Source organism: Cryptomeria japonica, chromosome 2, assembly GCF_030272615.1.
Source record: "Cryptomeria japonica chromosome 2, Sugi_1.0, whole genome shotgun sequence".
NCBI lineage: Eukaryota > Viridiplantae > Streptophyta > Pinopsida > Cupressales > Cupressaceae > Cryptomeria > Cryptomeria japonica.
Window position 1 is genome coordinate 461,685,503 of NC_081406.1, and position 144,179 is coordinate 461,829,681.

Sequence of the window (144,179 nt, forward strand, 5' to 3'; positions counted from 1 at the left end):
GATAAAAGTGGTGACTCCCCCATCATAGGGATCATCTATTTTTTATACTCACGCAAGACTTAGTATATCACATCCTTACCTGCCACAACAGGATTCATAAGTTATGTGTTACAAAAGTCGAAGAAATAACAAGATGTGAGCTGAAATTATCGCAACTGGCCATTTGACCTTAGGGATAAAAAGTGCTTGAAGTGTTTTCATTTTTGAGTCAAGCCTAGTACAAATTGAGCCGACTTCAGGCTTTGGAAAACACCTAAAATACATTCTAAGGGAAGGGTCATAAAAAATTCAAAAGATTGGGTTGATCTAGACCCATACTTACTTGTGCCTTTTGAGGCAACATTCTTGTGTTTGTGTGCTTGCTTTGTTTTCTTGTCAAAAGAAACATCATAAATCCAAAAAAACCAAAACAAAGTATTCATCCAATACAAACATTTCCAAAAACACAAAAGATCAAAAACAAAGAGCAATAACAAAAAGTATCAAACTATATGACCATTCTTCACATCTTGAGAAAGAAGAATCTTCATCAACACATAATTTTGAAGAAAAGACCATTGAGCTCAATGGCTTTAATCAAAGGAGGAAATTCTTCTATCTTAATAGACAAATCTTTGTCTCTCATAGAGCCTTCTTACGTCACATGCATCTTTATCTTCAAGGTAAATCAAACGAATTTGATCAAGAGTCACTGAACCACAGAGCTTTTATGAAATATCGAGCTTTGAGTTGTCACAAGAACAAAGGAGGCAAAATCAATCCTGATTTCTTTCCCGACATTTGCATCATATATAACGTAGCTCAGCAAGAACCACCAATCCCTGAACAAGAAGAGGAAGAGTTTGTTCCTTTTGTAACACAGTTTCTATTGAAGTTAAACATCTCATCCATTATCATATTAACACATCATCAATCCATTCCAACTCTCAAAGCATCAAGAGGCTTTTGTCCTAAGTTCTATTTTGATATTGCTTGAATCAAACACAAAAAAACATCACTTTTTAGAGTGTCTCTACATATAGGATAAATTCATCCTAAGAGGCATCTCTACGCAGGTTAAAACTAGTCTATGATTGAATCCTCTCATTACTAGGTAGTTAAGTCTATAACACATCTCAGATTTCTCTAAACCTTATCACATCACACTTTGTCAAACATAACAAGCAATTCAAGAAAGAACTCTGGTAACATCTACCTTTAAGTACTAGAGATCCATATGCAAAGCAATCCACCAAACATTAATCTCTCATTTCATCAAACTCATGATCATTTTCACCCAACTTCAAAAAATTGTAAACAAAATGGCTCAAACTAGATCTAGAACTAGACAAATGGAAATTGAGGAAGAAGAGGAGGAAAATATCAATGAATTCCAAGAAGCCCTGGGAGGAAACGTAAATGATGAAAATCCAAGTACTCCTACTCCTGCAGCAACAGAAAGGGCACAACACAACCCTCTCTTTAATAGATTGTTTGATGAAATACTCAGGAGCAATGTTGATGCTCACTTTTTAAGACTTGCTCAAGAAGGAGCCAAACTACCCTCTGACTTTGATGTTGCATAGCTAAGGAAAGCATCAAAACAACAAAGTCACAATGAGGAGGAAAGAGGTCAAGATCCCATCAGATATAGCCTTCATCAAGGTAATCCACCACCTCCTCCTCCAAATGAAATAGAAATGTTGCAGCAACAAGTTGAAAATCTCGCCCAACAACTTCATAGTGGTGTGAAAACTAATCAATTTTCACTCAATGACATTTTTCCCTATCCCTTTGATAGGAACCTTCATATTGCACCTTTTCCATGAGGGTTCGAAACAACCAAGTTTGAAAAATATAGAGGAAAAGGAGATCCTCATGATCATGTTCAAGAATTCCATTCAACTTGCCTTGAAGTGGCATAAAAGGATACATACCTAATGCACCTTTTTCCCCAAAGCTTGCGAGGAACATCCAAATTATGGTTTTCCCAATTACCAGGTGGCATTAGGACATTTGAAGAACTCATCCAAAAGTTCCTGGCACATTACTCACACAACATTGAACGTGATATCACCATGGTTGATCTATGTAACACTAAACAAAAACCAAGTGAACTATTTTCAGTCTTTCTACAACGATGGCATCAAATGTCTAGCAGATGTTCTCTTCAGTTACCTAAACAGGAACTAGTGGAAATATTTATTCCCAACTTAAATGAAGAAATGGAATTTTACTTAGACATGGAAGACACAAATTCTTTCAATGACATGATCACAAAAGGCTTGAAATGTGAGTGGGCTCTCATCAAGAAAGGACTTATCAAAATCTACAATGAACCAAAGGATGGCCCTCATCCACGCTTCAATAGTGACAAGCCTAACTTCTGGAACAAAAACAAAAATATCATCAACAATGGGGTTGTGGATGCAAGAACTATCAAAAGTGCACAACCTATGGTTCAATTTGTAGGACAAAACCCCTCACCCAAGAATAACATAGTTGCTCCTCCAAATCAAGGACACAACACTTCTCAAGAGGAATCCAAACAACGTCAACAAAATTTTAAACTAAAACGAACATACACTCCCCTAGGGGAACCCATTGAAATAGTGTTACGACAATTGGTTTCTAAAAATCTGGTTACCTTACCCGAAACATCAAATTATCAACCTCAAGTCAAGCCTTCATGGTGGAGGGATACTGAATGTTGCAATTTCCGTCAAGGGAAAGGGCATAAGACAAGCAATTGTCACAAATTGAAAGATCTTATTTAGGATCTTATTGACCGAGGTGAAATTGAAATCAAAGGACATGACCCAAAGACAGCAAACAATGATCATCTCATGTTTAAAAATCCACTTCCATCACAAGATCAAAGGGGTCCTTCCACTTTAGGGAAAAACATAGATACCACCAATTATACGCAAGCCGCATATAATTACATTGTGAATCACCTATATGATGCCAGTGAACAAATTACAACTATTACCATCAAAAATCCCAGCTCCACTTGCAATGTTGTTACATGTCACGAAAAGATTACCATAAAAGCAGCTCCACAAGGCACCCTATCTATGCCAAAGCAGTATAACCTTGTGGACCAATTAGACAAAATGCCTGCACTAATATCTATCTTAGAGCTATTGCACCTATCTCCATTCCATAAAACAATCTTGGATCAAGCTCTCCAAGAGGCGTCAATCCCTACAAACCTAAATACAGATCAGTTTCAAGCCATGGTTGGAAATCTAAGGTCATCACCTTGTGTCACTTTCTCTGAAAGTGACAACTCATCCCTCCAGCAACCTCACAATGCCTCACTCCACATTGAAGGGTTTATCAACCAACATAGGATCAAGCGAATCTTGATCGATAATGGAGCAGGCCTGAATATATGTACACTACAATTAGTTATAGCTTTGGGATATGCAATTGAATCAATGGATCCCCGCAAGAAGATCACAATCAAAGCCTATGATGATGCAAAGTGTTCATCCAAAGGAGTTGTTGTGCTACCAATCTGAGTGGTCCCTGTGGTGAAACACATCATCTACCAAGTTCTAGACCTTCCTCTGTCATACAATTTGTTGTTAGGAAGACCTTGGATACACACCATGCAAGCCATCCCATCCACCTACCATCAGTGTATCAAGTTCCTGCATAATGGTGTAGAAATCACAAGCCTGGGCGATGCAAACCCATTTTCATATTGTCATAATATCAGCCATCAACCAGAGATTACTGTTCCCAACAATAGAGAAGCCATCTCCTCCACATCATATGTAATTCCAGCCTCTCTTTCCAGCTCAAACACCACTATACCCAAGCAAAAGAAGCTTAAGATGAAAATAGCAGAGGAATGTCTTGGGGAATACAAATTGAGTCAACTCTTTTGTGTGGGACAAATGCCTACTTCTCCTAGGACACATGGAAAACCTCAACGGTTACTTCAAATGCCACTGGTCAAACTAGCATGTACTTTGACGCTATTCATCCTTGGAAAGAGTCAAGAAGAAGAGACAAGAGACGAGGACTTAGCAAAATGGATCTATAAAGACCCAATCACCACGGACATCCCACAAGCTAAGCTTCCCATAGATCAATATGGAAAAGGCCTTCTCATTATGCAAAGAATAGGTTATGATGGTTAGAGTGCTTTGGTACCTTGCAAGCAAGGAAGACATGAACCGCTACAGCCAGAATTAAAGCCCAAAGATAACACTAGCCTAGGCTTTCAAAAGGAGATCCTTCCTTAGCTTAGATTCAAAGGGAAACCCAACAAACCACTATATCAGCCTATTACAAAGAGGTCACCTTTGATTATAAAAGTAGCACCAAACACCATAGCAACTGCCCCATCGAGGCTAAAAATCCTAGCACAACAATCTACAATACCCATCATCCCACCAATCAAACCAATAACCCCATCAACAACAACAATAACATCAATAACACCATTAGTAGTAGCAATTGAATCAGAACCCACAACAGTATCAACACCACCGACAATTCTAGCAGAAGCAATAGAGTCAACACTACCGATACTCCTCGTATCAAATTTGTTGATCCCCATAATCCTTCCTGCAGGATCAATCATTTCATCTACAAAGGTACATCAACATATCACACCTACAATATTTAACTCAAAGGATATCCCAGTATGGTATAGTAATCGGTTACTAGAAAGTGACTCAGAGACCGACTTGCATGAGTGAGAATTTGAATCAGTGCAGCTTAATACTTAAGATGAGGAAGACACATCACTACCCCCACCCCGCAAAGATATCCCTATTTACGAAGAAGCACAGATAAAGACCTCTTGGGTTCCTGAACCGGAAACTTCTTCCACAGACCCTACGTCACATCCTACACCTAATTCTGACAAGGAGAGTACCATCAATGACCTTCACCACAACATCTTAACCCTCACTGACACATCTAACAAACTCAACCTAATCAATGAGGTAATGCCCATTATACATCCTGAACTCATCGAATGGAACCAACCTAATCCCCCATTTCTTGACCACTTCCAAAATGATGAGGCGATCATTGACTTTTTGGAACTACGAGATAACATACCAAGCAGGGATCACAAAGCTGGATTTGCCATAGAACTTAATAGCGCAGCATACTTTGGGGTGGATGCCAAACATTTCAGCTGCAAAAATATAACAATAAAACATGGATCTTCCAGTGAAAACCACACTGTGGCACTATTTGATCCCACAAAAGTAAAAAGAAAGAGCATATCCAATGGTAAAAACCTCTCTGAGGCGCCTGAGGATGAAAGGTTTGACATCCTTCCCTCTAGTACACAGCAAGAACAATCAATGATTCTCATCAAAGAAATAAAAGAATACAACATGGGGACTCTTGAAACTCCTCACCACATACATCTAGCATCTCTTTTGACTTCAAAGGAACAACCTAAGTTTGTAGAGTTCTTCCAGAAGCGTCAGATCAACTTTGCATGGTCATATGCAGACATGCCTGGTCTTGATCCGGATTTAGTCATGCATCACCTCACCATTGCAGAAGGAGCCAAACCTATCAAACAAAAACTTCACAAGATGCATCCTCAGATTGTAGTTTTAGTCAAAGTAGAACTTAAGAAACTCCTAGATGTTCATTTTATTAGACCAATTGATTATGTAGATTGGATATCCAATATTGTGTCTATTGGCAAACCAAATGGGGGCATCTGTATCTATACTGACTTTAGAGATCTGAACAAAGCATGTCCTAAAGATGACTTCCCCCTACCAAACATCAACATAATAGTGGACCTAACAACAGGACATGTCATGCTTTCACTCATAGATGGCTTTTTCAGGATACAATCAGATAAAGATCGCACAAGAGGATCAACATAAGATGACCTTCACATGTCCATGGGGAACATACTGCTGGAATGTAATGCCTTTTGGTCTAAAGAATGTAGGAGTGACCTATCAACAAGAAATGACCACCATATTCCGAGACACGATTCATACCATAATGGAAGACTATGTTGATGACTTGCTGGCGAAATCACTCACAAGAGAAGGTCATCTGAAAATATTAGAGAAAATCTTTAACAAACTTGAACAATATCATGTGCGACTCAACCCAAACAAATGTGTCTTTGGAGTAACCTCAGGGAAACATCTAGGATACATTGTCTCAAGAAAAGGTATTGAGGTCAACCCAGCAAAAGTCAAGGCAATCATGGACATGCCACCTCTAAGGAACATCAGTCAGTTAAGGACACTACAAGGGCGACTTCAATCCATCCAAAGATTCATTGCACAACTAGCAGATAAGTGTCACCCCTTTACACACCTATTACATAAGAATACCCACTTTCAATGGGATACCAGATGCCAGCAAGCATTCCAGATGCTTAAAGACTATCTCATGAATACACCATTGCTGATCCCACCAGATGCGAGCAGACCTCTATTACTCTATATTTCAGAAACAAGTACAGAATTGGGTGTACTACTAGAACAACATAATGCAGAAGGGAAAGAGTGCACTGTTTACTACATCTCTCACACACTGGTTGGCTATGAACTCAATTACACACCTATTGAGCAAGCTTACCTAGCAGTAATCTTGGTAGCCACTAAGTTGAGACACTATCTATTGACACATAAAGTATAGCTCATTGCAAAGATTGATCCACTCAAGTATTTACTTAGCAAAGTAGCATTGACAGGCCGCTTGGCCAAATAAGTGATGATCCTCAGTGAATTTGACATCGAGTATGTGGACCATAAAGCTATCAAAGGACAATTCATTATAGATCAGTTGGTCGATGCACCACTCATAGGTGATCATCCTCTCATTTCCAATTTTCCAGATGAAGAGATATTCATGATCACAGCAACACCACCGTGGAAATTATACTTTGATGGTTCATACACTAGACATGGCTCAGGGGCAGGCATTTTTTTTATCACACCTCAAGGTGACAGCATCCTAAAGTCTTACAAGCTCACATTTCCATGCACAAACAACATAGCAGAGTATGAGGCCTTGATCATAGGACTCAAGCTAGCCATACAATGGAAGTTACAAGAACTGCAAGTATATGGAGACTCCCAACTGGTCATTCGACAAGCAACTGACAAATATTAGACTAAAGATGACAAACTCATGTCATACAAACAAATGATGGACAAATTCAAGACATCATTCACTACTATAACCTTTGAGAAGATACCCAGAGATCATAATCCAGCTACTGATGCTATGGCTACTATCACATCTCTCCTAGATCTTCCATAAAATTCAACACGTTACGAGTTCTTGGTCGAACAACTTTGGATTCGCATTTGTGATATCCCTGAATCTGAGATGATATGTTGCCTTATCAGTTCTGAATCCCAATGGTATGGTGAATTTTACACCTACCTCCATGATCACACACTTCCTCCTAACCAATCGAATAACCAACATAAAACCTTCATTCGCCAAACCACTCAATATAACATTATTGCTGAAACCCTATACCAACATAGTCTTGATGGCACTCTCCTTTGATGTCTAAAATAGGATAAGATAACAAAGGCCTTGGAAGAGGTACATGAAGGAATTTGTGGAACTCATGCAAGTGGTCTATCACAAGCCAAGAAACTCCTGTGCACTGGATACTATTGGCCATCTATGGAAAAAGACTCCTACTACTTTGTCAAAAAGTGCAAGAAATGCCAAGTTCATGGAGACCTAATACATGCACCAGCATAGAAATTGCATCCGATCACAACACCATGGCCTTTTTGTCAATGGGGCCTTGACCTTGTGGATAAAATCCATCCATCTTCATCCAACGGCCACAAATTCATTATTACCACCACCGAATACTTCACAAAGTGGATCAAGGTTGTTCCACTTACCCAAGTTATCGGCAAGAAGATTTCCTCATTCATCCTCAATTATATCATCTGCCGGTATGGTGTACCCATGTCCATCATCACATATAACGGTCTTCCTTTCAAAAATCAAGATATCCATGAACTCTGTGAGAAATTTCACATCGAACATGGCTTTTCCACTCCCTATTACCCACAAGGAAATGGTCAAGCCAAAGCATCAAACAAAAACATACTGAGAATCCTCAAAAAGACAGTTAATAATGTCGGTCGTGGTTGACATTTTCAATTGAATCCAACACTATGGGCATATCGAACTAGCATTCGAACCCCTACAGGTGCAACTCCCTACTCACTAGTCTATGGTGCAGATGTTATCTTACCTATTAAGGTTGAGATACCATCACTACGGGTTTCCTTGCATAATCTCATAGATGACGAAGCATACAGGGTCTCATGTCTTCAGTACTTATAGCTCCTTGATGAGAAACAACAAGCTGCATACAATCACCTCAAAGCCTATCAACAGCATATGAGCAGAAGCTACAATCACCAAGTTAGACCTTGTACATTTGAGGTAGGTGATCTTGTTGTTCAAGAGAATCCCCGTAACCAACCCAACTGAGAACATCAGGGAAAGTTTGAATCAAACTGGCTGGGTCCATATGTTATCACTATTGTATTTGGGTCTAGGGCACATCAGTTGGCTACGTCTGAAGGAGAACCACTAGCAGATCCGATCAACAACATGCACCTAAAATGGTTTTATACATAAGCTGCACAGAGCATCATGCTCCCATTCATATTGGAAAAACACCAAAAACATTCAGATAAATGACCTAAAGAAAATACAAAAAACATCAAAATAGTAAAGAAAAATCATGCATCCAAACGATGAACAACCACTCCGGTGGCACCTTGGGTAAGTACGATGGTGAAAACCTGGCAAATAGGTGCCACTCATAAAGGCTATGGCTCCATTGTTTTTTAGACTTTTTGCGATCATGTTCATTGCATCCACTCATCCATCTGTCAAAAACATTGCTAGTTATTGATCTGCAATCCAGGATAGTACTTCGTGTGTTTGGCATCCCACTTTTTCATAGTCATGTCTAAACTGGGGGCAATACTCCTAATCTAGTTTGATGGAAGTAGATACTGCATTGTTTTGTGATTTACTGAGTTCTTCATTTGAAAACTATCTCACAAAATCCAAAAACATTAAAAAACAATCATCACAATACCAAAAAAAACATTGGAAAAATTGTCTCAAAATACCAAAAAACATTCAAAACTATCTTACAAAATCCAAAAACATCAGAAAACATAAAAAATCAATCAAAAACATGGCAACGCCCTGTACATACTTTTTTTCAAAGAAGATACCAAACAAACATTGTGAAATACTCCAACGATGACCACTTATCCGATCAACCAAACAATCAACATCAAACACGCAAACTCTCTTAACAAGGATGCATCCTTCCTTACCAAGAAACAAATGATAACTCAATGATGAACAGATAGTACCAAACTGGTATTGAGGGGGGGGGGGTGAATCAGTACAGACAAAAACACAATCCTAAACTGGTTTGTCAGTAGACACTATGCTTTGGTAGACAAACAGTAACACTAGTCTTAAATAGAGTACAACCGGCAAAACCCCAAATAACTGAGACAAGCATAAACCGATTGACACTTATCTTTTCATACAATATAATACTTCATTTCCATTTCACCCTAGTGCATGAACAGGTAATCTATCATCAAAGATATAGAAACAACTAGATCAACATGATTTACCTTCAAAGACAAATCACTTAAACCATCACATGAATAACACCACACATGACACACAGATTTTTAACGTGGAAACCCAACTGGGAAAAACCATGGTGGGGATGAATACCCATAAGTTGTTTTTGAACTCTTTAGAAGTCTGCTCTATTAGGAGCCTTATTTGGTTAAAGACTAATACAATAGGTTCTGTTAGGAACCGATCCTGTTAGGGATCACCCAGTTAAGGGATGGCTAGAATACCCTGTTAAGGGTTAAACCGTGTTAAAGGTTACCTTGTTAGAGGATTTCAAGAACTCAATGGTTTTGAGTCACCCTATTAAAGGATTTATGGTAAGCCAGTTAAAGCTACCCTGTTAAGGGATTTCCCAACTATTGAAGTGGTTAGAGATCAATAGGTATTACAATGATCTGATAACAACACTCAATGCCAATGCAGATCTGCTTAAGCTCCTCTTCACCTTCTGCACTTGCACTCTGCAGGTATCACTTCTCTCCTCTGGTCTGGCAAGAATCACGTATCTCTTCACTTGGATACACACACACAACTTTTGCCAACAACCTCAGAAAGAAACACAACATCGACCTTATAGGAAACAGATAGGTTGGTAGCATAAACCCTAAACCCTAAACCTATTTAGGTTAAGAAATTCAAATGGTTCAATCCTGACCATTGAGCACATTGCATTAAATGCAATAGTCTTGAGCCAATCTCAAGACATTCTCCATCATTCATTTTCCACCGCTTTCATGGCGGCTAATAACCCATCACGCATTTTCACCATTTACAAACTTCACACATTCTTGAGGTAGATAGGAACAATCTCCTTCATGAAAGATACTTCACGTGCACAAGGCTAACATGGCAACGTGATCTATTCTTCATTACAATGCTTAACCCATCACACAAAGTCACCAGTTGAGTCACACAAGCTTGAAGCACTTCAACCAGAAACCCTGAAGTTGAGACTACCACCTGGTAGTCATACAAAGCTTCCATGTACCAGTTCCCATAACCACATGTTAGTTCACCTTGAACAAACACACTGCTTCACTTTGGCACATATACCAGTTCACAATGTTATACCGGTTCTCACATATACTGGTTCTTGGTAACATATCGGTTCTCTCTTCTTTAGCATATTGACATTAATGACAACATACAATGTCATCATGTTCTCATACTGGTTCACATAATGCCAACAACAAAGACAAGATGACATTTTTCTTTGACAAGAAAATTCTATTTAAGCTATCAAATACTTGGTTGATTTGTGGGTTATTTATTCATATCAGGTTCCTACAACATTGTTTATGTATCTTCTGTGAATTATTTTGATGAAGTATTGGGGCATGTCTTAATGGTGTCTACATGGGAAGTTTACTAAGCTACGTGATCTTATGTGAAATACAGTCATAGATCACTACGGCTTGCTGACTACAGCGTATACCTTGACCATATGAGCATGAACCATTATCAAGGATCCATATTCTTTATTAATTATATATGTTGTTTGCTTACACGTACGATGCTCCATCCTTGGTTCCTAGTGCCTCATCCAAACTTGATAATGGTTTATCTTTGATTACAGTATGAACTTGTCTTAGGATATGATCAGCACAAAGATCAAGGAGGACGTTCCAAGTCATGCATGAAAGGAGATATTCCTTGTCTATTCCGCAAGCAATACTCAAGTCAACTTGATCCATTCTATTAAGTTGCTTGTATTACCTTGCTATATCAAAATCCATGTAAGGAATACTCAGGTCATCTTGAATCATTATGTCAAGTTGCTTGTATTTTCTTACAACATTTTAAAAGCTCAATGATGAAAATAAAGCACTATGGATCATCATTCCATCTCATTTGTTTATATTGCATTTTGTTCCATAGCGCCCATCCTTTTACTCATTCATTATTCATATGCATGGTTTTGTATGCAAGTGTGAACAAAGTTGATGTGAGCAGTTATGTGAAAATTGAGCTGGTCTTGGATACAATCACAATAGAGTACTCTGGTACATCATCAGTGCATCATGCAAAGTCTAAACAAACTTGCATTCATCTATCATGATCATATCATCATCATTACATTTAGTTGCATTCAGTACATTTCATATCATTTAGTTGCATTAAATTATATATAGTTAATTATCATTTGTTGACATTAGTCTTATTATATCATTTCATCATCGCATAATCATGACATTTAGATTCATTCATATGATACAAATGTCCTTGATTGTATTAGCTATTACTATGCATTCATTTAATATCATTTACAACTCATCATTTATTATCATTTAAACTTATTTACCATACATTTGTTTTGATTCCCATAGTTTCATGCAATTATTTATCTATCCATTAGTTAAGTGCATTCATTATATTCATTTAGTATATACTTATACTCATTCATTTCATTTCATTTAGGATTCCTTACAAAAATGCATTCATTCTACTTTTTATTTGCATTAAGGTGCAGTTACCCATGAGTTGCATTATCATTATCACTTCATCATATTATTTTCACCATTTAGACTCATAAACCAAACCATTTGTTTCCACATAGGTTAATACATTATCCATACATGTTCATTTAGAAATCATCATTTCAACATTTGTACTTTACATTTGTTACATTCATCTAACCAACATCTAGATGCATTTACATATATAAATAATTCATTTACTACATTAATCCTAACATCATTGCATATCATTATCTCATTGTCTCATCAAACACAAAAATCCAAAAAACCATCATAATCATCATTTTATTATGCATACATAATCATCATGGCATTACATACATAAGGCATTACATCACCAACACATAATGCACACATATATAAACCTGCATATACATCATTAGCATCACATTCATAAAACATGCATATAGACATCATGTAGGCATAAATCATCATACAAACATGCATATAGGACTCATCTCATAAACACATACATAAAGCAAGAACAACTATTCCATCTAAGCATAAAATCATAAAATCATCATCCTGCATAAGCATCCATACATGTCATCAAAATGCATATCATCACAAAAATATGGGATCTCCTCATATATCATATCATATCACCACAAATATACATGTATCAGAGTAAAATGATGTCCAAAATATTGGCTACCAAGAGCCATCCAAGACATAGTCCAAATCAACAATAATAAAATACATGCATACAAAATGCTCTCTCAGATGCCACTCTGACCAGATGCTGCACCACCATCACCACCTGCTCCCCCACTAGTCCCCACCCCACTTGATCTATCTCTTCGTGGAGGACCCATCACACCACCACTGCTTTGCATCCTCTAAGACCGCTTTGATCTCTCCTGCCACATCTATGAATAGCTAAGTACTTGCTGACTAGCTGGCACCACCTGCTCATATAACCCCCACCAATAATCTATCTCCTCCTATGCTCGTTGCATCTCCCTCATTGCATCCCTAGTAGGACCTTGTGCTCCTACTCCTGCTCCCACCTATACTCTCTCCTGTAATGCCAAAAATCTCTCCATAGCCTCATCCCTCTCCCGCAACACCACATTAAGCTCTGACTCTCGCGCAAATAGCTACATATCTCTAGCTACCACCTCTGCCTCCAAATCCTCTACGCGAGTCTACAAATATCCTATCATATGATCCCATAGATCTCCACCTGTAGCTCCCCCCCATATCCATTGGTTCCTCCTTGCATCAAAGGTCCCTAAGATAGCTACAATGGCTGCCCATCTCTCCCTCTCCGCTGTAATCGCCCACCACCTCCCCCCCACCTCTGAATCCGCCACCTCCTCCAAACCCACCACCCCCTCCTCCTCCTCCATCCCCACCACCACCATCTCCATCACCACCATCCCCTCTCCCCCATCCACCTACTAATCCGCAACCTCCTCTCCTCAAAATCTGGAATCGGCTTTGCCAGATCTGATATCCAAGGAATCGGATGTGTCGTGATGTACTGCATATACTCCTTTGACACCCTAGCATCTACTACCCTCGGCCTCATCTTCCATGGTCTCACCTGCAATGTGCGGAACTCTACCAATGCCTAATCATAGGGTAACACTAGTCCCCACAAGTACTTCTCTCGTACCACCCGTGCATACTCTCTCAAACCACTAGGTAACCCTTGTCGTCGCCCAAACTGTCTCAACACTCTTCTTGGCAACTGTCTCTCCACATTTTAGGTTGTCCTACCAATGAGGAATCAAGTCATAAAAACATACGGCAATGCCTCCACATCATCCTCCCAGGGCTCACACTCAATATACGGCCTCCAGATCACTGTATCCAAGTTATCCAGTGCTCGCCGCCACCACTCTAGCTTCCCCAGGTGGGGCTGACTCATCATACTACCATACATATATACATATGGTTGATCCACTGCTCAGAATCTTAGACTGACTGGTCGAGTAGCTGGTAAGTGCTCCCAAGCCCATATATGTAGCAGTGTGATCCCTACTCCCAATGAGCTCACTCCTCGGTATGCTACCTCAAGCAACTCTCAATATAAGTGTGATAGCACGCACGGTCCCCATGCAAACTGGGTCCCCTCTGTAATCATCTTCTTAATCACTTTACCCCAACCAACCGCTAGTCCATGTGATCATCTATTTGAGCATAGCAGTCCCCCAACAATCCCTGATAGCACTGCTAGTAATGGCTCATACAATGTGGCTATGTCCTCCCAGGCTATCGATCCATCATCAATATAGACATCCTCCTTAAAAAATCTCTTCACTGCTAGGGTCCCCCACGCTCAGTCATAGCTCACCATCTCTCCTCGGATGGGAATGTGCAGGATGTGCCATACATCATCCAAAGTCACTGTCATCTCTCTCTGTGCTAAGTGAAATGAGCATGTCTCACTATGCCATCACTCTGCCAATGCTATGATCAACCCATAATTCGTCCAAATCATGGGCATATACATGACGTTATATAGGCCGGTCGCTGCAATACAATCCACCTCAACCTTGGTCAAACGATCGTGCAGCACCTATGTGGAGGGATGTCTCTCGTGTATCTGTAAGATGCGTAGATCCTCCTGCACATGTGCATTAACCATCATCATTAGTTGTTTTGTTTCAAACTTTCTTAAGTTTAAACCTAGACTATCAACAGATACTTTGATCAAGTATCTTCGAGTCTCAACAGGTAAGCAATCATGGCACACCTAGACTTCAACACGCCTTTATCCTAATGACCTAAGTTTCATCAGGGTTGCTATGGTTCAAAACAACTTTCACCTCACATCTCCATCCATACATCATTGGCATCTGGATATTCCTGTTCACACACACTAGGGCATTTTATTTTTCCTAACAAAAGCGCTATTCTGCATTCTATAGCGCTACAGGATTGACCAAAGTGCTAACTCAACTATCCACTAGTGCTAAAACATCAATAGCACTATACTGACTATACCATAGTGCTACTTCACCTCAACAATGCTAATTCAACTACTCAATAGCGCTAACAAAGAAAAAGCGTTATTCTCACTACACACAAGCGCTACCTGACAACAAAAGCGCTCAATTGACCAAGCAATAGCGCTAAAAACCCAACATCACTAAAACAACTATACAATAGTGCAACTATTGACAAAAGCACTAAAAGTGTTATACAATAGTGCTATAGTGGCACAATAGTGCTAATTTAGTTGGCAACAATGCTAAAACATAGTTTTAGCGCTATGTCTTGACTCAACTTGGACCTAGCTAAAAACATATAAAAAATGCGGAAAAATAAAAAATTCAAATTCACATACCGCTAGTTCATAGTTGTCTGGCCGTTGGAATCGATGGACTCACTCTAATTGGTGCTCTGCTATGGGAACCGGCATCCTGACTACTCCTTACTCCTCCAAAAAATCACTATCAGAGCTAAAATTTCACTATGGATGCAAATGCAAATGAGCCTATTTTCACCTCTTTCTCCCCATATAAACCCTTCACCATAACCTTAATTTTCCCTTGCTCACTGTCATGGTCCCTGTGAACTTCCCGAGCCTCCTATTTCTCCATTTTATCTTCGTTTTCTTCTATTTTTCACCAGTATTGCCAACTTCTTCTCTTCTACCACCCTGCCAATTTTCATTCTTTTTCAAGAGATCACCTAATTTTTTGAAATTTTTCAGCCAATCTCTCGAGGGGGAATACCACCCATTAAATTAATATTTAATGGGGCATACTTCTTCACATTTCTCTTTCTTTGAAACAACGCTATAAACCGCACCATCTCAAAGAGGAGCAAATGTAGTCACATAAATCTGTCCATTTTAATTAAATACATATTTGTTATTTATTTGATTAAAAATTCACTAGACGTCAAATAATTAAATTAATATTTAATTAATTCATCTTCAAACATTCTCCTATTAACTAAATAAATTATTTAATTTATTTTAATTAATTCATTAAACCAAATTCACAATCAATTAAATAAATAAATCATATTTATTTCATTTAACCCACTTTCCTCTTTTAAATAAATTAAATAAAACATTTATTTAAGTCATTTATCCCCCCCCCACTTGCATTTTCCTACAAATGCAAGTTGCAACCACAAAATTGAAATAAATGAATTTTTATTTTAATAAAATCCTATTTTCCCTCACCCACCAAACCCACTTGCATTCCTAAAACCCCCTTCTAGATTCTTCTAAACCCTTCCTAACTAACCTAATCCATCCCCTAATTATTTTCACATTCCTAAGCAACTTGGAGTCACTTTTCAAAGACTTCAAAGTCTTTGAAAAGCATTTAATGCTTTGTGTGTTCAACAATTTAACCTCTAAAAGTCTTCTAAACCACTTATGGCTCTTACATGACCATTTATGGTTAAACCCTAAATCAACCCTCATATGACTCATCTGTCTCCTCAAGCATTTATTGCTTTGACCATGGTTATCCCTTTTACCTCTACACAAGAGTTTATCCATTGGATAAAAGCTTTATTTTTGAATAAAGAATTTATTCACTCAACCCAACCTTGACCTTAACTCCCAAGTTAACTCTCAAGTCATGTCAAGCATTTAATGCTTATTCCCTCTCCTCTCAACCTATCTCATATTGACACTTGTCATCCTAAGATTGGATTGAAAGTCCTCACATGGATTGAATATCATTCAATCCTGACTCTTGTTGAGATTACTCAATCTCAGCCATCCATTGCTCCTTTTTTTCTATAAATAGAGCTCATTTCTTCATAATCCAGATCCTAAAAACTTGTATGCATTTAATCTATAGGCATTTTCAGAGAGCATTTAGCATCATATTCACTCTTTTGGTTTAAAATCAATTAGATAATTAGATAAATCTCTCATTTCAACTATTATTCACACTTGCATAGCATAGTTAAAACATTTCAATCTTCAACTTCAATAAGCATCCATAGTGCAAAAAGTTGCTGAGAGCTACACTAATTTGAAACTTGGAGAGGAGAGGAACAAAGGAGAAGGAGCTAAGAGCATGTTAGAAGGCATTCAGAGATGCCTTGTGATATTTGTTTTCCTAGTTAAATACTTTAGCATGTTTTTAGTGTCTCTTTTGATATGCCTGCTTAGATTAGTTTTTGGTTGAATAACACTAACCTTTGATCCTTGTTTCTTGTTGTTTTTGTGTGTTATACAACCATAGGATTTATTCTAATTGCAGAGGATCAGTTTGTATAGACAAATCAACCCTCTTGGGCATGCGAAAAGTTAGGAGGACTAGAGCGATGAGTGCTCTGGTCCAAACATTTTTGGATCTTTTTCAAGGATCAGATCTGAATCTGCATATATATCTACTGGCAAAAGAGGTCAAAACAAATTAACACTCTTTTAAATCCAATAAGTATTTAGTCCTTATGATTTCTGATTTGCATCCAAATCTATTGGATTCCACCCTCTTTTGAATGTAATGACAAACTAGTGGGTTTCATACATCAAATGGTGAAAACCCAAATTTTCCAACATTACATTTTGGTAAACCCAACTCTTTACACTTATTCTAATTTATGTTCTTAGATCTGAGTGTTTATGCAATACAAAATTCAAGGTTTCATTTACAAGTTTGATTTCCTTGCAGACTTAAAAAATTTAGAGGTTAATTTCACTGAAACACTAATTTTTAAATTCAAAATTGAGCTTGAAAATTTCTTAATTTGGATTTAATTATTTCAACTATGAGTGTTTTTTTAATTTCAAAATTGAAATTTTCACTCACAGGTTTAATTTCAAATTTAAATTTTAAAATTAAGTGGTTAATTTCAAAAACCCTAATTTTTAAAATTGAGCTTGTGGGTTGGTTAAAATTTGAATTTATCATTTTAGAGCTACCTCAAATTCAAAATTACAATCTTGGATCAAATTTCAAATTTAAACTCTAAAATTAAGTGGTTAATTAAAAGAGACCTAATTTTTAAATTTAAATTAACCTTGTGGGTTGTTCAATTTTGGATTAATCATTTCAATTTCAACCTTAAATTGAATTTTAAATTTAAATTTTAAAATTAAGAGGTTCTTTTCATAAGGCCCTAATTCTTAAATTTTAAATTTATTGGTAGATTACATAATTTTTCACAATTATTCTTTATCTTTCAATCAATTTGCTTATTTAATTGAATAATCATTTTTCTAAAATTCTGCATTATTCAATTATTTTGCAAGTTTCAAAATTCAAAATTTAAATTTCATATTTCAAATCTCACATTTCAAACTTTCAATTTCCCTCACTTAGTGAATGATTTTTACTACTATTAGTCTAACCTATAATATCCCTATGAGAAGAAGTTGTAGAATTAAGGCTACCCAAAGTTTAATTATCAAGGCAATGGAGCCTAATTTGGATAACTTCTTCCATGAGGATATTGGTGGTTCTGAAACCAATTCTACAAATAATGTCATTTATCCTCATTCTTTACATAATTCTCATGATGTGGATGTATCACTAACTAGGGTATTTGTTGACCAATTGGTGATGATTGACAATAAATTTGAAAATCTTCAACAGTGGATGAGTCAACAATACTTGGAAAGTGAGTCTCTACTACTAATTGAAGGATTAAAAAGAATGGTTCAAAGTGATAAACTTTATGTTGATATCTTGTGTCGTATTGCTCATATTGTTGACACTAATATTATGTCTATGAAGAGTTGTGTTGAAGTCCTTAGTTATACACAAGCTCCTAGTCACTTGAGTTAATCATTCCATTCCTTTGACTACCCCTATGACTAGTGTTCCCACCTTTACATCAAATAGCATGACCACCTATACACAAAATGTTATACCTATAAATGTTAGTCACAGGGTAAAGTCCTCTAATCATAATTCCTTCATACCTCCTCCTATGAGTCTTCCATTTGCTACCCAATCATATCACATACCTACCTATCATAGTGTCCCACCTCCTTATTCTCAACCCCCACCTACATATAGCAATATCCCTCCTTATTCTCAAGCTCCTCCTTCTTTCAACAATATTAGTCCTCCTTCCCAATCCAAAATGTACCATCAATAGTCTATCCCAAACCATTTCTTCCTTGCAACAACAAATAGCTTCTATGAATCAATCTAAGTATAATGTGCCCACATTTGATGTAACAAGCCCATTATCCAATGACATTGTTCATGTTGTCCCTCCTAAACATGTTTAAGTTCCTCAATTGGAGCTTTATAATGGAAACGGTGATCCTTTGACTCACGTTACAACATTTCAAACTTTGTGTAGTGACTTTTTTCATGACCAAAGATTGTTGGCTAAATTGTTTACTAGAACGCTAAGGGATAAAGCATTGCAATGATATTGTTCTTTGCCTTCTTATTCTATTACTTCTTTTCAACAATTGGCTAATAATTTTATTCAACAATTTCACAATAATATTGGTCCTAAGATTACTTTGACTGATTTGATGCAATGCAAGGTGACTGATTTTATTGGTAGATATAAGCATTTTTATTCTCAAATTTCTTTTTTTGTTCCTGATCAAGATATTGAAAGAATTTTTATTTCTATTTTAGAAAAAGATATTAGGGATAAACTTCTCTTTTTCGAGTTTACTTCCTTTATGCAGATGTGCACAATACTTCACAATTATCACCTTATTGTGGGTTAATTGGAACAATCGTGTTCAATTTCTCCGAATGATAAAAGTAAAAATCCTCAACAAGATTTTGCAAAGTTAAAATTGATTAAGGGATTCATCAAGTTTAATGACAACAACAACACTAAAGTAGCAGCTTCAACAACAGGTGTGCCTCCTTTGTCCAAATACTTTAGAAAAGAATTCACTCCTCTTAATGATTATTTTCACAATATAATGACCTCTTGATGATAAGATCATAACTATTAAGCATAGAATGTACCAACCCATGATTAGGAAAAGAGATGCTTGCCTTGATTATTTTTTGTCCTAACAATTCCAACCTCTTAAACCTAGAAGTGATCCTGTTTTTTAATCCTATCAAAAATGAAAAAATGAGATGATTTTATCCTTGAGTTAACCTACAAATCCAACACTTAGTCTTCCTCCAAATAATGATCATATGCCTCTTCTTATGGATAAGTCCATTATTCCTCCTAAGGATACAAATATTCTTTCTCCTAAGGAATAATCTATTCTTTCTTCTAAGGATGAGTCTATTCTTCCTCCAAAGGATACAAACTCTCTTCCTCCTAAGTGTCAATCTATTCCTCCTTCTAAGGATAAACATATTATTTTTCCTAAGGATAGACCTATTCCTCCTCCTCATAACGGACATGGTCTCATTCCCACAACTTCTATTCCTCTTTTATATGGTGTGGTTCTGCCTCCTATGACTTACAAAGGGAAGTGACCGACCTCTACTATTGTTCAACCTAAAAGACCTTCCCCTATGCATCCTTCCTTCAAAGTAGAAAATAAACCTACGCCTGATGAAACTAAACCTTCACAATGTTAAGATAAAATTAAATGAAACCATTGTGCGAGAGAACACCAATAGAGATTACATGTGAGGGCTCGCAAACTTTATTCTCAAAATACTTCTTCCCCAAAGACACCAACTCTTGATATAATTCCATTTTATCAATCCTCTCCTAACCCTAGGGAAGAAGCTCAACCTAATTATCCAAGACGTAAAATAATCAAGATAAATGATGGTTCAATTTCTATTCCTATTAGAGCTCCCATTTTTTTTAATCTTGTTGAAGAAATAGGTGAGAATTTTATTCATAATGAAAATATTGATCCTAATATTTCATATGACGAATATGAATATGTTGATATTGATAATGATTTATCTAAAGAATTTTTCAAAGAATTAGCTCAAAGTAACAGACAAAGTGACTCATCATTAGAGAATGGTCTTTGTTTGGAAATTGTGATAGCTCCATCTATTGTGCTTGATGTTTCTTCTCTTGCATATTTTCCAACTTCCCAAAATAATGATGAGCAAGATTGGGAGGCAGATGAATTGCTTGATTATCTCCATTTGCACTATAGATTATCTCTCTCTCTCTCTCTCTCTCTCTCTCTCTCTCTCTCTCTCTCGTTTGTGATCTTCTTCTATTTGTCTCTCAATTATTTTATTTATCGTCCATAGTGTTGTTTACTTGAGGATGATTCAAATAATTAAGATCTCTTTTGGTCTCTCCTATGTTGACTCAAAAGACACATGTGCCCTTCTTCCATGGTGGTTTTTTTGGGGGGGGAGGATGAGGAAAATTCTATGCATATATATACATGATATATATTATTTATCATACAAAGCATATTGACCCCAAAGCTAAGTGAAACCACCCTGTGCTTTGTTTTTTGTGATCATTATCCTTTGATTCATCCTCTCTTAGGGGCATATTATTGTGATAAAATTATTGTCCTTTTGCGGTGTATCCTACCTTAAAAAAATTCTCTCGACAAGGTGTATGCAATCGCTTTAATGTGGGGGCATACACTCCACTCAATGCTTCTCTCTCTTACATATCTTGAAACTTAAGTTAGTGAAATTTGTCTTTTCCTTTATAATTTTGGTATTTTTCTTTTCATGACTCATGGTAAGGGAACCTTACTAGTTTTTAGTCATGGTTCTCTCTTTCTCTTTCTTTCATGATGTTCGTTTTATCTTTTTCTTGAAGTTGTGAGATCCTAAAGTCCACTAGGGCCTTGGTGTATCTTGCCTCCTCGATAACTTAGTGAAATTTTTTCAATGTGAAACCTTTGTACTTTACAGAGAGTATGATTGACTTCATACTCCCAATAAAGTGGGGGTTAAATGTTGCATCCTAAAATTTCACCCTTGTACAATTTGGACCACATTAGGTCTCTACCTTAGTGTTTTTTCACCTTCGCTTGATTATACTCATGCCCCTCTTGAAAAATAATATATTTTACTTTTTCTATGCATCTGATATCTTATCCTAGCCCTAAATAGGGGTGTGATCAGGGTGCCACACTCTATTCCTAATTAGGACTAGAGCGCCATACTCTAGTCCCCCCTAATTGCGGCCTCTCTAAAACACTTTTCCCTATTCAAATTTGGGTGGAATTTCTCTCTCCGTGTTAGATTATGTCAGGAAATTAGCAAGGTTTTCTACTAGGAAAGTATAAAAGGAGGTTTTCCTCTCCCATTTGACATCTACAACATCTATCAAGCATCCGACAATCATTTGGCATCAATAAATCAAGAATTCAAGAGCAATTAAGCATTAATCAGTCATCCTTCAAGCCTTGGAGAAACAATAAGTCAAGAATCAAGCATTGAAGTAGAAATCTTTCATCCTATTTTGTTGAAGACTTCATCAATCCCTAATTCCATGTGGAGACAAATAGAGCTTCACAATGAGATATATCACTTGCTTTTCAGTCTTTATTCAACATCTCCCTCAAAAGGAGAATCTTACATTACAATAATTGTAATTATCTTTATATCAATTTCATGGTTATTTCCAAAATAGGGATTTGACCTAAGGAAAGCCCCTATTCCCAACCTATTTCCCTTTCTTTTTATGTGCTAGAAATAGGTACTAAGTTGCAATCCTCAAAATAGGCATTATTTGCAAAGACAAATCAACCCTCTTTGGTGTGCAAAAAGTTAGGAGGACCAGAGTGGCGGGTGCTTCGATCTCGACATTTGTGGAGCTTTTTTGAGGATCAGATCCGAATCTACATATAATTCTTAGATCCAAGTATGTGTCTCAGTCCCACATCTGTAGCTCACTGTTTCTACTTGTTTACCTTCATTTTTCAACACTTTATCTTAATTCAACATTTCAACTTACAAAAGAAGGCAAAACAAATTCACACTCCCCTAAATCCACTTAATATTTAGTCCTTATCATTTCTGATTCATGTCTAAATCTATTGGATTTCACACCCTTTATTTAATGTAATGGAAAGTTAGTGGTTTTCATACATCTAATGGTTAAAACCCTAATTTTCCACCATTACACTTAGAGATGACATTGAAAAGGTTAACACTTGTCCCTCTCCTAGGGTATCTTATGTTAATGACAAAAGAGTCAATACTCCTATCAATGATCTTTGTAATGGAGAGGAAGCATTTAAGAGAAAAATGAAACCATCTTACTTTTATAAAGGTACTTTAGTGCAAGGAGGCAAGGTAAAAATGTTGGTATATTGATATCTCTAGATCCTCATTCTTCTGGAGCTTACCTTGATCATCAAAATATTTATAGGTAATATTCATATGTTATGCATCTTATTCATGAACTATTCCCTAACATAATGTAACATCCTAAAATTGAACCCCTTGTAATTTTTGACTATATTTGGGTCTTTGCCTTAGTGTTTGTGCCCCTCAGCCTAATCAGAGACCTGAATATTCTCTTGCACATCAAAAAGACTTTGCAACTTAACAATGAACTTTGTCTGCACCTTGATCCTGCCCCAAATTAAGGCATGACTAGGGAGTGACACCCTAGTCCCCCCTATCTTGGACCCCTTCCCCTAACATAATGTAATGTCCTAAAATTGTACCCCTTGCAATTTTCAACTGCATTTAGGTCCTCACCTTAGTGTTTACACCCCTCGACTTGATCAGAGACCTGAATATGCTCATGCACATCAAAAACACCTTGCAACTTAACAATGCACTTTGCCTGCACCTTGATCCTGCCCCAAATTAGGGTAGGATTAGGGTGTGGCACCTTGGTGCCCCCTAAGGGGGACATATCTTAGACCTCTTCCCCTAGACCTATCTCAAATTGAAGTGGTAAAATCCCCCCTATGTTGGCTCAAGTCGAAAAGTTAATTAGTTAATCCTACTAGAAACTATATAAGAGGGATTTCCCCTCTCATTTAATGATCCAAGATCTAAGATTTCCCCTCTCATTTAATGATCCAAGATCTAAGGCATACACACAAGAGCTTATCAAGCATTCAAGAGAAATTGAGCATCCTCAGTCTTCCTTCAAGCTTTGGAGCAGCAATAGAGTCAATATTTCAAGCATTTAAGAGGAGATCAACATTCTAATTCATGAAACCCTAATTCCATGTGGAGGCAAGCAAAACTCCACAAGGAGGTATAAGAATTTCATTTTCTAGGCAATTCAACATCCCCTCAAAGACGAGGATTTCTACTTTCAGTCATTTCATTTACATTATTTCAACAACCTGGTTAATTCCAAAATTAGGGTTTGAATTGAAGGCAAACCCCTATTCCCAACACATTTCCCTTTCTTTTTGTGTGAATCAAACATATTCACAACTGTACTTCTGGAATTAATCTTTATTCACAGAGACGAAAAACCCATTTCCGATGCATGGAAATTTTAGAGGACTGATATGTGGGCACCCCTGTCAGGACACACAGTCCCTGCAAATTTTGCCCAATTTTGCGGAGCCGCTTTGAATCATCTCAAACTTCTCAGATCCAAGTGTACGATTGAATCCCAAATCTATAGCTTGTTGTTTTCTCATACTTTGTCTCCATTTCCAACACTTAATCTTAATTCAACTAGTCAACTTACAAAAGATGGTCAATTGCATTCCAGTCACAATAAATCTACTTAGTATTTAGTCCTTGCATCATTTAGGATTGGATCTAGTAGATTCAACCCTTCTTTTGAATGTAAAGTCCTCCTCAAGTGAAAATTATGCTTAGTAAATTCCCACACTTCCCAGATAGGGAATTTGCAAAGCCCCCAAAATTTTCCACTTTACATTTTTGTGAACTCAACTCTTTGCACCCTTAATTATAAGTTTTGTTTTAAGATTTGAGTGTATGAAATTTTAAATTAAAATTTTCATTTACAAGTGTATTTTCCTTGCAATTTTTAAAAATTTAGAAGTTGAATTTACAAAAACTCTAATCTTTAGATTCAAAATTGAGCTTGTCATTTGTCTAAATTGGATTGATTATTTCAGATCTGAGAACTCTTCAATTTTGTAATTCAAGTTTTCATTTACACTTTCAATTTTTAAAATTTAAAATTAAGTTGTTAAATCACAAAATCCTAATTTTTTATTTTAAAATTAAACTTTTGGGTTGTGTAGATCTTGAATTAATTTTCAGCTTTGGGTCTTTGCTTCAATTTCAAAAATCCATTTTCCCTCCTTGCAACATTCAAATTTTTAAATTTAAATTTTTAAAATTAAGCGGTTTATGCAACAAACCCTAATTTTCAAAATTAAATTAATCTTTCACAATTTCCAAATTTCCATTAAGAATTTAATTGGCTCAATTAAATCTAAAGCCTCTTGTCCTACTTCTAAACATCAAAAAAGTCGGCCCTTAAGTGTTCCCTTTTTGTTGTTCTTTAAATTAATCATTTTATCAAACATCCTAAGTGTGTCTTATTTCGACCTTCAAGGCTTATTTTCGCATATCTCAACATCTCCAATTCCCATATCCTTTTGGAATTCACATTAAAGTCACAATGTCTTGCTTCCCCAAAAGATTTGGTAACAAGTTGGTTGGACTGTGTGTTCAGACCAAGTCACTACCAATTTGGTCCCACCTTAATCTCCTCAAATTTTGAGAGCCTATTTTGACTGTATTTTATTGCACAATTCCAGACAGTTGTGAAATTTTATTGATTTTAGGTCACCCTAAGGTTGAAAACAAATATGAATTTCAACATTTCCATTTTCAATTTGAATTTTAAAATTAAGTGGTTAACAACACATACCCTAATTTTTAAAATTAAATTGATTTCTTCAATATTTCAACATTTTAAAATCTCAAAATTTTAATTAAGACGTTGACCACCCTAATTTTTATTTTTATTTTCTTTCCCTTCAAACTTTTGAAATTAAGAGGTCATTTTCAGCCGTAATTTTAAATTCAAATTTATATCTTCTAGGAGATAATTTCAAATTTAATTTAAGAGGTTATTTTAACAAAACCATAATTTTAAATTTCAAATTCCTAGGAGATTGCATTATTCTTTCAATTTATTTTCACTATTGCATGATTTTTACTACCATTGGTCTTACCTATAGTATCCTCGTTAGGATAAGTTGTAGAATTAAGGCTGCTGAAGGTTTACTTACTGAGGAGATGGGGCCTAATTTGGCTATCATTTTCAATGAGCATACTAGTGATTCTTCTAATCCTACAAAAATTCCCATTTATCCTCTTGATAATTCTCATAATGAAGAGGAATCACTAACTAGGGTATCCATTGACCAATTGATGAAGATGGACAATCAATTTGACAATCTTCAACAATGGATGAGTCAAGAATACCCAGAAAATGAAGCTCTCCCATTGATTGAATGATTAAAAAGAATGATTCAAAGTGATAAACATGGTGTTGATATCTTGTGGGGTATTGCTCATATTATTGATTGTAATATCGTGTCTATGAAGAGTTATGCCAAAAACCTAGGTTATACATAACCTCCTAGTCAAGTTAATCATTGCATTCCTTTAACAACTCCTATGACTAGTGTTCCTACCTTAACATCAAACATCATGGCTACCTCTACACAAAATTTTATACCTACAAATGTTAGTCATGGGGGAAATACATATTCTTTCATTTCTCCTACCATGAGTGTTCCCTTTGTTGTTGGCATTATTGTCATTGATGTCAAGGGATGTCAAAAGGTTGCAGAGAAATAGGTAGCAACAATGCATAACACGCATGTTATGTTGTGCAATTGTTCATAACACATCATGTTATGTTGCAGGGGTTTAAACTAGATTCATCATCTCCACATATGAAGGAAATAAACCATGCAGGATAACACTAAAATAAAGAAAATGCCATCCACAGCTCCCCACAATGTTGAAAAGAATGATGCATGAGTCATGCGGGATTAAAGTGTCATAGAGGTCGAAGACCCCTCACTATCCCATGACATGTTTTTGAGTATTGGTTGACCATGTGGGACAAGAAAATTCAAAGCAAAATGTATCCCCCACTATCCCACACCATGCAAATTTTGTACATATTGGGGTGAACTCACAATGCTAGTTCCCACTTTTTCGTGCATCCTGATTTTTGTTAGATCAAATGCTCTTAAGAGGTCCCATTTGAAGTAATTAATTGAAGAGAGTTAGATCAAATTCTCTTAGATCAAAATTTTTTGGATAGAACCTCTCTAGTTCTAAATCATACTTGCAATGGAGTGTCCTTTCCATCTATCAAATGTTGATAAAAAACCAATTTTACATTAGGTTTTGGGGGGTCAAATGAATTTATTTAGAAGTTTTATTTTTTAAATTATTTAGCCCTTATTATAATCTTTCCAAATACTATTATTTTTAATATATTTTTTATTTTATTTCTTAGGAATGTAGGGTTTTCACCGAACATGAACTTCTTTGTTTAATGCTTATGGAAAAATAGTAAACATCACCCAAAAAGTTCTGAAAAATATTTACGCACTAGGTATTGAAGTCCTCTTTCCAACAACAACAAAAAAATGATTTTTTGTTACATATACGACAAGTTATGTAATATCAAATGGACATATGTCAAAATTACAGTTAACTTGACTTCAAATATTAATAAAATATGAAGTATTGAAGATAGTGTTACAAAACCAATTGCAAACACTACATATGGATGTTACAAAACCAAGTTAGAAAGAATCACATTCATATCTATTATAGAAAAAATTTTATGCTATACAGAGTGAGTATCACTCTTTAAAATTGTTATTTTAAAAAAAACTAGTTTTCGAGGGAGACAGAAAAATGGGAGCAAATTGATTCCAAAAATTGTCAAAAAAATATTTTTAGAATCTAAATACAAAATACCACAAATCACTAGTTCACATCATGGACAAATTCCTTACAGTTTAGAAGTAATAGGTGTCTAAATCTGAAGTTTTTTCTGCAAAAGAATATTGCAGTGCCAAAGTTGGCAAAAAAGTGTAAGCCACTATTGTGAGTTCACCCATTGTTATTGTGCAACAATTTCGAGCAGGGCATAGTGACCTCTCCACTATCATGTGGCTTGTTTGCATTGAGATTGGAAGTCTTGCAGGGTAACACAAGGAGAATAAATAGTTGCTTCCTGCCATCTTGTGGCATGATGGACGAGTCAAAGGTGACCATGTGAGGTTAAAAGGACAAAGGAAGGAATTCGACTTCCTGCTATCCTATGATGCTAAGTAAGACAAGGAGATGGTCACGCAGGGAAACATGATGATAGTGGAAGAATGTTCCTGCTACCCCGCACCATTCAAGGTGGTTATGCGATGGTCGTGTAGGAAAAGACAGTGAAGCGAGAGAAGGATGCCCCTATCATGTGCCTACAGATGGATGTAAAGAGGAACTCACGGGGTAAGTTAAGGTAGAAAGACAATGCATCCCGCCAGCCCACATGAGAAAAATGGGCATATGAACAATGATGAAGGGTAAGTTAAATAGAAAAATAGTGAGCATCCTACCATCCCATACTGACAGAATTTAAGGTCATCATGACCCGTTGAGGTGTTTCAATTGACATGGTGGCAACTCGATAGACATGATAGTCCATGTGGTGTTTGACTATGGTTGACCATGTGAATTGGATGTCATTTTGATGACACCTATATATGCCGATAGGCATGAGGGTTTTACATGGAAGCTGACCAACCTTGACCATCTGATTTGGATGAAGAATATGAGGACATGAGGCTCCTTGATAAACAAAGAATGAATCAAATATGCAAAAGTCGATGATGAAGGATTCTAGTTTGGTAGTTGTCGATATTTTCAAAGTAGGTCGATAGAGGATGGAAAACACATTAATGGTGACTGAGTTGCAGGCATGTTGTGTGGTTTGAGGAAGGTTTTTAGATTATTTTAAGTATAGAGAATGATCTGAAGACAAACAGGATGCATTTAATTTTGACAACTGACATGAGATCATATTCAGGACAGAGAATAAAATCTCTAGATTTGCAGATCTCCAAGATAACCGACTTGAATAAAATATTCAAGTTTGTAGTAGAATAAATCTCTGACAACTAAATTGAACAACAGGTGTGATGAGATTTGATATTGGTAGGTGTGTGGTTGTTGAGATAATGACATAGGTGGTGTAGACATATAAAAATGACCATATTCTTAAATGAATATTTTGTGTTCAATCCACTATTTAATTAAATCCAATTTAATTAAATCACCCACATTCCTCTATTTAATTAAGTAAATTATTCAATTTATTTAGTTAAATTCACTTAAGCCCTTTTTGCATCATTTAATTGAATAAATCATTTTATTTAATTAAAACCCATCTCTCTACTTTTTAATTAAATTCACATTTAATTAAATAGTTTACCCCAATTAAATAAATCTAATTTATTTAAAATCTCCAACTTGCAACTAAATTGAAATAAAGCAATTTATTTTAATTAATTCTATTTTCCCTCACCCACTTGCATTTTCCTACATCTCCTACTTGTCTCCTAATCCTATTCCTAATTTCTTCAAGAATCCATCTAATTCAAATCAATTAACCCAAACCCATCAATTATCCCCTTTCCCTAAATTTGAGGAGGTCACTTCTCAAATTTGGAGTAAAGTCTTCAAAATGCATTAAAACCTTTTTCCATTCAACAAGATAACTTGTTGAATGCCCCCAAATTTGGAAGGACTCTTACAAATTTGTCCCAAAAGTCTTCAAACCATTAATGGTTAACTAACCCTTAGTGGCATGGTTTGAGACTTTTGCCCAACTTAACCTCCATCTAACCCAAGGGTCTCATCAAGCATTTATTGCTTTGACCATGGTTATTCCTTTAACCCTTGCACAAGATTTTATCCTTTGGGTAAAAGCTTTATCCAATGGATAACCTTAACCTAACCTTAACCCTTACCCCCTAGGGTAACCATGAGGTCTTCTCAAGCATTTAATGCTTCTTACATCTATTGGCATTTTTTATGTTTATTTTGTGATTGTCATTAATGGACACACACTTGTACTAAGGACGCCTTCATATGTATGAGCTAGAGCTCAACTGATATTTGTTCCAACCAGTATGTTGTATTCTAGTCTTTAGACTAACGATTTTGTAGAATGTGTTTCCCGGTCTAAAGCGGCATGATGACCTAAGCGGTTCATGGATCTCAACTGGTATAAGGGAGAAAAGCAGCATAACACATTTTTACCACTCTTCATTTTTGCCAAACCGGCAACCGGTATTTTGTATGAACCGGTAATACTCTGTGATGAGTTACCAATCGACATTTTGTGATGAGTTATCAACCCACCGATTTATTGACGGTGCTGACACACTGATGGTGTTTTTTATGTCGTGTTACTGAGTATGTCTAGATTCATTGAACCTAGGAAATTGTAATGTAATACTATTGGACCGACATGAAATTAGATTCCTTTAAAAGGACATAATGTCTAGGGTTTTGAGTTGAAAAAACTATTTCTGAAAGGGTTTATGTTGTGGCTAGGGTCTAAGGTGGTAGTTGAGCTGTTGAAGAGTGATCTTATCTGAGATGATTGAGTTGTAAATAGAAAGAGATAGAGAAGACTGAAGTAATGTTGGAGTGCATTAGCAGTGAACCATACTAGATCTAATCAAGCAGTTTGTGCTATAAGATAGATTGAACACTTGTTGATTACTCACATCTTTGACAAGTCTGTAGCCCTTAACCGGGTAGGCCTCAAAGCCTTTATAAAATCCTCTAACAAGGTGGTTCACTTCTGTGAATCTGAAATCCTCTAACAAGGTAGTCTTTAATCAGACTTATCTCCTAACAGAGATTGAGATTCCTAACAGGATCTGTTCTAGTGAAGAATATTGTAAGACCTTAATCGATTTGACCTTAACCAGTCTGGGTTCTATTCTGCAGATAGTGACTTGTGAGTTCCATCTCACCGTGGTTTTTCCCAGTTGGGTTTCCACATCAAATATCTTGTGTTATGGTTATATTGCTTTTGTGGGTGAATGATTTATTCACATTTTGGTTTGCATGTGTGATAACTGGTCTATCTGTTAGACTGTTTTACCAGTTTATCTTCAGACTGTGTAAGTGTAGTATAGATATTTTTAGCATACTAATTCACCCCCTCTCTTAGTATTCATCAATTGGTATCAGAGCCTACCTTTCTATAAGTTTAACCACTTGGAAAGAGATATGGGGGAATACACTTTGAGGGAACTTACTCAATGGCTCACTAAGTCTAAGAAAGCCTATGATGATCTTATGGTCAAATACAAGGCATCTCAAGCAAAAAGGAGAGAACATGCAGATAAGCTGATGGAGCTATTTGAAAGTACTTCTGAAGATGAAGCTAATATGGAAGCCATGATTGTAGAAGTGAATAAGCTGAATGATTCAAACTCCAATCTGAGAAAGGAGTTGGAAGGACTGACTACCCGGTTTAGTCAATAGCTTGAGAACCGTAGGAAAGCTGAAGATTGGATAAAGGATAGAGATCATGAGATCTCCAAGCTGAAACAAGAGATTAGTGCACTGATCACTTGCCTTCATGAGAGCAGGATGGAAAAGGAAGACATGCAAGGTGAACTGAACATAGCTGTCTCTAAAAATGTAAGTCTAATGGAGACAAATACTGTTATTTCCAAAGAACTCTCTGAGTCAAAGGAAATACTTGCTAAGTTTGGCAAAAGTACTATCAAGCTAGAGCAAAAGCTTGAGTCATCTAGACCGGAAAAGAATACCAATGGTCATGGTTTCTTTGGACATGAGGAAGGAGAATCCTCAGGAACAAAAGCTGAAGTAGCAAAGAAGCAACTGACACTAAAAGGAAAAGGTAAGAAAAAATTCAAACCTGTTTGCTTTAACTGTCTTAAAGAAGGACACACTACCAATGTATGTAGGAGAAAAGCCTACAATAATTTTCCATATTTTATCAACAATGTACCTAGATCCAATAAGTTCAATGGTCATTGTTATGCATGCAACAAGTTTGGGCATAGAGCATATGAATGCAGGTCTGTCATGAACAATACCGGAAGATATCCTCAGAGGACCCAAGGAGCTGGTCTGGAATCTTTTGTAAATCGGAACCCTAACCGGTTCAATGCCTACAATTATCAATCAAGCAACAACAGTTATCAACCGGAAACCGGATGGAGAGAAAATTGTTGGATTTATCATGGACATGGACACACTGCGGCTACATGCAGAAGGAAGAATGGAAATATGAACAATGGACCTTGCAAAGCACCTGGATTGGTTTTCTATCACTGCAACAAACCAGGTCACATTACAAGATTCTGCAGAAGCAAAAATAGTATATCTGATGATATACTGGTCATTCAAAAAGGAGAAGTTGATGTTGAAAATGTTCAAGCAGACATGAACAAAACCTGGAGGAAACCAATAATGTTGGAAGAGGAACCGGTTTCTGCACCTAGTGTGGAAATGTCGAAACCGGTAAACTAAGCTCCAAAGAGGCTTAGGGGGAGTAAATGATGAAATAATTGTGAACCCCTAGTTACACTGGTAAAAGACCTGAACCGGTATGTGATATCTGTCGCTCGGTAGAAGACTAGAAATGGTAAAAGAGGCAAATTAGGGTTTTCACCCTAACAAAGGAGCATTAATGGCGATAGGTGAGAGACATGTATAAAAGCATATTTCAAATCATTTCTCACTATCTGTTTTTGAAGCAAAGAAAAGTTTTCAAGTGCAGAGTGAAGAAAAGGCGATTTGAGCCAAGATTTCAAGAAATTGATAAATCTTGAAGGAGATTCAAATCCAGTTTGCAAGTGGTTGTGGAGAACTCAAAGTGGTGATTTGGCAACCGACAAAGAGTGAAGTGAAGCAGAATCAGGAAGCCCTAAATTCATGTTGTAAAGGTATTTTTTATGTTCTTGAAAATACTCAACAATGGCTTCCGCATCTCATACCAGTTCTAGTACATCCATTGAGTCGAAAGTTTTATTCAAAGGAAGTCCAAATATAATGCCCTATCACAAGTTTCGACTAGAGTCATAGTTGAAGAAGGAATTTCTAATTATATTGATTGTAAAATAGAAGACCTAGGGTCTTTAGCTATTCACACCTAGTTAGGTTTATTTTGTGGCAAGGACAAAAAGATCAAACCAGAGTTTAGCATCCTAGAGAAGAAGAAACTCCATAATGCAGTATACTTTCTAGAAGATTTTATGGAGGATCACATCAGGATCTTTTTGAGTAGAGTCCACAGTGACAAGATGTACCTGGAGAGGACTTATGATATCATGTCTCAGGCAATTCATGCAGTCACCAGTTTTTGCAACATAGGGGAAGTGCCAGTCCTAAGAACGGTAAGCAAAACCGAAATGGCCAAGCTCACCAGTTCAACAAGTGACTCACAAGGTATGACAGTTAATCCTATCAAGGATGATCTGGTGAAATACGCATGCATGGTGATAGGCTACATAACGTTTTCAGCCAACAGGATTAATTTTGTATCTGCTGTAGTGGTAAATGCTGCTTATCAGATGATTAAAGATGATGCATCTTTTGACTTATGCACCAGCATGCAAAGGCAACTCTTATTGAATCTAAAGGCGGTCAAATAGGACAATGCACTGAGGTTTAAGTTTGGACAACTACTGATAGGGTTGTTCTTCTATTTCCAACGCTACTTTCTTGGAGTAGGAGATGTCCAGTGGTCTCCTAACCAACCGGTAACCAAGCAGATTAAGGAAAGCATACAAGCCATTGGAACTAGTTACCCTGAAGTATTAAACAAATATTTCGATGAGTTCAGAAGAAAGATGAGTCAAAGGGTAAGAATCTCGGGTGATATAGTAAAGAAATACGAAGATGACATATGTTTCACCATTCAGGTGGACAAATGCTTAATGGAGGTTGTTGAGCCTAGAATGGAGGAAGTGGAGCCAATGGGCAATGAATTTATGTATGATATGCTAGAAGGGTATGCCTCAACCCTTATTGCCTCACCTCTTGATCCAAAGGCTAAAAGGACCAAAACCTACTTGGAGAGGATTGCACCGGCTGAAGAACCATCGGTTAAGAAAGGAAAAGAACTGACAACAAAGAAAGCTAAAGCAGTGCCTGCAACATCGGCATCGGGTACCGCTACAACTCCAAGAGTGACCAAGCGGTCACCGGAAAAGAAGCAACTGAAGGTAACACTGGCAAAAGTCTTTGAAAGAAAAAGGAAGATGAAGACAAATGAACCAGACTCTGAAGAAACTGAGTCTGACGAAAAGCCAAAGAAGGCCAAACAGACAAAGAAAATGAATAAGAATGAACCGACAGCATCTGCATCGATAAATATTGACATCTCCTCATACAAACCTTTGACACATTTTCAAAGGACAGTTAAGAATATTAGGAGAAAATTACTTCATGATTTAATAGATTATTATGATGATTTTAGTGATGAGGAAAAGGAAGAAGTATTATAGGAAATCATCATTTATTTGTGTAAAAATGACCAGTTGCCATCAGAGATTAAATCTCAGACACCGGATTCTTTATCTAAAGCATTAGATAATAAATGGCGCATTGCCATTGAAAAAGAATAGGAGATTAGGGAGAAAGTCTTTGCACAGTACTTTCCCGACCTCTCAAATTTAGAATTATTTGATGTCGTAGATCAAAATAAAGGTCTCTTCTTCACAAGGAGAAGAAGACTCTTGTTGTTGGAGGAGAGAATTGATGATGTTGAAAAAGATACTCATCAACATATGGATTATGCTATCAACTCTCACAAAGCAAAAATGGCCAACCTCCAAGCGGAAAAAGGACCGATTGTATCAAAGCTGGATGAAGTTTTTGATGAGGAAGGAAACCTGGTTGAAGAATGAATCGACACTATCAATGTCGATGCCCTAGATGTAGAAGATGTCACTCAGGACATACCTTCTGAGGGAACAAAATAGGGGCAACAAGCCAAATAGGGTGGTGAGCAGACTAAGGACACACAAGAAGTGGCTCAAGAATAGGAAGAGAAGAAGAAGAGGGATGAAGATGAGAAAGGAGAAAAGAGGAAGAGAAAAGAAAAGAGGAAGAGGAGTAACAAAAAGATGAAGAGGAGAAGAAGCAAGAAGAGGAAAGGAAGAAGAAAGAAGAAGAGGAAAGGAAGAAGAAAGAAGAAGAGGACAAGGAAGAAAAGAGGAAGAAAGAAGAGGAAGAAAAGAAAAAGGAAGAGGAAGAAAAGAGGAAGAAAGAAGAGGAAGAAAAGAAGAACAAGGAAGAGGAAGAAAAGAGGAAGAAAGAAGAGGAAGACAAAAAGAAGATGGAAGAGGAAGAAAAGAAAAAGAGGGAAGAGAAAGAGAACGAAGAGAAGGAGAGGAAAGAAGAAGATAGGAAAAAGAAAGAAGAAGAAGACAGGGAATAAGAATAGAAGAAAGAAGCAGAGAAAAGGAAGAAGGTAGAAGCAAACAAGGCAGAAAAAGCAATGGAGAGCACTCAGATGGAGACTCTGAAGGCAACCAGGAGTCAAGCCAAACCGACTAATATCTCTAGTCCTATCGATCTCCAATCTGCAAGTGAGTCAGAGCTTATGCAAAGCATCAAGGTTGCTCAAGAGTGCCTTGAGATCATTCGTAGGAAAAAGGAACAGGACATAATTCAGGCGGCTGTAGACACCCTTACCGGTTTAATCCCTGGTACTAATCTTCCTAACACTGAATCATCACTAGCACAACTCAAACTACCATGTACTATAGTGGATGATCAGGTGCAGAGCCTGGAAGAAGCAACTAAGGCCAATGTCAAGAAAGAGCACCAAAAGGCTCTTAACATTGCTTTGGTGAAGAAGATGAATGAGCTTCAGTCTGAACTACTGAAAGACCAAAAGGACATAAGGAATTCCTTGGACGAGGGATACTTGCTACTAAGCAAAATCTGTCAACCTCATCTATTCTACGATGATGTACTAGCTAAGAAGCAAAAGCTTCAAATGGACTTACAGTTCTACTTGGGCACATTTAAGACACCTTATGATTCCTTTGCAACATATGGGCAAACCATTCACCGGTTCCAGATCCAGTCAGCCAAAATAGAGCAACAGATCAGTACACAATCTAAAGATTTGTAGGAGATACAACTAGCTTTACTTCCTCGACTGCAAATTCTTCAGAAGTGTTATCTTAACCTGGATGCCTTGATAGTCATGCAGGAACTGAGCACTGTTGATGCCATGGAGGAACAAGTATACCAGATGCAAACAGAAAAAGAAGTGGCCACCTCTTTACTTGAGTCCTGGTCTCTATCCATGAAACAATTTTTGCAGGACTATAAATTGGTTTTTGACAAGTATTATTCATTGTTGTCATAAACTTTTATTTATATCAAATGGAAACAGGGTTGTTTAGTGATACTTTGTCATTGTTGGCAAAGGGGGAGAAGTATTTGTTTTTGGTTTGAAAATTTTGATCTTTTGATACAGGGGGAGAAGTACTCTATCTATTTTGAAGACAAATAGGGAGAAGCATCTGTTTTTGAAATTTTAATAAATGTTTTGATATATTCTATATGCTCTGATGTCTCAATGATTATGCTCTATATGCAAAATTGCTATACACTGTGTTGATTAAGGGATAGTGTATATGCTTAGGGGGAGCAATTTTGTTAATGGCAAGTTTTTGTTGTAAAACACTTAGATGTCAAAATTTTATTTTCCTAAGTGTTGCCATCAATGCCAAAGGGGGAGATTGTTGGCATTTTTTATGTTTATGTTGTGATTGTCATTGATGGACACACACTTGTACTAAGGACCCCTTCATATGTATGAGCTAGAGCTCAACCGGTATTTGTTCCAACCGATATGTTGTATTCTAGTCTTTAGGCTAATGATTTTGCAGAATGTGTTTCCCGGTCTGAAGCAGCATGATGACCCCAAGCAGTTCATGGATCTCAACCAGTACAAGGGAGCAAAGCGGCATAACACATTCTTACCAGTCTTCATTTTTGCCAAACAACCAACCGGTATTTTTTATGAACCGGTAATACTCTGTGATGAGTTACCAACCGACATTTTGTGATGAGTTATCAACCCACCGATTGATTGACGGTGCTGACACACTGACGGTGCTTTTTGTGTCGTGTTACTGAGTATGTCTAGATTCATTGAACCTAGGAAATTGTAATGTAATCCTATTGGACTGACATGAAATCAGATTCCTTTAAAAGGACATCATGTCTAGGGTTTTGAGTTGAAAAACTTGTTGCTAAAAGGGTTTATGTTGTGGCTAGGGTTTAAGGTGGTAGTTGAGTTGTTGAAGAGCGATCTTACCTAAGAAGATCGAGTTGTAAATAGAAAGAGATAGAGAAGACTAAAGTAATGTTGGAGTGCATTAGCAGTGAACTATACTAGATCTAATCAAGCAGTTTGTGCTATAAGATAGATCGAACACTTGTTGATTACTCACATCTTTGACAAGTCTATAGCCCTTAACCGGGTAGGCCTCAAAGCCTTTGTAAAATCCTCTAACAATGTGGTTCACTTCTGTGAATTTTAAATCCTCTAACAAGGTAGTATTTAATCGGACTTATCTCCTAACAGAGATTGAGATTCCTAAGAGGATTTGTTCTGGTGAAGAACATTGTAAGACCTTAACAGGTCTGACCTTAACCGGTCTAGTTTCTATTCTACATATAGTGACTTGTGAGTTCCATCTCACTGTGGTTTTTCCCAGTTGGGTTTCCACATCAAATATCCTATGTTATGGTTGTATTGCTTTTTGGGTGAATGCTTTATTCGCATTTTGGTTTGCATGTGTGTTAACCGGTCTGTCTGTTAGACTGTTTTACCAGTTTATCTTCAGACTATGTAAGTGTTAAAGTACAGAGATTTTTGGCATACTAATTCACCCCCCCTCTTAATATTCATCAACATCTCCTCTCAACTAGCCTTATGTTGAAAATTATCACCATTTCATTGGTGAGAATCATAAACATGGATTGACAACTTTCAATCCTGACCATCCATTGTCCTATTTTTTCTATAAATAGAGCTCTCATTCCTCCATTTTGAGGATCCATGAATCTAATAGGTCTATTATCTAAAATCCATGCAAGATTTAGTATCTCATTTATGCTCAATTTTAGCACATCTGGTCTCTCTTTGCAAAAGGAATTAATCTAATAAAAATTTTTAGACTACTTCCTTTATCATTAGCTTAAATCATATAACTAGTATATCATGTTAGGATAGTATTACTACTAATCTTGTCATCTTATAATCTAGTTTATTGCATTTGTAGGATTATACATAGATAGGATGCATTCTCATGTTAAAATCAATCAAAAGCATCCCTCATTCTTGCATTTGTCATCCCTAAGCCACTTTGCTCAGTGATCTGAGAGCAAAGGCATTGGCTTGAGGGACCTTGTGAGATAGAGAACCATGGAACCATCCTTGGGAAGTTGAGTCATTCTTCATGACTCCATAACTTGCACCAAGAAGTCCTGTGGGTGTGTGGACAAGCCTCTTGGAGCTTCATTTTTTCACATTTTGAGTTTCATAGCCCCGCTTTTCCCACATACATTTCTGGCACCCACCGTGGGGCACTACCCCATTAATCAAATAGGTTTTCAAAAATAAACACTATTGTAGGTACGTGGGAAACAAGAATTAGCATGTAGGGAACATCCCTTAGCGCATTTGGTGGATCTTTTAGTGCATCCAGCACATTGTTTAGCGCATGGTGTCTATTCCCAAGTGCGTGCGGTCTTTACCTTAGCACATCATCTCGACTAATACTTTCATGTAAGTCTCAACGTGGAAGAAAAACATAGTAGCACATCTGAAACATAGTTTAGCACGTCAGACCTTTTCGATAGCGCATCTGGATTACTTTATAGCAGGTGCAGTTTGTTCTATAGCGCATCACAAACTAAGGGAAAAAAATAAAAAAAATAAAAGCTGTAACCGAGTGCGAAATTAGACTTGTTGAAGTCTACATTTATTTAACAATTTTGCTTGTTATTTCGCAGGATTCTAACAATTTTCTTGCAGATGGGAGCTCCCTTTTCAGGATCATTAAGATAGTTTAGAGTTTTTACTCACATTTCAGTTGGGTACCTAAAAAGAACCACAAATCAAAATCTTTCTTGCTTTCATAGGAGAAAAATTTTCCTTTTTGGGTTATTAAAACAAACGAGACAATCTTTCATTTTGCAAAAAGCTTTAAAAACAACCTCACCATCCTTTGGTGTTTAAAAGGATCAACTTCAAATTTTTGCAAAGTAAAAGAAACCACATTTGTCAAATTTTTGTTTTCAAAGAGGGAAGTCCTTCCCCTTTTATCAATTTCTTTTGTTGACCACCAAGATCAAAGTTCTGCTTTGTTGACCAGGTTCTTTTCCTAGATTAGAAAATCATTGCTTTGAAGGAATTAAAATAAACACCATGATTTTGTGGAGCAACATCTCCATATAAATTTTAGCAAATCACTGCAATAAAGAGTTAAAAAGAACACTTGTTTGCTTTGCTACGAAAGTGGAAGGAATATGCTCTCCCCTTAACTGGGTGATCAAAAATCCAGACCACTCTTATGCTTTCAGTGGTTTTTTGCATTTAAATCTTTTATCAGGCCTGCCTTCCCAAGGGGTTGAAAAACTCTTAAAGCCATTCTTTTGTTGGTGTGAAGGGAACGACCTAAGTGGGAAATGGCTTTGATGCCAAGTGTTCCAACCCACTATAATCAATAGTATAAAGTGATGAAAGTCCTTTTCAACGGTTGTGCATAGCAATTAGCCTTCCCCTAGTACCCTTGAGATATGTAAAGCCTTTGTTCTAAAGGTTGGGAAGCCTCCTAAGGGATTTTATCATTGACGGCCAAACAGGAAGCTTGATTACGAACCTTAGCATAGAAACTTTGAGCTGAGTCAGTAACCAGACATTTGTAATATCATAGTGTAAGGGTGGGGAAGAATCGACTCCCAAGATCGCTCACCATATATCTCCCAAGATAAATATTCAATTGTGAAGCAATTCACTTTGAGTTAATTTGTAGCAAAAGGCAAAAAAATGGGCGCCCTCTAGGGGGTGACACGGTTGTTTGAGCTGACAGAGTATCAAGACTAGTGGGATATGGTATTACTTATGACCCTTGAATAAAGAGTCTTTTTGAAGTGTATTTTTTATATCCAAACCTGTTGAAACATTGGGGATTTGAAAACATCCTCGCAAAACATACACTTACTATTTAGATTAAGAAAAAATGGTTACTTCTTTGGTGTTGTGTCTTTATTTGATACTTCAAAAAATCATCTATCATCACTGAAAACTCAAGGAAAAACTCCAAAATTACAGAAAACAATCAAGTCAGGGCAGTTTAGTGCATAAGAGCAACATCTTAGAGTGTCAGAACCATACTTTAGCGCATCAAATCCTATCTTTAGTGCGTAAAGTCTTAATAGTAGCGCTTCACCAGAATCTAAAATCAGCAGTAGCAGTTAGCACGTTTTAAAAATAGTTTAGTGCGTTGAAGCATCAGCTTAGTGTGTGGAAGTCAACCTTTAGCGTGTAGAGTATAAACAATAGTGCGTCAGTGGCTCATATTAGTGCATGATCTTTTAAACCAAAGCTGAAACAAATTTAACTAGTAAAACCAGTTAGCCCATAGCAGGGGGCAGCATAGCACATGGGGTCTTTTCCTTAGTGCTTTGAGAACATTCTATAGCACATAGCGTCTCTGTTTTAGCGCATTATCAAAACCAGAAAAATAGGGGGCAAAACAGAGGTCAAATTGGGAAATTTTGAAAAAAATTTCGGAAACCTCCTTTCATCAGCCTTAACTTCGTCAAATCACAATACCAAAAACAGAGTATCAAAAGCTATTTCCAAGAAAATTTCCATCAAACAAAAGTTGTCAAAATCTGAAACTAGTCGCACGATAAACATATCTATCCTATCAAAATCAAGAAACATCATCACAAGTGGCAAATAGGTCCTTTTTATCACATGGAATTTTATCCCAAAACACACTTCTTTAAAACTCCAAGTTGTCAAATCGAGTTTCCATATCGGGAAAGCTCTATTCCATATCATTTGACACACTTTATCATGAGGGGGTATCTAAACCTTCACTTTGATAAAGTAAAAATTAAGTTTCCAAAACAAGAGAAACTGAATCCAAAACAACTCAAAAGGAAACCATTGATCTCTTATGCATGACAAATCCTCATATTCTGAGAAGAATATTTATCATAACACCAAGTTGAAGAAACAACAACCAAGTTTTTTGAAACTTGCCAAAAGAAATAAATTTTTATACATCAATTGTCAACTCTTCAAATCTCATCAAATATTCCTTCGTCATGTGCGATTATATATTTAGAACAAATCAAACAAATCTGACAAGGAACCTTTGAAGAGTAGAGCATTATGTCAAAAATCCGCATTCAGTCAACAAATAAATTGTGGAGGAAAGATCGATCAAGCATTCTTTCCTAACGAGTGCATCACTTATAACTTCCCAAGGTTACCCCCACCAACCCCAGAATATTTCTAAAATGCCTATTGTCACTCGCTCTCAACAAAACAAACAAAGAGAAACACCACCAGAATCAAGCATGAATTGAAGATTATCTAATCCTTTTGAAGGTCCGCATCTAGAGGACACTGAAATTTCTAAAGAACTTCTTCAAGAATGTCAAGAAAGCACTTCATTTCAAAAACTTGTGGAAAGACTCATGGAAAATGACAAAGAAAAATACCTACTCATGCTCACAAGCAAAGGAGTTAAACTTTTGGAGGACTTTGATACAGACATTTTTTGAACAAGATCTCAACATTATGAATATCAAGAACAACAACGAGAGGAAGAGACACGTGACCCTGAGCAGGATATTCCTAAACAAAATCTACAAGAACAAAATATACCTGAGCAAAACATCCTCGAGCAAAACATACCATTCCATACCCCATTTCAGCCTAGAATTAATGCAAGAGAAGAATCCTTCCCTCGGCAAAACAATATACCTTTGGTTGCTCTTACTCAACAAATGCAAATGTTACAAAGATAAATGCAAGACATGCAACAAGGTACAACACTCTGGTACTCCTTAAATAGAATTTGTCCTTATCCATTTGACAGAAGATTGAACATGATACCTTTTCCTCCAGACTCAAATGTTCCCAAATTTGACAAGTATGATGGAAAAAGCGATCCCCATGATCATGTTCGAGAATTCTACACAATGAGTCTTGAATTCACTCATGGTGATACTTATTTGATGAGGTTATTCCCAAGAAGCTTGGGAGGGAAAAGAATGGAATGGTTATCCAAAATCACACCTCCCATTAGATCATTCGATGAACTAGTCAACAAATTCATAACTCAATATTCCTATAACATTCAACATGCTATCACCATGTTAGACGTCTATAACACCAAACAAAAAAATATGAAGCATTCATGGTTTTCCTTCAATGATGGCGGCGTATGGTTTCAAGATATCCTCGAGATATCCCTGAAAAGGAGAAAATAGAAATTTTCATCGACAACTTAAATGGTGAGATGAGTTACAGACTCAAACTCCAATGCATACCATCTTTTGCTAAATTGATTGAAAATGGCATTCAAGTAGAAGAAGTATGTGTCAAGAAAGGAACACTAAAATTCTTCAAAGAAGGAACAAGTTCATCGCATTACAATAACCAAAACAACAAAAATTTGGACAAATCCAGATTGTAGACCAGAAACAAAAACAATGGAAATGAAGGAGGGACTGAATCACATGATCCAAAATCTAAGCAACCTGTGCTTTCATTATCATGGAATCCTCAAGCTACAAAGAATCCCAAAGGTGCTAACCTAGACACTAACACTTACGCACTGAATACCAATCAAGGTCAACCCAACACAAACAACACCAACACAGCCAACAATGCTCAAAACAATCACACAAATCGAGGGCGTAATAACAATTCATGAGGTAACACCAACAATTTTCAAAAATGTGTCTACACACCATTGGGATAATCAATGGAGTTAGCATTCAGAGAACTCCTGGCAAACAAAATTATCTCTTTACCAGCAATCAGCAACTATGAACCACAAATCAAACCACCTTGGTGGAATGACTCACACTTTTGTGATTTTCATTGCAACAAAGGTCATCAAACAAATGATTACATGAGATTGAAAAACATTGTTCAGGACATGATTGATAGAGGTGATTTAACGATGAATGGTCTCAAGACAAATGGTGACCATGGAGCATTTAATAATCCTCTTCCAAACTACAACAAAGATGGAGCTTCAACCTCAAATGATACACGTGGGGCTCATATCAATCACATATAAAATAACACCATCAATAATATATCAGCTGTAGACAATCAAGTAAGCGTCATCACAATCAAAGAGAGGCGTGAACATGAATCTGTCAATGTAACAACCAGAGCTCAAAAATATGTCTTGAAGGGACATATGCCAACAACAAACACCATACCCAAAATTCAATATGACCTAGTCAGTCAAGTGCGCAAAACTCCTGCTCAAATATCTATACTGGAGTTGCTGAAACTTTCACCAAAACACAAAGATATATTAGAACAAGCGTTACTCGAAACAAATGTACCTCAAGATCTAGATGCTGAAAAATTCCAAGCCATGGTGGCTCATATGACAGGACCCCATAACGTCACTTTTTTTGAGCATGATAATATCTCATTTAGCCATCCACATAATACTCCTCTCCATATTGAAGTCATAGTCTATAAACACTGAGTTAAATGAGTATTAATAGATGGAGCAGCTGGACTTAATATTTGTACCTTAAAACTTATCCATGCATTAGGCTTTTCTGAAGAGTCTATTGATCCACACAAGAAGATCACTATAAAGGCATATGATGATGAGGAAAGATCATCTAAACGAACCATGATGTTACCTATTCAAGAAGGACTGATATAAAAGGATACTATGTGCCAGGTGTTAGACATAGATCTTACATACAATATCTTATTAGGTCAACCCTGGATACATGAAATGCAAGCAGTGCCTTCTACATATCACCAGTGTGTCAAATTTCCCTATAATGGCTAGGAGGTTTCTATATCAGCTGATCATAATCCATTTCAGCATTGTAATGTTATAGGGCCAGCCCAAGATAGCTTGGTTCCACATAACAGAGAGAAACAAAATTCATCAGCACAAGATCTTCAACAAGAAAAGTCTAAATCATTACCTAGAGATTTCAAGTAGAAAATGAAGATCAAAGAACAAGGCATGGGAGAATACTCTTTGGAACCCATGTGTTTGGCCAACTTACCAATATTCGTTCAACTCGGCACTCTAGCACATGAATTCGAGGAAAAGGATATCCTTAGTTGGCTATACAAAGATGAGGAAGAAGACTAATCAGCTACTATGGAAGTAGCTATACCCACACACCTATATGGAAAAGACTACTTAATAATGCATCAAATGGGATACAATGGCAAAGGACCTATTGGTAAGTGTCATGAAGGTGTCACAGAACCATTGGATCCTCCTTCACAATTTAGTAAAGACAAGAAGGGATTGGGCTTTGAACTCACTCTACTACCAAAGAAGGTACCACACAAATATTAGTTACCTCAGTGGAAAGAAAAGAAGAAGTACAAAGAAGACTCCTGGTAGGAGGCACTATTTGAGTCAGCAGAGACAATATGTAAAGAACGTGAACATCAAGAATGAGAACAATGTCAAAAGTAGCCTATCAACCAAAAGAAGGAAGCATCTACTGTAGAAGCACATCATATTCTATAACCAACATCCAATAAAGAAGACTTCCCTCCAGATTAAATCATTCCTCCTCGAGGAGAGACAGTATATGAACAAATGCAAAGAGTGGAAGCAAGATCTGACATAGAATCAGAGAAAACTATCAAGCTTGTCTCAATGATCAAAGACCTGTTCTCACCCTACAACATACTAGTTCATAGCACTTCTAGAATCTAGGATAATACCTCTGAGACTGATTCTAATGAATATGAATGGGGCAGCTATTCTAATATTATTAAAGATATTTGTACAAATGACAGTAATACACCCATCTCTCAAGAAGAACGCAGCACAAAATCTAGACCACTTGAATTTGGTCCACAAAATATCTATGATGCCAAGGAAAATGAGCAGCAACATTATGTACAAGTCTATACAAAAGATGATACCATCAAAGACCTCGAGAAAATCCTTAACTTATTTAATACCCGAGCCAATCACGATGATACTTCGATCCTGACACTCATAGTAGTAGAACTTGATCCACCAAACGATTCCTTACCACTTGTCTTTCCTAACCTCATAGACTGGGACAAACCTGAAACCCATGATATACCAATTTTCCCAAATGATGAATCCATTATTCATTACTTATGTACCGTTAATCTGAAAACATACTCTACCAGTGAACAAAGTAACGATGTCTGCAATCAGGAGAGTACCAAGTCTCTCAGTTGCAAAAATGAGCAAACTAAAAGATCTACTACTGAAAACCAATCAATGGAAGAAATAGATCACACAAAATTAAAAGTAAAGGACACATCTGAGGGTGAAAACCTTTTTAAGGCACCTAAGGATGGGAGACTTGACACTCTACCTAAAAATTATCATGAGTGATCACCCATATTGATTGAGCCCACTCAATCAATCAACATTGGTACTACAGAAGCAGCCAAAACTATACACCTTGCAGAATCTCTGATGAAAGCAAAAAGATCAGAATTTATCAATTTTTTTAAAGAAAAGCAAATCAACTTTGCTTGGTCATATGTAGATATGCCCAGGATTGATCCACAATTAATCATGCACCACTTGTCCATTGCTCCAGGAGCTAAGCCATTCAAGCAAAAACTGTGAAAAATGAATCCACATGTGGCACTCATGGTCAAAGCTAAACTCAAGAAACTATTAGATGTCGGATTTATTTGACCCATTGACTATGCTGAATGGATTTCCAACATTGTACCAGTATCAAAACTAGATGGCAGCATCAGAATCTGCACTGATTTCAGAGATGTCAACAAAGCCTATCCAAAGGATGACTTTCCTTTACCCAGTATCGACATAATTGTAGACCTCACAGTAGGCCATGCAATGCTATCACTAATGGATGGTTTTTCAAGCTATAATCAAATCAAGATAGCCCCAGAAGATCAAGATAGAACAATGTTTACCTATCCTTAGGGAATGTACTATTGGAATGTCATGCCTTTTGGCTTAAAGAATGCAGGAGCAACTTATCAATGAGCAATGACAACAATATTTCATCACATGATGCATACCTTCATGGAAGACTATGAAGATGATTTACTAGTTGAATCCTTCACTAGAGAAGAACATCTAAGAATCTTAGAAAAGATTTTTGATAGATTGGAAAAATTCCAAGTCAGGCTCAACCCTAAGAAGTGTGTCTACATAGTTTCAGCAAAAGGAATTTAAGTGGATCTAGCAAAGGTACAAGCCATTATGGAGATGCCACCACCAAAGAACATTAGCCAGCTCAGATCTCTACAAGGATGACTCCAATCAATTAGGCGATTCATCACTCAACTAGCAGATAAAAGTCTCCCATTTAATCATTTGCTACATAAAAATGTACCATCTAGATGGGAAGCCAAATATGCAGAATCATTCTATCAAATCAAATAGTATCTAATGAACCCACCAGTTCTAGTACCACCAATAGTAGGAAAGCCACTCATTCTATACATTTCAACAACATATATATCACTAGGGGCATTATTAGCACAAGAAGATCAACAAGGCAAGGAACGAGCTATATACTACATCAGCAGGACATTGAACGAATATGAATTAAACTGTATATTCATTGAGAAGGCTTGTTTAATAGTAGTATTTGCCTCTCAAAAATTCTGACATTACATGATAGCGCACACAATTAAGCTAGTTGCAAAAATTGATCCTCTCAAATATTTACTTAGTAAAGCAGCTCTTACAGGTAGATTGGCTAAGTGGATCATGATCCTTAGTGAATTTGATATCCACTACACAGAACGAAGAGCTATCAAAGGACAAGCAATCGCAGATCAACTGGCTGAAGCACCACTACCTGGAAAACAATCTATGGAGATCAAATTTCTGGACAGAGACGTTCTTACTATCTCTCCCAAACAATGGACCTTATATTTTGATGGATCCTACACACAACATGGCTTAGGTGCTGGCATTCTGTTTATCACTCCTGAAGGACACACTATACACCAACAACATTGTTGAATATGAGGCATTGGTAATAGGCATCAAAATGGCTATAGAATGGAAGATCATCAAATTAAAAGTCTACGGAGATTCACAACTCATCATCAATCAAATCAACAAAGACTATTAGACAAAGGATGACAAGCTGCTACCCTACAAACAAATGGTTGATTATTTCAAGCAATATTTTGTATACATTACCTTCGAACAAATACCAAGGTTGGACAACAAAGAAACTAATGCCATGGCTACTATCGCTTCAGTAGTGCAAATTAGAGAGCAACAGAATCGTTACGAGTTTCTGGTAGAGCAACTGTTCTCCCCTGCCTATGACCATTCAGAATCCCATGTTATCTATGCCTTGACAGGTTCTGACTCTCCATTATATGGACCCATCTATGACTATCTTAAGAACAATATCTTACCCATTGACTTATCCTGAAACTAAAAGTGCAACTTTATTTGAAAAGCCGCCTGTTATACTCTTACTGCTAATACTTTGTACCATCGAGGTCTAGATAGTACTCTTCTTCATTGTCTTGATCATAATGAATCTAACTCCACTTTACATGAGCTTCACCAAGAGATCTATGGCACACATTCAAGTGGTACTACTCTTGCTAAAAAGCTTCTAAGAATGAGATATTATTGGCCAACAATGGAAAAAGACACTTATCACTTTGCAAAAAAGTGCGAAATGCCAAATCCATGGCAATCTTATACATGCACCAACATAGAAACTACAGCCATTCACAACATCCTAGCCCTTCAGTCAGTGGGGACTAGACTTGGTTGGCAAAATTCATCTTTCATCTTCAAATGGACACAAGTTCATTATAACTGCAATGGAATACTTTACAAAATGGATAGAAGCAGACCCCATGACCACAACGACTAGGAAACAAATTGCCTCTTTTATCCTTAATTATCTAATCTGCAGATATGGTATTCTGAGTTACATCGTCATAGATAATGGATGGCCTTTTAAGAACCAAGATGTGCAAGAACTATGTGAAAAATTCAAAATACAACATTGTTTCTCTACACCTTACTATGCACATGGGAATGGTCAGGCAGAAGCATCCAACAAAACAATATTGAAAATCCTAAAGAAAACAGTGAATGATGCAGGCAAAGATTGGCATATACAACTAAATCTAGCACTTTGGGCCTATAGAACCATCATCTTCACACCTACCAGAGCTACACCATATTCATTAGTATATGGATTAGAAGCTATTTACCTCTGGAGGTAAAGATTCCATCTCTCAGAGTCTCTTTGAAAGGCTTAAACCCAGATGAAGAGTATCGAGTTAACCGACTGCAAGAGCTCGAGCTTCTAGATGAAAGATGTCAACATGCTTACACTCATCTCAAAGCATATCAGCAACGTATGTGTAGGAGCTACAACCACAAGGTCATTCCCAGAATTTTTTAAGTTTGTGACCTAGTACTCAAGGAAAATCCTAAAAATCAACAAGATCGTGAAAAGAAAGGGAAATTGGAACCTAATTGGTTAGGTCCCTATGTCATCATATTAGCGTATGGATCAAGCACCTATCAGCTAACAACTTCAGAAGGAGATGTGCTCGATGAACCAACTAACAACATTCATCTGAAGAAATACTACACTTGAGTAATCTAATGCACGGAAAAGTAAAATAAAATCAAACAAAAAATCAAGAAAAAGGTAAATAAAAAGGTACAATAAAAGCAATTGGTGAAAACCTAGAAACAGGTGCTATTGTGAGAGGATAGATCCTCTATCTATATCCATACCATTATCTCCATAGTAAAGCACTATCAGCCATTGCCCGACATTTTTAGCTCAATATCCATCTAGGCCATACTTAGCATAGTCACTATCCTGGTTTATCCGCATATCCTTTCACCGAATCTCACTATGGTTTGGTAATCACTATACATATCCACAATAAGAAGTACACTTGACTAGGAGCACTAATCAAAGCTTACAACATGTTTGAAACATAAAAACTTGCTGCAAACTTAGAACTTCATATCCAACAAAACAACACTCATACAATCGCAAAGCAAAACATTGATCCTCTAAAATATCAAATGTTGCATCTTGCATAAAGTTTTGAATATTTTTGCACTTTAACTTTTTGAATTGGTGGATCCTCTAAATTTTCTCCACAATGCTTCAAAGCTAGAGAACGTCAAAGGGACTCCAATATTTTCTTAGTTTTCTGTCTGTGAGGTGATCATCTATCCTGTGTAAATACTTGTCTCGAGACATGATTCACAGCATATCACTGAAGACATGATTCAACTTTACACATAAAAATGATTTACTCTTGCCTGTTTATACGCAATCCGCACTCAGGTCATCCTGGTTCAATTATACCTTGATGCTTGTGCTATCTTGCAAAATCAAAAATCATGTAAATTTTTCTTAGGTCATTATGGTTCAATTATACCATTATGCTTGTATAAATTTTCAACATATCCCACAACAAATCAATGCTCAATGATGATACATAAAAACAAAGCAAACAACATGTGGCTATACAGGGATGACAAATACAGAAAGAGGATGCTCAAAAACAATTAGCTGCATATCATTTTACAATTAGTTACATATCATTTTATAATTAATTTCCTATCATTTTCAAGATACATCTCACAGCATATCATATCATACATCTCATTTTCAAGATACATCTCACATCATCATGCATTATCACATCATATTCATCAAATATCGCATCACATACATCTATCTAAGCATTGCATCATCATAGAATAAACTAAATCATATAGAAAGCATCATCCATAACACATCACATGAAGATAAAAGAGAATGGTGTCATATATATATATATATCATATCTGTGCCAAGTACAATACAATGATCAAAATACGATGGAGACAACACCTCTCACGTATGACTATCTCTTGAGGGAGATAGTCTCGCTGAAGATGTCCCAGCACCTGGATCTCTAGGTGGATCCTGTCTAGGAGGCCATGTCATGCCTTTGCTCTCCATCCTTGACCCAGTCTCTCGAGATCAACTAGATCTCGACTGTGTAAAACTCTGCACTTGACGCTCCCTAGACACTGCATCCTCATAATGTCTTTTGTAATACTCTACCTCCTTGGCTCTCAAAGCCAATTCTCTCAAGTTGTCTCTCATCGGGACACCTATTGTCGCTCTCTCCAAAGCCTCTGCTCGAGCCTCGGCTCGAGCCTCGGCTCGACCCAACCACTCCAAGGTTGTATCCTACTCCATGGTCAGCTATGTCATCTAATGCTGATGCACCATCATCTATGTCTGTAAATGCTGCACTGAAAACTCCAGTGATCTAATCTGTGCATTCTCCGCATGTGTTAGAATCTGCATCTGCAAGGGTACCTATGAAGGGGTACCCCTTGTCCCTCTAACTATCCTTGATGTTGGTGGAGGTAAAACATCTGACCTACTCCTTTGGGCTGGTCGTCTGAAATCATCATACCCTCCCACCACTGCTAACACCTTGCCAACCCACTCCTCCTCTCCAACTCTGATAGCCAAACCTCCTCTCCCCCTCTCCATCGCCACCCACCACCCTACTCTCTCACCTTGTATCCCTCTGGCACCACCATCTCCACCTCTCTCTCCTCTCCTCCCCCAATCAAGTCTCCCTCAATCCAATCTCCTCCTCTCCCCTCACTGCCCTTGGCCACCTCATCTACCATCTCCCCCATCCCCTCCTCCTCCATCACCACCCCCCTCCTCTACCTCCTCATCATCATCAAAACTTGGAATCATCTGAACTGGATCAGATATCCTAGCCACTGCCCCATGCTACAAACAGTGTTGCAAGCTCATCAGTCATCCCTGCATCCATGATCTCAGGGGCGTAATCCCAAATCTGGTCGGCTGCATGAAAGAACTCCTCCACTGCCACCCTGCTATCAATCGTCGGTCCCCAATCTGAAATATCTTGTCTCTGTCGAGCATAAAAACATGCTCCCTGTGGCATCCCCTACTATCAACCATACTACCACAGCACCTGACTATGCAAAAAACTCTCAATCACAAAGGGTGTCTGCCCTATGAAATATCTGGTCATGAAGCCATAGGGCATCTCCATCCCATCCTCAACCCATACCTCACAACCTGTATATGGTCACCAAACAGCCGTATCAATATCATCCAACACTCTCCTCTAATGCTCTAGTTTGTCCAGCTTACGTTAAACAACTATCCCTCTGTACCCATATGCATACGTGCATCCAACAGGCCTATCTCTATTTGCAAATGGCATAGCTATGGGGATATGCTCCCACGCCCATACCTATAGTAGTGTCACTCCAACTGATAGACTGACGTAACCCAAATACACTACCTCGTACAATTCCCTGTATAAGTGGGCCAGCATAGCCGACCCCCATGCAAATCGACGACCCTGTGTTACCATATCCTCTAGCACCAATCCCCGTCCCACTGATAGTCCCTTTGACCTATAGTCGGGACATAAGAAACCACCTATAAAACCTACTAGAACTGATGGTAGGGGCACGTAATCCAAATCAAAAAACTCCTGCCAAGGGATCTCATACCCACAAATAGTGTCATCCTAAAAAATCTGGCAGAGTGCCTCAGTCCCACCCTCCTCCGTCAGCTTGTAGGGTAGCAATGCACCTACTACAGGAATCCGCAGAATCTGGTAGCAATCCTCAGGCATCACTGTAATCTTGCCTATTGCCAAATGAAAGGTGTTTGTATCGCTATACCACCTCTCTGCCAATGCTATCAATAAACCTTGGTTTACGATAAACTGAGGCATATCTAATAAAGAGGTCAAACCACACCTCTCAATAATGTCTCTGTCAGCCAGTGTCAATTGCGGTATCAAGGACCACGGTCTCAGAAATCGCTCACATGACTATACCACTCCAAGATGCTCCTGTCAAAAAGAAACACAAGTCCCATATTAGTTCCCTCATCAACACATGGATATCAAAATCAAATTCATCTCAAAAACTTGAAAACTTTGAACAAATCTAACTCAAGTTCCACATCATATCAATCCATCAGAACATATCAACTTGTAAACACAACTCAAGTTTCACATTCATATCAACTTGTAACACAACTCAAGTTCCACAATCCATATCATCTTGTAACACAACTCAAGCTCCACAATTCATATCAAACACATTCATATCAAAAACTTGAAAACTTTGAAAAAATTTAAATCAAGTTCCACATCATATCCAAATCACATCAAATCTATATCAACTTGAAATATCGCAAATCAAACCAAATTATCTCATAACTCATATTGGACACACTTATCACACCAATGGTAGCAGACACGCAGACTAGAAAAATGCACTTATCCCAACACAACTGGCATCACCCTACCCATTTTCTTCATTCCTAGATCCCACTATACCAAAAATTTTCCCATATGCACTAAAACATCTTGTCTAAGCACTAAGTTGCTTCTCATGCACTAACCTATTTTCTCTATGTGCTACCGAATAAACCTGATGCGCTAGGAGAAACCTACGTGTTCCCCTTTTCTTCCAAAGCACTACCTAACCTACCCTATGCGCTAAACCAACCATATGTGCTATTCTATCTTCTCTACGCGCTACACACTTAACCCTATGCACTAGGTCACACCTATGCGCTATCTAGACCTTCCCATGCGACCCCCTAGTAGCCCTATGAGCTGGATATTTTCTATGCGCTACCATGTGCCCCCGATACACTAACCTAATCCTATGCGCTACCCTAACCTAATGATGTGCTAGCCTAAACTTTTTGGATGCTACCCTTTATTGTTAAAACCTACGTGCTACGAAATTTTTCGTATGTGCTACCCTTTCAATCTGACACGCTAAAATGTAAAAATCTGCATAAAAATTTCAAAAAATGACCAATAATGACAAAATTAAAAATCAAACAGGGGTCAAAAAGGTTGACTTACCGGTGGTTCATATGCGGCAGGCCTCTGATACCTCCTAATGCGCTCGAATCGATGAGAAGAATACAGAATCGACATGTTGATTTCTCTCCAAGTGTCACTTTCTCCAAAGACAACAAGCACAAATGAGAGAAAAGAAATCACTTTTTCCCTTTATATAGGGTAAATCAAAATTAGGGTTACATGGAGGAACGCAAAAATCACTCATTGTGTCTCATGCCAACCTACCCAATGTCATTATCAGGAGATGAATCAATTTTCGCATTCAACATAGACCAAAATTTACAATGCTATCAAAATTATCCAACTCAAATAAATTTTTCAAAATTTTTGATTCATCTCTCGAGGGGGCATTATCAACATCGTTTATCAAATCTAGGGCACGACATAAAAATTGATCACAAACAAATCATAACGACACATCATTTTCTTTGAATCAACATGTGCACACACGTCACTTCAAAGAGGGGCAAAATGTAGACGTATAAAAATGACCATATTCCTAAATGAATATTTTATGTTCATTCCTCTATTTAATTAAATCCAATTTAATTAAATCACCCACATTCCTCTATTTAATTAAGTAAATTATTCAATTTATTTAGTTAAATTCACTTAAGCCCTTTTTGCATCATTTAATTGAATAAATCATTTTATTTAATTAAAACCCTTCTCTCTACTTTTTAATTAAATTCACATTTAATTAAATAGTTTAACCTAATTAAATAAATCTAATTTATTTAAAATCCCCAACTTGCAACCAAATTGAAATAAAGCAATTTATTTTAATTAATTCTATTTCCCTCACCCACTTGCATTTTCCTACATCTCCTACTTGCCTCCTAACCCTATTCCTAATTTCTTCAAGAATCCATCTAATCCAAATCAATTAACCCAAACCCATCAATTATCCCCTTTCCCTAAATTTGAGGAGGTCACTTCTCAAGTTTGGAGTAAAGTCTTCAAAATGCATTAAAGCCTTTATCCATTCAACAAGTCAATGCCCCCAAATTTGGAAGGACTCTTACAAATTTGTCCCCAAAGTCTTCAAACCATTAATGGTTAACTAACCCTTAGTGGAATGGTTAGAGACATTTTGCCTAACTTAACCTCCATCTAACCCAAGGGTCTCATCAAGCATTTATTGCTTTGACCATGGTTATTCCTTTAACCCTTGCACAAGAGTTTATCCTTTGGGTAAAATCTTTATCCAATGGATAACCTTAACCTAACCTTAACCCTTAGTCCCTAGGGTAACCATGAGGTCTTCTCAAGCATTTAATGCTTCTTACATGTCCTCTCAACCAGCCTTATGTTGACAATTGTCACCATTTCATTGGTGAGAATTGTAAACATGGATTGACAACTTTCAATCTTGGCCCTTGATTAACTCTTTCAATCCTGACCATCCATTGCCCTATTTTTGCTATAACTGCTTCCTCCATTTTGAGGATCCATGAATCTAAGAAGTCTATTATCTAAAATCCATGCAAGCTTTAGTATCTCATTTATGCTCAATTTTAGCACATCTAGTCTCTCTTTGCAAAAGGAATTAATCTAATAAACATTTTTAGACTACTTCCTTTATCATTAGCTTAAATCATATAACTAGTATATCATGTTAGGATAGTATTACTACTAATCTTGTCATCTTATAATCTAGTTTATTACATTTGTAGGATGCATTCTCATGTTAAAATCAATGAAAAGCATCCCTCATTCTTTCATTTGTCATCCCTAAGCCACTTTTCTCAGTGATATGAGAGCAAAGACATTGGCTTGAGGGACCCTGTGAGATAGAGAACCATGCAACCATCCTTGGGAAGTTGAGTCATCATTCATGACTCCAGAACTTGCACCAAGAAGTCTTGTGGGTGTGTGGACAAGCCTCTTGGAGCTTCATTTTTCACATTTTGAGTTTCATAGCCCCACTTTTCTCGCATACAGGTGGAAATAGAAATATTTTGTCAAGTCGACTGTGTATATTATGTGTGCTCTAGAAAGTTGTCTTGCTGCCAGGAAAATTATAGAAATCTATAGAAGTGAAAAAGTTGGAAGAGAGAAAGAACAAAGTATTGTGCAAAGTGAAATTATAGCAGGAAGAAGAAAACATATGAAAAACTAGAGAAAGAACAAAGAATTCTAGAGAGTAATGATGTAGTAGAGAAAATAAGACAAGCAGATAGAGGAAGGAAGAGAAATAGAGGAAAAAATTCAGTAAGCATAGAAAGTCATTCTCAAGATATGAGAATTTTGTAAGTGCTGCAAAACTCCTTTGTAGCAAGGCTTTATCATTGCATTGTAAACTTGATCAATCATTGTAAATCTCTAGGTGGGTGCTCAGAGAAGGGGTAGGTGCTCCATTGAGTAGGAGCTCATAAAATCAAGGGTTGGTGATTCTTGGGTTGGTGCCCTAACCATTTTAAATTGTTATTCAATGTGAGGTTCAATTGGAGAAGAAGACTCCAACAACTATTCTCACTGAGTTTTTTCCCACCTTGGGTTTTCCTTGTTAAATTTTTTAAAATACATTGATTCACCCACCCTCTCAGTCTCCTTTTGTGTTTTTCAATTTCTATCAAAGCAAAAGGTTCCCTTATAGTAAAAATATTACTCTAGCTTGGATAGATCCTACTTTGTGAACATAATGTATAGGAATGAATCCTCCTCTAAAGCACCTATGTTTGATGGTACCAACTATGCCTTTTGGAGTAGAAGAATGGAAACCTACTTATCTTCCCTAGGTTTTGATGTTTGGATGTTATTAAAGAATGGTTATACCATTCCTCAAGTTCCTCCTACTAACCTTGATGCTAAATGAGAATATGAGAACAATGCCAAAGCTAAGAATGCAATCTTAAGCAGTTTGTTAGATATAGAGTTTTTCAAAGTCATGCATTACACATCAGCAAAATAAACTTGGGACAAGTTGCAGAAGATATATGAAGGAGATACAAAAGTGAAAGAAGCCAAACTGCAAAATCTAAGAGCTCAGGTTGAAAACCTAAAAATGAAAGAAGAGGAGAACATAACCGACTATCTGCAAAGAGTGGATGAGATTGTGAGTGTTATGAGAGGACTTGGAGAGGATGTCAAAGATGAAGTTACTGTCAAGAAGGTTCTAAGATCATTAACTTCAAATTAGGACACAAAGGTCTTTCCTATTGAGGAAGCTAAAGACTTAAATACATTCTCTATAGATGAATTATTTGGCTCCTTATCAACCTATGAAATGAGAACAATAGGAGGAGAAACATCAAAGAAAGAAAAGATGGAGAATTATTATATGTCATGCAAAAGAAAATTTAGTTGAAAAGCAGTCTTTACACTTTTGAAGATGATGCCTCTAATGAAGAAAGTGTCTTTGAAGGTTGTTGTAGTGATGGTGAAATAGAAGTTAATCTCTTTATGGAAAAAGAAGAGTTATTTGTTGATGATGAAGAAAAGGAAATTGAATTCGTAGTAGACCTTGAAGGTGAGCTTGTGAGTGCACTAGAAGAACTTAGAAAGGTAAGAAAAGAATATAAAAAATACAAGAATGTTGTTGTTAAAGAACAAGACCTGCTTCACAAATCTCTTGAGGAATCAAAGAGAATGATTTCTGATTTGAAAATTCAATTGGAAGAAGCAAAGAGGATGTATGAAGTGACAAAATCAAACTTAGAACGAAGGGATAAGGAGTGTCAAAAATTGGAAGAAGATGTTGTAAATCAGAGAAAGGAATTGGAAAAGAATAAGGATGAATTCAACATTAGAATTAAGTATGGTAGCGGCACTGAAGATTTAAACAAAATGTTAAGTAAGAAGAAGCACCACAAGGACATCAAATGTGTTGGATTTGAAAATGGACAATGTTCTAACAATAAATATTCATCGAGGAAGGAGATACATTTCACCTCTTCAAGTGAAAATGAAGTCAAACAAACATTCACCCTCAGCAAGCCAAATGTGAAGAATACATATGTTGCCACTACAAAGAATCAGTCAATGAACCAACATACTGATCTTAAAAGAAAAGCCTAGATAAATGATGGAGTCTTCACTAGAGTCAAGGATACAAAATGTAAGAGCTCAAGAAGACTGAACCCTGCTTCTCCAAGGAGACAAATGAGAAACAACTTCAACAATGAGTGGTATGTACTGCAATTCCATGACTACTACTATAAATGTAATACTTATGGTCATAGAATTGATGTTTATGATCTCATGCATAGATCTCCTCCTAGTTTTGAAAGTAGAAATCAACTTACTACTCTTAGGGATATGAATATTATTTGTTATCATTCTAATGGGTATGGTTATAGAAGTTATGAATGTAGGTGAAATATATTTGTCTTACAATAGAATTTCAAATTCATATTTCAATGTAAATGTAAAATGCTATCATTGTCAAAACTTCAACCACATTTCAAAACATTGTAAGCTTAAGACAATAAAGCAAAAGAAGATAGTGTCAATGTCCAAACCTAATGTAAAATCAAAACAAAATGGGACAATGGAAAAGAAGAAAGAAAACAAACAAGTCTGGGCAAAATGGATAAAGATAAGACTGAGTCAAGTTTGATTGTTCAAACTGCCGTACATGATGAAAAGAAAAACCTATGGGTAGTTGATAGTGGGTGTTCTAGCCACATTATTGGTGATAAGAATAAATTAATTAAGCTTTAAGATTGGAATGGTGGCTTAGTGAGGTTTGGAGACAATTTATCAATCAAAATCAAGGGCAAAGGCACACTACACATTAATTGCAAGCTAAAAGCACATGATGTATATTACGTGGAAGGTCTGAAGCACAATCTGCTAAGTGTGAGTCAAATGTGTAACAAATAATATAAGTTTACATTTGATTCCAAGGGCCGTGAAATAAAAAAAGAGAGAAGTGGTCAGATTGTTGCTAAAGGAAAAAGGACAGATGTCAATGTATATAATTTTAAAGAATGCTTTGAGTCTCAATGTATGATGGGACACGTTAATGAGAGTTGGTTATGGTATAGAAGACTAGGTCAAATCAATTTTGATAACCTTATTAAGGTAAGAAAGAAAGGGTACATAGCCACATACCTCAAATTATTAAGGCAACAAGCACCTTCTGTGATGAGTGTCAAAGAGGGAAGACAACTAATGTATGCTTCAAGAATAAAGAATACTCAACTACAAGGCCACTAGAACTTGTTCATACTGACTTATGTGGGCCTACAAGAACAAGAGCCCTTAATGGAGGAAGATACTTCATGTTGTTTATAGATGATTTCTCTAGGATGACATGGGTCACTTTCTTGCAAGACAAGTCACAAGCCTTTGAAAGGTACAAAATATTTAGAAAAAACTGTTGAAAAAGAAAGTGGATACAAGCTAAAATACTTGAGATCATACTATGGAGGTGAGCTCACATCAAATAAGTTTAAAGATTACTATGAAAGACATGGAATTAGAAGATAATACTCATCCCCTATGACACCACAACAAAATTGTGGAAAGGAAGAACGAAACAGTCAAGGAAATGTCAAGGACAATGTTAAATGAAGTGAATTTGTCTGATGTTTATTGGAAAGAAGTAGTTCACACTGTTGTATACACACTAAATAGAGTGTAATTAAGGGTGAACAACAATATGACATCTTATGAACTATGGTATGATAGGAGACCCTCAGTCAAAAGAGATGAAGATGGAATGGGTAGCTTTGAATCAAGAAGTGATGAAGGTATCCTCCTAGGCTACTCTACTCACAATGAGGCCTACAAGTGTTTCAACAAGAGACTGAAGAAGGTAATTGAGTGTAGATGTGAGAATTTATGAAGATCTACATAAAGGTAAAAATACCACAATAAATTAGATTGAAGAATCACATAGTGAAGATGAAGATCAATCTGAGAGTGAACATGAAGAAGAAGCACCTAACAAAGCCCCAAACATATATGTGCAATAGAATCATCTTGAAGATCAGATAATTAGCAACAAGAATGAAGGTGTAAATACTAGAAGGAGAGCACGGAACAATGAGCAAGTAAACTTTTGCCTCATGACAAAGTTGGAACCTAGGACATATGATGAATCCAGCAAGAGTGAGAAATGGTTAAAGGCTATGGAGGAAGAGTTGCAGCAGATTGAGAAAAATAAAATGTGGGAATTAGTTCCTAGACCTTCAAAGAAAAATGTAATTGGAACTAAATGGGTTTATAAGAACAAGATGAATGAAGAACACAAAGTAATAAGGAACAAGGCAAGACTTGTCTGCAAGGGATATTTTCAAATATAGGGCATGTATTTTGAGGAAACTTTTGCACCTATTGCAAGGCTAGAAGAAATCAAAACGTTCTTGGTATTCTCAACATATAAAGGATACACAATATATCAGATGGATGTCAAATCTATATTCTTGAATGGAAATCTTGAAGAAGAGGTATACATAGAGCAACCTGAAGGTTTTCAGCTGCATGAAGATGAGAAATTTGTCTCCAAATTGAAGAAAGCATTATATGGTCTAAAGCATCGTACTCTAGGCTAGATAAGTACTTAAATCAACAATGTTTCAGAAAGGGAAATGTTGACAATAACTTATATATCAAGGATGATGGAGACAATATTATCATGGTTGTGGTATATGCAGATGACATCATCTTTGGAGGTGACAAATATGTTCTATGCAAAGAATTTGCGGATCAAATGTAGTTAGAGTTTTAAATGTCCATGCTTGGAGAGTTATCATATTTTATTGGGTTGCAAATATAACAACAGAATAAGGGCATATTCATTTCTCAAAATAAGTATGCTAAAGACATGTTAAAGAAATTTCAGATGGAAGACAACAAACCGGTTAGCACCCCCATGGTGACAGAATGCAAATTAAGCAAAGATGATGAGTCACCTAGTGTGGATTAGATGTTGTATAGATCCATGATTGGAAGCTTGTTGTATATTATAACATCAAGGCTTGATATAGTTCAAGCTATGTGCATGGTTGCAAGATTTCAAGTATCTCTTAAGCAATCACATGTCATTTGTTGTTAGGAGGATATTCAAGTATTTGTAGGGGACACTTACTTATGGCTTATGGTATCCAAAGAAAGGAGATTTCATTTTGTAAGCCTATACTAATGCATATTAGGCAGGATGTGTAGATGATAGGAAGAGCACCTTTGGTGGATATTTCTTCCCTAGAGACAAATTGGTGTCATGGCATAGCAAGAAGCAAGAGTCCATTTCACTATCAACTACTAAAGTAGTGTCTATTGCAACTGCTACATGTTGTTCTCAACTTTTGTGGATGAAGAAAACTCTCAAGGATATCTAGGTAGAGTATTTGGATCCTATTCCCATCATGTGTGACAACTCAAGTGCAATGAATATATCAAAGAAACCTGTCATGAACTCTAGGACAAAGTACATTGCAATCAAATATCATTTTCTCAGAGAAAAGGTTGCAGAGAAAGAGGTGAAAGTTGAATATGTGTCCACCAGTGAGAAAATAGCTGATATCTTTACTAAGCCATTGCCTAAGTACAACTTTGAATATCTAAGACATAAATTGGGTGTTCATCCACCTGCTTGCAACACTTATGGGTTTTTAGTTTAGTCTGTGGTTCAAGGGGAGCACTTTTCACCTTGAACCTCATGTACAGTCTCAGGGAGAGTTTCAAATTTTTGTAAGTATTAATGGCACTACTCTTTTATATTGTAATAATGATTCATCTAGCTACACATAGTAGAGATTAATCAGATGTAAAGGAAGTGTATAATGTATCGTAGAAGTGTCATGATTGAAAATGGAAGTTTCATTCATTACTATTAAATCAAAGGGGACGTTCATCCACCATTTACATTTGGTTTTTTCACCCTTTGCCATTGTTGTTGAAGGAGGAGAAAGTGATCAGAGTATGGTTTGTAAGTGTGTTGATGTCAATGCTAAAGGGGGAGATTGATGGTATTATTGTCATTGATGTCAAGGGATGTCAAAAGGTTGTGGAGAAACATGTAGCAGTCATGCATAACATGTAGTTTATGTTGAGGAATTGTGCATAACACGTCATGTTATGCTGTAGGGTTTTTGACTAGATTCATCATCTCCATATTTGAAGGAAATAAATCATGCAAGATAACACTTGAATAAAGAAAAGGCCATTTGCAGCTCCCCACAATGTTGAAAATAATGATGCATGAGTCATGCGAGATTAAAGTGTCATAGAGGTCGAAGACCCCCCTGCTATCCCGCGACATGTTGTTGAGAATTGGTTGACTCTACAGGACAAGAAAAGTCAAAGGGAAATGTGTCCCCTGCTATCCCACACCACACAAAGTGTGTGCATATTGTTCTTGTGGGATAATTTCAAGCGAGGCATAGAAACCTCCCCGCTAACCCGCAACTTTTTTGCGTTGAGACTGGAGGTCTTGTGGGGTAATATAAGGAGAAGCAAGAGTTACTTCCTACAATCTCATGGCATGATAGATGAGTGAAAGGTGACCATGTTGGGTTAAAAGGACAAAGGAAGGAATTGGGATTCCCACAATCTCGCGATACTAAGTAAGACAAGATGTAGTTGCATGAGGAAACATGATGATAGTGGAAGAATGTTCCTACTATCCTAGACCATTCAAGGTGGGTATGTGATGATCGTGCGGGACAAGATAGTGAAGAGAAAAAAATCCCGCTATCTTGCACTTGTAGATGGATGTAAAGAGGAGCTTGTGGGGTAGGTTAAGGCAGAAAGATGATGCATCTCGCCAGCCTGCAAGAGAAAAATGGGCATATGAATGATGATGCAAGGCAAGTTAAATAGAAAATAGTGAGCATCCCACCATCCCATAACCACAAAATTTAAGGGCATCATGACCTGTTGAGGTGTTTCATTCGACACAGTAGCAACTTGATAGACATGATAGTCCATGTGGTGTTTGACTATGGTTGACCAGGTGACTTGGATGTCATTTTGATGATACCTATATATGTTGATAGGCATGAGGGTTTTATGTGGGAGCTGACCAACCTCGACCATATCATCTGGACAAAGAATATGAAGACATGAGGCTCCCTGATGAATAGAGAATGAATTCGATATGAAGAAGTCGATGATGAAGGATTCTAGTGTGGTAGTTTTTGATCTTTTTAGAGTAGGTCGATAGAGGATGGAAAACACATTGATGGCAACCTTGTTGCAGGCAGGTTGTGTGGCTCAAGGAAGGTTTTTAAATCATTTTGGGAAAAGAAAGATTACTAAACTTAGTAATTAAGTATAGAGAATGATCTGAAGATGGACAAGATGCATTTAATTTTGATAGCCAATATGAGATCATATTCAGAATAGAGAATAAAATCTTTAGATTTGTAGATCTCCAAGATAACCAACTTGAATAAAATATTCAAGTTTGCAGTAGAAGAAATCTCTGACGATTGAATTGAACAACAGGTGTGATGAGATTTGATATTGGTAGGTGTGGTTGTTGAGACAGTAATAGAGGTGGGAATATAAATATTTTGTCTAGTCGACTGTGTATATGGTGTGTGTTATAGAAAGTTGTGTTGCTGCCAAAAATATTAGAGAAATATGCAGAAGTGAAAAAGTTGTAAGAGAGCAAGAACAAAGTATTTTGTAAAGTGAAGTTGTAGTAGGAAGAAGAAGACATCCACAGAAATAGAGAAAGAAAAGAGAATTCTAGAGAGTAATATTGTAGCAGAGAGAATAAGACAACCAAATAGAGGAAGGAGGAGAAATAGAGGAAAAACTTTAGTACGTAAAGAAATTCAATGTCAAGGTATGAGAATTTGTAAGTGTTACAAAATGGATTTGTAACAAGGCTTTATCATTGCATTGTAAACTTGATCAATCATTGTAAATCTCTGGGTGGGTGCTTAGAGCAGGGGTAGGTGCTCCTTGGGTTGGTGCCCTAAACATTGTAAACTGTTATTTACTGTGAGGCTGGATTGGAGCAATAGAATCCATCAACTATTCTCGCCAAGGTTTTTCCCACATTGGGTTTTCCTTGTAAATCTGGTGTTGTTGTTTATTTTATGTGTGTGTGTATTCTTGATTAATTTGCATTCTCAGTATTAACACACAGTCAAATTTTTAAAAATACACTGATTCACCTCCCTTCTTAGTGTCCATTTGTGTTCTTCACTTGTTACCCAAACACATTCACCACCTATAAATCTGAGTCAAGGGGAAACTCCTTCAATAACAATTCCTTTATTCCTCCTATGAGTCTTCCATGTGTCACCCAATCTTCTCCATTACCTACTTATCATAATATTCCACCTCCTTATTCTCAATTTCTTCCTTCATTCAACAATATCACTCCACCCTCTCAATCCAACATGTCTAATTTCAATCTTTCTACCGAAGCTACAATCAATAGGATAGGCCAAACAATGTCTTCTTTATGTACAATAACAAATAGCTTCTATGAATCAATACAAGTATAATGTTCCCACATTTGATGTAGTGAGCCCATTATTCAATGATATTGTTAAAGCCATCCCTCCTACACATGTAGAATTCCCTCAATTAGAACTTTATAATGGAAAAGGGGATTCATTAAGTCATGTTAACACATTCCAAACTTTGTGTAGTGACTTTTCTCATGATCAAAGGTTGTTAGCAAAATTGTTTACTAGAACATTAAGGGATAGAGCTTTGCAATGGTATTGTTCTTTTACTCCTTATTCTATTACTTCCTTTCAACAATCGGCTAATGCTTTTATTCAACAATTTCACAATAACATTGGTCCTAAAGTTAATTTGACTGATTTGCTGCATTGTAAACAAGGAGTTAAAGAAAAAAGTGTATGATTTTATTGATAGATATATAAATTTGTATTCTCAGATTTCTTTTCCTATGCCTGATCAAGATATCTAAAGCATTTTCATTGCTAATTTACAAAAAGATATTAGGGATAAACTTCTCTTAACTGAGTTTACTTCCTTTCCATAGTTGTGTGCAATACTTCACAATTATCAACTAACTGTGAGTCAATTGGAACAATCATGTCCTTCCATGTCTCCGAGTGATAAGGGTGATAGTTCTCAACAATCATTTGTGAAGTTCAAACCAAATAAAGGATTCATCAAATTTAATGACATCAACAACAACACTCATGTAGTAGCCACTACAGGTGTGCCTCCTTTGTCTAAATTATTTTAAAGAGAAAAAGAGTTTACTCCTTTGAATGAATCTTTGCATAGCATTATGTCTCAACTAATAAAAATGAGTGGGTTAAAAATTCCCCAAATCAAACCAATTGATCCATGTAAGACAAATTCACCTTACTTTGATGTTAAATCTTTTTGTCAATATCATCGTCAACTTGGTCATGATATTGAAAAGTGTTTTTCATTGAGAAGCAAGATTCAAGAAGTTATTGATAACAATACTATATCTATGGTAGGTGTGAATGATAAAGGAAAAAAATCCATAGCTCCTCCTAATCAAAACCTTCAGATTTTCACTAATCCTTTACCATCCCATTCCACTAATGTGATTGAGACTGATCATCTTGCTTTCTCTCTGAATGATGTGGCCCTTCAAACTAACAACGTGGTGAACCTTGTAGATCAACAAGAAACTCCTAAGGATATATGCATAACATTTGACCGCAGTGAGACCATTAAGGCACCTGATGGCCCATTATACATAAGTGTGAAAATAAAAGGTATACTTGCTAGAGGAGTGCTTATTGCTCCTTCTTGCATGGTTAATGTGATAACTGAAGAATTTATTTATACTTTTCAATTACATCAAGTGATATATGATGATACTAATGTGATAGTTAAGGTTTTTGATGGCTTCTCTTGTCTTGCTATTAGTTCTATAACACTTCCTATTGATGTTGGCATTAAATGCTTAGATGTTCAATTTTCTATCATTTCTACATCAAATCAATTTCATGTGAAGTTGGGACATCCTTAGCTATCTTCCACATGAAAGAAATGAGGCATAGAGAAGTGATGCTCTCTTTTGAGATCATATCAAAACTAGAAAAATGAAATGATTTTGTCATTGAGTAAACCTATAAACCAAAAAATTATCATTCCTCTTGATGATCATATACCCCTTCTTGAGGATAAGATTATTCTTCCTCCTAAGGAATGAAATAATCTTCTTCCCAAAGATGAACCTATTACTTCTCCTAAACATAAGAGTATTCTTTCTCCTAAGACAAGAGATATTCTTCCTTCTCTTATGGATGAGTCTACTCTTCTTTCCAAAGGTAGAAAAACTCTTCCTCCTAAACAAAAATATATTCCTCCTAAGGCTAGACCTATCTCTCCTCCCCATGACAGACTTGGTCTCTTTCCTACACCTCCCATTCCTCCTTTATATGTTGTGGTTCCTCCTCCTTCATCTTATAAAGAGAAGCGATAAGCCTCTCCTATTGTCCAACCTAAAAGACCTCAAACCATTCATCCTTCCCTAAAAGAAGAGGCAAAGCCTATATTTGATGAATCTAAACCTTCTCAACCTTCAACCAAAATTAGATGAAACCATTGTGTGAGAGAACATCAATGGAGACGTCATGCTAGAGCTGGTGAAGTTTCTTCCTAGACCATTTCTTCTCCTAAAACACCAATAGTTGACATGATTCCATTTTATCCTAAACAAGATGTTCAACCTGATTCTCCAAGACACAAAATGCTTAAGAAAAATGGTGGTTTAAGTTCTTTTCCTACCTATTCTTATTAATCTTCATGAATAAATAGGTGAAAATATTGTTAATTATGAAAATGTTGATCCTAATATTTCTAATGATGAATATGAATATGTTGATGTTGACAATGACATCTGCAAAATTTTCAAAAGCATTAATCCTACCTCCTAGTATCATACAATGTGACTTATCATTAGAGCATGGTCCTTGTTTGGAACTTGTGATAGATCCATCTACCATGATTGATGTGGATCCTCTTGCATGTTGCCTAGCATCCCGAAACAATGATTAGCAAGATTGGGGGGAGGATGATGCGCTTGATTAGCTTCATTAGCACTGTAGATTCTCTCTCTCTCCTCTCTTGCTTATTTGTGAAATTCTTCTATTTGTTATCTCTAGTGTTGTCTACTTGAGGATGATGCAAAGCATTGAGATCTTTTTTAGTCTCAAAAGACACATGTGTTCCCTATTGGCATTTTGCATATAGATTGCATTAATGATATGTTATCATTGATGTCAATTGAACCGGTGAATGGTATTCATGATATTACTGATGTTATTATTGTTATTGCTATTGTCTTGTAACTAATATGATAAATCTTGAGGAAGATGTTGTAAACTGGTATATGGTAGTTTGTAAGTTGAACCGGTGTAAAGGGTTAAACCTTCTTTATGTTATGTAATCGGTAAACCCTACCCGTTGTTTTCTGTTAAACCCTAATCAATCAAGTTTGTTGGTTTAAGATATAATGTTGAGCGGTAATGATGGAGACACGTGTGATCATTGTATGAGGATAAGTTCAGATTGATTTGGCACATTTTCAAAAGGAACAAAGTGGATTGCATCTAATGCATAGTGCGTGATGAGTTACAAAGTCCGATGAAGTGGTGATCATGGAGCAGTTGGAATTTTCTTGAAGAATGTGAAGAGATTTTTATGATTTCTAACAGTCAAGATTGTACCAACTTATTTATAATCTTGATGATGATAATTAGGTTTTTGTCATGTAACCGACCTAGTTGATTTGTATTTAAGGTCGATGATATTGTTTTGTTAAGTGTTGGCAAAGTTGACATTATTGGCATAAACTAGTTGAGTGTGTGGTTGCCTAACCGGTGGATGGATCTGTAGTTTGAGTAAACGCAGATTGAAGCTTAAGAAGGATATGATCAAGCAGATGTAGTTTTATTCAGATAGATCAAGAAAACCTATTGTTTTCTAACAATTACAACAAAAATTGAAATCCGTTAACCGGGTAAGCTCCAACAAGCTTGGTTACTTTCTAAATCCTCTCACAAGGTGGTCCATTAGTTTGGATTCTCAAATCCTCCAGCGAGGTTACTCCTAACAAGGTATTGTGCTTTTCATCAAGGCATATATGTAAATCCCTTAATTGGGTGATTCCTAATAGAATCAGTTCCTAACTAGACTTATTGTAAAATCTTTAACAGGCTTGGCTCCTAACAGGGCGAACTTCAAAAGAGTTCAGATATCTATCCTTGTGAGTCTCATCTCACTGCGGTTTTTACCTATTTGGGTTTTCCATGTATAAATATTTATGTCAAGTGGTGAATTCTTTTGTGCTTATGATCTTATTTGTTGATTTTATTAACTACATAACTATTCTGATAAGGCATGATAATTGGAAGCATTGAGAGATGAATATTTTGACATATGATTAAGCATTTTTTATGTTGACAAGATTGAAGTTGTTTATTGTTAAGTTGTCATAACAGCCAGACCGGTTGATGTTTGTTGATGTTGAGTATTGATCTTGATAAGTGAAAGTTTACTTTGTGAGTTTGAATTTGAGTTTGGGAGTTTGTATCAGTTTTTCAGTATACTCATTCACCCCCCTCCCCCCTCTTAGCATTTTACTGGATACTTATTCTTTCATCATACCATCAATTGGTACCAAAGAATCTCAGGTCCTCTTTAACCTAAAGCCTAACACCTTGAGGAGAAGATCTTGTAGATCATGATGAAGAAAGAAGGTCTAAAGTTCAACAAAGTTAACTATAGGATATGGAGTGACAAGATGAAGATTTACATTAAGAGTCTGGGAAGTCAATATTGGGATCACATAGAAACTAAGTATATTACACCTATTGGAACTCTGACTGATGATCAGAAGAAAGAACAACAAGAAAATCATCAAGCATTGGAGGCTATTCTCAGTTCCCTGTCTAATGTTGAATATGTAAATGTTCATGGTCTTGAAACTACATATAAATTATGGAAAAAATGTGAAGAGATTTATAGCGGTGATGAACATGTTAAGATTGCTAAAGAGAAGAGTTTAAGAGGAAAGTTTGATGACATGAGAATGTCTAAAGTTGAGAATATCTAGTGGTATGGTCAAAGGATAAAAGAGATAGTTGGTAAAATAAAGAGTGCACGAGGTAAAGTGGAAGATGCCATAGTGATCAATAAGGTACTAAGAACCCTACTACTGGTTTGTGCTATCTGAGTTGCAGCTATTCATGAGCTGAAATCTATTGACAAAACAAAGGTAACTCTTGACTCTATCATTGGAAAACTTATTGCTTTTGAACTAAATGGCTATGACGTTAGTGTACAAAAATTAGAATCTGCATTCAGAGCTTCTGTGAGAAGAAGTAGAGATACCGACCATAGCTATGAATCTAGATCTAGTAGAGATATTGATGATGAAGATAGTTTAGAGGAGCTTGAAGCATTGTTGGCAAAATGACAACCTAGAGGCACTGGGAAATACAAAGATAAGCTACCATTGAAACGTTTTGCTTGCAATAAGATTGGTCATATAGCAGCTAACTATCCTAATGGTTTAAATGAATACAAGAGAGACAAATTTAAGAAGTATAAGGGTAAAGGCAAGAGAGGTTGTCTTGTTGCTATTGATAGTGGTATTATTGTTGATGAATCTGATGATGATGCTAGTGAAGATATTGTGTTTATAGTTATTAAGGAAGAGATATCATATCAAAAGGCACTAGTGTCTAGGATGGATAAATCTAATGATTGGATCATTGATAGTGGTTGTTAACATCACATGACTGATGATTGGAACAAATTTATTTCCTTGAAGGAATTTGATGGCGGTGTTTTCAGATTTGGCAATAACTCACCCTATATGGTTAAAGGTAAGGGATATTTATCTTAATGGGAAGAGCAGTGTTGATAATGTCTATCAGGTTGGAGGCCTAAAGCACAATCTTCTAAGTGTGGCACAACTTAATGATAGAGGATACCCAGTGGAGTTTAGAAATGGTACGTGTAAAATCTTTGACAATAAAGGTGAATTGATCGCAACCAGAAAATAGACCAGAGGTTATCTATTTCATCTTAATCTAAAGTTAGAAAATGTTTGATTGCAAAGATAGATGATATCTGGCTTTGGCATAGGAGATTTTGTCATATAAACTTTGATAACATTGTTAAAGTGAGAAAGTCTAGGATAGTAAGAGGTCTGCCTTAGCTAGACAAGCCAATTAATTCTCTTTGTAAAGAATGTCAGTTAGGAAAGATGACTTCTTCAACTTTCAAGAGGAAGTCCTTCTTAGCGAAGCACTTGTTAGACTTGGTTCATACAGATTTATGTGGACCAATAAGAACTAGAAGCATTTCAGGTGATAGATATTTCATGATCTTCACTGATGATTGTTGAATGACGAAGTGGGTCACATTCTTGAAGGATAAGAATGAAGCTTCTAATAAATTCAAGGCATTCAGAGCCTTAGTTGAGAAAGAGATTGGAAAAAAGATAAAATGTCTGAGAACAAATCAAGGTGGTGAGTTTACTTCTGAGGAACTCACTAAGTATTATGATGAGAATGGTATCAAGCGACAACTTTCTACACCAAGGACACCACAACAAAATGGTATAACATAGAGGAACAACCTATTAGTGGTTAAAGTAGCTAGAACTATGTTGATACAAGGAAATGTAGCAAAAAATTTTTGGAAAGAAGCTGTAAGTACAACTATCTACACAATGAACTAAGTAGTGGTGAAAAGAGGTAAGGACAAGACACCTTATGAGTACTGGTATGGAAGATCACCTAATGTTAGCTATTTTAAGAGCTTTGTTAGTAAATGTTTTATCAAAAGAGGTGATTACATAAGCAAGTTTGAAGCTAAGAGTGATGAAGGCATATTTCTTGGCTATTCCACCAAGAGTAAGGCCTACAAATGCTTCAACAACTGGACTGATGTTCTCCATCTTGAAAACTTTTGTTTCTTCTCTTTAAAAGTGAAAATTATTGCCTCTATGTTGCAATGAAAGAGAACAACAAAAGTTTGAAATAAAGACAAAAATATGAGGCTCCAGAATTAGGAAACCTCCTACACTTTAAGCTTATAAAAGCTTGGGAAGGTGAACCCTTTGAAAGATTATTTTCTCACAAAAATAGTAAATGGTTTGTAGAAAAATAGTGTAAATTCCTGCAAACTTTCCTTACTTGCCAGTACAACTAACCTAAATGGAAAATTGATTTAATTTTTTAAAAGAGGATCATAAAATGCAACAAAAACCAACAGATAAACCAGTGCCTTATTCAGGCAACAGATTCATTTACAATAGACTGAAGCTTGACAAGAGAAACTAGTACACAAATCACAAGTTCCTGATCTATCAACTCTGAATATGCCTGACATACACAGAGTCCTAATCTACATCAGACTTCATCATCGAATCCACACCAAGAGTACTGATATCAATGAATTTGGTCAAAGTATTTTATATTTTTATCCTTAAGAAAAAGAATCAAAACAACTTCATTAGATGCCTAACAAATCATTCAAATGAGAAATCCTTGGTTACTTAAATGAAATAAACACCAGCATAGTGACATAGAGACAATGCAAATCTGGATTTTAATTCTCTGGACTGTATATTTCATTCCTCTGTCAGAAGGTTACAAGTAGTTCATTTTGACTCATAAATTGCTAAGACAAAGACATGTATTAATTTTGCTAGAGTTTAGCTACAAAAATTTGTGTCCCCTTTCTAGGTAGCCTTGGTATCCTTTTATACAAATCAGGATGCAACAAGCTTCAGTCTAGCTAGAAGAATAATCTTACACTAATAGTCATTTAATGCAAAATTTATATTTTTGTGCTATTGTAGTTGAGGGAGAAATCTAACATTCCTTCTGGGATGCGTGCCTCATTAATTAACTAGGCATTCACTTGGAAAATGGCTGAAAGGGTAGGACCCTATTACCCAAGATCAGATACAACCACCATCAGCTTCATAATACCGGTGGATCATCTTGTGACGGAGCATTGGTGAGTTCCTATCTAAGAAAACACACAATAGTGCACCATTATGTTCTTCACATATCTCCCTACAGATCTCCTGGATGCCTCTCACTAACCCATTTTCATCTTGAAGCAATGTCAGATGCAAATTGCATAGCTCTACCAATATTTCTTTTGAATATTTAAAATTCTTTAGCACCAATGGATCAGGAGGCTTTCTCTCTGAGCACTTTTTCTTTAGTCGCCAAGTCACAACCTTTAATGTTTGAATGAGTTTCGATCACGGTATAGAGATAGTCATCCGATGATGGGAAACTAACATGCCTTTTAACTTCCCTAAGTAATTTACTTAGAAAAAGGCCCCACCACCTGGTCTCTGGTTGTTAAAAACTTAATCGCTACCACACTGGGCCTGTAGAAAATCCAATCTTTCTGACTAAAGAATAAACCCTGAGATCATAAGGTCACTGTCCCAAAAATACTTGCCGTGGGTTTCACTTGACTGGAAAATTAGATTCCTCAGATCGAGAGCCATCCACTAATATTTGACAAACCAATATCTGGGAAAAATTTAACCCTCGTAGATCTTAGCCACATGTCACCTCCTGGTTTGCTTGTGAGTCACTCTGGACTCCCCCTATCTTGCCACTTCATCAGTCACCAAGTTGCTACCATTAACATTCGAGCACCTCCATCTTGTAGTATGGTGACAATCGTGGATCTTCCTTGAACTTGCTTATTATTTACTTCCTCCGAACTGCACTTCCTACGGGTCTCACCGCTTAGTCACCAAGTCACGCCTCTTAGCCATTGAGCATCTTTCCATTGTGACAACTATCAGATCATCCATCCAACCATTAGATCCCTATTGACTTTCCCATCGGTTAATTCACCTGGGCTAATCTCCTCTCTAGTGGATATCACTCTTTCGGCCAAACATCCTCTTCGGCTAGTCATTTTCTTATATCATTGAAATCTTAGTTTCATCGATGCCATTATTTTATCGGCGGGATCAGTTGATATTTCTTTGATGTGCCCTTGTCGATGGAACCGAGCTTTCGGTGAAACCATTTAGAGGTTCATCACAAGAAAGGTCTACTTGGCATTCATCTTGATGACATACCACCAACTCTGTCACATGGCACACCATGATTTTCTCCCAATATCCACCTGAGCACAGCCCCATCTGCCACCTCAGCACTACTGGACCCACCACCCTTTTCAGATAAACCTCGTTTTCAACTAGCCATTTTCATATTTTATTGAAACCCTAGTTTCATCAACACCATTTATGTCGATGAAACTAATGCCTTTGTTAAGTCCCTCAATGATCCATAGAAGCCATGGCCTTCTCGATATACACCCTGATGATATGTCACCTATCTGCCACATGGCACCCTTTGATTGACTCCGGAGTTTACAACTGGGTGCCACATGGCACGAGGGTATTCATTCTGGACTCACTACTCTGACACCTTAGCTCGGCCTCCACTAACTACTGGAATGAACCACCTACCTTAACTACTTGCATGAACTCTTGGCCATGGTTCACCTCTAGTGGTTTGTCACCAAGTCGCAGCCGATATCTGGTGAGCATTTTTACGTCATGACATAGCGACAACCCTTGGATCCATCTTGATCACCATTGATCTTTTTTTATCAGCTTGACCCTTAGCCCCTCTGAGTGGCTACATCCTATGCCATAGTATCACCATGTGTCCACCATTTATCTGCCACCTCATCAGTCACCAAGTCATGGCCATTAATAGTTGATCATCTTTGCATGACAATATAGCGATGGTCGTGGATCTGCATTCAACCTGCTCGCTATTTAACTTTCTCTTTTACTGCAAAATTTTGGACGCTTTGAGATGTGCACAAGGGGCCCATCGCTTATGAGCTTCCACTTGCCAGAATCCCATAATATTTGACACTTAGGATATATGTGGCCTTGCGTATAAATACTGAAATGCTCCTCCCTACGGCCAATGTGGGATAAAAGGTTCGCCTTAGCCCTTTCCATCGGGTCATTAGGATAGTCTGAAAACCTCACTTCTGATCTTCTTGGACTTTCTGTGCTTCACAACTTTCTCACTGATCCCACCACTTATTCGCCATGTCGTGATGAATAACCATCGAGCACTTTTGGGTTGTAGTATAGTGACAGTCACGAGATCAAGAGGAACCTGCCCGATCTTTAGGAAGCCCGACAAATACATAGGAAAAGAAATAAGACTTAGGCAAAATTAAAGTTTATCAGAACCTGCCCAAGCCTAGACTTAAAAGGGGCCCCTCCGATGATGCACAGATCCTTCCACTTAAGTGGAAAAAGGAAATGAGCAAAGACCTTTAATCAAAAGAAAGAGACATTTTGAACCTTGAACCGATTTGAAAATGGTTCAAAACAGACATAACGCATTCTCACTTGCTTATTAAAAATATTACAAAGTCATGACTCATGCAAGAGAAACGATTGAACCGTGAACCTTGAACCAAAAAGGTTCAAGGGTTCGAGTTCAATATGAATTATAATAATGTGCTACAAAGGCTTAATTTTTCTAAATGTTTTCATGAAAGAGTAAAAACCCTAAACCCTCAAAACCACAAACTCATAGGCAAAGGTCAAATTCTAAATTTCGACAAACTCCAACAGCTAAAAGGAAAGATTTTCAACATATTTGAAATAGTGATAACATATTCATCAAGTGCCATTAGAAAGTGCAGAGAAGAATTTTAAAATGGGCCACTCAAAATCTCAAAATGTTTATAGGTCCCAACACGGACACAAAGAATTGTTGAGAGTGTTGATGTTCGTGTAGAGGAATGTTATGAAAATTCAGAAGGAACCAATTCAGAGAGAAAGGATGAAGATCCTTCCATTTTTCTTTTGGAACCTAAAACTATTAAATCAAAAACTGGTAAAGCAAATCCTGGTGTACTTGTTCAACAGAAACAAATAAATTCAAATGAAGAAGACAATGAAGAAGTTGAACCTGAAGAGAATGACCATGTTATTCCTAGATATGTGAGACTGAATCACAGTCGTAAGTAGATTATTGGGGATAAGGATGCTGGAGTACTAACTAGAAGGAAAATTAGAGAGATCTCTTGCATGATCTCCACCATTGAACTAATAAGTGCTAAGGAGGCATTTGATGATGATCATTGGGTGAAAGCAATGGAAGAGGAAATGGATCAAATTGAGAAGAACAACACTTGGACCGTGGTACACCAACTGGTAAACAAGAATGTCATAGGTACTAAATGGGTGTTCAGAAACAAGTTAAATGAAGATGGTGTTGTAGTTCTCAACAAGGCAAGATTAGTTTACAAGGGTTATGCGAAAGAAGAAGGAGAAGACTATGGTGAAAATTTTGCACTAGTAGCAAGATTGGAAGGAGTTAGAACATTACTTGCATTTGTATCCCATAAGAAGTTCAAGGTATACCAGATGGATGTTAAGTCTACTTTTTTGAATGAGATATTGGAAGAAGAGGTTTATATAGAGCAACCTGATGGTTATGCATTGATAGATAAGGAAGACATGGTATGCAGATTGCATAAAGCTTTGTATGGATTAAAGAAGGCACCTATAGCATGGTATGAAAGGCTTCATACACATTTGATGAAGATAGGCTTCGCCAGAACCAGTGATGACAACAACATTTATCTCAAGTCTGAAGGAGATGAAATACTAGTTAGTGAAGTATTTGTTGATGACATTATATTTGGAGGTAATGATGTCATGAGCGACAGTTTTGTAGATGAAATGAAGAGTTATTTTGAGATGCCATTAGTAGGGGAAATAAAAAAATTCATAGGCTTGCAGATACAACAGATGAAGAATGGTATTTTCATTACTCAATCTAAGTATGTGAAAGAGGTTTTGAAGACTTTTGGCATGAGTGACTGTAAACCAATTGGAACTCCAATGGTTATAGGTTGTAAATTGTCCAAGGAAAATGTATCTAAGTCTATAGATGAAAAGGAATACAGGTCAATGATTGGAAAATTATAGTATGTTGTTCACAGTCGACCAGATATTTCCCATTCAATTGGTATAGTTGCTAGATTTCAGAAAAATCCAAAGGAAGCACATCTGATAGCAACCAAGAGAATTTTTAGATATCTGAAAGGTATAGTTGGCCATAGGTTATGGTATCCATATGGATAAAACTTTGATTTGAAGGCATACACTGATTTTGATTGGGAAGGAAATGTTGATGACCAAAAGAGTACTATCGGTGGAGCATTCTTTCTAGGAGGAAGGCTAGTTTCATGGAGTAGTAAAAAGCAGAGTTGTACTTCACAATCTACTGCTGAAGTTGAGTATATTGCAGCTTATATGAATTTGACACAAGCTATTTGGATAAGGCATAGTTTGGAAGGTTTTAAGATGAAGAAATCATAACCTATAAAGATTTTGTGTGATAATACAAGTGCAATAAATATTTCTAAGAATCTTGTTTTGCACGCAAGGACTAAGCACATTGATCACTTTTTGAGGGAAAAAGTTCAAAGTAAAGATGTTATCTTAGAGCATGTTTGTAACCAGAAGCAGCTTGTAGATATCTTTACCAAACCTCTTCCTAAGACCACTTTTGAGTATCTTATAAGTTAGTTGAGCATGATGCTGATTGCATCAATCCCTGAATTACTTGCAGAATCTTACATGGATTGATGTTTTTGGAAGTGGAGGTATTCCACATGGGGAGCATCAAGTTGTAGTATGTTGATGCACCATGACAATTTGGAATTACATGTTTTAATTTCAATTTGGCATTGTTGTCAAAAGGGGAGAAGAATTATGTGTCTGATTAGATGAACCAATGAAAGACTAGAGACAAACAGAGCATGGTGAATACTTGGTAATGTAAACCAGGATTCCTATTCACCAATCCAAAACAACACAACAATTAGAGGCATTGATATTTGTATTGCCATTAATGCCAAAGGGGGAGATTGTTGGCATTTTTCATATAGATTGCATTAATGATATGTTGGCATTGATGTCAATTGAACCGGTGAATGGTATTCATGATATTGCTGATGTTATTGTTATTATTTCTATTATCTTATAACTGGTATGATAAACCTTGAGGAAGATGTTGTAAACCGGTATATGGTATTTTGTAAGTTGAACCAGTGTAAAGGGTTAAACCTTTCTATGTTATGTAACATGTAAACCCTACCAGTTGTTTTCTATTAAAACCCTAACCGATCAAGTTTGTTGCTTTAACATCTAATGTTGAACACTAATGATGGAGACACATGTGATCATTGTATGAGGACATGTTTGGATTGATTTGGCGCATTTTGGAAAGGAGCAAAGTGGATTGCATCTAATGCATAGCGCGTGATGAGTTACAAAGTCCAATGAAGTGGTGATCATCGAGTGGTTGGAAATTTCTTGAAGAATGTGAAGAGATTGTTATGATTTCTAATGGTCAAGATTGTATTGACTTGTTTGTAATCTTTGTGATGAGAATTAGGTTTTTGTTGTGTAACCTGCCTAGTTGATGATATTGTTTTGTTAAGTGTTGGCAAAGTTGACAAGATTGGCAAAAACCAGTTGAGTGTGTGGTTTCCTAGCTGGTGGATGGATCTGTAGTTTGAATAAAGCCAGATTGAATCTTAAGAAGGATCTAATCAAGAAGATGTAGTGCTATTCAGATAGATCAAGAAAACCTGTTGTTTTCTAACATTTACAACAAAAATTTAAATCCCATAACTGGGTAAGCTCTAACAAGCTTGGTTACTTTCTAAATCCTCTCACAAGGTGGTCCATTAGTTTGGATTCTCAAATCCTCCAGCGAGGTTACTCCAAATAGGGTATTGTGCTTTTCATCAAGGCATATTTGTAAATCCCTTAACCAAGTGATTCCTAATAGAATCAGTTCTTAACATGACTTATTGTAAAAGCTTTAATTGGCTTGGATCCTAACTGGGTGAACTTCAGAAGAGTTTATATAACTATCCTTATGAGTCTCATCTCACCATTGTTTTTACCTATTTGGGTTTTCCACGTATAAATATTTGTGTCACGTGGTGAATGATTTTGTGGTTATGATCTTATTTGTTGATTTGATTAACTACTTAACTATTCTGATAAGGCATGATAAATAGAAGCATTGAGAGATGAATATGTTGACATATGATTAAGCATTTTTTATGTTTACAAGATTGAAGTTGTTTACTATTAAGTTGTCATAACAATCAAACCGGTTGATGTTGGTTGATGTTGAGTATTGATCTTGATAAGTGAAAGTTTACTTTGTGAGTTTGAATTTGAGTTTGGGAGTTTGTATCAATTTTTTAGTATATTGATTCACCCCCCCTCTCAGTATTCTATCAGATACTTATTCTTTCATCATACCATCATTCCCTTCTTCCATGGTGGTTTCCTTTCTTTGGGGGATGAGGATAGTTGTATGCATATATATACATGATATACATGAGTTATCATATAAAAAGAATAATAACTCCAAAGTTAGGTGAAACCACCTCATGTTTTGTGCTCTATGTTCATTATCCTTTGATTTATCCTCTTTTGGGGCCTAACTTATTGCGATAATGTTCTTGTCTTCTTAGGGTGTATACTACCTTAAATCAATTTCTCCCAATAAGGTGTACACAATCGCTTTAACATGGGGGCATACACTTTTCTCATGATTCTCTTTTTTGATACTTTAAGTTACTTAGAAAACTTTATCTTTACTTTGTAATTTCTGGTATTCTTTTCATGACTCATAGTAAGAGAACCTTACTAGTTGTAGTCATGGTTCTCTCTCTCACGATCTTCCCTTTTACCTTATCATTAAATTTGTAAGATCCTAAAGTCAACTGGGGGCTTGGTGAATCTTGCCTCCTTGGCATGGTGAAAGTCTTTCAATCTGAATTCCTTGTACTTTACTGATAGTATTTGTATAATCTCATACTCCACTAAAATGGGGGCTAAAAGTAATGTCCTAAAACTGGACCCTAGCAATTTTTTACTGTAGTTGGGTCTTTGCCTTAGTGTTTGCACCCCTTGACCTGATTAGAGACTTGAATATGCTCATGCACATCAAAAACACGTTGTAACTTATAAATGCACTTTGCCTGCACCTTGATCTTGCCACAAATTAAGGCAGGACTAGGGCGTGGCACCCTGGTCCTCCTTAAGGGGATCCTATCTCAAATTGAAGCAGAAAAATCCCCCCATATGTTTTCTCAAGTCAAAAAATTAATCATTTAATCCTATTGGAAAGTATATGAGAGGGATTTCCCCTCTCATTTGATGATCCAAGATCTAAGGTATACACACAAGAGGTCATCAAGCATTCAAGAGATCAAGTATTCAATAATTCAAGAACAATTGATGATTTTTAGTCTTCCTTCAAGCTTTGGAGCAACAATAGAGTCAAGATTTCAAGCACTTAAGAGGAGATCAACATTAAAATTCATGAAACCCTAATTCCATGTGGAGGCAAGAAAAAATCACAAGGAGGTAAAAGCATTTCATTTTCAGTCAATTCAACATCCCCTCAAAGAGGAAGATTTCTAATTTCAGTCATTTCGTTTACATTATTTCAACTGCTTAGTTAATTCCAAAATTGGGGTTTGACCTAAAGGAAAACCCCTATTCCCAACACATTTCCATTTCTTTTTATGTGTAGGAAATAGGTGCATAGTTTTACTTTTGGAATTAAGCTTTATTCACAAAGACATAAAAACCCTTTTTGATGCACAAAAATTTCAGAGGACCGATAGGAGGGTGCCCCTATCTGGACACACAATCCCTGCAACTTTTGCTCAATTTCATGAAGTAGCTTCAAATTATCTCAAACTTATCAGATCCAGGTGCATGACTAAATCCTGAATCTGTAGCTCATTGTTTTCTCATACTTTGTCTTCATTTCCAGAACTTAATCTTAATTCAACTAGTCAACTTACAAAAGAGGGTCAATTGCAATCCAATCACAATCAATATATTAGTATTCAGTCTTTGCATCATTTAGGATTAGTCGATCTAGTAGATTCAACCCCTCTTTTGAATGTAAAGTCCTCCTCTAGTGAAAATTAAGCTTAGTAAATTCCCACACTTCCCACGTGGAGAATTTTCAAATCCCCCAAATTTTCCACTTTACACATAATATTGGAGCAGAGAAGCCTTAGATGATGAGTATGCTTGTTCCCAATCTACCAAAGAGAACATGAATAAAGATGAGAGAAAGGAGATTCCTCCTATAAAGGATATCCCTTCTTCATATAATCATCCTTTTGTTCCTTCAACATGCCCTTGCACAACAAATTTTAAGTAAATTTATGATCAAAGCCCTTCTTCTTCACAATTAAGAACTTACTATGAGGTTGGTAATGATATAATTTCAAAACAAGGCTATAGAGGACAAGGATTTGGAAAACAAGAACAATGAATCAAGGTCCCTATAGATCCTCCTTCACAATATTCTAAAAGATATTTAGTATATCCCAATTCATCAACATCTATGGATAATCTTCTTAAGGTTCAAATGCTCAAGGAATACTTTTCAAAACATAGAAAGTATCATCCATCTAAACATTCTTCTTCATAAAACAATTGTCCTCCTTCCTTTCCAATTCTATTACCATGGGAAAACAATCCTTATTCTTCCACTACTATACCCTTGCCCTACATATCAAGAGACACAACCTATCCATGATGACAATCAAGAAAAATGATCTACAAGACTATTTTAGAGGTTTAAATATGATAAGAATGTTACTTTTTCGTTCATAAGATATATGAATAATTATAAGAACAAAAATGGTCATGTGTATTGTCTCTTTCATTATAGTTATTCTCGATCTCTTGGAAGTTGTAAAGATTTTAAGGAATTTTTTCAAGATCAATATGATAAAGCTCATATCACTCTTACAATTGATCTCATACTTTTTCTCAATCCAAATGTGGAGGTAGTGCCCTAGAACTCCATTTACCTTATTATGTTGCTCCTTACCCTATAACATTGGTATTTTACATTTATTTGGGGTTTTGTTTTGTCATGTGTGGTAGTACAACTTAAATTTCCAGTCACATTTGCACAACATAATAGTCATTATTCCTTCCCTCCATGCTTGGGGGGCAAGGATAATACTTCAATTCTCTCTCTTTTTCAAAGATTCCTTTTTACTTTGATTTGCATGTTTCGTAATTTGAGGTCCTTTCTTACGTAGAATGGTCCTCCATGCAAGTACATATGCCCCTTGGTTGGACTTGTTCTTTGTTTACATTGATGTGTCTTCTTATGAACGTTCTCCCCTTTGTGAATTTGTGCAATCTTTAACTAAGAATCAACTTTTCCCTAGAAATGGGAGAAGATGTATATTCTTAGTTTCCTTCTCCTTTTCAAAGATATTATCTTTATCTTGAATATTCCTTCTATTTTTAGAGGTGAATATCTTTGGATAAATATCTCTACCTCCATGTGTCCCTCAAAAGGATCCCTTTACACTTGTTGCGAAATACCTCTTTTACAACTATCTTTTAATTTCCTATAAAGAGTCATGCCTCTTTATCTTGGAGTTATGTACATGGTTTCCTAAAGGATATCTCCTTGGTGATGAAGGTGTGTATCCTTGTTTCTATCTTCCTTAATACATCAACATAGGACTATGTTGACATCATAAGGGGAGGAGTATACATCATGGCCTCCTTGTAACATATATTCAAATCAAGTTGTGGATTTCCTTGAATAATGCTTTACTTGGTTATCCTTTCTAAATTAAAGTTGCAGATTTCCTTGCATAATGCCTCACTTGGTTATCCTTGTTCAATTAAAGTTGAGAATATCCTTGCATAATGCCTTGCTTTTTTATCCCCTTTTGATGGATTTCCTTACATAATGCCTTGTTGGGTTATCCTTATTGCACATTTTATACAAGGTGTTGCATGCTCAAAACCATACCAAAGTCTTAGACAAGATGATTAACTCTTGAAACTAGACAATGACATATATAGAAAGATGTCAACTAATCCTATGTTTTAACTTGTTTAAGGTAGGTTGACTAGCATGCCATAACTTGCTAGACCTTTCATCCCTCCTTTTGTTGAATTTTTGAATGAGTGGAACTAGCATAACACAACTTGATAGACTATTCCTAATCTTCCTTCTTACATGGATCACAACATAACATTACTTATTGTCCCATGAGAATTCATGCTTTAATGGATAACCTATCATGATACAACTTGTTAGATTGTGGAATCCACGTTCCTTCTTTCTCTCTCTCATGGATCACCTAACATAACATAACTTGCTAGTCCATGGAGTCAATGCTTTATCCTTAATTTTCCCCACGAGCTCATAAATTTGCTAGTTTTTGGATCATGTTTCATCTTTTGATACATGTTATTTCTCTTTTCATGTGACCACTTATATGTTGTTATAATAACATTTGGAGAATGAGATTAGTGGCTGAGACATTTTGACTATCGAGGTCTCTTCAACTAGTTGACTTGGATCATTTTGTTTTAATACTAACCCCTTTATTGTGTGTCTTTTATCTTTGATTGTCTTTGTTTATATTTTTTGTCTTTATATTATTTTGCGTGACCTTGCAAATGGTTGTATGAGTTAAAATCCTAAGATTGAGAGCTTGATTCCTTGAAATTAGTGATGTCTTATCTCTTTGTGATTTCACTCCTAGTTTCTCTTCACTCTCTCTTCTCCATCTTTCTACTTTACCATGAACATTTTCATAGGCTCATACTTTTGCTAAAGTAGGGGATAAATGTAGCATTATAAATTATAATCTGGTATAGTTTACACCTCCTTTGTGCCCCTACTTTAGTATGTCCCATCCTACTTCTCCTAGGGTAGGAAACACAAATTTGGGAAGCCAAGTTGATTGCAAGGATTGTTGCTTGAGTTTTTGCCTCATTGTTTGTGCCATCTTTAAGCTTTTGTGCAATGACTACATAAATATCACCCCTAGCATCTCTAGCCACACATCCTTCCCAATGGACCTAGGTTACCTTTAAAGGCATCATAAAAGTTTATCTTGCTCCACCCTTTATCAATTATTTGCCACACTACCTCTCCATCCCACTTATATATCAAATTTTCCCAATGAGGCCCATTAACAAGCCTAAATTTGAGAAGAGGCCATCTCGAATGGATTTTCTTTTCCTCCAAATTGATAGGGTAATTCTAGAAATTATGATTAAAAGTAGTAGCATTCATGGTTTATGAAATCACATTCTCCAACCTCACCCTCAATCATTGCAAGTCTTCTTCTTTCCTTGGAAGATACTTCTATTCCTTTCTTTCCATATCTCACAAATTAGAATTGAAGGAGCAACATCCCATATACTAGAATAAACTAACTTGTTCTAAATCAAATTCCAAATCTGAAATAAGTTATTCACTAAGGAAGGGAGATGGATATGTCAATTAAGTTTATGTAGAAGAAATCTCCAACATTGATTAATGAAATCATAGTTTAGTAGAAGATAATCAAGAGTATCCTTTTCCTCTTTACATAGTAGATATCTAAAAGGCCCATGAAAGCCTAATCTACTCAATCTTTTACCCATCAAAATTACACCTTTTATCGCCAACCATGTGAATGTGCCAACATTAGGGAGACAACTTTTGTTCCAACATAACCTGGTCAACTGGTCATTATCGTCTATTTCATTTTCCAACAACCTGTAACCTATATTTACTCAATATAGCCCCCTCTTATCAACACATCATTTAATTACATCATCTTCACTTGTTATAATTACTTGTCTCCCCATTAAAATACATCTGAGACTAGCTGCATATTGATCATTCAGAAGCCCTTGCATATCTCTCCACTTCCATTTCTCGCTACCATGTTCCCAAACTTTCTCCACCCAATTGCAAAACTTTCTTCCCCACCTATCAATCAAAATTTGTTTCACTTCTTTTCCATTCTAGTCCTCCATCAACACTTTGTGGCCTTTCCATGAATTCAAAAATCTACTTTGTCCCTATTACCTAATTTCCAAGTGACATGCACAAGACAGTAAGAAATTCCATATCACCGATCCTTTTGGAGGATTCTGAATAGTGAGTATACTCTCTCTTTGATGAGAATCTAAATATTTATTCTTTAAAAACTTGACCTATTTATGATCAGGCTTTGCATACATATTCTATATTAGCTTCACTCCCATTACCTCATTCATGATGCTCCACCTTCTCAAGTCAACTCTCCTTGCCATCTTAGGCTTACAAACTTTTTACCATGACAATAGCTGAATTTTATCCTTCTCTTGCTTCCCATTCCAAAAAATAATTCTCATTTTCTAACGTGTCATTTTTACAAGATTACTCAATATTTTTAAACACATCATCAAAAATATAGATAAGGCTGAAACAATAGATCTTAGCATAATAAGCCACCCAACTTTCATCAATCATTTTCTTTTACATCCTTGAAGTTTCCCTATATAATTGTCCACCAATTTTTTCCCACATAGAGTGGAATACCTAAGAATCTACCTAGAAGGAATCCTAATTTCATCTCCATAATCCTTGAAATCTCTCTCTACTTGCTCAAGTTGGTGTTGGAAAAAAAAATCTCAGACTTATGTTAGTCTTGAGACTACACAATAATTATCTAGAGTCTATTTTATACTTCTCACCTCCCTCAAAGATGTCACTCTAAATAGTTGTTGCAAGGTGTGCACCCTTTGGTCTCCTTGTGTTGTGCAACATAGTTCTCAGTTTTGTGAGATGGCTTAACCACCTTTCATGGATTCATTAAATCTCACAATTGTATTAAGAATTAATAGGTTTATATATTGGTGCAATGGAAATCACATTTCTAACAAGTGGTATCAAAGCCTAGGTCCTGGATTCAAACCCATCCCTTGCACTAGGGGGTATTGTTGCAAGGTGTGCACCCTTAGTCTCCTTGTATTGTACAACACAATTCTCGAGTTTGTGACATGGATTAGCCATCTCTCATGGATTCATTAAATCTTATGGTTATATTGGAAATTAATAGGTAAATCATTTGGTGCAATGACAACCATGTTTCTAAAAACAACATGGTGTCATGTGAAATTTGTTGGTGTGTAACTGCCTCCACTCTAGGAGAAATTTCCACCCCTTGTCATTTTCCCTCTTTCCTTATCTTCAATATATTTCTTCCCAACACCTCCACCAAAATAATAAATAAGAATGGATACAAGGGATCTTAAAATGGATTATGACTTAAGAGGGTTGATCATTTTGATGGTTTAACATGTATATGTGCTGAGGAATGATTTGATTCCTTTTAGCTTTGACCGAATTGTGGAAGTATTTAGTACTTTGGTCACCTTCATCAAGCCAACATTCCAAATATTTATGTCTCTAATAAATCTCTTCTTTGCACATAATATGTACATATTCCTTGTTGACATCTAATTCCAACAAATAATTTGCTTCATCCATACCTTCAATAATAACTTTACTAAGAAACTCTTCTAGTTGATCTTCCAATCTTGATTTTTCATCAAAGATGTTTTTGAAATGAACATGGTTTCATTCTTTCAACTTATTTTTGATAAACAATATTTAAAAAAAAAACACATGAACTTTTTTACCAAAGACCATAGGGGCTTCTTCCCACCACTAAGCAATCAACATACTAATCTTGTTGTCTTGCAACCATATTTCCTCAAACTTGAAAGAGTACCATACATGGATAGAATCATAATGTATTATTAGAGACACTAGGTAATGATCTAACCTAGGAAAGTGGAGGATGGAAGCTTCAAAAATCAAAGGTTGAACTGCCCATTTACCCATAACAAAGAATTAATCAAGTTTCTCTGCAATATGTGAAGAACCCCTTCTTTTATTGTTCCAAGTGTAAGCACTATTTTTAGCATTAATCTCAATCAAGCCATTATCTAAAAAAAAATTGAAAATTCTTTTGAATATAACTCAATTCCCCTTTCCCACCAAGCTTATCCTCTAGAGCTAGAGTAGTAATAAAATATCCTCCCAAGATGATCATCAACCTATCCCTATTATGGATAATATTTGAATCTTGTTGCTAAACCTCTTTCTTCTTCGTTTCTTTGGGTGGGCCATAAAGATTGATCAGAAAACATTCACAATTTGGATTGATCTCCTAAATTCTAACTAACTACCAGTGAGATGAATGAGCCACAATTTCTAATTTGATATTCTATGGATTCCACAAAACACCTAATCCACTAGACATCCCTACCAATTCAACAAAGGATCCCTGCCAATTATTCCAAAGCCCCAAAATAAACTCAAAATATTTCTCTCTTAATTTTGTTTATTGGAGCAACACAATATCAAGTCTTGATTGATTAAAAAAACTCTTGATCAACCACCTCTCATTAGAGGCATTGCATCCCCTACATTCCAAGTAAGGAGCTTCATGTTTCCTCGAAAAGGGTATCTCCCTTCCTATGAAAAATTTTACCTTGCCATTTTGCACGTCCTACCAATTCCAATTTGACTCTATTGGATTTCTAACCCTATACTTTTTCTCAGCTACTTTACATTTTTTTACTCAAATTTGGTTTGATAAATGCTTCTCTTTTCCAGTATGTCCTCATCACCTTCTAGAATCCAACAATCCTCATCCTCCATCAACACCTAATATAAGTCCCCTTCATCTAGACTAAGCCTTGGTGTAGCTTGCTCCATCTCTTGCATACTGCTCTTCAACTTTACTTTAGAGGGAGATTCATGAATGTCTCTGAAAAATATCCTCCTAGTTAGAATCACCATCTACATGAAGTTCTCATTTTTCTTCTTATTGGCCCCTGAAGTTTTGATTCTTGGATTCCCCATGACGTTAATGGCTTTTCCAACTTTCGCTGAAGCTTTGCCCACTAGGCTTGCAACTTGTTGGTGACAATTAATTTGAAACTTCATTGCCACATGGCTCACCCTATTGCTTATTTGGCCTCCATCTTTGTCCTTAACATTACCTTGTTTGAGATCCATACCACCATTTACATTGGGATGATCCACCTTCTTACCTTTGGAAGTTGAAGCCCTAACTCTTCTTGTGAGGATATCTTTGCTTGCTTTGATAATTTCTCTTCCAATAGAAGTGAGTTATGCATTATTGACAGGACTAAAATCTAAATCCATTTCCATAACCACTTTATCATATTCCACATCCTCTTGTGTTTTGGGAAGTTTTGATCCCTTGTGTCTTTCTGACATAGATATAACCTTATTCTTCAAATCTACTACTCTGGTTTCCTTGCCCTTTTTTCTCATAGAAGATTCCTACAAGCTATGCCCCTCAACTTTGCAAATCTTGCAAATTTTCATAATTTCTTCCACTTCTATTTATTGGCACTAAAACCCAATATTAGTCCTTATTTCCATAGCTTTAGGAAATAGAGGAACAAGCTTCCAGTTGATACATATCCTTGCATACATACTGAAATATTTTTGCCCAATCGCCTCATTAGCTTTAATAAAATTCCCCGTCTTATTCCCAATGACTTAGGGTTTCAAGATCCCATTATTCTTTTGGCAAGTTATATAACCTTCTCCAAATTGGGACTTAATTAATGGAAGCTATAATCAAGTTAAACTTTGGTTCCTATTTTTTAAAATAAAACCCTAAGCCATTCATGAAGAAAGTCCCATTGTTGAACATGCAATTTTTTAACCTATCATCCTCCTTGCTCACTAAATAAAACCCATTAGGAAGGGTTTTCAACTCGCATTTGAAGTGTCAATTATTACACCATTTCCTAACATGGCTATATGCTAGCTATTCGCCCACCTATTTCATAAAAAAATGTTGTTGCCTTGAATCTATTTACCGAATAATTCTATTGTGAATTATCCATTCAAAGCAAAACAACCCAATTTTTAGTTGTTTAAATACATACCTTTAAGGAGTCTTTGACTTTTTGGGCTTCTTTCAACCTCTATTCTTTTTAAAAAACAATCTTTCTTGTCTCCTCTAGTATGTCAAACATCCTTTTGTAGCTTCCCAACCACCTCTGCAAACTCCCATGGTTTCTTGTATATCAATGATCTGCTACATGACAACTGCTGTGAAATGTGTTAAAAGATCCATTCCTCTTCTAATCCTCCCAAACCCATTTCAACGATTTCCACAATGCGACATTCCTCTCAAACCAATTCCCCTATGATCATTGCCAATCTTGATCGCTATACCTGCTTGGGCACAACCCTAGTTTTCCTCACGACACCATTGGGAAAAATCAAGCTAATATATTTTCATTGTTATTACATTATATTATTATTATTCTATTCTATTCTATGATTTTATTATTATGAGAATGAGGGTTAGAGGTATAGCTTAATTCAAATAGAGTTCTAATTTTAATAATAATATTATTAAAGAAAGGGTTTATTATGAGAGTTACAATTGCATAAAGTTCATATAAATTTTATATTTATATTTATTATATTATATTAATTATATTTATTTTTTATATTATATTGATAATATTTTGTATTTAAATATAATTTTAATTTTATTGCTATTATATGATAATCATACTATTTTTTATTTAATTATTATATTACATCATTTTTAAGAATATAAATTATTTAATAATAATATCAAAAGAATCCACCTCTTCTTTTTAATAATATAGATAATTATTAAATTGCTTTACTTATTTAACATCACATTAAATGATAATGAGACAAACACAAATATAAGAATACAAACATTAAATATATAAAATCTATTAACAAATTTTTCATCACCCACATTAATAATTATTATATTTTTAATTATAATTATTAATATAAATATTTAAATATATATATTTAAAATAAACAATATCTTTATATTTATAAATATATTTGTTAATTTATAAATAAAGTAGCTTTTCTTACTAATATAAAAAATCATTATTAAAATATTTTACTTTCATCTTTATTGAAAATAAATCCAACTAATAGGTGTCTAAATCGTATAATTATAATTCAAAACTCCCTTATTTTTGTTGGTATTTTGGTATGGTTTTGTCATTCATGTCAACACCTACTGAATACAAGCACTTTGAAGATCCGGCAACATTCACCGGCAAGAAAGTAAACTATGCAACAGTTACTGGTATATGGTTCACCGACATAATATATTGTTCACCGGTACCTAGAATGATATGGAAGACACTTGGTAATGTCAAAGACATCTTGTGGACACTTTGTTTTGAAGAATTAATCATTGGTATATTCATATTTGCATATTTGCTTTTACCGGCAAATAGGTCCAGGTTATCTAGGGTTACACCGGCAGGTTTATCTTTTCCAGATAGACAGGGCACGCTATGGAGATGATTTATTATTGTTGTAAATACATTTAGCCGACATGTTTAATCAGTTATTGCATCAGATATTATATTGTATAAATTGGTTTTATTGTTATATCTTGTAGAGCCAACCTACTAAAATTGGTCTTAGGGTATGGTATAAATGTAAGATCTTATTTGTAAGATCAAGTGTGGAGTGCGAAAAAGAATTGAGTGAAGGTATATGTGAGATCAAGTAGGAATATACATGAAGACATCATTTGAAGGTTTTTGTAGAAGCATATTAGCATTACACCAGTATTGAATCTAGCATATGAAGATGCTATTTTGTATAGTACATTCTTATTGGCTCATTTAACCATCCAACTATAGTCAGTGTGACTCCCATTTGTGATTGAGCAGTGAGCTCTAGGCTGTTGGCCTTTCTGCATGTGCAGACCCCATTTATGTGCACTTACTATCTGTGGTAGTATCGTCTAATTGTGGGTAAGGTTTCCCATCATGGTTTTTCCCCTTACAGGGTTTCCATATACAAATATTGGTGTCATGTGTTGTGGATGACTTTATGTTTATGTTTCATGCATTAATCCTTACTGGTATAGCAATTTACTGTTAACACTATCTACCAGCATACTTAACTGGTTCACTAGTATTAAGCATCAAGTTGGTTAATTAGTTTTTGGTTTGAATTTATTAGACAACTGATTCACCCCTCCCCCTCTCAGTTGTCTCCGGGACCTAACAATTGGTATCAAAGCTTAGTTCTCTTTTGCAGAAGTTTAATAACCTTAGGAGATCCAATGTCTACTAATTATTTCAGGAAGGACAGTCGTAAACTTGATGGAACCAACTATGGGATATGGAAGATCAGAATGGAGACACATCTGAATTGCATTGGTAAAGACATCTGGGAAGTTACTAAGAATGGTTATACTATTGTTGTAGCTAGTCAGACTACTCCAACTACCTTAGCTAAAGATGAAGAAAATGATTGTAAAGCAAGATAAGCACTTTTGAGCGCATTATCAGATCAACAAATCATGGGATTATCAAATAGGTCTACTGCTAAAGCTATTTGGGATCACTTGGAAACACTGAATCAAGGAGATTCCACAGTCAAAATTACAAAACTTGAAAGCTTCCCAGTCAGGTATGAACATCTGAAAATGGAAGAAGATGAAAGGATTTCTGTTTTTATGGAAAGAGTAAATGAAATTGTTTTGGGTATTAAATATTGTGGAGGAACCTTGAGTGTGGATGAAATTGTTTCAAAAATCTTAAGAGGTTTGCCATTGGCATATAGAATGAAGGTTACTGCTATAAATGAGTTGAGATCAATGCCTAATACATCAGTAACTAGGGATACATTGATTGGAAAACTTTCAGCCTTTGAAATTGAGTAATTTGGTCCTGTTGCTACCATAAAAACTGATTTGGCCTTTAAAGCATCAACATCATCTACTCCATCATTTGACAAATCAGACTGGAGAGCCTTTTATGCAAGAGAACTTGAAGAATCCAGAAAGGAGAATGAAGAGCTTGAAGAACTTGAAGCACTATTTGCAAGGAAAATGCCAAAAGGTCCAATTGGAAGTAAGTATGAAGGTAAAGCACCCTTTAAATGTTTTAACTACAATAAGATTGGTCATATGGCTTCAAGATGCCCTAATAGACATGCTAGACTAAGAGAAGAAGCGAGAAGAACATACAAGCCTAATTCTGAATATCAGAGATACAGATTTAAAAAGAACAAAGATAAATCTTGTTACATTGCTGATGAAGGTGTGACTGATGATTCTGATGAGGATCCAACAGACAACAGATGGGTTTTTGTTGCTATAACAGAAGATCAACCGACACCTACTGCTCAACCGCTAGAACAAGCCCGAGCAGCTAAAGTTGAAGAAAAGGATGAATAGATCATTGAATCAGGATGCCCACATCATATGACTAGAGACAAAGGTAAATTCTTGAACTTTCAAGAATACAATGGGGGTTTAGTAAGATTTGGAGATGACAAAGCCTTGATGGTAAGCATAACACTGACAATGTCTACTATGTGGAAGGATTAAAGAAAAATCTTTTAAGTGTTGGTCAATTAGTTGAGAAGGGATTTTAGTTACAATTTTAAAAAGGAAAATGTAAAATCATGAATAGAACTAGTTTGGAAATTGCAACTGGTAATCAGACTAGAGGTAATATCTTTCTTTTGAATAATAGTGAAAAGGCATGCTTAATTGCACATATAGATGAAAGTTGGTTATGGCATAAGAGATTATGTCATGTAAACTTTGATTGCATGGTAAAAATTAGTACTTCTAAGGCAGTTAGAGATCTACCTAAAATTGTGAAACCTCGGAATACAATTTGTAAGGAATGTCAATTTGGAAAACAAGTTAGAGCTGGTTTCAAAAGTATTCCAGAAAAATCCAATAATGCTCTTGATTTAATTCACACTGATTTATGTGGTCTAGCTAGAACCAGAAGCTTACAAGGTGATAGATATTTCATGCTAATTATTGATGATTATTCTAGAATGTGTTGGGTTACTTTTCTCAGAGAGAAATTAGAAGCACTTGGAAAGTTCAAACTATTCAAAGCAATGGTTGAAAATGAAACCAGTAGGAAAATAAAATGTTTAAGATCAGATCAAGGAGGAGAATTCACATCTAAGGACTTTAATACATTCTATGAAGTGAATGGAATCAGAAGACAGTTATCAGCACCTCGGACACCACAGTAGAATGGAGTTGTTGAAAGGAAAAACAGAACTATCTTGGATGCAGCTAGAAGTATGTTATCAGAAGCAAATCTACCACATGTGTATTGAAGAGAGGCAGTTAGCACTTCTGTCTATACATTCAACAAAGTTCACATCAAAGGTGAAACCGGTAAGACCCCTCATGAACTATGGTTTGGTAATACTCCTACTCTTAAGTATTTCAAAATTTTTGGAAGTAAATGTTATATTAGAAGAGATGAGTTTATTGAAAATTTGATCCTAGAAGTGATGAAGGAATATTTCTTGGTTATTCATCTAAGAGCAAGGCATATAGATGTTTTAATAAAAGATTGCAGAAAATTGTTGAGAGTACAAATGTAAAGATTGATGAACAATTTAGAGGAACTTCAAAATATATAGACTCTGAACTGGCAACAAAAATTGTGACAAATGAACCTATACTAAATCCACCGGTACAGAATGAAGATCCAGTTACCCCGGTATCATTAGAAGATTCCACAATAATAGAAGAACAACAACAAACTAAGACACCCCGGTATGTAAGATTGAATCATTCTGAAGATCAAATAATTGGAAACAAATTTAAAGGAGTTATGACAAGAGGAAGATTGACAAATGAAGAGGTATGTCTTATTTCTCAAATTGAACCATCATCTATCAATGAGGCATGTGAAGATAAATTTTGGATTAAATCTATGGAAGAAGAATTAGGATAAATTGAGAAAAATAATACTTGGACATTAGTTCCCCGGCCTAAAGATAAAAATGTAATTGGAACTAAATGGGTATTTAGAAACAAAATTAATGAAGATGGTAATGTTGTCAGAAATAAAGCAAGACTAGTGTGTAAGGGATATTCTCAGAAAGAAGGAGTTGATTACAATGAAACCTTTGCACCAGTAGCCAGAATTGAGGTAGTTAGATTATTCTTGGCTTTTGCAGCTCACAAGGACTACAAAGTTTATCAAATGGATATTAAATGTGCATTTTTGAATGGAGATCTTGAAGAAGAAGTATATATTGAACAACCTGATGGATTTTCTTTGACAGATGACAATGATATGGTTTGCAGATTAAGAAAAGCTCTGTATGGATTGAAACAAGCCCCAAGAGCTTGGTATGCAAGGCTGGATAAGTATCTTTCAAAGATTGGTTTTACTAAAGGAAATGTAGATAGCAATTTATATTACAAAATAACTAATGATGAAATCTTGATTATTGAAGTATTTGTTGATGATATAATCTTTGGAGGAGAAGATGGATTAAGTAAGGAATTTTCTCTTGAAATGTAGCAAGAATTTGAAATGTCTATGATTGGAGAAATAAAATTCTTTTTAGGTTTGCAGATTTCTCAGACTGATAAAGGTATATTTTTGAGTCAATCCAAGTACTTGAAATAATTACTAAAGAAATTTGGGATGGAGAACTCTAAACCAGTAAGCACACCTATGACTACAAATGACAAATTATCTCAAAGGGATGAATCTACACCTGTTAATCCAACTAGATACAAATCTATGATATGAGGTTTACTGTATTTGACACAAACTAGGCCTGATATTATGAATACAGTATGTATTGTTTCTAGATTTTAGAGTAATCCTAGGGAAAATCATGAATCAACAGTAAAAAGGATTTTCTGGTACTTACAAGGCACAACAAATCTTGGATTATGGTATCCTAAAGATGAAAATTTTGATCTATGTGCATACACAGATGCAAATTGGGTAGGAGATGTAGATGATAGAATAAGCACCATTGGAGGAGCATTCTTTCTTGGAAATAGATTAGTTTCTTGGTTGAGTAAGAAACAGAGTTGTATATCTTTATCAACAACAGAATCAGAATATGTTGCAACAGCAACTAACTGTAAATAGATATTATGGCTTAAGCAAATGTTTAAAGACATAAAGGTAAAATGCAAGGAACCCATTACTATATACTCTGATAACACTGCAGCAATTGATATATCTAAGAATCTGGTATTACATTCTAAAACAAAACATGTTTCTATCAAACTGATTTTTCTAAGGGAAAAAGTTGAAGAAAAGGAGATAAAACTGGTTTATGTGAATACTAAAGAACAACTTGCAGATATTTTCACAAAACCTTTTCCTAAGGAAACTTTTTAATATCTTAGAGATCATCTTGGAGTCATACCACCACCGGTAGAGACTTAGACAGTTGATGATTGTCATCAACCGGTAGAATTAAAAAGACAAATCTTTTAAATTCCGGTATTTGATGAGGAAGCTACTTCTCAGGGGGAGTAGTTGGTATTTTGTATGAACTCGACTTTGGAATTTGATGTCAAAGGGGGAGAGATATCTATGGAAAAACACATTATACTTTAAGGAGAGATTGGTATTGAAAATAAATCTTTGGATAAACACATGTTCCTCCCAAGGGGAGAAATGGAGATTGTTGGTTTTTGTATTTGAAATTTTTGTTTTGGCACTTTGATGGTTTTTCCATCTTGTGTTGCCATCAATGCCAAAGGGGGAGATTGTTGGTATTTTGGTATGGTTTTGTCATTGATGTCAACACCTACTGAATACAACCACTTTGAAGATCTGGCAACATTCACCGACAAGCAAGTAAACTGTGCAACAATTACTGGTATATGGTTCACCAGCAGAATATATTGTTCATCGATACTTGGAATGATATAGAAAACACTTGGTAATGTTGAAGACATCATGTGGACACTTTGTTTTGAAGAATTAATCATTAGTATATTCATATTTGTATATTTGCTTTTATTGGCAAATAGGTCCAGGTTATCTAGGGTTACACCGACAAGTTTATCTTTTCCAGATCAGCATGGCACACTATGGAGATGATTTATTATTGTTGTAAATACATTTAGCTGACATGTTTAATCGATTATTGCATTAGATATTATATTGTATAAAAATCATTTTATTGTAATATCTTGTAGAGCCGACCTACTAAAATTGGTCTTAGGGTATGGTATAAATGTAATAGCTTATTTGCTAGATCAAGTGTGGAGTGCGAAAAAGAATTGAGTGAAGGTATATGCGAGATCAAGTAGGAATATACATGAACACATCATTTGAAGGTTTTTGTAGAAGCATATCAGCATTACACAAGTACTGAATCCAGCATATGAAGATGCTATTTTGTGCAGTACATTCTTATTGGAATTAACCATCCAACTATAGTCAGTGTGACTCCCATTTGTGATTGAGCAGTGAGCTCTAGGCTATTGGCCTTTCTGCATGTGTAGACCCCATTTATGTACACTTACTATCTGTAGTAGTATCATCTCATTGTGGGTAAGGTTTCCCACCGTGGTTTTTCCCCTTACAGGGTTTCCATGTACAAATAGTGGTGTCATGTGTTGTGGATGACTTTATGTTTATGTTTCATGCATTAATCCTTACCGGTATAGCAATTTACTATCAACACTGTCTACCGACATACCTAACTGGTTTACCAGTATTAAGCATTAAGTTGGTTAATTAGGTTTTGGTTTGAATTTATTAGACAACTGATTCACCCCCCCCCTCTCAGTTGTCTCTAGGACCTAACAATTTTTTCTTACCCCGTTAAGCGAATGGGGCGTAAATAGAAAGGGAAAAGTTGGCACCTGCGGGTCCCACCACCTTAATGGTCAATTTCAATTTATCTATTAAGTTCAACTTCAATTAAAAACTTAAGCTTTTCTAACAATGTTTTAATGATATTATGCATTTTTATCATTTAAAGATATCAAAATTTCTTAAAATTTATAATTATTACATAGTTTAGTAATTTGTAACAAGAAATTATATTAAGTTTGTGACATTTAGATTAATTGTAACTGATAGTATGATGATTAGGATTAGTTGTAAAATTTAGTAGAGGATTTAATACAAAAGTACAATAAATTTTAATAAAATAATTTTGAATTTTGAATTTTGAATTTCCATGATGTGAAGACTACAATTTTTATGATTATAAAACATATATGATTAGGTAGTGCATTCCCTCATTAATATTGAAAGAATTTCATGAGCTTATAAACTGGATTGGAATTAGAATGTAATTATTCCTATTCAAAAATATAATCTATAATAGTTTGAACTTGAGAAAAAAAAAATTCTATAATTCATAATTGAAGATTATAACACTAATCAATTTTATTTTTTTAAAAAGACACATTTATTTAAAAAATAATAATAATAAAAATCATGTACACTAATTATTTAAAAAACTAAAAAAATTTATTTAAAAAAATTAACAATAAATATTTATACACCAATAATTTTTTTTATTTCAAGTAATGCATAAATTGGCCAGTTTAAATAGTTTACTTTACTCTCATTTTGCATGCATATTTTAGTGTAGTAGGTTTTAGCCTTGGAGGCAGGCCTGGAATTTGATAGCCACCCCTACCTATCATATGATTTTACGTTTTAAGGAAAATATTAATTGTCAAAAAAAATTAATTTATGAAGATATTTTGAAAAATGAATGTACTTAATTTTTTATATAAACAATTTTATTGATAAATTAAAAAAAAGAACATAATTATATGAGCTACAAAGTCTATACCTTGCTACATTGAAGCTACATAAAATGTAGATGCACTTAAATGAAAATCCTTGTGTAAAATCAAGATGCCCCTATTTCTTGGCACAAAATTAAGATCCTTGTGTAAGAACTTTTAAAAAAATGAAAAGCCTTGTGTAAAATGGAGTTGCACATGTTTTTTGGAAAGAAATGAAAATCTTTGTCCTTTTATTTTATTCATTTCAAATATGGATATCTTATATAGATAAAAAAAGAATGATAAATTAAAAAGCAATGATAAATTAATAAGTTATCTTGTTTACAATTATATTATATTTTGAAAAGATTCTAAATTAATATATATTTATTATAAACATTATGCAATCATTTATATTACATTTCAACATTAAATGACAATCCTTTAATAGTTATTAAATTACTTATAATAAATATCAAAAAAAAGTTTCTAAATTCATATAAGAAAATAGAAACAATTCTAAAAATTCATATTAAAATATTAGAAAATTAGAAACAACTATATAAATCCATATCTAAATATTTTGAATAAATTTGTATTTTTATAGTACAAATTCTAAAATAATATATATCAGATTAATTATAATATCATATAATATATAGTACCTATTATAATTTTTTACGGTTTATTAATATTTTTAAGTGTCATCTATACAGTTTTAAAAAAAAATAGCATATCAACACATACGATACAAAAGTGAAAAACGACCATTTAGACCATGGGGAACTTTTAGAAACATTGCAAATGAGGGGGAGTTTTAGAAACAAAGAAAGAGTATCCATCCAAATGCGTGATTGGATTGTGTATGTGTCCTCATTCTTATGAAATGCAATCTCAATGAAAGATTTGTAGTAGTCTGTAGATGCTATTACTTGTTTAGAAAATTTTCTAAAGTTTTGTTTGGGTTACTTGATTTAAGATTTTCAATTATAAGCTCCATGACTGCAAATATATGTTGTAATTGAAGGTATTGGTCAGTCAGCTGGAGAGCCCTCCCCCACATAGTTGGTAATAAAAAGGATTATCTGAACAAAATTAGTGATTCGTTATAACTATAAGTCTTTTTGATAATTTCTCATTGTCCCAGGTTATGGCTAGAAACACATGATTCATTTATAGTCTAGGCTGATAGAATTTCGAAAGAGTTGCATTTCCAAAGGATAGTAATCCTTTCGCATTTGTAGGTGTTTTGACATAAATTTAACATTGTAGATTATAGTTTGTGTAATCACCAGAAATTCTGGATTGGAATGATCCCATTCCATTTGGCCTATATTTAAATTTTATATAGGAAAAAACTTGTCTATATACTCCCTCCCCCTATTACAAAATGGTATCCCATCTTCAAACCAGTATCCCACGTCTCCTAGTTATTATGTATTTTACTATACATAATTTGTCCTACTATATTTAGGTCCTACAAATAAATTTCTTTAATCAATTAGAAAAACCCTCTACTTGAAAATTGTGGGTCATAAAAATCAGTTTCTAGATTTAATTACCTTTCCTAAACTGAGGAGATCCACTATTTGATAATAATAAGGAAGAATGATTTAAACTAGCGCTTTCATCTAAATGAGGTGCAATAATTATGCCGATAGTAATACATAATTTATTTATTTTTATAATTTTAATATAGAAATTTCCCTTTACTTATTATTAAATAAGAATTTAAAAATGTAATAACTAATATTACAAAAAATACAAATGTAATAGAGACTATCGAAATTCCTACGACAAGAATCCAATAACAAAACATGGGCGATGAAAAATTACATATATTAAAATAAAATGTGACTTCCACTAGAGGCAAGAGATGACATGGAGAAGTAGTATAAAATCAATGAAAGGCATTGCCAGTTGCCTTTTATTTACTATCTTTCCTCTTGTACACTTTGGGGCAAATAGAAAATGGGAAGGATCACATAAATTCAACTTCATTCATCTTCTATGGGGAAAGCTTCTTGTTGATTTTTGGAGAATGATTTTCAATTTTATTGTGTGGTATATGTCACTGTGATATGAGGTATCATCTACTACATTATTGTAATGTATACAAATAGCAAGGTTAAACTAAAGATTCAGTTGTAATATTTTTGTAAGGTCTTTAATGTTTCTAGGCTAATTTCAATCTTTCAATTCAATAAAATGCGAGATGTAGTATGAGGTTCTCTATGAATCATCTAAAGAATATTATAACACACTTATTTGAATCTTTCAATTCAATAAAATGCAAGATGTAGTATGAGGTTCTTTATTCCAACTTACATGGATGGACAACTGAGAAGGGTAACCCAAGTCATGGATGAGGTAGGCACGTGATCATCATCTAAGAATATGTATCCTCACTTTTTCTCGAATGTTCCCACCTAAAGATAACCTTATTTTTTCATTAATTTTATTCTTGAATATTTTGTGCATAATTGTCATTGCCTAATAACAATAGTTATTGTGGCTATGATACTTCTAATGAGATGAAATTCATTTTAGAGGGTGGAAACCAAAAATAGTGACAAGTATAGATGATGATATCTATCAAAATTTGAGAGAGTTGAAAGAAGCCAAAGAAAGGCTCCATCTTGTTCAAATCAATATTCTTGATCAAAATTATTAGAGGATGTGATGGTGTGTTTTATATGGCCTTCATTCTTGCTAAGTGTCCTTTCCTAATATGATCCAAAATAATTCTATGATCAATAGGATGTGGGCATAGTTATTGTATAATCTATTAATAAATATTACTCTATTAGATCGACTAATAATCTTCATCATGTGTAGATCAATAACCTATTATGGCCTAGTCTAAACCTTATCCATGATCTTCAAGGACTCTAAGATATCATTAAGGAGATAGAAGTGCACCAGTCATTTGTCTTATAAGATATAGTTTGAAAAACATATGTTTACAAATATGTTTTTATCATCTTGGTATGGTAATTGTTAATTTGAGGTGAAAATACCCAAATAAATTTATTAACATCATAAAAAATCTTCAATGGGGACCTAGTGTGCACATCCTCTCTTAGGTTCTCCAAAACTCCACTATAAAGCTTATTAAATATTTGATATTATATTGATAAGGAGGATAGGATTCTAATATCTTTAAAGTATAACAAACTTTCATCTTAATAATCAATACTAACCCTTACTCTTCTCTAAGAAAAATATTTGAATCTCAAGATCCTAAAGGACTTATCCTTTCTTATATCTAAGACACTTTACACAAGATATTCATTTTACCAAATTAACATCAAAGAATAATTTAAATGAAATCATCATAATAATAAAAAAACTTTATATATGTAAGAAATTTTAAAATAAAGTAGAAATTAAAAAAATTGCAAGAAGATCAGGCAGTGCTTTAATAAAGATTCATTTTGGAGTTCCATCTCAAATTCCAAAAACATTCATGTGTGGAATTTAGCAACAAAAAGCATCCAATTTTTTGATAGATAAGGCCATGTTAAGTTGACCACATCTGGACTGCAGTTAAATTGGCATTTCTAAATAACATGAAGGTTAATGGAAAACAAAGCAGTGGGCAAAGGATTTGTAGGAAATTAACGAATAGAAGCCATTGTAAATCAAATTGCAACTTCACCATATAAGTATCTATAAAACTATAAACCCCAGTTCGAGGAAGAAGCTTCCAAAAGGAGACCAAAGTAGAGCTAAAAAGATTGAAAAACAAAAAAGAAATTGTAAGACTAGATTGCTGATTCAGAATTCAGATGTGGAGGAGAAACAATAATTAGTATAGGAAATGATAAAAAGATAAGAAGGCATAGGAAGGATATCAATGTGAATAGAGACAAACAGGTACATATGTGAATTTATGGAAGAAAAACAAAGGGACCAACAAAAATGAAGATAGAGACAGTTTATATTAATCAAAACAAAACATTACATCTGATATATGAGCACTTCTACTCAAACACTTTGCTTTTCATAGATAGCTCTGCAAAGCTAGACTCCTAAGAGAGTGGTTGGCAAAATGCAAAGTCATGCAATATATAGAAAACTAGCTTCTGTGGTGGACATGGAACAAGGATTAAAAAAATGTATTTCAAACCACCCATAATCCAAGTAAAATATGCGGATGGTAAAATACGCAGATTGGAGCAATTAAGATGATAACCTTTCAAATCCTGAGTAAGATCTGTTTGAGTGTCTTGTCTTTACAGTTGAGAGATTTGCTTGGAGGATACAAATGATTTGGAATTGACAAAGGCAGCTGCCAATATTAATGTGCATATGGAGGATTTGAGGGTAGTTGAGATTACATATCCAACATTCAGGTGTGATTCACTTTTTCTATCAACACCTCCCATAGAGTAACACTGTTGGTGCTCGAGGATCTCAATAGGCTCTGTTGGCCTCAAACATAACATTTCTTACATTTAGAAACAAAATATTATGGCATTCAATGATATCACCTTTTCACTTGTATTTTCATAATATCTGACAACTTCTATCCTCCTTCCATGTTCTAATCTATGGACTTTAGAAATACTCTTCCACTCAATTTTGATTGTCTCAACTCACAGACATACCATATCCTCCTTAAACTTCATACTACCTCAAAATCTATCAAGACAATTCAAACTAGGCAACACAAAACACCTTTAACAACTATCTCTTCATCTTTTGATCTACAAACTTTAGATATGGCCTCTAAAGAAGCTTCTCTTCTGCACCTTTCTTTTACTCTCTCCTTTCTTCCCAAAAGTATCCTCCCCTTTAACTGCGATCTACTTTTTCCTTAGCAATAAATCCACCTCTTGCCAATGGTCAACTAACTCAATAGTCTCTATGATCTGCACCTTTGTTTGTCTACATCACCAAGTTCATTTAATTCTCTGTCTCTTTTCAACAGTAGACATAAATTTCCTTTCTTGTGAATACAAAAATTCAGCGAATTCTCATTTCTTCGACTAGTAGCAAACTGGTAGTCTCCCTATGCCATTGGGTTCCCCTTCTTGTGTTCTTTATTTCCTTATACAACAACTCTAATTTTTAGAAGCCACGACTTCAACGTGAATTTTCTATGGTCACTTTTAAATTCTCCTTTAAATGGTCTCTACCTTTGATCTCATCTCCTGGCAACAACAATCAATCTTCACCGATTTGGTAGCACATGGGTTTGAAACATAGCCTAGAAAGAAACAATAGCAGTGGTCTCCACTTTGATCTCCAAATCCTCATACACATGACAATTGTTCATCTATTGTATAGCCTTTTCCATAACTTTTCTTCTTTCTGGAACCAATAGGCTTTCTCTTTAGATCAACACTCCCAGTGATGGCTTCAACTTTAGCAAGGGCAGAAGACTTCTCTATATTCTTCTAGTTCTATATGAAAGTAAACCGTCGACTCTAATACCAAATGTAGAAAACAAAGGCAGGAAAAAAATGAAAATAAAGATAGAGTTTATATAGATCAAAATAGAACATTATATCTGATATATGAGCGGTTCAGCTCTTACATTCTGACTCTCATCAAACACTCTTCTTCTGATAGACAACTCTTAGAGCTGGACTCCTAATAGAGTTCTTGGCAAAATACAAAGTCATGCATTATATAGAAAAATAGCTTCTGTGGTGGATAGGGAACAAGCATTAAAAAATGTATTTCAAACAACCCATAATCTAAAAATCTGCAGATGGTACAATATGCAGGTTGGAGCAATTAAGATTAAAACCTTTCAAATACTGAGCAAGATCTATTTGAGTGCCTTGTCTTTACAGTTGAGAGATTTGCTTGGAGGATACGAAAGATTTGGAATCGACAAAAGTAGCTGCCAATATTAATATGCATATGGAGGATTTGAAGGTAGTTGAGATTACATATCCAACATTGAGGTGTGATTCACTTTTTCTATCAACACCTCCCATAGAGTCACACTGTTGGTGCTCGGGGATCTCAATAGGCTCTACTAGCCTCAAGCACAACATTTCTTACATTTAGAAACAAAATATTGTGGCATTCAATGATATCACCTTTTCACTTGTATTTTCATAATATCTGACAACTTCTATCCTCCTTCCATGTTCTGATCTATGGACTTTATAAATACTCTTCCACTCAATTTTGATTGTCTCAACTCACACACATACCATATCCTCCTTAAACTTCATACTACCTCAAGATCTATCAAGACAATTTCAAACTAGACAACACAAAACACCTTTAACAGCTACCTTTTCATCTTTTGATCTACAAACTTTAGATATGGCCTCTAAAGAATCTTCTCTTCTGCACCTGTCTTTTAATCTATCCTTTCTTCCCAAAAGTATCCTCCCCTTTAACTGCGATCTCCTTTTTCTTTAGCAACAAATCCACCTCTTGCCAACGATCAACTAACTTAGCAGTCTCTATGATCTGCACCTTTGTTTGTCTACATCACCAAGTTCATTTAACTCCCTGTCTCTTTTCAACAACATACATAAATTTCCTTTTTTGTGATTACAAAAATTCAGTGACTTCTCCTTTCTTGGACTAGTAGCAAACTGGTAGTCTCCCTATGTCGTTGGGTTCCCCTTCTTCTATTCTTTATTTCCTTATACAACAACTCCAATCTGCAGAAGCCACAACTTCATTGTGAATTTTCTATGGTCACTTTTAAATTCTCCTTTAAATGGTCTCTTCCTTCGATCTCATCTCCTAGAATTGACAATCAATCTTCACCGATTTGGCAGCACATGGGTTTGAAACATAGCCTGCAAACAAACAATAGAAGTGGTTTCCACTTTGATCTCCAAATCCTCATACACATGACAATTGTTCATCTATTGTATAGCCTTTTCCATAGCTTTTCTTCTTTCTGGAACTAGTAGGCTTTCTCTTTAGATCGACACTCCCAGTGATGGCTTCAACTTTAGCAAGGGCAGAAGACTTCTCCAGATTCTTCTAGTTCTATAGGAAAGTAAATTGTCAGCTCTAATACCAAATGTAGAAAACAAAGGGAGGAAAAAAATGAAAATAAAGATAGAGTTTATATAAATCAAAATAGAACATTACATCTAATATATGAGCGCTTCAGCTCTTACATTCTGACTCTCATCAAACACTCTTCTTCTGATAGACAACTCTACAGAGCTGGACTCCTAATAGAGTTCTTGGCAAAATACAAAGTTGTGCATTATATAGAAAAATAGCTTCTGTGGTGGATAGGGAACAAGCATTAAAAAATGTATTTCAAACAACCCATAATCTAAAAATCTGCAGATGGTACAATATGCAGGTTGGAGCAATTAAGATTAAAACCTTTCAAATACTAAGCAAGATCTATTTGAGTGCCTTGTCTTTACAGTTGAGAGATTTGCTTGGAGGATACAAAAGATTTGGAATCGACAAAAGCAACTGCCAATATTAATATGCATATGGAGGATTTGAGGGTAGTTGAGATTGCATATCCAACATTGAGGTGTGATTCACTTTTTCTATCGACACCTCCCATAGAGTCACACTGTTGGTGCTCAGGGATCTCAATAGGCTCTGCTAGCCTGAAACACAACATTTTTTACATTTAGAAACAAAATATTGTGGCATTCAATGATATCACTTTTTCACTTGTATTTTCATAATATCTAACAAATTCTATCCTCCTTGTATTTTCTAATCTATGGACTTTAGAAATACTCTTCCACTCAATTTTGATTGTCTCAACTCACACACATACCATATCCTCCTTAAACTTCATACTACCTCAAGATCTATCAAGACAATTTCAAACTAGACAACACAAAACACCTTTAATAGCTACCTTTTCATCTTTTGATCTACAAACTTTAGATATGGCCTCTAAAGAAGCTTCTCTTCTACACCTTTAATTTATCTCTCATTTTTTCACAAAAGCATTCTCCCCTTTAGCTGTGATCTCCTTTTTATTTAGCAACAAATCTACCTCTTGCTAGTGGTCAACTAACTCAACAGTCTCTAGGATCTCCACTTTTTGATGTCTACATCACCAATTTTATTTAACTCTCTACCTCTTTTCAATAGCAGATGTAAATGTCATTCTTGTGAATACAAAAATTCAATGACTCCTACATTTTTGGACTAGTAGCAAACTAGTAGTCTCGCTATGCCTTCGGGTTCCCCTTTCTCTATTCATTATTTCCTTATACAATAGGTCAAATCTTTAGAAGCTATGATTCCATCTTGAATTTTTTGTGGTTAGTTTTAAAATCTGCTTTGACCCGTCTCTACCTTGGATCTCATCTCTTGGCAATGACAATTATTCTTCACCAATTTGGCAGCACATTTTTTTAAAACATAGCCTATAGACAAACAATAGAAATGATCTCCACATTGATCTCCAAATCCATATAGACATGACAATTTTTCTTCTATTGTATAGCCTTTTCCATGAATTTTCATCTTTTTGGAACAATGGATCCATCAAAAGGTGAAGCAATAGTAAATTTACCTACTCCTAAGTCAGTAGGTGATTTGAGAAGTTTCCATAGTTTGGCTTCTTTTTATAGGAAATTCATTAGAGGTTTTAGCCATGTGTGTGTACCTATCTTGAACACCATCAAAGGTGGGATAAAATGTCAGTTTAAGTGCACTGGGTTTGAGTTGTTAAAATAAAAGGTAGCGGAACTCCCTTACCTTAGGCTCCCTATTTTCAACCATCTCTTCACTGTGGAGTGTGATGCTAGCAAGTTGGCTATAGGGGCCATTTTGAGCCAAGAAGGTCACTTGGTTGCATTCTTCTCTGAGAAGTTGAATGAAGCAAAACAAAAGTATTCTACCTATCATCTAGAGTTATATTCCATGGTGCAAGCACTCAAGAAGTGGCAGCATTATTTGTTACCTAAAGAGTTCATAGTCTACATTGATAATCATGCACTTAGTTTTTTAAATAGGCAGGAGAAATTGAATAAAAGACACCTCAAGTGGGTTGAGTATTTACAGGCCTATACCTTTTCCATCAAGCACAAGAAAGGAGTTACCAATAAGATAGAAGATGCCTTAAGTAGAAAGGTTCTAACCATCCAAGAAGTGCAACTACAAAGGATGGGGTTAAGTGACCTCAAAGACCTCTACCAAGGTGACAAAGATTTTGGTGAAGCATATGATGTTTTCTCAAAGTTTGCTAATGCTTGTCATGTTGCCTATTTTGATTTTATGTTGCAGGAAGGCTTATTGTTTAAAGGACACCTACTTTGCATACCATAGTGCTCTATGAGAGACAATATCATCAAGGAGAAGCATCAAGGCAATCTAAGTGGACATTTTGGTCTTGACAAGTCATTAGAGTAGGTTGGAAGGTTCTACCATTGGCCTAGACTACAGTCAGATGTTAGGAAGTTTGTGGAGTAATGTGCTATTAATCAGAGGGCTAAGGGTACCTCCAGAAATGAAGGTTTATATCAGGCTCTTACCATACCAGCAAGGCCATGGGAGTGTATGAGTATGGACTTTGTTCTTGGTTTACCTAGAACTCCAAGAGGATATGATAGTGTCTATGCCATAGTGGATAGATTCAGAAAGATGACATACTTTGTACCTTGTAAGTGCACTAATCATGCCTCATACATAGCAGGGTTGTTCTTCAAAGAGATTGTAAGGATCCACGGCTTACCTCTTAGAATTGTGAGTGATAGAGACACAAATTTGTGAGCCACTTTTGGCAAACATTATGGAAGAAACTTGATACCAACCTTTATTTTCCATCTACCTACCATCCACAATCTAATGGTCAAACTGAAGTAGTTAATAGGTCCTTCGGTAACTTACTGATATGTCTCACCAAACAACATGGTCAAGCTTGGGATCTAGTATTGGGACAAGAAGAGTATGCCTACAATGACTCTGTCAATAGGAACACAAGCTGGAGTCCATTTGAGATTGTATATGGATGTCATCTAAGGGGTATTTTAGAACTCATTGATCTTAGTTCCATGGACAATAGAAGTGCTCAAGGTGAAAACTTTGCAGAGAATATGAAGGAGATCCATGAACAAGTCAAGAAAACATTGCAGCATAATAATGAGAAATACAAGACACAAGCAAACAAAACAAGAAGAGAAGTACACTATAAGATAGGTGTTCTAGTTGTGGCCTATCTGATAAAGTAGAGACTCCCTAAGGGGCAGCCTAACAAACTATGAATGAAGAAGATTGGACCTCTTAAGGTTGTACATAAGTATGGCAATAATACCTATGAGGTGGAACTACCACCAAACTTTGGTATATCACTAATCTTTAATGTATGTGATTTGTTCCAGTAGAAAGGAACTTAGTCAGTTGCAAGCCAAGAAGAGCCTAATGCTACTAAAGATGTAGATTGGACACAAGACCTACCACCAAGCCAACCAGTGACATTGGATAACTTTTTAGATTCCAACATTGTCGAAAGGACTAGGAAAGGAGTCTATAGAGACTACCTGGTCAAATGGATAGGTCTCCCTGAATCCGAAGCTACATGGATGTCTTAAGGAGATATACTACAACATGGAACCACTATACAAGCCCTATCCACTCAAGGGACTTGAGTTCTTCCTACCCCGAGAGTATGGTGCATGGCCACTTAGAAATTTTTGTTGAGTTTGTTTCCAGGATGTTGGAATCCTGTTTTTAGTTTTGTCATAAGTCCAAGAGGCCATTGAGTGTGTGCTCAAATGATTGTAAAGAGTCTTTGTTTGTCCAATGTTGGCATGTGAGCTTTTAAGGGTACTAGGTAGAGCACTTAATAGGATAAGTTGTTTTGGGTTAATGTAGGTTGGTTGATGTTGTTTTTAATTTTTTGAGGTCATATGAGTCACTTGGAGGTTACCAAGTTTGGGTTTGAGCAAAGTTTCTCACCTATGCAACAAATTGCAAAAGTTGCAAAAGTTGCTCATAGCAACTTTGCAACATTTTCATACACCAATGGCTAGCTGGTTGACATAATCGGTTGTGGGCATATGTAACTACTCAAAGGATAGTATAAGGATTGGAAAGGTTGACGATAATCTCTTGTTGAAGATCTGAAGCAAATAGATTAGTTTCCCATTTGGTGTGTTCTTCTAGGTTTTTGTTGTTCTTTGCAAGCTTGTACGACCTATATGGATTGAGACCTCCAAAAAAGGTTCATGGATTGTTAGAATGGTGTCTTAAATTCTTTTTTTTAATTTGTAGTCTTGAATTGTTGTAGTTTGTGAATAATCTTCATTTTATTGCAGGTGGGTTCAAAGGTCCTAAAAACCAGGGTTTTGAGAGCAAAATGGCTCCAACCTAACATTCCATGGTGGATACCCACTTTGAAACATTGTAGAATGTTAGATTTTCATTATATACTATGTTTTATAATTGGTTTTGAGTCAGGGGAAGCTAAGTCAAAGATTTGCCACCATACCCTAGGTTGGGCACGTTGAGTTGGCAAGCATTAGGAATCATGGATAACAAGCCCTAGTTGGGTGAATCCGGTGGATGGAGGTGAAGTATTATTAGAATGGAATTTCATATGGAAGTAAATACCTAAAACTAGCACCAGTTCACAAGGACAATCAGACTAGTGAAGGAGGTTTAAACAATCCCTACTTTTTAGGCCTAGGAAGAGGCAATTAGGCCTAATTAGGCCTATAAGGGTTAGATATATTAAAGAAAAAACCAACCTCTAGTTTTTCGATATTGTATGTAAACCCAAAAAGGGTGTCTAGAATGTAAAATAGTTCATAGGGTTGTTAAGGAAGTTAAACAGATAAATGCAGAATACTCTGCTGATAGAGCTACTTGAACTAGCTCTCCTAATTAGGCCTAAAAGTGTAGTTTGCTTATGAAGCTTGGAATCAGTAAATGAAAAAGCTCTTGAGAAAGGTGTAGGGTTGGGAATACTTCCAAAATAACCCATCCTTATGTGTGTAATGTGGGGAATGTAGATCCTATGGTAGAGGGGTTGAACTCTCAGGTTGAGTGTGAAAGGGAGTGGGAAAACAAGGTCTCCTAAGCAAGAGAATGGAACTCACAAAACAATAAGTGCTTATTCTAGCCTAAGTACCTTGGTAAGGTCAGAGAGGTAAGTCTTGTCGACCTTTGGAGGGTGTGAGGTGTAGAATCATTGGATGATTCTTGTGTAGCTTGAAGGAGATACCTAGACAAGGTAGTACAAATAGGTGAGAGTCAACTCACTCTATATCATAATGGCTTCAATATTTAGAAGCTACAACTGCATCTTGAAATTTCTATGGTCACTTTTAAACTATCTTTTGACCCATCTATGCCTTTGATCTTATCTCCTTAAAACAACAACCAATCTTCACTGATTTGGCAGCACATGTTTTTAAAACATATCTTAAAAACAAACAATAGCAACAATCTCCACTTTGATCTCCAAATCCTCATAGACATGACAATTTTTCTTCTATTGCATAGCCTTTTCCATGACTTTTCTTCTATTTGGAACTAGTAGGATTTCTCTTTAGATTGACAGTCCCAATGATGACTTCAACTTTAGCAAGGGCAGAAGACAACTCCAGATTCTTCCAATTCTACAGGCAAGTAAACTGTTGGCTCTGATGCCAAATGTAGAAAATAGAGGGAGCAACAAAAATGAAAATAAAGATATAGTTTGTATTAATCAATACAAAAGATTACATCTATTATATGAGCGCTTTAGCTTTTACATTTTGACTCTCATAAAACACTTTGCTTCTCATAGATAGCTCTACAGAGCTAGACTCCTAAGAGGGTGCTTGGCAAAATACAAAGTCATGCATTATATAGAAAGCTAGCTTTTGTGGTGGACAGTGAACAAGCATTAAAAAAATGTATTTCAAACCACAAATAATCCAAGTAAAATATGTGGATGGTATAATACACAAGTTGGATCAATTAAGATGACAACCTTTTAAATCTTGAGCAAGATCTGTTTGAGTGCCTTGTCTTTACAGTTAAGAGATTTTCTTGGAGGATATGAAAGATTTGGAATTGACAAAAGTAGCTGCCAATATTAATATGCATATGTAGGATTTGAAGGCAGTTGAGATTACATATCGAACATTTAGGTGTGATTCACTTTTTCTATCAACACCTCCCATTGAGTCATATTGTTGGTGCTCGGGGATCTAAATAGGCTCTGTTGGTCTCAAACATAACATTTCTTACATTCAGAAACAAAATCTTGTGGCATTCAATGATATCCCCTTTTCACTTGTATTTTCACAATATCTAACAACTTCAATCCTCCTTCCATGTTCTAATCTATGGACTTTTGAAATACTCTTCCACTCAATTTTAATTTTCTCAACTCACATGCATACCATATTCTCCTTAAACTTCATACTACCTCAAGATCTATAAAGACAACTTCAAATTGGACAACACAAAACACCTTTGACAACTATCTCTTCATCTTTTGATCTACAAACTTTAGATATGGCCTCTAAAGAGGCTTCTCTTCTCCACCTTTCTTTTACTATCTCCTTTCTTTACAAAAGTATTCTCCCCTTTGACTTTGATGTCCTTTTTGCTTAGAAATGACTCCACCTCTTGGCAGTGGTCAACTAACTCAACAGTCTCTATGATCTGCACTTTTGCTTGTCTACATCACCAAGTTCATTTAACTCTCAACCTCTTTTCAACAACAGATGTAAATATCCTTTCTTGTGAATACAAAAATTCAGTGACTCCTCTTTTCCTAGACTAGTAGAAAACTAGCAATATCCTTATGCCTTTGGGTTTCCCTTCTTCTATTATTTATTTCCTTATACAATGGCTCCAATATTTAGAAGCTATGACTTCATCTTGAATTTTCTATGGTCACTTTTAAACTCTCCTTTGACATGTCTTTGCCTTTGATCTCATCTCCTGGAAACAACAATCAATCTTCATCGAATTGGAATCACATGTGTTTGAAACATAGCCTGCAAACAAACAATATCATTGATCTCCACTTTGATCTCCAAATCCTCATAGACATGACAATTATTATTCTATTTTATATCCTTTTCCATGAATTTTCTTCTTTTTGGAATCAATGGTTTTTCTCTTCAGATCAACACTCCTAATGATGGCTTGTGCTTTATTAAGGGCAAAAGATTTCTCTAGATTTTTCTAGTTCTACAGGCAAGTAAACCATCGGCTCTGTTACCAAATGTTGAAAATAGAGGGAGAAACAAAAATGAAAATAAAGAGAGTTTATATTGATTAAAAAAAACATTAAATTTGATATATGAATTCTTTACTTCTTACATTCTGACTCTCATAAAACACTCTGCTTCTCATAAAGAACTCTTCAGAGCTAGACTTCTAAGAGAGTGCTTGGAAAAATACAAAGTCATGCATTGTATAGAAAACGAGCTTATGTGGTGGACAGGGACCAAGCATTAAAAAAATGTATTTCAAACCACCGATAATCCAAGTAAAATCTGCAGATGGTACAATATGCATGTTGGAGGAATTAAGATGACAACCTTTCAAATCTTGAGCAAGATCTGTTTTAGTGCCTTGTCTTTACAGTTGAGATATTTTCTTGGAGGATATGAAAGATTTGGAATTGACAAAAGCAGGTGCAACTATTAATGTGTATATGGTGCATTTGAGCGTAGTTGAGATTGCATATCCAACATTCAGGTGTGATTCACTTTTTCTATCAACACTTCCCATAGAGTCACATTGTTGGTGCTCGAGGATCATAAACATAATGTTGTGGCATTTAATGATATCACCTTTTCACTTTTATTTTCACAATATCTAACAACTTCTATCCTCGTTCCATGTTATGATGCATGGACTTTAGAAATACTCTTCCACTCAATTTTGATTGTCTCAACTCATACACATACCATATCCTCGTTAAACTTCATACTACCTCAAGATCTATAAAGACAACTTCAAACTAGACAACACAAAACACCTCTAATAGCTATCTCATCAGCTTTTGATCTACAAACTTTAGATATGGCTTCTAAAGAAGCTTCTCTCCTGCACCTTTATTTTACCCTCTCCTTTCTTCACAAAAGTATTCTCATCTTTAACTGTGATCTCCTTTTTCCTGATCAATGACTCCACCTCTTGCCAATGTTCAACTAACTCAACAATCTCTATGATTTGCACTTTTGCTTGTTTACATCACCAAGTCCATTTAACTCTCAGCCTCTTTTCAACAGAACACATAGATTTCCTTTCTTGTGAATACAAAAATTCAGTGACTCCTGTTTTCTTGGACTAGTAGCAAACTGGCAGTCTCCCTATGCCTTCGGGTTCCTCTTCTTGTGTTCTTTATTTCCTTATACAATGACTCCAATCTTTAGAAGCTATGACTTCATCTTGATTTTTTTGTGGTCACTTTTAAACTCTCTTTTTACCCATCCCTGCCTTCTATCTCATCTCTTGATAAAGACAATAAATCTTCACCGATTTGATAGCACATGTGTTTGAAACATAGCTTGCAAACAAACAATAGCAACGATCTCCACTTTTATCTCCAAATTATCGTAGACATTACAATTGTTTTTCTATTGCATAGCCTTTTACATGAATTTTCTTCTTTCTAGAACTAGTAGGCTTTCTCTTCAGATCGACACTCCCAATGGCAGCTTCAGCTTTAGCAAGGGCAAAAGAATTCTCCAAATTCTTCTAGGACTACAAGAAAGCAAACCGTTGGCTTTGATACCAAATGTAGAAAATAGAGGGAGCAACAAAAATGAAAATAAAGTCAGAGTTTATATTAATCAAAACAAAACATTACATCTGATATATGAGGTCTTCAACTGTTACATTCTAAATCTCATCAAACACTCTACTTCTCATAGACAACTCTACAAAGTTGGAGTACTAAGAGAGTGCTTGGCAAATTACAAAGTCATGCATTATATAGAAAACTAGCTTCTGTGGTGGACATGGAACAAGCATTAAAAAAATGTATTTCAAACCACCCATAATCCAAGTAAAATCTACAGATGGTTCAATACATAGCTTGGAGTAATTAATATGACAACCTATCAAATCTTGGGCAAGATCTATTTGAGTGCCTTATCTTTACAGTTGAGAGATTTCTTTGAGGATATGAAAGAATTGGAATTGACAAAAGTAGCTGCCAATATTAATGTGCATATGGAGGATTTGAGGGTAGTTGAGATTAAATATCCAACATTCAGGTGTGATTGACTTTTTATATCAACACCTCCCATAGAGTCACATTGTTGGTGCTCGGGGATCTCAATAGGCTCTATTGGCCTCAAACATAACATTTCTTACATTCAGAAATGTAATTCTGTGACATTCAATAATATCACCTTTTCACTTGTATTTTCACAATATCTAACAACTTTTATCCTCCTTCTATGTTCTGATCTATGGACTTTAGAAATACTCTTCCACTCAATTTGGATTGTCTCAACATAGACACATACCATATCCTCCTTAAACTTCATACTACATCAAGATCTATAAAGACAACTTCAAACTAGACAACACAAAACACCTTTAACAACTATCTCTTCATCTTTTGATCTACAAACTTTAGATATAGCCTCTAAAGAAGATTCTCTTCTACACCTTTCTTTTAGTCTCTCCTTTGTTCATAAAAGTAATCTCCTCTTTAACTATGATCTCATTTTTCCTTAGCAAGGACTCCACCTCTTGTCAGTGGTCAACTAACTCAACAGTCTCTTCGATCTGCACTTTTGCTTATCTACATCACAAAGTTCATTTAACTCTCTTCCTTTTTTCAACAACAAACGTAAAATGTCCTTTCTTGTGAATACAAAAATTCAGTGACTCCTCTTTTCTTGGACTAGTAGCAAACTAGTAGACTCACTATGCCTTCGAGTTCCCCTTCTTTTGTTCTTTATTTCTTTATGCAATGAATCGAATCTTTAGAAGCTTCGACTTCATCTTGAATTTTTTGCGGTCACTTTTAAACTTTCCTTTGACCCATCTTTGCCTTCAATCTCATCTCCTAGGAACAATAATCAATATTCACTGATTTGACAGCACATGTGTTTGAAACGTATCCTGAAAACAAACAATAGTAGTGATTTCCACTTTGATCTCCAAATCCTCATAGACATGACAATTGTTCTTCTTTTGCATAGCCTTTTCCATGACTTTCTTCTTTCTGGAACTAGTAGGCTTTCTGTTTAGATCGACACTCCCAATGATGGCTTCAACTTTAGCAAGAGCATAAGACTTCTCCAGATTCTTTTGGTTCTATAGGCAATTAAACCATTGGCTCTGATACCAGATGTAGAAAATGAAGGGAGCAACAAAAATGGAATAAAAATAGTTTATATTAATAAAAAAAAAACATTACATCTGATATATGAGCACTTCTTCTCTTACATTCAGACCCTCCTCAAACACTCTGCTTCTCATAGACAACTTTGTAGAGCTGGACTCCTAAGAGAGTTCTTGGAAAAATACAAAGTCATGCATTATATAGAAAACTAGCTTATGTGGTGGATTGGGAACAAGCATTAAAAAATGTATTTCAAACCACCCATAATCCAAGTAAAATCTGTGGATGGTACAATACACAGGTTGGAGCAATTAAGATGACAACCTTTCAAATCTTGAGGAAGATGTGTTTGAGTTCCTTGTCTTTATAGTTGAGAGATTTTCTTGGAGGATATGGAAGATTTGGAATTGACAAAAGAAGTTGCCAATATTAATGTGCATACGGAGGATTTAAGGGTAGTTGAGATTACATATCCAACAAAGACAAAGAGAATTTTGGCAACATTTTAGGATATTTGATGTCGATTAAAAACAAAACCTATAGAAAGTAAAGAAAACTAAATAAAATAAAAGAACAAAGTGTGGATAACAATAAATATCGAAATTAAAATAATTGATAGAATAGCTAACCAACAATGATATAGTATGAATCTCTAAGAAGTTTTAAGGAGAGACAAATTGAACTAATGCAGATAGGGTCAAGAACAAGGAAAAGCAACATAGATGCATAGATCGGGGTGCAAACAATTTTCATTGAGGAGCTCAATAAACCAATACACATTAGATGTACACTCAATAAAATATTGAATTTTTATGCATCCATTAATAAAAAAAATTATACACTCACTATTATCCATTTGAACCAATGGAAGAGTACATAAATACTATTATTCAAACAACAACAAAGTAAGTATCAAATTTCAATTATAGAAATGCATAGTAATAAACTAAAATTCTTCTCTATGATTGGTCAAAATAAAAATAAATAAATAAAATTTGCATCCAACCATGTAGAAGCATAAATAACCTTGTGGGCAGGAACTGGTAATAGAACATTATAAGAAATAATGTGATACTGATAAAAATTTAGTATTATATTTTAATGATTTAAATCAAATTATTTTAAATAAACATAATTATGACTACCAAAACAATGTGGATTAAATCATAAGCAAATGTTAAGACTTCATTTTTAATAAATAAATACATTTCATGTTTTTTTTTTTTTGATAAAAGTGGATGATACCACTAAAATTATATATATATATATATATTTTACATGGTGACTGGTTCAAAGAGCACTGAGGGGAAAGAACCAGTAAGAAAACCCCTCAGTCTCTCTCAAGAAACATAAACCTACCTACCCAATACAATAACCCATATACATCCCAATAAACCCTGATTATAGTTTCAATTACATTAGATATAAAGGAAGCTTTTACAACAAGCTTGTACTAGTAATTCTGTAGAGAGGTTATCATCTCAAAAAATGCAGCCAAGAACAGTGGTAGCCCCAAACATTAATCCCCTTATGCACCACATGAGTCCAGAATTCTGTAGAGAACAAAAAACACGACGAAGAGGGAACCAAGGAGAAGTAGTCCTGACAACATAAAAATGGTTAGCATACATAATCCTATCCATACAAGAAGTAACAAAAGATGGAGACAGCCTTCAGGAAACAGGGTGAAACCAATCCATATAATGGTTCATAACAATAGAAAAATGAGTAACAACATGATAAGAAGCCATTTAGCCCATCCAAAACATTGAATTTTCCAACTTCTCAAAATAATCCACAACCCACCAATTTTGCCCAAAAGATTCCACATCCTGCTAAGCATTGTATACTCTGAAAAAGAAACAGACAAATATAACCCATACCTATATATCTAGCGAAGATATATAATAGAGCAGGGGTTGTCATGATATGATTCTTAGAATATCATACAAAGAGAGTATCCAACCAGATAGCACCTCTAAATGATGAAAAAATGCTTCACATACATTAAACTCAATCAATCAAACTCACCAACCTTACAATACATAATGATTTATTTACTAAACCAATGAGCAGAACGTGAAAGCCAAAAATCATGACACAATCGGCCACCACTACGCTTAAGAAAACATGATGGGCATAGAAGATAGGGTACTTAAGCTGAACCACTTCATCTAATGATTATCCCAGAAAGCAATATCGACTAGCCTCAAAAAGACCAAAAACAATGCCACCAACCATCATGGAGAAAGAAAATAACATAACCTCAACCACCAAACTGGAAAAAGAAAATAAAAACCAAGCAACCCACATAGCCCAACATACAAAGAACTATTAAATCAATGTCGACTGATCCCAGAGACTACCACCCTCCAGCCTTAAAAGCAGCTCCACTTCCAGGGATGACTATAACTAAGGTGATGTCATAAGGCAAGGCAACACCCCACTTATAGACATTCAAAGAAGTAAACACCCCATAAGGCGAGAAGAACTATCCAAGGCTACCACCAAAAAAACCTCCCTCCAAAAAATGGGGAGATTCTCCCAATAAATGTTAATAACAATGGTATTATTCCAAAACACCCTCATTATAAGCACTTACAAAAGAACAACCACATCAAGAAGGCATTTTAGGATAGAATTTTTATACATGAGATAGGAAAATCAGAAGATGCAAGTTCTATGCAATCTACACCATCACTAATACCCTTATTTGCAAGAAAATCTGCAAACACATTAATTTCTCTAAAACAATGGGAAATCGAGAAAGTGGAGAAGCCATTAAGTTGAAGAAGAATGTGCTCCAGAATGTACTGCATATGCCAAGAGACACATTTTTTGGCAGCAACCGCCTGACAGACAAGCATTAAATCCCCTTCAATAACAATATCTTTGATATTTAGAGAATGAGCCAGATCAAGTCCAACGGATAGAGCCTGAAATTCAGCCATGTTGTTAGTGCAATGACCAATGTATTTACCAACTGCCATGATGATTTTTGAAGAATGGTCAAAGATAATTACCCCAATTCCAGACTTTCCCGGATTGCCCTTAGAGGCCCCATCAAACTGAAGTTTGAAGCAAGGACAAGGGGGAGGGCTCCATTTAGCCATTTTTCACTTAAAATGCGAAGAAAAGGCATCTGAAATAGCCCCATTAGAAGGCAATAAATGCAGAGAGGGCCATTTCCAAGTAACCCAGTTATCCCAATGAGAAAAGGTTGTTAATCGGCCTAAATTTTTATAAATGAAAGAAAGCACTACTTCACTAATGGATGCTTGGATTTTCCCTATGACGTCTGACACAGACGTCGACTTATGATTAAAAATTCTTGCATTCCTTTCCAGCCAAAGATTCCAAATCACCAGAGATGGCGCAACTATCCACAAAGATGAATAGAACGAAGCGGGAAACAACAAGGGCCAGGATTGAAATTGTGAAAGTAGAGTTGAGCAAAGAGCAGAAGACCACCCTAACATACCAAACAACCAATACCAACACTCAGAGGCAAAAGGACAAAGCAGGAAGAGGTGGTCCACTGATTCCATGCAATATCCACAAAAAACACATGGGAAAACTGTCGTAATCCCAAGCCTATCTAGACGCATTCTAGTGATGATTCTATCTTGAATGGCTAACCAAGCAAAAGCCCCTGCTTTTGGAAGACACACAGTATGCCAGCATAACTTAGTAGGCCAACAGGCAGGTATAGGGGTCTGTATCAAAGAATTATACCCCTCTTTCACTGAATAGGAACCAGCCGCATTTTTAATCCAAACCAATGAATCCTCTTTATATTGAAAAACTACAGGTTTCTTGCAAAGTTCTTCAATAAAATCTAAAATAATATTAATTTTAATAGCCAGGGGAGGGATTTCTTTCCATTTTACAATTTCACAAGGTCCTGAAGTGTCAATGATAAAATAATCTGCAATAGAAGGTCCCCAAAGAGAAGAAAGGATTGTTGGCAAAGGGGACCAATCCTAGATAGATGAGAGAGCTAGGTGCCCATTCCAAACTTCATCCCAAAAATGGGCCTTTCTCCCATTATGGACAACCTAAGATAAATGAGGCAAAATCACCTCTCTACATGAAATCAGAAAATTCTAGAATGCAGAGCCCTTCGGAAGGGAAGTTGCAGTAAAAATACTTTCTCTTGGTGAACCCCTTAAATATTTAGCAAGCACAACAGAGGCTCATTTGCAACTAGGAGTTGTTTATAATTTCCAAATTAACTTAGCCCCCAAAGCCTTGTTTTGAATAGCCAAATCATGAATTCCTGCCCCCCCCAGCTCCTTGGGATGACAAACTTTATCCCATGCTAAAAGAGGAATCTTCTTCCTTCCTCCTAAATTATCATTCCAAAAAAAGGACTTGAGGGATACCTTTAAATGCTTAACAACTTGAGAGGGAGCCTAGAGAATAGACATTAGATATGTAGGTATAGCACTCAAGACTAATTTAATTAACAGAATTTTGCCTGCCAAAGTTAGCCATTTATGATTCCAGGAGGAAATTCTAGAGGGGATAGAATGAACAATTTTGTCCCAAAAAGAGTTCTTATTTTCCCCAAGAAAGAAGGGAATACCTAAATACATGAAAGGGAAATACCCAACTTGAAAGTTCCAAAAGCAAATAAGATTATTCCTAACTAAAGTGGGGACATTGACAAAAAATATTTTGGACTTTCCCTTAATAACCTTTTGACCAGAAAAGGTTGAATAGTCGGAGATAACTTTCTCAATAGCTCGTGCTTCTGTCATAGTGGCCTTCCCAAACAAAAGCGTATCATCAGCGAATAAGCAATGAGATTGTGAGGAAGGGAGGCCATCTATTCTAATACCTGACCAACAACCCACAGCTATAGCATTAGAAATAGCCCTACTTAATGCTTCCACCAGAATAACAAGCAAAAAAGGGGACAAGGGATCCCCTTGCCTAATACCCTGGGAGGAAGCAAAAAAACCTGAGGGAGTCCCATTAATCAATACTAAGAAGTGGGCAGAGGAAATGCATGAACAAACCCACTTAACCCAACACCTTGAGAACCCAAACCGGTTCAAAACAACAAGCAAGGACTGCTAATTGACATTATCATATTCTTTAAGCATGTCTAATTTGAGGATCATAGCTGACACCTTTTACTGAGAAATATAATGCAGAATTTCATGAGCAACAATGGCTCCTTCAGGGGTCTCTTGACTAGGCACAAAACCACCCTGCTCTACCGAAATAATCTGAGTAAGGAGTTTAAATAATCTAACCAAAATTGCCTTAGTAAAAATTTTGTATAGTGTGGTACACAAGGCAATTGGACGAAAGTCTGAAAAAGATGTAGGATTATCTACCTTAGGGATGATCACAATAAGAGTAGTATTTATTTCTCTTAGAACCGCCCTATTTCTTCTAGACTCCTCCAAGGCTAACAACACATCTTTCCCTATAAAGTCCCAACTTTTCTGAAAGAATAATGCCGTAAATCCATCTGGTCCCGGTGCCTTTTTCGGGTGAATGGAAAAGACTACCTCTTTTAATTCAGCTAAGGAAAAAGGGGCCATCAGCATCTTATTATCTTCTTGAGAGACAAGTTGAGGGATTGAATTTACAAATCCCTCATCAACCACCATTGGCTCTACTGAGAGAAGGGATTTAAAAAACCTAATAGCTTCAGAAGCTATTTCATCTTCCTCTAGCAGAGTATTCCCATTGGAATCTACAATACAAGAGATTCGACTATGAAGTTTCTTGAGCTTAGAGGAGGAATGAAAGAATTTGGTATTTTGATCACCCTCAGAGAGCCAAAGATCCCTAGATTTTTGTCTCCAATAAGATTCTTCCCTAGCTAGAATCTCACTCAATTGAGCATTCAATGATTTAAGGTCATCATACATTGCAGCAAACATACCAAAAGCAACAAATTTATTGTTAAGTTGCTCAATCTCCTCTTGGATCCTAGCCTTTTCCCCAAAGAGAATCTTAAAATGCTGAACGTTCCAATCCTTTATTCTTATCTTCAAGAAGCCCAATTTTTTGACTAGCTGAAACATCCTAGACCCAGGAAAATAAGGGGCTAAATTCCACCAAGATTTTAATGAAGGCAAAAATGATTGATCCCTAAACCACATTGGCTCAAACTTGAAAGGTAACTTTTTAGGAGCTCTATCCTCAAAAATATCAAACTGGATAGGAAAATGATTAGAGCCAGTAAAGGGAAGGATTGTGGATACAAAATCTTACCCCAAACTAAACCAATTATCTGAAACCAAAAAATGATCCAGCCTTTCTGAAATTTGAGAAAACTCCCTACGCATATTAGTCCAAGTAAATGAACCATTAAGAGGCATACAATCAACTAGACTCAAGGATTGAATGAAGTTGCAAAAATATGAAATGACACGTTTGTTAGGAATAATTCCTCCAACCTTTTCATTCAAACTTGCAATTGCATTAAAATCATCCCCAAAAATCAGAGAAACATTTCGCAGAGGAGTAGTGAGAGTAATCAAGGAATTCCAAAGCATTCTTTTCTCTATAATCCCAGAAGGGCCATAAACATTAAAAAGCCAAAATTTTAAATTAGACGTTCTACTCTTAACTATTCCAAGCATCCAATTAGATGATGATGCAACTAATGAGAAGTGAACAGCAGAATCCTTCCAAATAAAAACCAACCCACCCGACGCCCCTAAAGAGGGAGATGAACAAAAGTTCCAAACTTTCCAAGAGGAAAATAACCTATCTGCTGATTGCAAATTAAGCTTAGTTTCTTGTAACAGTACCAAATCACACTTCATTAAGTCTAATTGTGACTTAATCAAGCATTGTTTGTTAGGGGCATTTAAGCCCCTAACATTCCAGGATATTAACCTCATGTTTCCTGAGGGGAGGCCTCATCTCCCCTCAAAGCATTCAACAAGACTGGAGGAAGCACCCCAACCAAAAAAACCTTATGAAGACTACGTTTAGTAGCTAGAGCTCTTGTAATAGGGGGACTGAAAGGTTTCTTCAACCTCTTCTTCTTCAAAGTTTCTAAGGAAGACAAAATAGTAGATTGAATCCCTGCAGCAATTTCTAAATTTGTTTTAACATGTTTAGGCTTACGCCCCCTTTTCCCTAGAGTAGACAAGGGTGAGGAAGGAAGTAGAGGAGTTTGAACAAAAGGAAGCCTTGAAGCAACCACCACATTGGTCTTATCTCCCCCATTCTCCTCATTGTCTGAGGCCACAGGAGGTAATGGTGACACAAGTCCTGGAACCACCAACGCCTTCTCCCTATGAAGGAGATCAAAAGGGTTATTGATGGGAAAAGTAGCCAAATCATTCTCCAAAACACCTAAATCAACTGAAATCGAGGAGATAACCTTATTAGCTAAAGGGGAATCTAGAAGAGTCTTATTAGTATTAGCTAAATCCTAAACCTGAGCAATGAGAAGGTCATCTGGGGCAATGTCCACCAAATTAACATTTTCATCCTCATGCTCTAATAAAGTCCTCTCATTTGATGTAGCTACATCACTTATAACTTTCTATGGAAAACCAGGGGCACCTGTATCTACCCCTACCCTAATGCCCAAGTCAACCGCAGGCTCAGAGATGCCCAGATCCACCCTGGTTTGAGAAGATGGGACCAAATTAAAGACAAAAGGTTTGTTTAACAAAAGAGCATTAGAACGGCCAATCCTCGTGGAATGAACAAAATTATTGAGAGCCATTTCAGAATCCATAGCAGAGACAGGTTTGTTCACAATGGGAGGAGGGTTGAAAGAACAACCAGACAATTGTTTTTTTTCCCAGGTATGAGGTTCCACATTTTCCACAAATGGAGAATCAGATTCTCCCGAACCAAAACAGATGGATTTCATGTGAAAAAACACTGGGTAGTGAATAACTACAACAGATGGACCAAAAACCCCCAAATCTTTAACCAAATTTTGCCGCCATACACCAAAGGGAGACCTAATATTACAAAAATTTGGCAGTTGAGTATTAGGGCAAGTTAACACACAAATTTTAACAACCAGAATCCCATCCTCAAGAAATGAACAAGACATAAAAAATTTACCCAAAGAATCCCCAATTTTTGATAATATATCAGATTCAATAAATTCTGAAGGTAAGAGTGGAAGTTTAAACCACACAGGGACTTGTTTTGGACCAACTCTAGAAACTGCCAAAAATGATTTCCAACTTTCCACAAAAATCAGGTTTCTTCCAAGCCAAAAAAATGAAGAACTTAGAGCCTTATCCCTAGCAGATGTTGAGTCGAATATAACAAGAAAAGAGCTTACAGAAAGCACATGAAAAAACAAAGTACCATACCATAGAGCGTGAATTTTATGGTGAAGCTTGAAAAGGGAAATAAAATCACTGCAAATCTGAATCACAACCGCAAGCCATTGGAGATCCATAGCTTTCTTTCCCAAAATGACATCCAAAGCATCAATCAATGGGATTGAAACCAGAGTAGGCTGCAAAGGTAAAACTGAACTCTGTACATAATCCCCCACATCCTTAACCAAGTTCACAGAGGTATTCACAAAATGATTCTATGCCTTATTTTTCTTTTGTTTGCCTTTATGTCAAGCTCCCTGATTTCGAGCCCATTTTTGATCTTGTCGAAAAAACCCTCTGAAGTAAGTTGAGGAAGGAACAAATTGAAATATCTTTTCCTCCAACGGTCGTGCGGGCAAAGCCAACACATCTACCCATCTGCCTTCATGAAAAACCCATTGTGACACATGTCCAGCTCGAGCACCAAAAAGGTCTTTCAAGGGGAGCAGATCAGACACCGCCTCATCCCCCCAATGCGGAGCCTTCTGCCTGCCCTGTGCATCAAACCCTAAACTTTGTGCATCCTGAGAATTTGCCATCCCACTATTTTATGTTGTGACTACAATATTTTATATATAAATTTAGATTTTGAGATGGATATTTAAATAAAAGAACAAAAGTAAGTTGAATTAAAAAGACTGATATTTAACACTCGCTAAAAAATACATCATTATTTCAATCTTGTGCCTCCAATATATCTGATTAGATATTCTCAAATTAAAATGTACCAAATAAAATTGTCTTTTCATATTTAGACTGAAAAGAACTTGCTCACATTTCTCTAATAAACTTGTATATTTATCATGATAATTAAATGCAAAACTATTCTGAGCAGTGTTATGATCCTCTCCAAAAACAAAAAACAAAAACCATGCTCAAAAGATCCATACTCTTAATTATTTTGTTGTATTTTACAATAAAAGATGCACCAAAAAGACCATTCTCCTATCAAATTCAATTCATAATTTTTAGAAAACCCATTTATCATCAAAGAGTTTCTTCTTTTCTATTCTAAATGACCTTTCCAATATACAAATATACCACGATAAAAAGAAACATATACACAAAAGAAAAATATATAATTTTCTAAATATTACTCTTTTTAGTTATATTTTACAGAACAAAAAATAGCTATTCAGTCATTACATTTAACCCCCATCCTCAAACAGTCAATCTGTCAATCTGTGATAATTTTAGGGATTTAACAACATTAATTTGCCAATACGATATTCTAGATTGATCTAGCACACATCCCACCATTTTAAAAGAATAATATTTAACTATTTTGCAGCAATCGAGGTGGTTGTAAAGAAAAATTATGGAAGTAAATTGTCCAGCAAAATGAACAAAATAAAAGTAGGTGTACATTTGTTTCCAACATACAAATGTTTGGTAAAATCATTCATGGAAGATGTAGTGACCGCAAAAAAAAGTCAAGTTAATTGATTTGTCAGAGATTTTGATTTTTCAAATATTTAGAAAAGAGTGTCACCCAAAAGAATAAGAATGATGACAAATTGTACCAAAAAATGCATATATAGCAAGTTGTTGCAGATGTAAGTCGTGAAGAATAAGTGGCATTGACGGAAGGGTTGTGTTAGTAAAGATTTTGAAGTTTCTCTTTTTTGTCTATGTAGTGCATGGGTTTAGAAATTTTGAAAGCTTTATCATTCAATCTATTTTGTGACATTTATTTATTTCATTAAAAAAAAATGAAAATAATTTATAATTTTATAAAAAAAAATATAAAGAAAATAATTTGCATTTTTATTAAAACAAGATTTAAGTTTCATACATTCATTAATTCTTCATTATTTTCTTTTTTTTATATAACTGATTTGTGGACTTTACATATCATTGGCATTATAAGTCTTATCATTTGACTATGACTCATGGAGTTCATATAAATTGGGTCTATCGACCTCAAGGACTCACTTGGATTGAATAGATTATACATAACAGAGGTTAACTTGTTACTTTAATGCTCAATTCGACCCCATAAGGGTCTTATCAAAATTGAAAGACATCACAAATGTCAATCTCAACTTAACAATAGTTTGATACAAATGTCAATCTCATGCAGATAGTTGGATGTTGGCATTCTACACTATTATGAGAATAATTGATGTTGTCATTGATGGCAACCATCTGGCAACCAAATGGAAAGTTAGCAGCAATTGATTTCTACATGTCCGGCACCGACAGGCACTTCACCAGCATTCAGATTACATCGGCAACAAAGCATATGGGCACTCCAACCGACATGGTATATTGTAAAAGACTCATATATGTATAAGATCTTATAGGTCATATTAGTAGAAGTAGATGAGAGAGAGGTATAATGTGTGATGAGGCAATTTTGTATAAGGTGATATAGTTGATAGTGAAGGTTTGGTTATTGACTGAGCTTAAACTGGTATTGAACTTGGCATGAGAGATGTTGTTTTGAGGAGTACATTGTATTGGATTTGATAATCCATTTTGTAGTCAGTGTGACTCTTTATTTAGCAATGAGCTCTAGGTTGTTGGCCTCCCTGCATGTGCAGGCCCCTCATTGTAAGTAGTATTTATTCATTGGCCAGTGAGTAAATATTGTGGGTCACAAATCCCATCGAGGTTTTTCCCACACCGGGTTTCCTTGTTAAATATCATGTGTTATGGTGTGTTTCTATGTTGTCTCTATTATTATTTTTTATTATAATAATTCTTATTTACCGGTACATTGTTTTGAGATGCAAAGCTATTAATAAGTTTAATTATTGTGTAAACTAGTTAGACACTTATTCACCCCCCCTCTCAGTGTCTTTGGGACTATCATTAAATCTAGCAATCGGTATCAGTGCTTGGTCCTCTATTTTCAAAAGCCTAACAACTTGAGGAAGATTCTGACATCGGTATAGATGGAGAACTTAAGAAAATAGTTGGAAGGAGCCCCGAAAGATTTTGATGCAGAAAAATTGAAGAATATCAAACTTGAAGATGATCTGAGGATTGCACATGAATTCATTAAATGACTTTAGGATAAATTTGCTATAGCACAAAATAAAAGAAAATAACTTCATGAGAAGATGCAGAATGATGATGATGAAAAATAAACTCTTAGAGACATTGCAAACAAGTTGAGACAAGAGAATAGTAATATGAAGAATGAAATGCAAGATATGACTATGAGGTTATGTAAAGATATTGAAGACATGAAGAAGAATGAAGAATACTTGACTAGGAGACTTTATGATGCTGGAAATAAAAATTTGAGATTTGGTCATGAAAATGATATGTTAAAGATAGACTTGATTCACATGCAACATGATAAAGCCGAGCTTGTGAGACAAGTTGGAATTCTAGAAAATGAGTTGGTTACTGCAAATAAACACAAAGACAAATTCAAGAAAAGTTTAGAAGAACTTGATGACATGCTAATGGAGATACTAATGGACTTGGATTTGAACATGGAGAAAGTTTCGGTACTACAAACAATCAAGATCAAAACAAACCGGTAAGACAACCTAATGCTTATAAATTTAATGGAAAATGTTTCAATTGCAACAAATATTGTCATAAAGACAATCAGTGTAGATTTAGAAATAATCATAATACAAACTCACCCACCAATCAATGTTCCAAATGCAACAAAGTTGGTCATAATTCAGAAAATTGCAGAATGAATGTGAAATGCTATGTTTGTGGAAGATTTGGGCATTTATCTAATCAACACAGATCACAAACCAGTCAAGGATATGGAAAGGCTATTCAAAGCAATAATGTAACTTGTTATGCTTGTAACAAGATTGGACATATTGCTAAATTCTATAGAAGCAAGAATGCACCAACAAATAACAAAGGATCTAGTTTGAAGGGCGAAGAAAAGGTAGATGAAGTTAAGAAAGAATTTTCAAAACAATGGATTAAGAAGAGTGATTAGAGAACTGATGAAACTATATCTTCACTGGTAGAATAGAATAATCCTCCACCGACATGAGATTCTTCATCTAACTAAGAAACAATCCTTAGGGGGTATTGCAGCAAGTTTAAGATCATGCATTCTACCCTCGGTTGATGGTGAGAAGATACATTTCTTCTTTACTGGCAGATTTATTAAGTTTTCACTTAACCGGTGAGCATTTAATGTTGTTTTGAAGAAATTTTTGGCTATAAAGCACTAGGAAACCCTCATTTCAAACACACTGAAAAATTCAAATGATCAGAGAGTGCAAAATTGAGCAAGGCATTCTAAGGCGAAGCTGCGAAGTAATTTTCAAGCATTCAGAATTTTAATTTAGAGGTATTTATCTTTGAAATGGCTTCATCATCTTATGTTCCAAAGTTTATTTTGAACCCTACCATTGTGGAAAATATTAAATGCCCTCGACCCATATTCAAGATTATCCCCAAGATTGCGAAACAAGATGATTCTGTAGGAGCTTTTTCAAAAATTCCTAAGGGTGTAGCATTTGCAAAAGACCCTAGAATTTACATACATTGCAACATAGAAAACCTAGGGACTGGGGAGTTGAAGAAAATGTTTAATGAGGTCATTTCTGATGAAAATGGAGTAATCAAACCCAAACATAAGATTGTGGAAAATTTAGGTTTTGTAGAGATCTGAACATTCTTGAATTTCCTAAGGAAGTTGTCAGACTTGTATTGAGCAGAGTCCATGGAGAATTCTTGTGGTTAGAATCAGTTTGCAAAATAGACAGGGAAGCAATTAAGGTAGTTACTGGGTTACCTTCAACTAGTAGTAGGCCTGATAAAACCAAGAAAATTCCTAATAGAGGAGTTATGGATTTAACCAGAGCAACATCTGATAACAAGTCACTCGGAGTAAATGATGTTAAGGACATAAATGTAAGATATGTGAGTATGGTACTAGGTTACAAAGATACTCATGCAAATAGACTAAATTATGTTTCTAGCCTATGTATTCACAATGCATATGAGATGGTAAACAATAATGCTAAGATTGATGTGTGTGAATGGCTTAAAGATGAATTAATTGACAACCTGAAGAAGATTAAGGGTGACAAGAAAGGTACTTTCCATTTTGGAAACCTTCTGGTATGTCTGATGTTGTACTTTACCAAGGAGATACCCGACATAGGTCACAAGGATTTTGGTTATGACATCCTGGTAGGAAAATAGATACAAGATGCTTTCACTGGTATGTGCACTGATAGTGTTAAGAACATTACAGGCTATTTCAAAACATTCCATTCTAAGATGAGAGAAAGAGAGAGACTACCACAAAGCATAGTTGATAAATATGACAAGTGTTATTAAGAGAAATGAAACTTGGATGGAAGTAGCAAGTCTTAGAACTATTTGGGTTATGAAGATGGGATATGATGTAGACCTATCTATTTTGGAAACTTATGCTAAAGCTCTACTTGATGCACGAAGGGAGCCGTCTGAGGAATTCTTTGGAAATGCAGAAACCATAAAGAGTAAAGTGTCTATGCAGAAAAGAACTAAGAGAAGAAAAAAGTTCATTAGAGGTGCCTCCAAGAAGGTAAAGTAGATCAAAGAAAATATCATGAACATCAGTGGTATACCGGCAAGTGAACTTGAAGGACTACAACCTGAAGCAAATGTTTCACCAATTGTAACATCTTCCGACACTGATAGTGGTAAGGTTGCTGAGTTAAAAATAGTTGAAAGGAAGAGAAAAGCCTCACAGGTACCCTCTCCTTCACCTAAGAAAACCAAGACACAAAGGAAGAAACATCAGGTAGTTAGGAAACTGAAGAAGAAACTTACACCTAAGAAGAAACAGACACCGGTTACCCCCACATTGAACAATTTACTGAATGAGATAACAGAGGAAGGTAATTTGTCTAATGTAAGAAAATGGTATAACACTTCAAATGATACTAATGGAAACACCATTGAGGAAAGCATTTTCTTACACTTGGATATACAAGAAAGTTTTGATAGAAGTGATTGATGAGCTACCAAATGATCTCTACATGAGACTAGAAGCAAAAAGGCTATTAGTGATGGAATTGGATAAGAATTTGAAAGTTGAAGCACTCTTGGTTGTTCATCCGGTAAACTCCAAGGAAGAAATTGATGAACTTATCTTTGAAGCTAACCAATCTATATTTGTTAGTGGACACTGGCAAGTAAGCCTGATTGCTGGAAGGGTAAAAGAGATTGTAGATGAAACTGCAGATAAATGGGATATATTCTTTGTAGAGAAGGAAAAGCAAGAGGAAAAGAGAAGACCTAAAAAGACATTCAAAGTATATCAGAAAGACAAGGACAATGGTAAAGGAAAAGTTGGTATTATTCCAAACATAAAGGTTAGAGATAACCTTCCACCACCTCCTTTGGATACACCACCGGTACACTCAGAAGATCCACCGGCTACTAATACTGAAGGTATAACACATGATAATACTAACCCTGAGTCTGAGATACTCTTTACAATGAATGTGGATAATCAAGAGGTAAACATTGTTGTGGATAAAGATAATTTAGAGGTTAAGGCAAACAATGTTGATAATAGCAAAAATTCAAAGAAACCGGCACAAACTATTGACTCTCAGGAAACTGAGATACCGACTCAAACAGAGCAACTGGCAGTGACTGGAAAACCCACAGTGAACAAAGGTACTAGCACAGGATCACCGGAATCTGAGAAACTGGCAGTAGAACCTTCAGAGAAACAAACGGAGGCAAAGGTTCATTTGAGACTAAAAAATTAGTAGTTATAGAGACACTAAACAATCTGAGAAACCATCGAAGGTTGAGGTGTAAACATAGACAGATCCACGAAAGGAAAATAAAAGAAAAATGGATAAACATTTGATGGAAATAAAGAAGAGATACTGAAGGTGATTGGTTAGACATCTGTTGAGATGAAATCTACAGCTGAACTGAGTACATCTACAGGTGAATTCAGACCTACCAATATCACAGAGGTACTTTTGGATTCTATAAAGAGGATAACTAATTGCAATTGGCTTTTAAGGAAATTGATAACACTTTACCTATTTTTAAGATGATTGCACCAAATTGTAACATAGATCAATTTAGGATTCTTTAGGTAAATTGGACACATTGTCCAAATTCATTTCTGATAATGTTATAACTATAGACAAGGTGAATGAGGATATCATAAAGGAGAGAGTTGAAAAAGAGAAAAATACATTCTTTGAAAACACAATAAATAAATGTACCGATCACGTGGATACACTTTTACCGATACACAATTCTACAATTTTGGAGTATAAGGATCTATCTAAGGAAGCATGCAAACCTCACTGTTTGACTGAGAACATTGATAAGGAGATCAAGAAGACACATAAATAAATTGATGACATTGCAGATAATATTATAGGTTCATCCAGACTCATATCAGTTTTTGAACAGGAAATGGCAGTCTTTGAGGAGAAATTAGAAAAACTTGAGAAAGAGAAGGCAAGGATAAAGTCTAATGATTGGGAACTAAAAGATAAACTTGGTCTGAGGCTGGATAATCTGATTACTCAAAGAACCGAATTGTCTAAGGCAATGGTACAAGGAGAACAATCACCAGAGCAACAGATGCACTATCTCACCGGTATGATCCAATAGACTGAGGCAAGTTTAGATGACAACAATAAATTTATGCAGAGTCTGAATATGATTTTGGTGGACATCTTTTAGATTGTAACCAACCGGTTACAAACCTTGAGGTAGCATTTTTGTACTCTTTTGATGACATCCTTTGTCATTGATGTCAAAGGGGGAGCAATGGAGAGAAAAATGCATGTACAAAGGATATCACTTGCTCAGGGGGAGCATATATTTTTGGATTTCAATTTTTGGATAACAGTTTTGATTTTTCTCATGAGTGTTGCCATCAATGCCAAAGGGGGAGATTGTTGGCATTCAACACTATTATGAGAATAATTGATGTTTTCATTGATGGAAACCATTTGGAAACCAACTGGAAAGTCATCGGCAATTGGTTTCTACATGCCCAACACTTCACTGACATTCAAATTACATCAGCAAGAAAGCATACCAACACTCCAGTCGATATGGTATATTGTAAAAGACTCATATATGTATGAGATCTTATAGGTCATTTTAGTAGAAGTAGATGAGAGAGAGGTATAATGTGTGATGAGGCAATTTTGTATAAGGTGATATAGTTGACAGTGAAGGTTTGGTTATTGACTGAGCTTAAACCGGTACTAAACCTGGCATGAGAGATGTTGTTTTGAGTAGTACATTGTATTGGATTTGATAGTCGATTTTGTAGTCAGTGTGACTCTTTACTGAGTAGTGAGCTCTAGGTTGTTCGCCTCCCTGCATGTGCAGACCCCTCATTGTAAGTAGTATTTATTCATTGGCCAGTAAGTAAATATTTTGGGTCACAAATCCCATCGAGGTTTTTCCCACACCAGGTTTCCTCGTTAAATATCTTGTGTTATGGTGTGTTTCTATGTTGTCACTATTTTTTTTGTTTATTATAATAATTCTTATTTACTAGTACACTATTTTGAGATGCAAAGTTATTAATAAGTTTAAATATTTTGTAAACCAGTTACACACTGATTCACCCCCCCCTCTGTGTCTTTGGGATTGACATTGAATCTAGCATTGGAATGTTGCTAGCTTTCAAGTAATGCCAAAGGAAACTCATGTTAAGGATGTGAAGAGGATTTTTTAGTACTTGAAACCTATAATATATTTTGGATTATGGTATCCTAGGAGTGATAATTTTAGTTTAACTACTTACACTGATGCAGATTGGACTAGATGTATTGATGCCAAGAAGAATACAAATGGAGCATTCTTTCTTGGTGACACTCTAATATCATAATTGAATAAGAAGCATGATTCAATCTCCGTACCTACCGCAAAAGAATAATTTATTGCAGTAGGTTCCTTTTGGACTCAAGTATTATGGATGAAGAAAAATTCAGAGGAGATGAAGGTAAAATTTGATGAGCCTATTTTAGTTCTTTGTAATAATAAAAAAGTTCTATCGATATCTCAAAGAATCCACTGATGCATTCACAAACAAAGTACATTGCAATTAAGTACATTTTCTAAAAGGAAAGGTTGTAGACAAGGAGGTGAAATTGGAATATGTTGAGACTAAGGAATTGTTGGCCATATTATGGAATTGATTATCTGTTGCATTGATGTTTTTTCATTGATGTCAACACTTGTTGTTATGGTTGTTTACCGACTTTCGGTAGAAGGATTGGATTGGGAAGATAATCAGTTGATTGTCACCGGTATGATTTGGTTGATGAAATAAGTTTGTATCAAGGGTTCCTATTCTTCTGAAGTATGCTTCAATTAGTTGGTATTGGCCTGATGATCAGATGCTATCTTATGTTCTAGTAAGATTTCTTTATTAGTCCGATAAGGGTTTCATCGTGATGGGATGGGGAATGGGATAGACTAGCCTAGTCTATGCTCTTGGATCCTTTCCTTGGATCACTAGGTGTTCTAACCACCCCTAGGGTCTCTAGGAATTCCTCTTCTTGTGGAATCCCCTTACCTTGTCCAATCCACCCACCAACAACTTGAAAAACTACTCCTAAGGTCTCACCTACTCATGAGTTTCAAGGAACCCTTAATTAGGTTAATAAGGGTTTGGCTTGTTCCACACCTTCCCAAGTCTTAGCAAGGATAGTTCAGGTGTAATACATGGTTTTTCCACCCATTCATGTGCCCCCAAGATGTTTTAAGCTTCCTACCCCTTACCGATTTCACAATTTTGTCTTTTGCCTACAAAATAGAGCTACAAGGATTGTGACCAATTAGGCCTCCTACTCGGTCCTTTAGGGGTCCCTCTTGCAAATGATGCATTTTCTTGTGAAACCTCCCAAAAGACCTACTATTAATTTATCAAGGACTCAAGGATTTTCTAGGTTTTAGGCCTCCAAGTGTTCGTACATTGCCCTAGATGGATTTTAAGGTTTTTAAGGGTTTTTTAGAAGGTTTTTTAGGCCTGTCAGGGTCACAGTGTAGGTATTGTTTCTCTTGCCACCTTGTCTACATTGGTGGAAGCTCCTCCTTCATACCAATTCTTCTCCACTCACCCCTTTACAACTCCACCAAATTGTGCCTCCTCCTCTAACCTTCCTTTCTCTCCAAGACCTCTGCAACTTAACCCTTCCTAGCTGGGTAGTGTCTAGTCTCACCTAGGAGTGGGTCTTTAAATAGCCTCCCTACATCTTCAAGGGACCTTCTTGCTTTGAATTATAGTATAGGGTTTGTACTCTCATTCCCCATGGTTTCATGGTGATTCCATGATGGGGAATGGAGTTATGAGCCCATTGACACAAACCAGTCTAAAACTGGACAGTGAGAAGCAAGTTTACAAACTATTTACAAACACACACAACCTGCAAAAAAAAACCTAATCTAAATGCTCACAATGAAAGTAAATACACCATACAAGACACTCCACATAGTTTTTCTCAAAAATCATTCCATTAACAATCTTCTTTTACTCCATTTGTGCCAATTGGCAACAAAATTGCAGTCATAGTCATGTCACTTTGCTTGGGTCGTACAACATCTGACATCCAACCCATTATAATAGGGTTTGCAACTACTTATACTACCCTTTCCTTGGTCTATGTGCCCATATTAGGGTTGTCCATGCTAAACTAAAGATTTTGACCACTAGGTGGAAAAGTTGCTTGACAACTTTTAAAAGTTGTCATGCAACTTTTGGAACTTTTGAGCAACTTTCCCAATGTTGCTTTTCTTGACTCCTAGACCCACATTGGGATAACCTAAGGACACCACCATTCTATTAAGGACCCCTTAACACCTCAAAGGCACACATACCCTCTATTTTCAAGAAAATCTCAATCTTGACTTATGACCCTAAGACCACAAGTAGGACCCTAACTAAGACCAATGAGCACATGGCTCTTATTGTATATACAATGGTTTCTTAAAGAAGCAAGAACACAATAAAAAACAAATGGTGGGAGCCCTTTGAAGGGTTCTCCTACACCATACTCCCCCTCTGCAACAAACTAAGGAACTAGGGGAGTGAGGAGTGTCAGATCAATGCCAAGCTTCTTGAACTTGCTTTCTTCAACCCAAGTAGCTTCAGACATAGGTTGATCTGCCCACTTTACCAAGTGCTCCATGTAGACCTAGTGTCTAGTAGACTTCTTCACCCTTGACTCCAAAATCTCCTTTGCTATAGGCTGCTTCACTTGAGGTAAGGCATTCACATCCAAGTCTTGTAGCACCTTGGCTTGGTTCTCAGTCTTCCCTTCTATCTCACCCTTGTACATGATCAGATCGGCAACATTGAAGACTAGTGAAATGGCTAAGTCTGAAGGAAGTTCAACCTTATAGGCATTCTCACCATATTTTGCCAGAATTCTACAAGGTCCTACCCTCTTCATTTGCAGTTTAGTAGGCTTGCCACTTTGCATTCTATCTTTTCTCAAATGGACCATCACAAAGTCAGCCACCTTGAATTGAACCTCTCTCCTTTTCTCATCCATTTTGGCCTTCAATTTTTTGAGTGGATTCAAGGATGGCTTTCTTGACTTGCTCTTGGACTTCCTTGATGGTTTGAGTGAAATCCTCTGCTTGGCCACTCTTCATCTCCATGGAACCAAGTTCCCTAAGTTCACACACTCCTCTTGGATGTCTACCGTAGACAACCTCAAAAGGACTCCTTCCAATGGTCCTATTTACACTATCATTATATGCATACTCTACTTGAGGAATGATTAGATCCCATGTCTGCCCATACTCCTTAGTTAAACACCTCAACAAGTTGCCTAACACCCTATTGATGACTTCAGTTTGACCATCAGTTTGTGGATGGTAAGATGAGCTAAATGATAAGTTAGTTCCTAGTCTCCTCCATAAAGTTTGCCAAAAATGGCCCATGAACTTGCTGTCCCTATCTAAAATAGTGCTTAATGGAAGTCCATGAATCCTAACAATCTCCTTAAAGAAGAGATGTGCAACATAGCTAGCATCATGTGTAGTTTTACATGGAATGAAATGGCTCATCTTGGAAAATCTATCTACTACCACATAGATGCTATCCATACCTATCTTTGTCTTGGGGAGTCCTACTACAAAGTCCATGCTTATAAATTCCCAAGGCCTATTTGGGACTAGTAATGGTTGATAGAGACCAACATTACTTGATCCTCTTTTTTCTCTTTGACACACACCACATTGCTCCACATACCTTTTCACATCTCTTGGCAACTTTGGCCAATAGTAGTACCTCTGTACTAGATCCAAGGTTTTGTTGACTCCAAAGTGTCCACTTAAACTACCATTGTGTTTCTCTTGGATGAGGTTTTCCCTCACAGATCCTCTTGGCACACACAACTAATTACCCTTGAACAAGAAACCATTTTGGAGAGTGTAAGCTGCATACTCACCATGGAAATGGCTCTCAAACTCCTTGCAAACCTTGTAAGCTGATGAGAAGTCTTCATCTCCTTCATAGAGGTCCTTGAAACCTTCTATTCCTATGCTCTGCAACTGTAGTTCTTGAACTGTCAACAACTTCCTACTTAAAGCATTTGCCACCTTGTTGAGTTGCCCCTTCTTATGCTTGATGGTGAAGGTGAAGGATTGGAGGTATTCCATCCATTTCAGATGTCTATTGCTAAGCTTCTCTTGAGTGTTAATGTAACTCAAAGCCTGGTTGTCTGTGAGCACCACAAATTCCTTTCAAAGTAAGTAATGCCTCCATTTTTTAAGAGACTGCACTAAAGCATACAACTCTAGGTCATAGGCTGAGTACTTCTTCTTTTCTTCATTGAGCTTATCACTGAAAAATGCCACAGGTCTTCCCTCTTGACTCAATACACCCCCTACTGCAATTCCACTTGCATCACATTCCAATGTGAATAGCTTGTCAAAAGTAGGTAGGAGTAGGATAGGTTTTGTGGCTACTTCTTGCTTCAATAATTGAAATGCTTTATCAGCCTGCTCAGTCCATTTAAACTTAGTTTTAAGGCCTCCTTTTATGGTGTCAAGGAATGGTGCACATATGCCACTGAATTTCCTCACAAACTTCCTATAGAATTGAGCTAAACCATGGAAACTCCTAACTTCAGTCCCTATTCTAGGGGCAGGCCAATTCAAGATTGCCTCCACTTTACATGGATCCATCTTCAAGGTTCCCTTAGACACCACAAATTCTAAGTAGACCAGCTCTTGCTTCAAGAAGTCACACTTCTCTAGGTTGATGGATAACTTCTCCTTATCCAACCTCTCTAAGACTAACCTCAAATACTCAAGGTGCTCCTCTTTGGTTTTGCTATAGATGAGAATGTCATCTAGGTACACCACCACAAACCTACCTGTGAATTCTTTTAACACCTCATTCATCAACCTCATGAAGGTGCTTGGGGAATTGGTGAGTCCAAATGGCATCACAAGACATTCATACAACCCTTCTGTGGTCTTGAAAGCAGTCTTCCACTCATCTCCCTCCTTAATTCTAATATGGTGATAACCACTTTTAAGGTCCAACTTGGTAAAATACATAGCACCTCCTAAACAGTCCATCAAATCCTCTATTCTAGGAATAGGAAACCTATACCTTATGGTGATCCTATTGATTTCCCTTGAATCAATCCAAAGTCTCCACTTGCCTCCCTTCTTTGATGCTAGCACTATCGGGACTGCACATGGGCTTATGCTCTTCTTAATCAGTCCTTGTTCCAATAACTCCTTCACTTGCCTTGCCACCTCCTTGTTTTGGTTAGGTGTGAGCTTATATGCAGCTTTCTTAGGTAGGGATGCACCAGGAAAAAATTCTATTTGATGGATTATAGACCTTCTTGGTGGGAGTGTTGCAGGTGCTCCATCACTCACTATGTCCTTATACTCTTGCAACATTTGCTTCACCTCCTTGGGTACCTCTGCCTGCAACTTGTCTTCCTTCTCCTTTGGATTCACAAAGATGACACACTTCATTGTGTCCTCCTCATGTAGCAAGTGTAATAACTCTTTACCAATAGCCAATAAGACACTAGGTGTTCTTGAAGTTCCCTCTTCATTCTCTGTCAAGGACTGAATCTTAAAGGTTTTGCTATCCTTCTTAAAGGAAATGGAGTTCTCCTCTCCATCATAGATCACCATCCTATCAAATTGCCAGGGTCTACCTAGAAATAGGTGATAGGCATCCATGGGTAACACATCACAAAGGATCTTATCCTTGTATCCTCCAATAGAGAACTCTACCCAAGTTTGTTCATTGACAAGCACACTCTGCTCTTGGTTCAACCATGCCACCTTATATGGGTTAGTGTGGGGTATCCTTGTGAGTTTCAACTTCTTGGTTGCCTCCTCTGATATTATGTTATCAGTTGACCCTGAATCAACTATCACCTTGCAAACTTTACCAAGGATCTTGCACCTCACCCTAAACAATGATCTCTTATGCTTAGGTTCATTCTTAATCGGTTGTCTTATCAAGACCCTATTGAACATCAGATTTTCTCCAATCTCTAATTCAATATGGTCCACCTCAGGTGTCTTGCTGCTTGAAGAGTCTTCATGTGCATAAGCAACCCTCTTTCCACTATTTGATGAGGTAGGCTTGTCAAGGCATCTATAGGCTGGGTGTCCCAATTGACCACAATTGTAACATTTCATAGTTGCAAAGTAGCAGTTACCCCTGCCGGTACCTCTACCCCTACTTGGACCACCTTGTGCACCTATTCCTCTAGAATGGCCTCCTCTGAGATTGGCTTCACTGCTATGCTCAGTCAACTTGGCCTCTCCTTGGTTCCTCTGCTCATTTGCCTTGCTTTGGTAACCACCTCGGTGATTCGTTTGCCTCTACCCCTGTTATTGGAGTCTCCTTTCCTTCTGTTCCTCTCTTCCACCTTGGCAGCAAGTTGATGACACTTTTGGATAGTGGTAGGGGTCCATAGGCTTATCTCCTCTTGAATGTTCCACTTTAGGCCGCTTAGATACCTAGCCACCTTGATAGATTCATCTTCTTGGACTTTGGATCTAAGACAAAGCTTTTGAAATTCTTTGGTGTAGGAGGTCACATCAAGGTCCTTTTGCTTCAATCTCTGCCTCTTCTTATGAATTTGGACTTCATAATCCTCTGGTAAGTAGTTCTCCTTGACCTTACTCACCATGGCCTTCCAATTGGCAATAGGTAGCTTCCCCATGCTAACTCTCTCTTCTTTCAAGTACTTCCACCATGTCAAAGCTGCTCCCCTTAATCTTGATTTGGCAACCTTAACCTTTTGAGCCTCTATCACTCCCTCACACTCAAAGTGGTTCTCCATAGCCTCAATCCATTCCATGATAGTGTCAATGTCCATCCTTCCACTAAAATGTGGCAATCCTTCAAAAGCTTTGGTGTTCAAAGCCTTAATAGCCTTTACAAAAGGTTCTTCATTGAACAAGGGATCTGGTTTAGGTATAGTGTCATCTATGTCTATAGTTTTCTTTCCTTTATCCTTAGTGTCTTCACCACAAGGTCCTCGTGTCCTCTGATCCACCACTTCCTATAGCTTATCCCTTATCTCGCTCATAGCTTCTTCAAGGAGTCCATTTTTCTCCTTCTGCTCTTCTACCTCCCTAGCCAACTCAACATTACTGACCATTGTGCTTTCCCCTACTGATTCACCAAAGTACAGAGACATAGACGGTCCACCAAATCTTTAACTTTCTCTGATACCAATCTGATGGGATGGGGAATGGGATAGACTAGCCTAGTCTATGCTCTTGGATCCTTTCTTTGGATCACTGGGTGTTCTAACCACCCCTAGGGTCTCTAGGACTTCCTCTTCTTGTGGAATCCCCTGACCTTGCCCAATCCACCCACCAACAACTTGAAAAACTACTCCTAAGGTCTCACCTACTCATGAGTTTCAAGGAACCCTTACTTAGCCTAATAAGGGTTTGGCTTGTTCCACACCTTCCCAGGTCTTAGAAAGGATAGGTTAAGTCTAATACATGGTTTTTCCACCCATTCATGTTCCCCCAAGAGGTTTCAAGCTTCCTACCCCTTACCGATTTCATAATTTTGTCTTTTTCCTACAAAATAGGGCTACAAGGATTGTGACCAATTAGGCCTCCTACCTGGTCCTTTAGGGCTCCCTCTTGCAAATGATGCATTTTCTTGTGAAACCTCCCAAAATACCTACTATTAATTTGGCAAGGACTCAAGGATTTTCTAATTTTCAGGCCTCCAAGTGTCCATACACTGCCCTAGGTGGATTTTAAGGTTTTTAAGGGTTTTTAAGAAGGTTTTTTAGGCCTGTCAGGGTCACAGTGTAGGTTTTGTTCTCTTTCCACCTTGTCTAGATTGGTGTAAGCTCCTCCTTCACAAAAATGGTGGTCCACTCACTCCTCTACAACTCCACCAAAGTGTGCCTCCTCCTCTGACCTTCCTTGTTGTCCAAGACCTCTGCAACTTAACCCTTACTAGCCGGGCACTGTCTAGTCTCGCCTAGGAGTGGGTCTTTAAATATCCTCCCTGCATCTTCAAGGGCCTTGATTTCTTTGTACTATATTAGTAGGTCTATACTCTCATTCCCCATGGTTTCATGGTGATTCCACAATGGGGAATGGAGTTATGAGCCCATTGACATAAACCAGTCCAAAACTGGACAGTGAGAAGCAAGTTTACAAACTATTTACAAACAGACACAACCTACAAAACAAAACCTAATCTAAATGCTCACAATGAAATTAAATACACCATACAAGACACTCCACATAGTTTTTCTTGAAAATCATACATTAACAATCTTCTTTTACTCCATTTGTGCCGACTGGCAACAAAATTGCAGTCGCAGTCAAGTCACTTTGCTTGGGCCATATAAAATCTGACATCCAACCCATTATCTTAGGGTTTGCAACTACCTATACTACCCTTTCCTTAGTTTTTGTGCCCATATTTGGGTTGTCCATGCTAAACTAAATATTTTGACCACTAGGTGGAAAAGTTGCTTGACAACTTTTAAAAGTTGTCATGCAACTTTTGAGCAACTTTCTCAATGTTGCTTTTCTTGACTCCTAGACCCACATTGGGCTAACCTAAGGACACCACCATGATATGAAGGACCCCTAAACACCTCAAAGGCATACATACCCTCTATTTTCAAGAAAATCTCAATCTTGACTTATGACCCTAAGACCACAAGTAGGACCATAACTAAGACCAATGAGCACATGGCTCTTATTGTATATACAATGGCTTCTTGAAGAAGCAAGAACACAATCAAAAGAAAATGGTTGGAGCCCTTTGAAGGGTGCTCCTACACCACATCGGTAGAGGTTTATTGAAGATCCTTGATGTAATGCATGAGTTTTGTTGGTGCAACTTCTAGAAGGGATTCAGGATGCTGACACTGATTGTGGTCGTGCCTTGTGTGATTGGTGTCATTAATTTGATGTGTGTGGATCTTATTTAGGTCTGGTGCTATCTAGGTTATAGACTGGTTTGCATGTAACAGGTTGGTGGATCCTCTGATGTGCTTCCAATATATTTTATTGATTAGATGATATTTATTTGGCCTTAAGCCGACATGCTTTATGATTTTTTTTTAGGATTATGTAATGGATCTATTGAACTATCATTTGTGAGGGTGACCTAATTGGTTAGGTCCTAGGTTGGTATAAATATATGTAAGATCTCATTGTAGATCATGTAGGCAAGGATCGAATAATATAATTATCATTTGTGCAGAGGATTTGGTCGATCATAGGTGATCGAGTTTGGTTTATGCAAGAGGTTTTAGACCTCCCATATTGAGCTTAACCAGAACTATAATCTGATATGTTTGATGCTATCAATGACAATTATTCTTTCTAGATGGTAGTCCAAATATCTTGAGGTAGTTGACATCTTTGTAGTTAGTGAGAGTCCATTGTGATGAGCAGTGCGCTCTAGGAAGTGTTCCTTCCTACATGTGCAAGCCCCTATTGTAATCATATACTTGCTGCAGAAGTATCATCTGACTGTGGGTAGGGTTTTCCACCATGGTTTTTTCCTTTCTAGGTTTTCCACGTACAAATTATGGCATTATGTGTTATTGATGCATGGTATTGATTCTTGAGTTTTCATTTATGCTTTAATGCTTAATCAGTTATACTATTATAAGATTTTAAGTGCTTTAATTCACATAATCTGTTAACAACTGATTCACCCCACCCTCTCAGTTGTTCTCTGGTTATCCTAACAATTGGTATCAGAGCCTGGTCCTCTTTTTGTATAAGTTTAACCACTTGAGGAAGATCCTATGGCAACTAATAGTTCAACTCATTTTTTCTGGAAGGACAACCCTAGGATTGATGGACGAAACTATGGAGTATGGAAGATTCAGATTGAGACTTATTTAAGATGCATTGGAAAGAAAATTTGGGAAATAACTCAGAATGGTTACACTCCTCATAATCCGGCATGTGGCATTCCTGCACCGACAACCTTGGATAAGAACATTGAGAATGACTGCAAAGCTAGAGAAGCCCTCTTAAGCACCTTATCAGATTAGAAAATCATGGGACTAGCAGACAAATCATCAGCAAAAGATATATGGAACAAGTTGGAGACTCTGAATGAAGGTGATCCTATTGTTAAATTTGCAAAACTTGAATGTTATCGGGTAAGATGTGAAAGCTTGAAGATGGAGGAAGATGAAATATTTTTTGCATTCATGGGAAGGGTAAATGAAATTGTATTAAGGATTCAATGTTCTGGTGGATCTTTGAGAGAGGAAGAGATTGTTTCAAAAGTGTTAAGGGTTTTTCCATCGGCATATAAGATGAAGGTAACCGCAATTAATGAGCTAAGAACCATGCCTAATTCTTTCATCAATAGAGATACTCTTGTTGGGAAAATATCTGCTTTTGAGCTTGAGGAATTTGGTCTTCCTGGAGCTACAAAAATTGATACTACATTTAAGGCATCTACATCATCAGCCAACAAGCAAGATTGGAAAGTGTTGTATGCAAAGGAATTAGAAGAGATCAGGAAAGAAGATGAAGAGCTTGAGAAACTTGAAGCTCTATTTGGTAGAAGGACACCTAAAGGTCCATCAGGAAGTAAGTATGAAGGAAAATCTCCTTTCAAATGTTTTGCATGTAATAAGATAGGTCATTTTGTATCTAGATGTCCTGAAAGGAATTCAAAATTGGAATAAAGAGAAAGAAGATCTTTTAAGCCTAACCCTGAATATCAGATCAAGAATAAGTATAGGAAATACAAAAATAAATCATGCTACTATGCTGATGAGGAAGGAATAACTGATGACTCAAAAGGAGAACCGGCGGGAGATTCAACTAGTGGATCTAGAAATGGAAAAGACTGGGTATTTTATGCTATGAAGGAAGATGATCCAAAATCAGTTATCAAAAATGGGGAAAAGGCCCTTGCAGCAAAAGTTGAAGACATAGATGAATGGGTAATAGAAAGTGGATGTTATCATCGTATGATAGGTGACAAAGGGAAGTTTCTAACCCTGCAAGAATTTGATGGTGGTCAAGTCATATTTGGTAATAACAAGGCATGTATGATCAAAGGAAGAGGAACCATTTCATTGGATGGTAAGTATCACACTGATAATGTTTATTATGCCGAAGGTTTGAACCATAATATTTTGAGTGTAAGATAGTTGGTAGACAAAATATTTCAATTACAATTCAAGGATGGAAAGTGCAAAATCATTAACAAATCAGGATTGGAGACTACAACTGGTACACAGACAAAAGGTAACATCTTTCATTTAAACTTCGGTGAAAATACATATTTGAGTACACAAATTGATGAAAGTTGGCTATGGCATAAGAGGTTGTGTCGTGTAAATTTTGATTGCATTGTAAATATCGATTCAACTAAGGCAGTTAGAGATTTACCTATGTAAAGACGTAAATCATTCTAGCTTTAATAATAAAACAAAATACTATTTATTCTTAAATAAACTCATAATTCCTTAATAAGTCTATTTCATTCCACTTTTCCTTCCATAGCTTCATTTGATCATTCCATTTATATCACAATAAACTCAAAATCTCTATAAAAGATAAATATTCTTCATTCAATAAATCGATATAAGTAGAATCTCAATCATACAGTACTTAGGCTTTTCAAAATACCTTAAGTTCAATAACAAAAGAATACAAAGTAAAGGATGAGATGCATCCTTTGATCTATAATCCAAGCTATCTTCAATGTAATCTTTAGAATGAAGATGAGAACAAGATTCATGTGCTTTTTCCACCCAACCTTTAAGCTTACACTTCCCCGGAATTCTTGGTCAATCAAGAATACCTGACCCTGCACGAACTGCTGAGCAAAAAGAATTCGATAGACAAGATGGAATCTGGTGCATGCCTAGAACAATACATGCATTTTTAATTTTCTAATTCCGTTAAGAAAAAAGAAAGATCAATCAAGGATTTGGTAGAGTGGATAAATAAATAAATCCATCTATTTCAATGGTCAATTGGTTACAACGCCGAGTATAATGCCATGCATAAGAATAAAATATAGTTTGGAAAAAGAAAACTCTCTCTATAACCCACATTCGGCACCCGTCCTGGAAGGTAACTTTTCCCACAACACAAACATATCTAGCTTCCTAATGTTAATCATAATGAATACATAAAAGACAATCTTTCATTAAATAGATATAGAAGAAAAAAATCTTTCATTTGCAACTAATTATATCTATCAAGAAAATAATTTCTCGTGGACGACAAATAAATCTAAAAAGAAAACAATCTTTTGCTTCTATCTTTCAAGTAAATCAAAGACAAGAATTAAATATAAGAAGGTGTAGCACATGTATGTATCTTTACATAAAAAATGAATAAAAAATGAGTACACATTCTTTTATTCAATTATCAAAACATTTAAATAGCATAATCATTAACTTGCATTCTATTTCTTATGGTTTTGAATTTCCACATTTATATCGCCCAATTTCTCTATCTTTCCATGTGGTTTGGTTTGTCTACCTCTTTTCTCAAATAACATATTTAGTTTGATACTAAAATATGATTTTTCATGATTTATCAATTCAACTAGCTAATTTTACTAATTTTTCATAACAACATTTAACATGATGAAAATTCATTACTTGCATACCTATATGGCTTTTCAAATGAGATACCCAATAATCATCTTAACTTCTAATGCATGGATCAAATTCGGGAGTGTAATTCTTTTCTTCACGCAATCAAAATAAGCTTCAATATCTAATAATTGATTATCCTAATATTTCATCTTCTTTGTGGTTCAAATTCAAATTTTATAAAGCACAAACTCTCTCTATTCCCTTGCTCCGTTTCTAGAGGATTTTGTGATCTAATTTCTATGAGTTACACTATGTTTATCAACAAACCTTAAGAAAATATTTCATTATTTCATCTTTATTTACATGAACGTATTTTAAAGTAATTTAAAGTAGTTTCATATTAGGAAATAAAATATCATGATTCTAATTCCTTCATTTGATTATTGTATAAATCTGAACAGAATAGAACATTCTTTTATCTTTTAGATCTCTACAACAAAACTTGCTAGAATAGAGCCTACCTCTTAAATACGATCCAAGTCTGTTATGATCACTGATTACATCTCCCAAAACTATCTTCAATACATCCAGATTCCAATGCTTTTTCCCTCTACAATATTCTATCTCATGAGTTGTCTCTCTTCTCTACTTACTACTCTATATTCTCTGAAATTCAATGCTAAATATGAGATGATCATCACCAATCTTTTATGACTGGTCATAATACTCCTAAATCTCCAATTCTTTTCTCTTCCACATTCCATTCTCTAGTCCTTTGTTGTATGTGTGTCCTTCTCTTCAAATTCGGTGGTCTATATATAGTGTATAAATCTACCTTCTTTCCTATTTTTGGGCCCTCTCTCTTAGTCATGACATATTTGTCTTGACACCACTACTAGTTTGGTGTCTTACATACTCTATAACAATAGTTTCTCATTACACCATGCAACACGTCTAAGAAATATTTGGCCATGTAGGGCTAGTTCTAACTTTAATCTCCACGTAATTCTTCAAACACATCATGGTGTTCTTTGCAAAATACATGCTCATCTCAAACAATTCATCGTGCTTAACATTCCTTGAAGAATTTGTCTTCATTTCAAACACTAAAATTATGTTTGACACATGGTAGATTTATTATAGACTCCTTGCAAATCAGTACCAAGTTATAGTGGCATTTAAGTCTTATTCCAAGTTGACTTTACTAGTAATGACTTCCATATAACATGAAAAGTTTATTAAATTAACTTCTTATGTGACACCACACTACACATGTCGTTCAAAGATATTAATATCAGTGGTTTTTTGTGGGCTGGTAACCCATGGTTTTCACCACGTACTGCATTGTCCATAGCTTGGTCAATGTGGTCAAAGGAAACTAAATATGCAACATTGTCAATAAGGAAATTAAAAAAGGGAGGAGTGGTCGGTGGTAATACCGACCCCTCCCTATAAATATGGGGAGTGGCCAATATTACTATCGACCTCCCTCATTTAACATTTACTTTGCATTAATAAACCGCCACCTTGCCTATAGCATAATACTTAAAATCTGACACCATTCAGTTAATATGCCATTTAATTAGATCACTAGTTATTATCTTATCTTATATATTTATATATATACATACACACACACATATATATACACACATACATATATACACACACACACACACACATATATATATATGCATATATATACACACACACACATATATATATACATATATATATACACATATATATACATATATATATACACATATATATACATATATATATACATACATATATATATATATATACACATATATATACATACATATATATATATATATACACATATATATACATACATACATACATATATATATATATATATATATATATATATATATATATATATATATATATATATATATATATATATATATACAAACACACACACACATAGATATATATATATATATATATATATATATATATACACAAACACACACACACAGAGATATATATATATATGTGTGTGTGTGTGTGTGTGTGTGTGTGTGTGTAATCAAATAAAATTTCA